General features: G+C 46.4%; 1 protein-coding gene across 2 annotated transcripts; it reads left to right on the top strand.

Annotated features, from left to right (window-relative positions):
- The first annotated feature begins 26,242 nt into the window (after positions 1 to 26,242).
- Positions 26,243 to 78,326, top strand: LCAT (lecithin-cholesterol acyltransferase). 2 transcript variants are annotated; one of them, XM_075848044.1, is made up of 6 exons: positions 26,243 to 26,330; positions 33,719 to 33,875; positions 42,756 to 42,871; positions 43,025 to 43,120; positions 75,197 to 75,421; positions 77,651 to 78,326. In XM_075848044.1, the coding sequence occupies exons 1-6, from the start codon at positions 26,276 to 26,278 to the stop codon at positions 78,172 to 78,174; spliced, it is 1,173 nt and encodes a 390-aa protein (XP_075704159.1). In that variant the 5' UTR covers positions 26,243 to 26,275; the 3' UTR covers positions 78,175 to 78,326. The 2 variants fall into 2 exon arrangements, with proteins under 2 accessions (XP_075704159.1, XP_075704158.1); XM_075848043.1 differs by lacking the exon at positions 26,243 to 26,330 and adding an exon at positions 26,920 to 27,170.
- The last annotated feature ends 41,674 nt before the right edge of the window (positions 78,327 to 120,000 follow it).

Genomic DNA, 120,000 nt, shown 5'->3' with positions numbered 1-120,000 from the left:
CAGTACTAACCCTAAACATACTAATCCTACTATCAGTCCTAACCCTAAACATACTAATCCTAAACATACTAATCCTACTATCAGTCCTAACCCTAAACATACTAATCCTAAACATACTAATCCTACTAACAGTACTAACCCTAAACATACTAATCCTACTAACAGTACTAACCCTAAACATACTAACCCTAAACATACTAATCCTACTAACAGTACTAACCCTAAACATACTAATCCTACTAACAGTACTAGTCCTAAACATACTAATCCTAAACATACTAATCCTACTAACAGTCCTAACCCTAAACATACTAATCCTACTAACAGTACTAGTCCTAAACATACTAATCCTAAACATACTAATCCTACTAACAGTACTAACCCTAAACATACTAATCCTAAACATACTAATCCTACTAACAGTCCTAACCCTAAACATACTAATCCTACTATCAGTCCTAACCCTAAACATACTAATCCTAAACATACTAATCCTACTATCAGTCCTAACCCTAAACATACTAATCCTAAACATACTAATCCTACTATCAGTTCTAACCCTAAACATACTAACCCTAAACATACTAATCCTACTATCAGTCCTAACCCTAAACATACTAATCCTAAACATACTAATCCTACTAACAGTACTAACCCTAAACATACTAATCCTACTAACAGTACTAACCCTAAACATACTAATCCTAAACATACTAATCCTACTAACAGTACTAACCCTAAACATACTAATCCTACTAACAGTACTAACCCTAAACATACTAATCCTACTAACAGTACTAACCCTAAACATACTAATCCTACTAACAGTACTAACCCTAAACATACTAATCCTAAACATACTAATCCTACTAACAGTACTAACCCTAAACATACTAATCCTACTAACAGTACTAACCCTAAACATACTAATCCTACTAACAGTACTAACCCTAAACATACTAATCCTACTAACAGTACTAACCCTAAACATACTAATCCTAAACATACTAATCCTACTATCAGTCCTAACCCTAAACATACTAATCCTTAACATACTAATCCTACTAACCCTAACCCTAACCCTAACCCTAATCCTACTAACAGTCCTAACCCTAAACATACTAATCCTACTATCAGTCCTAACCCTAAACATACTAATCCTAAACATACTAATCCTACTAACAGTACTAACCCTAAACATACTAATCCTACTATCAGTCCTAACCCTAAACATACTAATCCTAAACATACTAATCCTACTATCAGTCCTAACCCTAAACATACTAATCCTAAACATACTAATCCTACTAACAGTACTAACCCTAAACATACTAATCCTACTAACAGTACTAACCCTAAACATACTAACCCTAAACATACTAATCCTACTAACAGTACTAACCCTAAACATACTAATCCTAAACATACTAATCCTACTATCAGTCCTAACCCTAAACATACTAATCCTACTAACAGTACTAACCCTAAACATACTAATCCTACTAACAGTACTAACCCTAAACATACTAATCCTACTAACAGTACTAACCCTAAACATACTAATCCTACTAACAGTCCTAACCCTAAACATACTAATCCTACTATCAGTCCTAACCCTAAACATACTAATCCTACTAACAGTACTAACCCTAAACATACTAATCCTAAACATACTAATCCTACTAACAGTCCTAACCCTAAACATACTAATCCTACTATCAGTCCTAACCCTAAACATACTAATCCTAAACATACTAATCCTACTATCAGTCCTAACCCTAAACATACTAATCCTAAACATACTAATCCTACTATCAGTCCTAACCCTAAACATACTAACCCTAAACATACTAATCCTACTATCAGTCCTAACCCTAAACATACTAATCCTAAACATACTAATCCTACTAACAGTACTAACCCTAAACATACTAATCCTACTAACAGTACTAACCCTAAACATACTAATCCTAAACATACTAATCCTACTAACAGTACTAACCCTAAACATACTAATCCTACTAACAGTACTAACCCTAAACATACTAATCCTACTAACAGTACTAACCCTAAACATACTAATCCTACTAACAGTACTAACCCTAAACATACTAATCCTACTAACAGTACTAACCCTAAACATACTAATCCTACTAACAGTACTAACCCTAAACATACTAATCCTACTAACAGTACTAACCCTAAACATACTAATCCTACTATCAGTCCTAACCCTAAACATACTAATCCTAAACATACTAATCCTACTATGAGTCCTAACCCTAAACATACTAATCCTAAACATACTAATCCTACTAACAGTCCTAACCCTAACCCTAACCCTAACCCTAACCCTAACCCTAACCCTAACCCTAACCCTAACCCTAACCCTAACCCTAACTAATCCTACTAACAGTACTAACCCTAAACATACTAATCCTACTAACAGTACTAACCCTAAACATACTAATCCTAAACATACTAATCCTACTATCAGTCCTAACCCTAAACATACTAATCCTTAACATACTAATCCTACTAACAGTCCTAACCCTAAACATACTAATCCTACTAACAGTACTAACCCTAAACATACAAATCCTACTAACAGTACTAACCCTAAACATACTAATCCTACTAACAGTACTAACCCTAAACATACTAATCCTACTAACAGTACTAACCCTAAACATACTAATCCTACTAACAGTCATAACCCTAAACATACTAATCCTACTATCAGTCCTAACCCTAAACATACTAATCCTACTAACAGTACTAACCCTAAACATACTAATCCTACTAACAGTACTAACCCTAAACATACTAATCCTACTAACAGTACTAACCCTAAACATACTAATCCTACTAACAGTACTAACCCTAAACATACTAATCCTACTATCAGTCCTAACCCTAAACATACTAATCCTAAACATACTAATCCTACTATGAGTCCTAACCCTAAACATACTAATCCTAAACATACTAATCCTACTAACAGTCCTAACCCTAAACATACTAATCCTACTAACAGTACTAACCCTAAACATACTAATCCTAAACATACTAATCCTACTATCAGTCCTAACCCTAAACATACTAATCCTAAACATACTAATTCTACTAACATACTAACCCTAAACATACTAATCCTACTAACAGTACTAACCCTAAACATACTAATCCTAAACATACTAATCCTACTAACAGTACTAACCCTAAACATACTAATCCTACTAACAGTACTAACCCTAAACATACTAATCCTACTAACAGTACTAACCCTAAACATACTAATCCTACTAACAGTACTAACCCTAAACATACTAATCCTACTAACAGTACTAATCCTAAACATACTAATCCTAAACATACTAATCCTACTAACAGTACTAACCCTAACCATACTAATCCTACTAACAGTACTAACCCTAAACATACTAATCCTACTAACAGTACTAACCCTAAACATACTAATCCTACTAACAGTACTAACCCTAAACATACTAATCCTAAACATACTAATCCTACTATCAGTCCTAACCCTAAACATACTAATCCTTAACATACTAATCCTACTAACAGTCCTAACCCTAAACATACTAATCCTACTATCAGTCCTAACCCTAAACATACTAATCCTACTAACAGTACTAACCCTAAACATACTAATCCTACTAACAGTACTAACCCTAAACATACTAATCCTACTAACAGTACTAACCCTAAACATACTAATCCTACTATCAGTCCTAACCCTAAACATACTAATCCTAAACATACTAATCCTACTATGAGTCCTAACCCTAAACATACTAATCCTAAACATACTAATCCTACTAACAGTACTAACCCTAAACATACTAATCCTAAACATACTAATCCTACTATCAGTCCTAACCCTAAACATACTAATCCTAAACATACTAATCCTACTATCAGTCCTAACCCTAAACATACTAATCCTAAACATACTAATCCTACTAACAGTACTAACCCTAAACATACTAATCCTACTAACAGTACTAACCCTAAACATACTAATCCTACTAACAGTACTAACCCTAAACATACTAATCCTAAACATACTAATCCTACTATCAGTCCTAACCCTAAACATACTAATCCTAAACATACTAATCCTACTAACAGTACTAACCCTAACCATACTAATCCTACTAACAGTACTAACCCTAAACATACTAATCCTACTAACAGTACTAACCCTAAACATACTAATCCTACTAACAGTACTAACCCTAAACATACTAATCCTAAACATACTAATCCTACTATCAGTCCTAACCCTAAACATACTAATCCTTAACATACTAATCCTACTAACAGTCCTAACCCTAAACATACTAATCCTACTAACAGTACTAACCCTAAACATACTAATCCTACTAACAGTACTAACCCTAAACATACTAATCCTACTAACAGTACTAACCCTAAACATACTAACCCTAAACATACTAATCCTACTAACAGTACTAACCCTAAACATACTAATCCTACTAACAGTCCTAACCCTAAACATACTAATCCTACTAACAGTACTAACCCTAAACATACTAATCGTACTAACAGTCCTAACCCTAAACATACTAATCCTACTATCAGTCCTAACCCTAAACATACTAATCCTACTAACAGTACTAACCCTAAACATACTAATCCTACTAACAGTACTAACCCTAAACATACTAATCCTACTAACAGTACTAACCCTAAACATACTAATCCTACTAACAGTACTAACCCTAAACATACTAATCCTACTATCAGTCCTAACCCTAAACATACTAATCCTAAACATACTAATCCTACTATGAGTCCTAACCCTAAACATACTAATCCTAAACATACAAATCCTACTAACAGTCCTAACCCTAAACATACTAATCCTACTAACAGTACTAACCCTAAACATACTAATCCTACTAACAGTACTAACCCTAAACATACTAATCGTACTAACAGTCCTAACCCTAAACATACTAATCCTACTATCAGTCCTAACCCTAAACATACTATCCTACTAACAGTACTAACCCTAAACATACTAATCCTACTAACAGTACTAAACCCTAAACATACTAATCCTACTAACAGTACTAACCCTAAACATACTAATCCTACTAACAGTACTAACCCTAAACATACTAATCCTACTATCAGTCCTAACCCTAAACATACTAATCCTAAACATACTAATCCTACTATGAGTCCTAACCCTAAACATACTAATCCTAAACATACAAATCCTACTAACAGTCCTAACCCTAAACATACTAATCCTACTAAAAGTACTAACCCTAAACATACTAATCCTAAACATACTAATCCTACTATCAGTCCTAAACATACTAATCCTAAACATACTAATCCTACTATCAGTCCTAACCCTAAACATACTAATCCTAAACATACTAATCCTACTAACAGTACTAACCCTAAACATACTAATCCTACTAACAGTACTAACCCTAAACATACTAATCCTACTAACAGTACTAACCCTAAACATACTAATCCTAAACATACTAATCCTACTATCAGTCCTAACCCTAAACATACTAATCCTAAACATACTAATCCTACTAACAGTACTAACCCTAAACATACTAATCCTACTAACAGTACTAACCCTAAACATACTAATCCTAAACATACTAATCCTACTAACAGTACTAACCCTAAACATACTAACCCTAAACATACTAATCCTACTAACAGTACTAACCCTAAACATACTAATCCTACTAACAGTACTAACCCTAAACATACTAATCCTAAACATACTAATCCTACTAACAGTACTAACCCTAAACATACTAATCCTTAACATACTAATCCTACTATCAGTCCTAACCCTAAAAATACTAATCCTACTATCAGTCCTAACCCTAAACATACTAATCCTACTAACAGTACTAACCCTAAACATACTAACCCTAAACATACTAATCCTACTAACAGTCCTAACCCTAAACATACTAATCCTAAACATACTAATCCTACTAACAGTCCTAACCCTAAACATACTAATCCTTAACATACTAATCCTACTAACAGTACTAACCCTAAACATACTAATCCTACTAACAGTCCTAACCCTAAACATACTAATCCTACTAACAGTACTAACCCTAAACATACTAATCCTAAACATACTAATCCTACTAACAGTCCTAACCCTAAACATACTAATCCTACTAACAGTACTAACCCTAAACATACTAATCCTACTAACAGTACTAACCCTAAACATACTAATCCTAAACATACTAATCCTACTAACAGTCCTAACCCTAAACATACTAATCCTACTAACAGTACTAACCCTAAACATACTAATCCTAAACATACTAATCCTACTATCAGTCCTAACCCTAAACATACTAATCCTACTAACAGTCTTAACCCTAAACATACTAATCCTTAACATACTAATCCTACTAACAGTACTAACCCTAAACATACTAATCCTTAACATACTAATCCTACTAACAGTCCTAACCCTAAACATACTAATCCTACTAACAGTACTAACCCTAAACATACTAATCCTAAACATACTAATCCTACTATCAGTCCTAACCCTAACCCTAACCCTACTAACAGTACTAACCCTAAACATACTAATCCTTAACATACTAATCCTACTAACAGTCCTAACCCTAAACATACTAATCCTACTATCAGTCCTAACCCTAAACATACTAATCCTACTAACAGTCCTAACCCTAAACATACTAATCCTTAAAATACTAATACTACTAACAGTACTAACCCTAAACATACTAATCCTACTATCAGTCCTAACCCTAAACATACTAATCCTACTAACAGTACTAACCCTAAACATACTAATCCTACTAACAGTCCTAACCCTAAACATACTAATCCTACTATCAGTCCTAACCCTAAACATACTAATCCTACTAACAGTCCTAACCCTAAACATACTAATCCTTAACATACTAATACTACTAACAGTCCTAACCCTAAACATACTAATCCTTAACATACTAATCCTACTAACAGTCCTAATCCTAAACATACTAATCCTACTAACAGTACTAGTCCTAAACATACTAATCCTACTAACAGTACTAACCCTAAACATACTAACCCTAAACATACTAATCCTACTAACAGTCCTAACCCTAAACATACTAATCCTACTAACAGTCCTAACCCTAAACATACTAATCCTTAACATACTAATCCTACTAACAGTCCTAATCCTAAACATACTAATCCTACTAACAGTACTAGTCCTAAACATACTAATCCTACTAACAGTACTAGTCCTAAACATACTAATCCTACTAACAGTACAAGTCCTAAACATAAATATACTAAGCCTACTACAAATCCTAAAAATCCTAGTACTAATCCTAAATACTAAATATACTAATCCTTCTAAGAGTACTAATCCTAAAAATACTAATCCTAAATATACTAATCTTACTAAGGGCTTATTTAGACGAATGTGATATAGGTCCGTGCAATGCGCGTGATTTTCACGCTTCTCGCACAGACCTATGCTAATCTATGGGGCCGTGCAGACAGTCCGTGAGTTTCACGCAGCGTGAGTCCGTGTGTCCACTGCGTAAAACTCACGACATGTCCGTTATTTGTGCGTTGTTCGCGCACCACGCACCCATTGAAGTCAATGGGTGCGTGAAAATCACGTGCAGCACACGGAAGCACTCTTTTATTCTCAATAAATTGGTTAATGAGGGTTTTATGTCTTTGTATTTTTTTTTTTACTTTATCGCTGCCAATTTACTAATGGCTGCAGATTGACAGCGTCCATTACTAAGGTGGGGATTCGTGTTAGCCGGTGAAAAGGCTAACACTAACCCCCATTATTACCCCGGTACTCACCGCCACCAGGAAGAGCCGGGTACGATCCAGTACCCGACCATCTGTAGTGATGGTCGGGCACTGGGGTGTCCGCAGGCTGGTATTATTAGGCTGGGAAAGGCCAAAAACAGCGGCCCTTCCCACCCTGGTAATGCTAGCCTGCTGCTGCTGTGTTGTATCTGGCTGGTTATGAAAAATGGGGGGGACCCCACATCATTTTTTTTTTATAAATAATTGGACAGCACGATGTGGGGTTCCCCCATTTTTATAACCAGCCAGATACAACACAGCAGGCAGCATTACCAGGGTGGGGGGGTCACAGTTTTCATAGCCTTTCCCAGCATAGTAATACCAGCCTGCGGCCGCCCCAGTGCCCCTCTGTCACTACAGATGGTCGGGTACTAGATCATGCCCGGCTCTTCCTGGTGGCGCTGGGTACCAGGCTAAAAATGGGGATTAGTGTTAACCTCTTCATGTCTAACATTAAGTCCCCCCCTTAGTAATGGGCGTTGTCAATCAGCCAGCGACAATTACTAGGGCGGTAGTTATAAAGTTTAAACAAATACAAAGACATAGATAAAATATTTTATTGAAATAAAAATTCCACACAACCCTCTTTATCCATTTTATTGAAAATAAAAAAAACGCAGTTATCAAAGTAGTCGTCGAATCTGAAGCAGTCCAACATCCGAACCTGTAAAAAACCACAAAAATTATTATTATTCTTACCTTTCCTGGGTCCAGCGCTGGAGCCGCAATATCAGCGAGCTGGGCCCTGTATCTAATCCTATCATGTGTGATACTGTCTGCTGAGCTGCGTATCTAATCCAATCATGTGTGATACTGTCTGTTGAGCTGTGTATCTAATCCTATCATGTGTGATACTGTCTGCTGAGCTGTGTATCTAATCCTATCATGTGTGATACTGTCTGCTGGGCCCTATATCTAATCCAATCATGTGTGATACTGTCTGCTGAGCTGTGTATCTAATCCAATCATGTGTGATACTATCTGCTGAGCTGTGTATCTAATCCTATCATGTGTGATACTGTCTACTGAACTGTGTATCTAATGCTATCATGTGTGATACTGTTTCTGAGCTGTGTCTCTAATCCTATCATGTGTGGTACTGTCTGCTGAGCCGTGTATCTTATCCTATCATGTGTGATACGGTCTGCTGAGCTGTGTATCTAATCCTATCATGTGTGATACTGTCTGCTGAGCCGTGTATCTAATCCTATCATGTGTGATACTGTCTGCTGAGCTGTGTATCTAATCCTATCATGTGTGATACTGTCTGCTGTGCTGTGTATCTAATCCTATCATGTGTGATACTGTCTGATGAGCCGTGTATCTAATCCTATCATCTGTGATACTGTCTGCTGAGCTGTGTATCTAATCCTATCATGTATGATACTGTCTGCTGAGCTGTGTATCTAATCCTATCATGTGTGATAGTGTCTGCTGAGCTGTGTATCTAAGCCTATCATGTGTGATACTGTCTGCTGAGCTGTGTATCTAATCCTATCATGAGTGATACTGTCTGCTGAGCTGTGTATCTAATCCTATCATGTGTGATACTGTCTGCTGAGCTGTGTATCTAATCCTATCATGTGTGATACTGTCTGCTGAGCTGTGTATCTAATCCTAACATGTGTGATACTGTCTGCTGGGCCCTATATCTAATCCTATCATGTGTGATACTGTCTGCTGAGCTGTGTATCTAATCCTATCATGTGTGATACTGTCTGATGAGCCGTGTATCTAATCCTATCATCTGTGATACTGTCTGCTGAGCTGTGTATCTAATCCTATCATGTATGATACTGTCTGCTAAGCTGTGTATCTAATCCTATCATGTGTGATAGTGTCTGCTGAGCTGTGTATCTAAGCCTATCATGTGTGATACTGTCTGCTGAGCTGTGTATCTAATCTTATCATGAGTGATACTGTCTGCTGAGCTGTGTATCTAATCCTATCATGTGTGATACTGTCTGCTGAGCTGTGTATCTAATCCTATCATGTGTGATACTGTCTGCTGAGCTGTGTATCTAATCCTAACATGTGTGATACTGTCTGCTGGGCCCTATATCTAATCCTATCATGTGTGATACTGTCTGCTGAGCCGTGTATCTAATCCTATCATGTGTGATACTGTCTGCTGACCTGTGTATCTAATCCTATCATGTGTGATACGGTCTGCTGAGCTGTGTATCTAATCCTATCATGTGTGATACTGTCTGCTGAGCCGTGTATCTAATCCTATCATGTGTGATACTGTCTGCTGAGCTGTGTATCTAATCCTATCATGTGTGATACTGTCTGCTGTGCTGTGTATCTAATCCTATCATGTGTGATACTGTCTGATGAGCCGTGTATCTAATCCTATCATGTGTGATACTGTCTGCTGAGCTGTGTATCTAATCCTATCATGTATGATACTGTCTGCTGAGCTGTGTATCTAATCCTATCATGTGTGATAGTGTCTGCTGAGCTGTGTATCTAAGCCTATCATGTGTGATACTGTCTGCTGAGCTGTGTATCTAATCCTATCATGAGTGATACTGTCTGCTGAGCTGTGTATCTAATCCTATCATGTGTGATACTGTCTGCTGAGCTGTGTATCTAATCCTATCATGTGTGATACTGTCTGCTGAGCTGTGTATCTAATCCTAACATGTGTGATACTGTCTGCTGGGCCCTATATCTAATCCAATCATGTGTGATACTGTCTGCTGAGCTGTGTATCTAATCCAATCATGTGTGATACTGTCTGTTGAGCCGTGTATCTAATCCTATCATGTGTGATACTGTCTGCTGAGCCGTGTATCTTATCCTATCATGTGTGATACTGTCTGCTGAGTTGTGTATCTAATCCTATCATGTGTGATACTGTCTGATGAGCCGTGTATCTAATCCTATCATCTGTGATACTGTCTGCTGAGCTGTGTATCTAATCCTATCATGTATGATACTGTCTGCTGAGCTGTGTATCTAATCCTATCATGTGTGATAGTGTCTGCTGAGCTGTGTATCTAAGCCTATCATGTGTGATACTGTCTGCTGAGCTGTGTATCTAATCCTATCATGAGTGATACTGTCTGCTGAGCTGTGTATCTAATCCTATCATGTGTGATACTGTCTGCTGAGCTGTGTATCTAATCCTATCATGTGTGATACTGTCTGCTGAGCTGTGTATCTAATCCTAACATGTGTGATACTGTCTGCTGGGCCCTATATCTAATCCAATCATGTGTGATACTGTCTGCTGAGCTGTGTATCTAATCCTACCATGTGTGATACTGTCTGCTGAGCTGTGTATCTAATCCTATCATGTGATATACTGTCTGCTGAGCTGTGTATCTAATCCTATCATGTCTGATACTGTCTGCTGAGCTGTGTATCTAATCCTATCATGTGTGATACTGTCTGCTGAGCTGTGTCTCTAATCCTATCATGTGTGGTACTGTCTGCTGATCTGTGTATCTAATCCTATCATGTGTGATACTGTCTGCTGAGCTGTGTATCTAATCCTATCATGTCTGATACTGTCTGCTGAGCTGTGTCTCTAATCCTATCATGTGTGATACTGTCTGCTGAGCTGTGTATCTAAGCCTATCATGTGTGGTACTGTCTGCTGAGCTGTGTATCTAATACTACCATGTGTGATACTGTCTGCTGAGCTGCGTATCTAATCCTATCATGTGTGATACTGTCTGCTGACCCACTGTATCTAATCCTATCATGTGTGATACTGTCTGCTGAGCTGTGTATCTAAGCCTATCATGTGTGATACTGTCTGCTGAGCTGTGTATCTTATCCTATCATGTGTGATACGGTCTGCTGAGCTGTGTATCTAATCCTATCATGTGTGATACTGTCTGCTGAGCCGTGTATCTAATCCTATCATGTGTGATACTGTCTGCTGAGCTGTGTATCTAATCCTATCATGTGTGATACTGTCTACTGAGCTATGTATCTAATCCTATCATGTGTGATACTGTCTGCTGAGCTGTGTATCTAATCCTATCATGTGTGATACGGTCTGCTGAGCTGTGTATCTAATCCTATCATGTGTGATACTGTCTGCTGAGCTGTGTATCTAATCCTATCATGTGTGATACTGTCTGCTGAGCTGTGTATCTAATCCTATCATGTGTGATACTGTCTGCTGTGCTGTGTATCTAATCCTATCATGTGTGATACTGTCTGATGAGCCGTGTATCTAATCCTATCATGTGTGATACTGTCTACTGAGCTGTGTATCTAATCCTATCATGTGTGATACTGTCTGCTGAGCTGTGTATCTAATCCTATCATGTGTGATACTGTCTACTGAGCTGTGTATCTAATCCTATCATGTGTAATACTGTCTGCTGAGCTGTGTATCTAATCCTATCATGTGTGATACTGTCTGCTGAGCCGTGTATCTAATCCTATCATGTGTGATACTGTCTGCTGAGCTGTGTATCTAATCCTATCATGTGTGATACTCTCTGCTGAGCTGTGTATCTAATCCTATCATGTGTGATACTGTCTGCTGAGCAGTGTATCTAATCCTATCATGTGTGATACTGTCTGCTGTGCTGTGTATCTAATCCTATCATGTGTGATACTGTCTACTGAGCTGTGTATCTAATCCTATCATGTGTGATACTGTCTGCTGAGCTGTGTATCTAATCCTATCATGTGTGATACTGTCTGCTGAGCTGTGTATCTAATCCTATCATGTGTGATACTGTCTGCTGAGCTGTGTATCTAATCCTATCATGTGTGATACTGTCTGCTGAGCTGTGTATCTAATCCTATCATGTGTGATACTGTCTGCTGAGCTGTGTATCTAATCCTATCATGTGTGATACTGTCTGCTGAGCTCTGTATCTAATCCTATCATGTGTGATACGGTCTGCTGAGCTGTGTATCTAATCCTATCATGTGATATACTGTCTGCTGAGCTGTGTATCTAATCCTATCATGTCTGATACTGTCTGCTGAGCTGTGTATCTAATCCTATCATGTGTGATACTGTCTGCTGAGCTGTGTATCTAATCCTATCATGTGTGATACTGTCTGCTGAGCCACTGTATCTAATCCTATCATGTGTGATACTGTCTGCTGAGCTGTGTATCTAATCTTATCCATAGCTTTATGGTCGTAGTGCTATAGATATGCTGTCTCATATTCATACACTCACATTTTTTTTTGGGGAGGGGGCACATATGTATTGGGGCTGTTCCCCCTGACGTGTTAAGACCTTAGTGACTCCCCGACCGCCGGTGCTGCATTGTTGTCACTGAGGAGACCCAGCGATGCAGCTGAAAGCCGCGGACCGTCCACCATGAGGAGTTTGGGGGGGGGGCCAAGAAGAAGCTTTGCATCGGGGCCCATGAGCCTTTAGCTCCGCCCCTGCTTCTGTGAAGGATCGCCACTATGTATATTTGTGTGCTTGCAAAACTTATTATTACTCTTACATAAAGCTTCTCAGTATATCATATTCTGCTATAATGCTATGTAGTATGATAAGATGGCACAAGATGGCGCCGGAGCACGAGACAACACCCTGGAATGTGAAAAAGCAACATGAAGTATTAACCCACAAACTTCTACAAACTTACTGAACAAATAAGAAAAGGGCATGTTTGAACAAGAACCAATTAGCACCTTGGAGGTGTCACAAGATCTTATACTGAGAATTGACGCCATTTTTGCTATATACGTTTTGCATTGTTTTAAATAAAGTGGTTGTGCTCCTATCTCATCGAGAGAGGATATTCTACCTGAGCTCTGCTTCTGGTGTCATTCTTCCCGCGCTACTCGGTGAAAACCAGGCTGACTAACTGGGAACGAGGATCTAAAACTTCACACTTCTAACAGTATTAACCCTCAGTATAATAACCCACAATGCCCTGTCACTAACTATAAACACAGAACTAATTGTAACTACACTAATCCTAAAGAGACCGATCTACAGGCCACGTGTTATACAGCAGGGGGGGGGGGGCAGCTATAAGACAAGAGTCCGGGGGGTGGGCCAATCCTGAATGCTTTATTAATGTGTCCAGCTGCCTCCAGATAGACCAACATGTTCCCTATACTTGTACTAACTCTAACCACACTAATCCTACCTGCACTTACCAAACTAACCCACCTTATAATACTCACCTTAACAGCAGTGGCGTAGCTATAGGGGTCGCAGTGGTCGCAGTTGCGACCGGGCCCCTAAGACTGGGGGGCTCATGGGCCCCCGTTGCCATACAGAATACTTGTTAAATGAATCTTCTGTGCCGTGAAGCCGGTACTTCCTGGTTACGGTCACATGGTACACTTAGTGTACCATGTGACCGTGTCGTCACGTGACAACTCTTCCAGCCAGTGCAGTGGAAGAGCCGGTGCGGTGGACTCCAGGTGAGCTGCACAGTCTGTATTGTGTTGTATTGTGCTGTATTGTAATGTGTTGTGTTGTATTGTGTTGCCTTATAATGTATTGTGTTTTCTTGTAATGTATTGTGTTGTATTGTGCTGTTTGCGGTGGAGAGGGGAGGCCCGTTAAATGACAGCCCCCCCTCCTCTCTCCACCGCAAACTGCACAATACAACACAATACATTACACACTGTAGGTCGCTTCCCCCTGGGAATTCGTGTGAAGACCTTCGGGGGTCGCGAGTCTCTCACCGAGGTCCCGATTCCATTCAATGCTGGAGCAAGGAGCTGACAGATCCTCTATACTACACCACACAGGAGAGCTGACAGATCCTCTATACTACATCACACAGGAGAACTGACAGATCCTCTATACTACACCACACAGGAGAGCTGACAGACCCTCTATACTACACCACACAGGAGAACAGACAGATCCTCTATACTACACCACACAGCAGAGCTGACAGATCCTCTATACTACACCACACAAGAGAACTGACAGATCCTCTATACTACACCACACAGGGGAACTGACAGCTCCTCTATACTACACCACACAGGAGAGCTGACACCTCCTCTATACTACACCACACAGGAGAGCTGACAGATCCTCTATACTACACCACAAAGGAGAGCTGACAGATAATCTATACTACACCACACAGGAGAGCTGACAGCTCCTCTATACTACACCACACAGGACAGCTGACAGCTCCTCTATACTAAACCACACAGGAGAACTGACAGATCCTCCATACCACACCACACAGGAGAGCTGACAGATCCTCTATACTACATCACACAGGAGAACTGACAGATCCTCTATACTACGCCACACAGGAGAGCTGACAGATCCTCTATACTACATCACACAGGAGAACTGACAGATCCTCTATACTACACCACACAGCAGAGCTGACAGATCCTCTATACTACACCACACAGGAGAGCTGACAGATAATCTATACTACACCACACAGGAGAGCTGACAGCTCCTCTATACTACACCACACAGGACAGCTGACAGCTCCTCTATACTACACCACACAGGAGAACTGACAGATCTTCTATACTACACCACACAGGAGAACTGACAGATCCTCTATACTACACCACACAGGAGAGCTGACAGATCCTCTATACTGCACCACACAGGAGAGCTGACAGATCCTCTATACTAAACAACACAGGAGAGCTGACAACTCCTCTATGCTACACCACACCGGAGAGCTGACAGACCCTCTATACTACACCGCACAGGAGAACGGACAGCTCCTCTATACTACACCACACAGGAGAACTGACAGATCCTCTATACTACACCACACAGGAGACATCACAGCTCCTCTATACTACACCACACAGGATAACCGACAGCTCCTCTATACTACACCACACAGGAGAACTGACAGCTCCTCTATACTACACCACACAGGAGAACAGACAGATCCTCTATACTACACCACACAGGAGAACTGACAGATCCTCTATACTACGCCACACAGGAGAGCTGACAGATCCTCTATACTACATCACACAGGAGAACTGACAGATCCTCTATACTACACCACACAGCAGAGCTGACAGATCCTCTATACTACACCACACAGGAGAGCTGACAGATAATCTATACTACACCACACAGGAGAGCTGACAGCTCCTCTATACTACACCACACAGAAGAACTGACAGATCTTCTATACTACACCAATCAGGAGAACTGACAGATCCTCTATACTACACCACACAGGAGAGCTGACAGATCCTCTATACTGCACCACACAGGAGAGCTGACAGATCCTCTATTCTGACCTGGCTGTGTCCATTTGCAAGTATGGCCTTTTTCTGTGTTTTCATATATGTCCCCTTGTTTTTATCGGTTCTGTTTGTACATCAGGAACGTTCTGTTCCATTTAAGGAGTTAGGGACTCGCAAGTCTGGGGATCCTTGTCGTGGATTGCGAGCTTGCGTCCTTTTGGCCAAAATGATTACTAATACCCCATGTATTTTTCATTACTACATATATTCGCTTCTCTTGGACACAGCTGGGTCTTTGATGCTGGGAGAGCATGGTGTGTTGTTGTTTGGCATAGCAAGCAGGGTAGCCCGCTCTATGAACTATCAAGGCGTCACAAATAGGCTTCTACCTGGCTATACACGTTGTGCCTCATGACGTACACACTATCCCTCCATGTTTCACACACCTGCACCCCATTATCCATTTTATTTTTATTGAGGCACTTTACTCATTACTGCCCCCTATATTTCACTCATAGTATTACACTTGCACACACACACTATTCATTTATTATTTCTTACTACACATCCCATGCACCACACACACACCACTCCCCTCAAGACCAGTGGGAGTGGCTATTATTATTTAAAGCACCTGCTCACTCCTTCATCAGCATTTTCTGACCTGGCTGTGTCCATTTGCAAGTATGGCCTTTTTCTGTGTTTTCATATATGTCCCCTTGTTTTTATCGGTTCTGTTTGTACATCAGGAACGTTCTGTTCCATTTAAGGAGTTAGGGACTCGCAAGTCTGGGGATCCTTGTCGTGGATTGCGAGCTTGCGTCCTTTTGGCCAAAATGATTACTAATACCCCATGTATTTTTCATTACTACATATATTCGCTTCTCTTGGACACAGCTGGGTCTTTGATGCTGGGAGAGCATGGTGTGTTGTTGTTTGGCATAGCAAGCAGGGTAGCCCGCTCTATGAACTATCAAGGCGTCACAAATAGGCTTCTACCTGGCTATACACGTTGTGCCTCATGACGTACACACTATCCCTCCATGTTTCACACACCTGCACCCCATTATCCATTTTATTTTTATTGAGGCACTTTACTCATTACTGCCCCCTATATTTCACTCATAGTATTACACTTGCACATACACTATTCATTTATTATTTCTTACTACACATCCCATGCACCACACACACACCACTCCCCTCAAGACCAGTGGGAGTGGCTATTATTATTTAAAGCACCTGCTCACTCCTTCATCAGCATTTTCTGACCTGGCTGTGTCCATTTGCAAGTATGGCCTTTTTCTGTGTTTTCATATATGTCCCCTTGTTTTTATCGGTTCTGTTTGTACATCAGGAACGTTCTGTTCCATTTAAGGAGTTAGGGACTCGCAAGTCTGGGGATCCTTGTCGTGGATTGCGAGCTTGCGTCCTTTTGGCCAAAATGATTACTAATACCCCATGTATTTTTCATTACTACATATATTCGCTTCTCTTGGACACAGCTGGGTCTTTGATGCTGGGAGAGCATGGTGTGTTGTTGTTTGGCATAGCAAGCAGGGTAGCCCGCTCTATGAACTATCAAGGCGTCACAAATAGGCTTCTACCTGGCTATACACGTTGTGCCTCATGACGTACACACTATCCCTCCATGTTTCACACACCTGCACCCCATTATCCATTTTATTTTTATTGAGGCACTTTACTCATTACTGCCCCCTATATTTCACTCATAGTATTACACTTGCACACACACACTATTCATTTATTATTTCTTACTACACATCCCATGCACCACACACACACCACTCCCCTCAAGACCAGTGGGAGTGGCTATTATTATTTAAAGCACCTGCTCACTCCTTCATCAGCATTTTCTGACCTGGCTGTGTCCATTTGCAAGTATGGCCTTTTTCTGTATCCTCTATACTAAACAACACAGGTGAGCTGACAACTCCTCTATGCTACACCACACCGGAGAGCTGACAGACCCTCTATACTACACCGCACAGGAGAACTGACAGCTCCTCTATACTACACCACACCGGAGAGCTGACAGACCCTCTATACTACACCGCACAGGAGAACTGACAGCTCCTCTATACTACACCACACAGGAGAACTGACAGATCCTCTATACTACACCACACAGGAGACCTCACAGCTCCTCTATACTACACCACACAGGATAACCGACAGCTCCTCTATACTACACCACACAGGAGAACTGACAGCTCCTCTATACTACACCACACAGGATAACCGACAGCTCCTCTATACTACACCACACAGGATAACCGACAGCTCCTCTATACTACACCACACAGGAGAACTGACAGATCCTCTATACTACACCACACAGGAGAGCTGACAGCTCCTCTATACTACACCACACAGGAGAGCTGACAGATCCTCTATACTACACTACACAGGAGAGCTGACAGATCCTCTATACTACACCACACAGGAGAGCTGACAGCTCCTCTATACTACACCACACAGGAGAGCTGACAGATCCTCTATACTACATCACACAGGAGAGCTGACAGATCCTCTATACTACACCACACCGGAGAACTGACAGCTCCTCTATACTACACCACAAAGTAGAACTGACAGCTCCTCTATACTACATCACACAGGAGAGCTGACAGATCCTCCATACCACACCACACAGCAAAGCTGACAGATCCTCTATACTACACTACACAGGAGAGCTGACAGATCCTCTATACTACACCACACAGGAGAGCTGACAGCTCCTCTATACTACACCACACAGGAGAGCTGACAGCTCCTCTATACTACACCACACAGGAGAACTGACAGCTCCTCTATACTACACCACACAGGAGAACTGACAGATCCTCTATACTATACCACACAGGAGAACTGACAGCTCCTCTATACTACACCACACCACACAGGAGAGCTGCCAGATCCTCTATACTACACCACATAGGAGAGCTGACCACTCCTCTATACTACACCACAAAGGAGAGCTGACAGACCCTCTATAGTACACCACACAGGAGAACTGACAGATCCTCTACACTACACCACACCACACAGGAGAGCTGACAGATCCTCTATACTGCACCACACAGGAGAGCTGACAACTCCTCTATACAACACCACACAGGAGAGCTGACAAATACTCTATACTACTCCGCACAGGAGAACTGACAGCTCCTCTATACTACACCACACAGGAGAACTGACAGATCCTCTACACTACACCACACAGGAGAGCTGACAGATCCTCTATACTGCACCACACAGGAGAGCTGACAACTCCTCTATGCTACACCACACAGGAGAGCTGACAGATCCTCTATACTACACCGCACAGGAGAACTGACAGCTCCTATATACTACACCACACAGGAGAGCTGACAGATCCTCTATATTACACCACACAGGAGAGCTGACAGATCCTCTATACTAAACCTCACAGGAGAACTGACAGATCCTCTATACTATACCACACAGGAGAACTGACAGCTCCTCTATACTACACCACACAGGAGAGCTGCCAGATCCTCTATACTACACCACACAGGAGAGCTGACCACTCCTCTATACTACACCACACAGGAGAGCTGACCGACCCTCTATACTACACCACACAGGAGAACTGACAGATCCTCTACACTACACCATACAGGGGAGCTGACAGATCCTCTATACTGCACCACACAGGAGAGCTGACAGATCCTCTATGCTAAACCACACAGGAGAGCTGACAACTCCTCTATACAACACCACACAGGAGAGCTGACAGATACTCTATACTACACCGCACAGGAGAACTGACAGCTCCTCTATACTAAACCACACAGGAGAACTGACAGATCCTCTACACTACACCACACAGGAGAGCTGTCTGATCCTCTATACTGCACCACACAGGAGAGCTGACAGATCCTCTATACTAAACCACACAGGAGAGCTGACAACTCCTCTATGCTACACCACACAGGAGAGCTGACAGATCCTCTATACTGCACCGCACAGGTGAACTGACAGCTCCTCTATACCACACCACACAGGAGAACTGACAGATCCTCTATACTACACCACACAGGAGAGCTGACAGCTCCTCTATACTACACCACACAGGATAACCGACAGCTCCTCTATACTACACCACACAGGAGAACTGACAGCTCCTCTATGCTACACCACACAGGAGAACTGACAGCTCCTCTATACTATATCACACAGGAGAGCTGACAGATCCTCTATACTACACCACACAGGATAACCGACAGCTCCTCTATACTACACCACACAGGAGAACTGACAGCTCCTCTATACTACACCACACAGGAGAACTGACAGCTCCTCTATACTACACCACACAGGAGAGCTGACAGATCCTCTATACTACATCACACAGGAGAGCTGATAGATCCTCTATACTACACCACACCGGAGAACTGACAGCTCCTCTATACTACATAACACAGGAGAACTGACAGATCCTCTATACTACACCACATAGGAGAACTGACAGATCCTCTATACTACACCACACAGGAGAACTGAAGGATCCTCTATACTACACCACAAAGGAGAACTGACACCTCCTCTATACTACACCACACAGGAGAGCTGACAGCTCCTCTGTACTACACCACACAGGAGAACTGACAGATCCTCTATATAACACACCACACAGGAGAACCGACAGCTCCTCTATACTACACCACACAGGGGAGCAGACAGATCCTCTATACTACACCACTCAGGAGAGCTGACAGCTCCTCTATACTACACCACACAGGAGAGCTGACAGACCCTCTATACTACAACACACAGGAGAACAGACAGATCCTCTATACTACACCACACAGCAGAGCTGACAGATCCTCTATACTACACCACACAGGAGAACTGACAGATCCTCTATACTTCGCCACACAGGAGAGCTGACAGATCCTCTATACTACATCACACAGGAGAACTGACAGATCCTCTTTACTACACCACACAGGAGAGCTGACAGATCCTCTATACTACACCACAAAGGAGAGCTGACAGATAATCTATACTACACCACACAGGAGAGCTGACAGCTCCTCTATACTACACCACACAGGACAGCTGACAGCTCCTCTATACTACACCACACAGGAGAACTGACAGATCCTCTATACTACACCACACAGGAGAACTGACGGATCCTCTATACTACACCACACAGGAGAGCTGACAGCTCCTCTATACTACACCACACAGGAGAGCTGACAGATCCTCTATACTACACCACACAGGAGAGCTAACAGATCCGCTATACTACACCACACAGGAGAGCTGACAGATCCTCTACACTACACCACACAGGAGAGCTGACAGATCCTCTATACTACACCACACAGAAGAACTATCAGATCCTCTATACTACACCACACAGGAGAGCTGACAGATCCTCTATACTACACCACACAGGAGAGCTGACAGATCCTCTATACTACACCACACAGGAGAGCTGACAGATCCTCTACACTACACCACACAGGAGAGCTGACAGATCCTCTATACTACACCACACAGAAGAACTATCAGATCCTCTATACTACACCACACAGGAGAGCTGTCTGATCCTCTATACTGCACCACACAGGAGAGCTGACAGATCCTCTATACTACACCACACAGCAGAGCTGACAGATCCTCTATACTACACCACACAGCAGAGCTGACAGATCCTCTATACTACACCACACAGGAGAGCTGACAGATCCTCTATACTACACCACACAGGAGAGCTGACAGATCCTCTATACTACACCACACCACACCATAGATTTGACAGATCCTCTATACTACACTACACTACACAGGAGAGCTGACAGATCCTCTATACTATGCAACACAGGAGAACTGACAGCTCCTCTACACTACACCACACAGGAGAGCTGACAGATCCTCTATACTACACCACACAGGAGAACTGACAGATCCTCTATACTACACCACACAGGAGAGCTGACAAATCTTCTATACTACACCACACAGGAGAGCTGACAGATACTCTATACTACACCACACAGGAGAGCTGAGAGATCCTCTATACTACACCACACAGGAGAATAGACAGATCCTCTATACTACACCACTCAGGAGAGCTGACAGATCCTCTATACTAAACCACACAGGAGAGCCGACATCTCCTCTATACTACACCACACAGGAGAGCTGACAGACCCTCTATACTACACCACACAGGAGAACAGACAGATCCTCTATACTACACCACACAGCAGAGCTGACAGATCCTCTATACTACACCACACAGTAGAACTGACAGATCCTCTATACTACGCCACACAGGAGAGCTGACAGATCCTCTATACTACATCACACAGGAGAACTGACAGATCCTCTATACTACACCACACAGGAGAGCTGACAGATCCTCTATACTACACCACACAGGAGAGCTGACAGATAATCTATACTACACCACACAGGAGAGCTGACAGCTCCTCTATGCTACACCACACAGGACAGCTGACAGCTCCTCTATACTACACCACACAGGAGAACTGACAGATCCTCTATACTACACCACACAGGAGAACTGACAGATCCTCTATACTACACAACACAGGAGAGCTGACAGCTCCTCTATACTACACCACACAGGAGAGCTGACAGATCCTCTATACTACACCACACAGGAGAGCTAACAGATCCGCTATACTACACCACACAGGAGAGCTGACAGATCCTCTATACTACACCACACAGGAGAGCTGACAGATCCTCTATACTACACCACACAGAAGAACTATCAGATCCTCTATACTACACCACACAGGAGAGCTGACAGATCCTCTATACTACACCACACAGGAGAGCTGACAGATCCTCTATACTACACCACACAGGAGAGCTGACAGATCCTCTATACTACACCACACAGCAGAGCTGACAGATCCTCTATACTACACCACACAGGAGAGCTGACAGATCCTCTATACTACACCACACAGGAGAGCTGACAGATCCTCTATACTACACCACACCACACCATAGAGCTGACAGATCCTCTATACTACACTACACTACACAGGAGAGCTGACAGATCCTCTATACTATGCCAAACAGGAGAACTGACAGCTCCTCTACACTACACCACACAGGAGAGCTGACAGATCCTCTATACTACACCACACAGGAGTACTGACAGATCCTCTATACTACACCACACAGGAGAGCTGACAAATCTTCTATACTACACCACACAGGAGAGCTGACAGATACTCTATACTACACCACACATGAGAGCTGAGAGATCCTCTATACTACACCACACAGGAGAGCTGACCGCTCCTCTCTACTACACCACACAGGAGAGCTGACAGCACCTCTATACTACACCACACAGGAGAGCTGACAGCTCCTCTATACTACACCACACAGGAGAACTGACAGATCCTCTATACTACACCACACAGGAGAACTAACAGCTCCTCTATACTACACCACACAGGAGAGCTGACAGATCCTCTATACTACACCACACAGCAGAGCTGACAGATCCTCTATACTACACCACACAGGAGTGCTGACAGATCCTCTATACTACACCACACCACACCAGAGAGCTGACAGATCCTCTATACTACACCACACCACACCAGAGAGCTGACAGATCCTCTATACTACACTACACAGGAGAGCTGACAGATCCTCTATACTATGCAACACAGGAGAACTGACAGCTCCTCTACACTACACCACACAGGAGAGCTGACAGATCCTCTATACTACACCACACAGGAGAGCTGACAGATCCTCTATACTACACCACACCACACCAGAGAGCTGACAGCTCCTCTATACTACACCACACAGGAGAGCTGACAGATCATCTATACTACACCACACAGGAGAGCTGACAGCTCCTCTATACTACACCACACAGGACAGCTGACAGCTCCTCTATACTACATCACACAGGAGAACTGACAGATCCTCTATACTACACCACACAGGAGAACTGACAGCTCCTCTATAATACACCACACAGGACAGCTGACAGCTCCTCTATACTACATCACACAGGAGAACTGACAGATCCTCTATACTACACCACACAGGAGAGCTGACAGATCCTCTATACTACACCACACAGGAGAGCTAACAGATCCGCTATACTACACCACACAGGAGAGCTGACAGATCCTCTATACTACACCACACAGGAGAGCTGACAGATCCTCTATACTACACCACACAGAAGAACTATCAGATCCTCTATACTACACCACACAGGAGAGCTGACAGATCCTCTATACTACACCACACAGGAGAGCTGACAGATCCTCTATACTACACCACACAGGAGAGCTGACAGATCCTCTATACTACACCACACAGGAGAGCTGACAGATCCTCTATACTACACCACACAGGAGAGCTGACAGATCCTCTATACTACACCACACAGCAGAGCTGACAGATCCTCTATACTACACCACACAGAAGAACTATCAGATCCTCTATACTACACCACACAGGAGAGCTGACAGATCCTCTATACTACACCACACAGGAGAGCTGACAGATCCTCTATACTACACCACACAGGAGAGCTGACAGATCCTCTATACTACACCACACAGCAGAGCTGACAGATCCTCTATACTACACCACACAGGAGAGCTGACAGATCCTCTATACTACACCACACAGGAGAGCTGACAGATCCTCTATACTACACCACATCACACCAGAGAGCTGACAGATCCTCTATACTACACTACACAGGAGAGCTGACAGATCCTCTATACTATGCAACACAGGAGAACTGACAGCTCCTCTAAACTACACCACACAGGAGAGCTGACAGATCCTCTATACTATACCACACAGGAGTACTGACAGATCCTGTATACTACACCACACAGGAGAGCTGACAAATCTTCTATACTACACCACACAGGAGAGCTGACAGATACTCTATACTACACCACACAGGAGAGCTGACAGCTCCTCTATACTACACCACACAGGAGAGCTGACAGATCCTCTATACTACACCACACAAGAGAGCTGACAGATCCTCTATACTACACCACACAGGAGATCTGACAGCTCCTCTATACTACACCACACAGGAGAACTGACAGATCCTCTATACTACACCACACAGGAGAACTAACAGCTCCTCTATACTACACCACACAGGAGAGCTGACAGATCCTGGATAATATATGTGAGCGCAGTCTGGGTATTTCCATTGTAATAGAAATGTATACCGCACAGACCAGTAATGTGGAAATGTGTTATGACTCTTTTCAACAGCTGAATAAAAGGTATACCCACTGTAAACGGTCAGTAGGAAGACTGGTAGAGGCTATACTACACCACACAGGAGAGCTGACAGCTCTTCTATACTACACCACACAGGATAACTGACAGATCCTCTATACTACACCACACAGGAGAGCCGACAGATCCGCTATACTACACCACACAGGAGAACTGACAGCTCCTCTATACTACACCACACAGGAGAGCTGACAGCTTCTCTATACTACACCACACAGGAGAGCTGACAGATCCTCTATACTACACCACACAGGAGAACTCACAGATCCTCTATACTACACCACACAGGAGAACTGACAGATCCTCTATACTATACCACACAGGAGAGCTGACAGCTCCTCTATACTACACCACACAGGAGAACTGACAGCTCCTCTATACTACACCACACAGGAGAGCTGACAGATCCTCTATACTACATCACACAGGAGAACTGACAGCTCCTCTATACTACACCACACAGGAGAGCTGACAGATCCTCTACACTACACCACACAGGAGAGCTGACAGATCCTCTATACAGATCCTCTATTCCTAAACAGTCAGTAGGAAGACTGGTGGAGGGGGGGGGGGGGTCTGTGCTCTGAGATTTCTTATCTCCGTGGTGTAAATCTCTGGGAAGTTCGTTGCTCAACAAGGTTAGTTGGTGAGCAGGAGTTTTTTAGGCTGGATTTCAGGGTCCGGGATTTAGGAATGGCTGTAGAGATTCTGGGTGGGATGGACATTCCCATACCTCCACTCCAGGTTTTGGTTTCTAGAGTTTCTGTGTCTCAGCTGGCCCTGATTAAAAGGGAAGATGACAGTGTGAAGAGGAAGAGAGAGTGTCGAGGAAGGAGGTTGTTATTCCTCCAGGGAGACTGCTATGACCGAAGCACCTAACAAAGGGCCCTGCACACTCAGGTGGTGGCTGCTACAGGGTGAGAACTTTAAAGATTGTTTTTCCACAAGTTATATTGTTTTGTTTGTTGCTTTACCCGGTGGACGCAAACTCTGTACAAAAAGGATCTGTTTGTTTGGTGCAAATAAAAAGTAGCCGCTGTTTGTGTTTACCCCGTTTCCGTGATTGCCCAATACAGTAACCCAAGGGGGATGCCAGCTCACACCACGTATACTGGCCAAACATATTAAAAAAGCAGTGCCCAAAAGCAATCTAAGAGCGTGTGTCCCAAAAAGCTGTTTACCATGAAACTTGCGTGAGTGACCATGTTACTGTGAGCAACAATGATAGAGCGCAGTTCACACACGCTCAAGGCTGTAATTGCTGTTACCGGACGCTGTGCTTATTACTATCTGAACGGGTGTGAATTTCTTAGCAGTTCCTTGTTTCTTCTCTTTGGTCCATACCGCTGTCTGCAGTGAGTTTGGTTTTACGCTGGAGTTGGGGGACACTTTCTGGCACTCTCTGTGTGGGCTATGAGGACACTTGTTGCTGAGAGGATCTGGTTGCAGGACAGATTAGAGAATACAGCTAATTATTAACCTTGAAACCATAAAGTAGCAGTCCCTCTCATTGGTCTTCTTCTCTGTGGAGTGTGGAGTCCTGTGCAGGTCTTTTCTTCTAGGTTGAGTCCCACATTTGAGAATGACCAGAGTCGGGGCAGATATTGCGCCATGGCTGCCCATGTGGAAGATCTTTCTCCTGCTGTGCACAATCCATCTGCATCTCGCTGACGCTGTCTGGCTCTTCGATGTCTTATTTCCCCCCAGCATTACACCGAAAGCAGCGCTGAGCAATGACAGTTCCCCGGTGGTATTGGGTAAGAATTATCTCCCATGCTGAAATGGTCACTCTAGGGTTTGGTGGTTTACTGAGCCTTTAGCCGGACATGCACATTCGACATTTGTAAGTGGTTTTCTGTTCAATAATCAAACGTAAACTAGGAAATCTCCGGTCAGAGGAAACTCAGTGCACCGCTTGCCTTTAAACCCACCCAGTCTTAAGCCCCCCCACCCCAGAGAATTGATGGTAGAGGTTTCTGACAGCCGCTTGTCTTCCCCCGTTTGAGTAACATGCATTTTTATGTGGGATTTGAGGGTCATATCTGCCAGATGAATGATTGTCCTGCTGGCACGTATCTCATCTAGTGTAACGTCCGTGTGTACATGCGTGGAGTGTCTTCACATAAATTGGGGTTAACATGTTCCTCTAGCTGGAAGACGCCTTGGAAAAATCATTATGTCTTATTAGCTGCAGGGAGAGCTCTCGGAGCAGTGTAACCATCCCCAACGTACTGGATTGCCGCTCTTTTAAAGAGACAGTTCCTATTTTTTAAAACCCTAGTCCCTCTATGCCCCTCAAATGTCCTTCTTTGGGTTTGATAGTTTATATAATGTATTGCTTCTTATATTCAGGCTCCTCTCTGCACACTAGAATAGGCCCTGGGCATTATTTCCTGAAACATGGTGAATTTAAGCTTGTGTATTTAGGTGATTTTGGGGTTAATTGTTGAAGACTAAGAAGCTGAAATGTGCCTGTCATGGGGTTCGTTAGGTTAATACACGATCAACAAAGTCTGTGAAGACCGGGCAACTCCAACAGGGCTTATTGTATCCAATGCTGACAGAACAAGTGGTTTATTGTGAGCCCTCAGCAGAGAGGAATGCACCATCGCAAGAATCCACACATAATGCACCATCGCAATAATCCACACATAATGCACCATCACAATAATCCACACATAATGCACCATCGCAATAATCCACACATAATGCACCATCGCAATAATCCACACATAATGCACCATCACAATATACCACCCATAATGCACCATCACAATATACCACCCATAATACACCATCACAATATACCACACATAATACACCATCACAATATACCACCCATAATGCACCATCACAATATACCACACATAATACACCATCACAATATACCACCCATAATACACCATCACAATATACCACACATAATACACCATCACAATATACCACACATAACGCACCATCACATTATACCACACATAATGCACCATCACAATATACCACCCATAATACACCATCACAATATACCACCCATAATGCACCATCACAATATACCACACATAATACACCATCACAATATACCACACATAATACACCATCACAATATACCACCCATAATGCACCATCACAATATACCACACATAATACACCATCACAATATACCACACATAATACACCATCACAATATACCACCCATAATGCACCATCACAATATACCACACATAATGCACCATCGCAATAATCCACACATAATGCACCATCACAATATACCACCCATAATGCACCATCACAATATACCACACATAATACACCATCACAATATACCACACATAATACACCATCACAATATACCACCCATAATGCACCATCACAATATACCACACATAATGCACCATCGCAATATACCACACATAATACACCATCACAATATACCACCCATAATGCACCATCACAATATACCACCCATAATGCACCATCACACTATACCACACATAATGCACCATCACAATATACCACACATAATACACCATCACAATATACCACCCATAATGCACCATCACAATATACCACCCATAATGCACCATCACAATATACCACACATAATACACCATCACAATATACCACACATAATACACCATCACACTATACCACACATAATGCACCATCACACTATACCACACATAATACACCATCACACTATACCACACATAATGCACCATCACACTATACCACACATAATACACCATCACACTATACCACACATAATACACCATCACAATATACCACACATAATACACCATCACATTATACCACACATAATACACCATCACAATATACCACCCATAACGCACCATCACAATATACCACCCATAATACACCATCAGTGCCCATTCCACCATCTATAATGCCTGTGACGACCTGTACGTTGTTGCTGGATTCCATACAATGCGATCACCTAATATATCAGCCTGGTACATTTGTAGATCGGCGGCCGGACGCCCTATAATGACCTTGTTTTCCCAGCTGATCGCACTTTCTGCCTCGCTCCACCATCTGTCCTCGCACACACGTCCAGGGTAACATGCGGACCAGGGCTTCCCATCCCGGGGCGCCCACAGTTACCATTTTTTTCTGAATAAATAATCATCTAAATGATTCATTTCTGTTCACATTTTATCTTTTTTGTGTTTTATTTTATTCTTCCTCATTATTGTTTGTGGTTCAAAAACGTGAAATTAGACTTCTTCATGCTCAAATGTAAAATGACTTTTTTAGGGTCGTGCGAACATTAATCAAACATTTTCTGGAGGTGTGTGGCACAGAACAGGTCAGGAACCACTGATCGGGATCGTCAGGACGTTGAGGAAAGCTTAAGGAGGCGACGTCTGTGTCATAGGGTTAGACGTCTGTGTAATGGGGTTAGACGTCTGTGTAATGGGGTTAGACGTCTGTGTAATGGGGTTAGACGTCTTTGTAATTGGGTTAGACTTCCGTTCATATTGCATTCTGGAAACCTGAAGCCTTGCATGACTGGATGACCTTTCACCAGGAGCCTCATCCTCTCCTAAACTTGCTCTGTCATTGACTTGTCCCCATTCAGCTGTGATTGCTAAACCTCCCATGTCCTCGATCCTGCAGATAACCTCTGGTCCATGCCCTGCAATCATTAACATTGTGTGCCGTATCTGTAGCAAAGACATTTCCCAAAGTCAATATCGTAGGAAAGAAATAACGTCATATTACACATCCAAACCCACAGAGTCGAGCAGCACGACCCAGGAGTGTAATATCTGTACAGTAAGGTCGTGTTCACACGCAGGGCCGGCCCGAGGATAGATGGCGCCCTGTGCAAAATTATCTTTCGGCGCTCCACCCCATCATTAAAAAAAAATGCCCCATAAAAAAATGATGATGCATACAGTATAATATATTACAACCACTTCAAGGACACAGTATTATGCCCCCTGTAGTGGCCCTACACAGTATAATGTCCGCTTAGTGTCCCCCACACAGTATAGAGCCTCCTGTAGATTTTGCCATATAGCCCCCCCTGTGCCATAATCCCCCACCTCCTTTTTCTAGATCGTGTTATATAAATAAGTCAATTGTCCGTAGCATTTCCAGATGTTAACTATACGTTCGGTGCCTCGGGCAAACGTTATGGTGTCCATAGACCTGAAGGACATCTTTTACATGTTCCCACGGCTCCTTCTCAACAGATTCCTGGGCACAGCTGCTGTTATTCAAGGGTCAGTAAAGCATCACTAATACGAAGCTCTTCCCTTTGGGGTTTCATTTGCGTCTTTCGGATTCACTAAGATTATGTCTGCAGTTGTTGCTTCTAGAAGAGGGAGCGTTTGTTCTGTAGTCCCATAACTGGAGGATTGGCTCCTCAGGGCAGTAAACGAGGCGTTTCTTCAGGTACATCTTCATCAGACTCTCTCTCCTCTGAAGATTGGCTAGTTAATTAGGAGATCTCCAGGATAACCCCTTCCACAGTGATTCTTTTCTTGGGTACGTGGTAACTCCCTCAGACATGTCTGGAGAGGATTCACTCAGCAGATCTTCTCTCAGGTCTGTTTGCAGAATGCTGGGCCTTGGGATTGTTTCTATAGGGGCTATACCTTAGGCAAGAAGTCACTTAGACCCCTTTAGTTAGACTTCTTAAACAAATGGGACTGAACTGAGGAAGGACTAAACAAGCTGTGTTCTCCACTGACGCAAAGTGGTCCCTGAGATGGTGAAAGAATCCACCAAACGAAAAAAAATTCCCCCTATCCAGTGGCACATCATTGCCACAGATGCCTACCAGCTAGGCTGAGAAGCTCATCCGGATACCTTCATGGTTCTGGGCTCCTGGTCTCATGTAGATAGCAGCATGCCCTCCAATTACTGAGAAATGAGCGCCGTTCATCTTGCTCTACATCATTTCCTTCCTTTAATTTCGGGTGCTGCTATATAGGTCAGGACAGACAACACTATGGCCGCGGCATACATAAACCACCGGGGAGACACCAGATCCATTTCCTTAATTAGAGAAGCCTCTCATATACTTTAGTTAGCCGAAGAACATCCTCACCTACAGTATTGGTTTTCTAAACAAGCCAAGATAATGGTCTCTAAATCCGGAAATCTTTCAGAGCATCTCTGACTTTTTGGGAATGCCGTACGTAGATCTTATGGCAAGTAAGTTGATCGCCAAGTGTCTGACATTTTGCTCACTATACAGAAAAGACAGCTCCCTGGCTGTGGACGCCATGTTGATTGAATGAAAATTGAGTCTGGCGTATGTATTTCCTCCAATCACAATGATTCAGAGGGTGCTGTCCAAGGTTCATAAAGATTAAGCCTTCGTTATAGCAATAATTTCTTATTGGCCCAGAAGGGTCAAGTTATCTGAGCTCACGTAAATGACTTGAGGCCAAACCCTGGTCTTCCCCAAGAGAGAAAATGTAATGTGTTGAGGTAGCCAACTCTGTCCCAACCTCCTACAATGCGAGCTGGCAGCCTGGAATATGATAGGACTCTTTTGATTTGCAAAGGGTTGTTTGAGGCCCCGGGTAACACTCTTAACCAATCTAGAGAATCTGCAATGAATAAGATTCACGTCCGAGTGAGGAGGGTCTCCCCAGACTGGAGCGTTTCTCATGAGCCCCAATCTGTCCCTCCTTCGTCAAGTGTCATACTAGAATTTTTACAGGTTGGATTTGATAAAGGGTTAAGCCCTTCCACTATCAGTCCATTTAGCTGATCAGCTTCTTTTGGTGTCTGGTTTTCCTTTAGTTAAGAGATTCCTTAGGGTTGGTTACAAATGAATACTCGGAAAACTGGAAGCTCCTTGTGATCTGGTCCTTCAGAGTCTATGTAGACCTCCCGATGAGCCATTAGATAGATGCTCCCTGGATCTTGGAAGATCTACTTCCTCCACTAAAAGAGTATGTGAGCTTCATGCCTTTGTTCCTACCAAACCATCTCTCTTTTTCGGACAAAGTGACTCTTAGGCCCTGTTCACACAGATTTTTCTGTCAGCAGAAAAATCTGCCTCAAAAATTCCGTCAGGAATTTTGACAGATTTTGACCTGCCTGGACTCTCTTAGACGCATTTTTTGCTGCTTTTTTCTGGCTGCGGTCATTGAGTGCCACAGGCAAAAAACGCAGCGAAAACCGCTTTCTCTGCCTTCCATTGAAGTAAAAAAAAAGCCTCTGTCTCCCATTGAAATCAATGGGAGGCGTTTTCAGCCATTTGTTGGCGCGGTTTCCGCATCAAAAAAAGTGACAAAACAACGCTGTGTGAACAGGGCCTTAGGGTATGTTCCCACAAGCGGGATACGTTACAACAGAAAATCTGCAGTGGAAACTCAAAAGAATGCAGGTAAATCAGTCACAGAAATCCGCCGCGCTTTTCCTGCACCTGTAGCGTGGAGCATTAATTATAGAAAACTTTATGAGCACCGGTGGATTATCTGCGGTTAATATTGTGGAATCGCTGTACAAACTGTAACACAACTGAACTTGTGATTTTTAGTGCAGAATTTATGCTGCCCATTGAAGTCAACGAACCAAACGCGCAGCATCTCCGCACAGAATACGAAGCATAAATTGACGCTGCAGATTAAACAAGAACAAATTCCCCATGATTTTTCTGCATGTTTTTCCGCAGCGACTGCGCTGCTACTGTGATTTCCGCACAGACGTCCGTTGTATAAATGTCACGGTGTTTCCGCTGTGTGGGAACCTTATGTTCCTTCCTTCATTTACATTTTCCTTCTTTCATGAACATTAAGCAGATGATTTTTCCAACAATCCCTCGGCCGGTTAGTCGTGCTGCCTGCGCTACTACATGAAACGATCTTCTGCTGTCAGGAAGAAGGAAAATCTTCTAACTTCCCTCCTGGACCCGGATAGGGTGAAAGGCTTCAAAAACGTCAATTTTCCGTTGTATATTTTTGAGCCGCTGGTAATGCTCCTATAAGTTCAGGCTTTTCCTTGCCCTCGGGCATCGGATAATGTGACTGGATCTGACGCTGGTATTGCTGAACGCTCGTCTGTCTCCATCAAACAAATGTGTGGTGCAGCGTCTTGCTCTACAGCAAACACCTTCATCAGGCATGGGCTGTGAGAAAACTACTCAGAAGGGGCTGCGGTCGATCCTGAGCTCTGCAGGGAGTCTCTCCATAAGAGGCTTCTTTCCATCTGTTGTGCTGCTGACGGGTCAAAGGGAAAATAGATTTACATTCTAAATCCAAACTTCTGTGCTCCATGATGCTCTTCTAATCCTCCCCTGTCCCTCTTTTCATCACCTCTTCAGTACCCGGATGCTTCGGAAATCAACTGGAAGCCAAATTGAACAAGGATGAGGTTGTGAACTGGATGTGCTACCAGAAGACAGACGATTACTTCACCCTCTGGCTCAACCTCAACATGTTTCTGCCCATGGGAATAGACTGCTGGATTGATAATATCAGGTAACGGAAACCTTACTGCTCACCCACTTCCCGAGAACACGTAATAATCTGCAGCTACTGCTCACCCACTTCCCGAGAACACGTAATAATCTGCAGCTACTGCTCACCCACTTCCCGAGAACACGTAATAATCTGCAGCTACTGCTCACCCCCTTCCAGAGAACACGTAATAATCTGCAGCTACTGCTCACCCACTTCCCGAGAACACGTAATAATCTGCAGCTACTGCTCACCCCCTTCCCGAGAACACGTAATAATCTGCAGCTACTGCTCACCCCCTTCCTGAGAACATGTAATAATCTGCAGCTACTGCTCACCCCCTTCCTGAGAACATGTAGTAATCTGCAGCTACTGCTCACCCCCTTCCCGAGAACACGTAATAATCTGCAGCTACTGCTCACCCCCTTCCTGAGAACATGTAGTAATCTGCAGCTACTGCTCACCCCCTTCCTGAGAACATGTAATAATCTGCAGCAACTGCTCACCCCCTTCCTGAGAACATGTAATAATCTGCAGCTACTGCTCACCCCCTTCCTGAGAACATGTAGTAATCTGCAGCAACTGCTCACCCCCTTCCCGAGAACATGTAATAATCTGCAGCTACTGCTCACCCCCTTCCTGAGAACATGTAATAATCTGCAGCTACTGCTCACCCCCTTCCCGAGAACACGTAATAATCTGCAGCTACTGCTCACCCCCTTCCTGAGAACATGTAATAATCTGCAGCTACTGCTCACCCCCTTCCTGAGAACACGTAATAATCTGCAGCTACTGCTCACTCCCTTCCTGAGAACATGTAATAATCTGCAGCTACTGCTCACCCCCTTCCTGAGAACATGTAATAATCTGCAGCTACTGCTCACCTCCTTCCTGAGAACATGTAGTAATCTGCCGCTACTGCTCACCCCCTTCCTGAAAACATGTAGTAATCTGCCGCTACTGCTCACCCCCTTCCTGAGAACATGTAGTAATCTGCAGCTACTGCTCACCCCCTTCCTGAAAACATGTAGTAATCTGCCGCTACTGCTCACCCCCTTCCTGAGAACATGTAGTAATCTGCAGCTACTGCTCACCCCCTTCCTGAAAACATGTAGTAATCTGCCGCTACTGCTCACCCCCTTCCTGAAAACATGTAGTAATCTGCCGCTACTGCTCACCCCCTTCCTGAGAACATGTAGTAATCTGCAGCTACTGCTCACCCCCTTCCTGAAAACATGTAGTAATCTGCCGCTACTGCTCACCCCCTTCCTGAGAACATGTAGTAATCTGCAGCTACTGCTCACCCCCTTCCTGAAAACATGTAGTAATCTGCAGCTACTGCTCACCCCCTTCCTGAGAACATGTAATAATCTGCCGCTACTGCTCACCCCCTTCCTGAGAACATGTAGTAATCTGCAGCTACTGCTCACCCCCTTCCTGAAAACATGTAGTAATCTGCCGCTACTGCTCACCCCCTTCCTGAGAACATGTAGTAATCTGCAGCTACTGCTCACCCCCTTCCTGAGAACATGTAGTAATCTGCAGCTACTGCTCACCCCCTTCCTGAGAACATGTAGTAATCTGCAGCTACTGCTCACCCCCTTCCTGAGAACATGTAGTAATCTGCAGCTACTGCTCACCCCCTTCCTGAAAACATGTAGTAATCTGCAGCTACTGCTGGGATGAAGACCTCCTGACAGTAATTTTGTAAATTAATCCTTCTCAGTAATGTTATGAATTCACTTTTCTTCTAAACTCCGATTTACTTTGGATTTGGAGGGAGTAATAGCAGATAATCCATACCTCCTAAATCTCAAGTATCACAAACCGATGCGGTGCGTGTAGCGTCGCGGCAAACTTATTTGTTTTAAGACACGCCTCTGATTCCGCCCAATTTCCACCCATACACAACAGGTTCAGCCCACACAGTATAATGCCCCCATAGAACCCCACACACAGTATAATGCCCTCTAGCTACCCCCACACAGTATAATGCTCCCTTAGCTGCCCCACACACAGTATAATGCCCTCTAGCTACCCCCACACAGTATAATGCTCCCTTAGCTGCCCTCATACAGTATAATGCCCCCACAGCTGCCCCATACAGTATAATGCCCCCACAGCTGCCCCATACAGTATAATGCCCCCACAGCTGCCCCATACAGTATAATGCCCTCTAGCTGCCCCATACAGTATAATGCCCTCTAGCTGCCCCATACAGTATAATGTCCCCATAGCTGCCCCCACACAGTATAATGTCCCCATAGCTGCCCCCACACAGTATAATGCCCCCATAGCTTCCCCCACACAGTATAATGCCCCCTTAGCTGCCCTCATACAGTATAATGCCCCCACAGCTGCCCCATACAGTATAATGCCCCCATAGCTGCCCCCACACAGTATAATGTCCCCATAGCTGCCCCCACACAGTATAATGCCCCCTTAGCTGCCCTCATACAGTATAATGCCCCCACAGCTGCCCCATACAGTATAATGCCCCCACAGCTGCCCCATACAGTATAATGCCCTCTAGCTGCCCCCTACAGTATAATTCCCCCATAGCTGCCACCTTACAGTATAATGCCCCCACAGCTGCCCCATACAGTATAATGCCCCCACAGCTGCCCCATACAATATAATGCCCTCTAGCTGCCCCATACAGTATAATTCCCCCATAGCTGCCACCTTACAGTATAATGCCCCCATAGCTGCCCCATACAGTATAATGCCCCATAGAACCCCACACACACAGTATAATGCCCCCATAGAACCCCACACACAGTATAATGCCCCCATAGAACCCCACACACAGTATAATGCCCTCTAGCTACCCCCATACAGTATAATGCCCCCATAGCTACCCACATACAGTATAATGCCCCCACAGCTGCCCCATACAGTATAATGCCCCATAGAACCCCCCACACAGTATAATGCCCCCATAGCTGCCTCCACACAGTATAATGCTCCCATAGCTGCCTCCACACAGTATAATGTCCCCACAGCTGCCCCCACACAGTATAATGTCCCCACAGCTGCCCCCACACAGTATAATGTCCCCATAGCTGCCTCCACACAGTATAATGTCCCCATAGCTGCCTCCACACAGTATAATGTCCCCATAGCTGCCTCCACACAGTATAATGTCCCCATAGCTGCCCCCACACAGTATAATTTCCCCATAGCTGCCTCCACACAGTGTAATGTCCCATAGCTGCCCCCACACAGTATAATGCCCCCATAGCTGCCTCCACACAGTATAATGCCCCATAGCTGCCTCCACACAGTATAATGTTCCCATAGCTGCCTCCACACAGTGTAATGTCCCATAGCTGCCCCCACACAGTATAATGCCCCCATAGCTGCCTCCATACAGTATAATGCCCCCATAGCTGCCCCCACACAGTATAATGCCCCATAGCTGCCTCCACACAGTATAATGTCCCCATAGCTGCCCCCACACAGTATAATGCCCCCATAGCTGCCTCCCCACAGTATAATGCCCCCATAGCTGCCTCCACACAGTATAATGTCCCCATAGCTGCCCCCACACAGTATAATGCCCCATAGCTGCCCCCACACAGTATAATGTCCCCATAGCTGCCCCCACACAGTATAATGTCCCCATAGCTGCCCCCACACAGTATAATGTCCCCATAGCTGCCTCCACACAGTATAATGCCCCCATAGCTGCCTCCACACAGAATAATGTCCCCATAGCTGCCTCCACACAGTATAATGCCCCCATAGCTGCCCCCACACAGTATAATGTCCCCATAGCTGCCCCCACACAGTATAATGTCCCCATAGCTGCCCCCACACAGTATAATGTCCCCATAGCTGCCCCCACACAGTATAATGCCCCCTTAGCTGCCCTCATACAGTATAATGCCCCCACAGCTGCCCCATACAGTATAATGCCCCCATAGCTGCCTCCACACAGTATAATGTCCCCATAGCTGCCTCCACACAGTATAATGCCCCCATAGCTGCCCCCACACAGTATAATGTCCCCATAGCTGCCCCCACACAGTATAATGCCCCCTTAGCTGCCCTCATACAGTATAATGCCCCCACAGCTGCCCCATACAGTATAATGTCCCCATAGCTGCCTCCACACAGTATAATGTCCCCATAGCTGCCTCCACACAGTATAATGCCCCATAGCTGCCTCCACACAGTATAATGCCCCCATAGCTGCCTCCCCACACAGTATAATGTCCCCATAGCTGCCTCCCCACACAGTATAATGCCCCCATAGCTGCCTCCCCACACAGTATAATGCCCATAGCTGCCCCCACACAGTATAATGTCCCCATAGCTGCCCCCACACAGTATAATGTCCCCATAGCTGCCTCCACACAGTATAATGCCCCATAGCTGCCTCCACACAGTATAATGTCCCCATAGCTGCCCCCACACAGTATAATGTCCCCATATCTGCCTCCACACAGTATAATGCCCCATAGCTGCCTCCACACAGTATAATGCCCCATAGCTGCCTCCACACAGTATAATGCCCCCATAGCTGCCTCCACACAGTATAATGCCCCCATAGCTGCCTCCACACAGTATAATGCCCCCATAGCTGCCTCCACACAGTATAATGCCCCCATAGCTGCCTCCACACAGTATAATGTCCCCATAGCTGCCCCCACACAGTATAATGTCCCCATAGCTGCCCCCACACAGTATAATGTCCCCATAGCTGCCCCCACACAGTATAATGTCCCCATAGCTGCCTCCACACAGTATAATGCCCCATAGCTGCCCCCACACAGTATAATGTCCCCATAGCTGCCTCCACACAGTATAATGTCCCCATAGCTGCCTCCACACAGTATAATGTCCCCATAGCTGCCCTCCACACAGTATAATGCCCCCATAGCTGCCTCCCCACACAGTATAATGTCCCCATAGCTGTCTCCACACAGTATAATGTCCCCATAGCTGCCCTCCACACAGTATAATGCCCCCATAGCTGCCTCCCCACACAGTATAATGTCCCCATAGCTGCCTCCCCACACAGTATAATGCCCCCATAGCTGCCTCCCCACACAGTATAATGCCCCATAGCTGCCCCCACACAGTATAATGTCCCCATAGCTGCCACCACACAGTATAATGTCCCCATAGCTGCCTCCACACAGTATAATGCCCCCATAGCTGCCTCCCCACACAGTATAATGTCCCCATAGCTGCCTCCACACAGTATAATGCCGACATAGCTGCCTCCACACAGTATAATGCCCCCATAGCTGCCTCCACACAGTATAATATCCCCATAGCTGCCTCCACACAGTATAATGCCCCCATAGCTGCCTCCCCACACAGTATAATGCCCCCATAGCTGCCTCCCCAAACAGTATAATGCCCCCATAGCTGCCTCCACACAGTATAATGTCCCCATAGCTGCCCCCACACAGTATAATGTCCCCATAGCTGCCCCTCCACACAGTATAATGTTCCCATAGCTGCCTCCACACAGTATAATGCCCCCATAGCTGCCTCCCCACACAGTATAATGCCCCCATAGCTGCCCCCACACAGTATAATGCCCCCATAGCTGCCCTCCACACAGTATAATGTCCCCATAGCTGCCTCCCCACACAGTATAATGCCCCCATAGCTGCCCCCACACAGTATAATGTCCCCATAGCTGCCTCCACACAGTATAATGCCCCCATAGCTGCCTCCCCACACAGTATAATGTCCCCATAGCTGCCCCCACACAGTATAATGTCCCCATAGCTACCTCCACAATATAATGCCCCCATAGCTGCCTCCACACAGTATAATGTCCCCATAGCTGCCTCCCCACACAGTATAATGCCCCCATAGCTGCCCCCACACAGTATAATGTCCCCATAGCTGCCTCCACACAGTATAATGCCCCCATAGCTGCCCCCACACAGTATAATGCCCCCATAGCTGCCACCACACAGTATAATGTCCCCATAGCTGCCTCCACACAGTATAATGTCCCCATAGCTGCCTCCACACAGTATAATGTCCCCATGGCTGCCCCCACACAGTATAATGTCCCCATAGCTGCCTCCACACAGTATAATGTCCCCATAGCTGCCTCCACACAGTATAATGTCCCCATAGCTGCCTCCACACAGTATAATGTCCCCATAGCTGCCCCCACACAGTATAATGTCCCCATAGCTGCCACCACACAGTATAATGTCCCCCATAGCTGCCTCCACACAGTATAATGCCCCATAGCTGCCTCCACACAGTATAATGTCCCCATAGCTGCCTCCACACAGTATTATGCCCCCATAGCTGCCTCCACACAGTATAATGTCCCCATAGCTGCCTCCACACAGTATAATACCCCATAGCTGCCTCCACACAGTATAATGTCCCCATAGCTGCCCCCACACAGTATAATGTCCCCATAGCTGCCCCCACACAGTATAATGTCCCCATAGCTGCCTCCACACAGTATAATGTCCCCATGGCTGCCTCCACACAGTATAATGCCCCCATAGCTGCCTCCACATAGTATAATGCCCCCATAGCTGCCTCCACACAGTATAATGCCCCCATAGCTGCCTCCCCACACAGTATAATGTCCCCATAGCTGCCTCCACACAGTATAATGTCCTCATAGCTGCCCCCACACAGTATAGTGTCCCCATAGCTGCCTCCACACAGTATAATGCCCCCATAGCTGCCTCCACACAGTATAATGCCCCCATAGCTGCCTCCACACAGTATAATGTCCCCATAGCTGCCTCCACACAGTATAATGCCCCCATAGCTGCCCCCACACAGTATAATGCCCCCATAGCTGCCCCCACACAGTATAATGTCCCCATAGCTGCCTCCACACAGTATAATGTCCCCATAGCTGCCTCCACACAGTATAATGTCCCCATAGCTGCCCCCACATAGTATAATGCCCCCATAGCTGCCTCCACACAGTATAATGCCCCCATAGCTGCCTCCCCACACAGTATAATGTCCCCATAGCTGCCTCCACACAGTATAATGTCCTCATAGCTGCCTCCACACAGTATAATGCCCCCATAGCTGCCTCCCCACACAGTATAATGTCCCCATAGCTGCCTCCACACAGTATAATGCCCCCATAGCTGCCTCCACATAGTATAATGTCCCCATAGCTGCCCCTCCACACAGTATAATGTCCCCATAGCTGCCCCACACAGTATAATGCCCTAAAATTTAGTTTCCTTACAAAAGGTTTCCAGCAACTTCTCCTACAAAAATATAGAAACACAAGAGTATAAACATATATAAAAGTATAAAACACAAGTCTACACCTTTCATTTCCTAAACAAGCTCAAAATTCGGGCCATTTGCTTTATATGTATCCAGTTTGTAAATGAATTCAGTTTCCATTCTGGACAATTTCTGAATTATACCCCCCCCCCCCCCCCACTCCTCCAATTCCCCTTTACTGCAGCAATGACCATATACACGAGCCCCGGGCCCCCGTTGACCCATTATGATGAGATGGAGTGTGATGAATCACCATGTGCCCTATACCCATGTCTAATATTCTTGGTGTTCGTCCATCCTCGTTTTCTCTACTTATTTCCCACACGGGCAGAAGATTCACCCCATTCCTGGCGTCACATCTGGTTATTAGATCCATAATCCCCGTTTTCTCTTCTGTTATATTGGAGGGGAAGTCTACTTGTTTTTGTATTGTTGTTTTACATGCTTTTACACTTCCTACATGGAAAAAATTATTTTAACCCTTTTGTTTTTTCTTTTGTTTTAAAACAACTTATTACTAATTTGTCCTGAGCTTTTCCTGCCCTCTTATATATAACCCTAGGCTTAATGGGTAGAACCGGACCCAACACCAGGTCGTTCTTAATTACATGCCAAGGTCTTTCCAAAATCTTTTTTATTTCCCCATGGTCCCTGCTATACCCAATCACAAACTGAACATGTCTTGTGGGAGGACGAGGGCTAATTACATGTACAAGGTGGTTCTAGGTGACGTCACATCTTCTCACTCACATAATAGGACAGGCAACTTCCAAATGATATTTTCCCCATTCTATGAACACCAAACATGAACACATAATGTTAATCACGTCAACCAATATGTAATTCTGTGGATTCCTCAGGGCATGACCTCCCCCCTAGATGAGCGGAGACCCTCAGGACATGACCTCACCCCCCTAACACCTCTAGATGAGCGGAGACCCTCAGGGCATGACCTCCCCCCTAGTAACACCTCTAGATGAGTGGAGACCCTCAGGACATCACCTCACCCCCCTAACACCTCTAGATGAGCGGAGACCCTCAGGGCATGACCTCCCCACTAGTAACACCTCTAGATGAGCGGAGACCCCCAGGTCATCACCTCCCCCCTAGTAACACCTCTAGATGAGCGGAGACCCTCAGGACATCACCTCACCCCTCCTAACTCCTCTAGATGAGCGTGACCCTCAGGGCATGACCTCCCCACTAGTAACGCCTCTAGATGAGCGGAGACCCTCAGGACATCACCTCACCCCCCTAACACCTCTAGATGAGCGGAGACCCTCAGGGCATGACCTCCCCCCTAGTAACACCTCTAGATGAGTGGAGACCCTCAGGACATCACCTCACCCCCCTAACACCTCTAGATGAGCGGAGACCCTCAGGACATGACCTCCCCACTAGTAACACCTCTAGATGAGCGGAGACCCCCAGGTCATCACCTCCCCCCTAGTAACACCTCTAGATGAGCGGAGACCCTCAGGACATCACCTCACCCCCCCTAACTCCTCTAGATGAGCGTGACCCTCAGGGCATGACCTCCCCACTAGTAACGCCTCTAGATGAGCGGAGACCCTCAGGACATCACCTCACCCCCCTAACACCTCTAGATGAGCGTGACCCTGAACCTCTATCTTGTATCTATAACAGAGTCGTGTACAACAAGACATCCAGAATCGCTTCCAACGCCCCGGGAGTCGACGTCCAGGTTCCTGGATTTGGAAAGACGTTTTCTGTAGAATATCTGGATAGCCGCAAGTTAGCCGGTACGAGGCGACACTCCCGTGTCCAGTGCGAAATCCAGAAATGTTCCAGGAAGGTTTGCACTGGCGGGGTAGATGTAGCTGAGCCGTATAACATAGAACAGTGCATAGCAGTCATTCATCTGTCTAGATCTCATGACTCTCCTCCACTCACAGGCTACTTTCATACTCTGGTCCAAAACCTGGTGAACAACGGCTACGTGAGGGACGAGACCGTGCGCGCCGCTCCCTACGACTGGAGAATCGCACCCAGTAAGTAGAAACATTCTAACAAAAAGTCCAGATAAATCTATGAAACGAAGAAAATCCAACTGTTCCAGCCGAGGACCATACAAATGTCTGACTGAATTCTGAGGGTACGTTCACACGGAAACGGCCGAAAAATTGGGAGCAAAAACGCCACCAAAACGACTGCCCATTCATGTCAATGGGAATAACGGCACTCTGTTCCGACGGGCCGTTTTTTTTAAAAAAAGGGCACGTAAATAAACAGCCGCGAAAAAGAAGTGCAGGTCACATCTCGGGACGTTTTTGGAGCCATTTTTCATTGACTCTATTGAAAACAGCTTCAAAAAACGGATGTAAGAAAACGTCTGAAAATCAGGAGCTGTTTTCCCTTGAACCAGCTCCGTATTTTCAGACGTTTTTGAGTTTGTGTGTGAACATGGCCTAAAGGTTAAGTAAAATCTCACACAAGAGAAGCCCCAATGCTAGAAGTTACACCGTACAAGGGGGCGAGAGGGTCCAAGGCAGAGAACAAACCGACCGGGTCATAAATCGCTAGTATCTGGGACAAAATAAAACTTTCCAATATATCTTAAGTGTCACCTTCCAGCAGCCTGTACCCCTCTCCTGCCTGCAGCCTCTCTGTAATATATGTTATTAGAGGACAGTGTCACCTCCTCACCTTCCAGCAGCCTGTACCCCCTCTCCTGCCTGCAGCCTCTGTAATATATGATATTAGAGGACAGTGTCCCCTCCTCACCTTCCAGCAGCCTGTACCCCCTCTCCTGCCTGCAGCCTCTGTAATATATGTTATTAGAGGACAGTGTCACCTCCTCACCTTCCAGCAGCCTGTACCCCCTCTCCTGCCTGCAGCCTCTGTAATATATGTTATTAGAGGACAGTCTCACCTCCTCACCTTCCAGCAGCCTGTACCCCCTCTCCTGCCTGCAGCCTCTGTAATGTGTGTTATTAGAGGACAGTGTCACCTCCTCACCTTCCAGCAGCCTGTACCCCTCTCCTGCCTGCAGCCTCTGTAATATATGTTATTAGAGGACAGTGTCACCTCCTCACCTTCCAGCAGCCTGTACCCCCTCTCCTGCCTGCAGCCTCTGTAATATATGTTATTAGAGGACAGTGTCATCTCCTATCCTTCCAGCAGCCTGTACCCCCTCTCCTGCCTGCAGCCTCTGTAATATATGTTATTAGAGGACAGTGTCACCTCCTCACCTTCCAGCAGCCTGTACCCCCTCTCCTGCCTGCAGCCTCTGTAATATATGTTATTAGAGGACAGTGTCACCTCCTCACCTTCCAGCAGCCTGTACCCCCTCTCCTGCCTGCAGCCTCTGTAATATATGTTATTAGAGGACAGTGTCATCTCCTCACCTTCCAGCAGCCTGTACCCCCTCTCCTGCCTGCAGCCTCTCTGTAATATATGTTATTAGAGGACAGTGTCACCTCCTCACCTTCCAGCAGCCTGTACCCCTCTCCTGCCTGCAGCCTCTCTGTAATATATGTTATTAGAGGACAGTGTCACCCCCTCACCTTCCAGCAGCCTGTACCCCCTCTCCTGCCTGCAGCCTCTGTAATATATGTTATTAGAGGACAGTGTCACCTCCTCACCTTCCAGCAGCCTGTACCCCCTCTCCTGCCTGCAGCCTCTGTAATATATGTTATTAGAGGACAGTGTCCCCTCCTCACCTTCCAGCAGCCTGTACCCCCTCTCCTGCCTGCAGCCTCTGTAATATATGTTATTAGAGGACAGTGTCACCTCCTCACCTTCCAGCAGCCTGTACCCCTCTCCTGCCTGCAGCCTCTGTAATATATGTTATTAGAGGACAGTGTCACCTCCTCATCTTCAAGCAGCCTGTACCCCCTCTCCTGCCTGCAGCCTCTGTAATATATGTTATTAGAGGACAGTGTCACCTCCTCACCTTCCAGCAGCCTGTACCCCCCCCTCCTGCCTGCAGCCTCTCTGTAATATATGTTATTAGAGGACAGTGTCACCCCCTCACCTTCCAGCAGCCTGTACCCCCTCTCCTGCCTGCAGCCTCTGTAATATATGTTATTAGAGGACAGTGTCACCTCCTCACCTTCCAGCAGCCTGTACCCCCTCTCCTGCCTGCAGCCTCTCTGTAATATATGTTATTAGAGGACAGTGTCACCTCCTCACCTTCCAGCAGCCTGTACCCCCTCTCCTGCCTGCAGCCTCTGTAATGTGTGTTATTAGAGGACAGTGTCACCTCCTCACCTTCCAGCAGCCTGTACCCCCTCTCCTGCCTGCAGCCTCTGTAATATATGTTATTAGAGGACAGTGTCACCTCCTCACCTTCCAGCAGCCTGTACCCCCTCTCCTGCCTGCAGCCTCTGTAATATATGTTATTAGAGGACAGTGTCACCTCCTCACCTTCCAGCAGCCTGTACCCCTCTCCTGCCTGCAGCCTCTGTAATATATGTTATTAGAGGACAGTGTCACCTCCTCACCTTCCAGCAGCCTGTACCCCTCTCCTGCCTGCAGCCTCTCTGTAATATATGTTATTAGAGGACAGTGTCACCTCCTCACCTTCCAGCAGCCGGTACCCCTCTCCTGCCTGCAGCCTCTGTAATATATGTTATTAGAGGACAGTGTCACCTCCTCACCTTCCAGCAGCCTGTACCCCCTCTCCTGCCTGCAGCCTCTGTAATATATGTTATTAGAGGACAGTGTCACCTCCTCACCTTCCAGCAGCCTGTACCCCTCTCCTGCCTGCAGCCTCTCTGTAATATATGTTATTAGAGGACAGTGTCACCCCCTCACCTTCCAGCAGCCTGTACCCCTCTCCTGCCTGCAGCCTCTGTAATATATGTTATTAGAGGACAGTGTCACCTCCTCACCTTCCAGCAGTCTGTACCCCCTCTCCTGCCTGCAGCCTCTGTAATATATGTTATTAGAGGACAGTGTCACCTCCTCACCTTCCAGCAGCCTGTACCCCCTCTCCTGCCTGCAGCCTCTGTAATATATGTTATTAGAGGACAGTGTCACCTCCTCACCTTCCAGCAGCCTGTACCCCCTCTCCTGCCTGCAGCCTCTGTAATACATGTTATTAGAGGACAGTGTCACCTCCTCACCTTCCAGCAGCCTGTACCCCTCTCCTGCCTGCAGCCTCTCTGTAATATATGTTATTAGAGGACAGTGTCACCTCCTCACCTTCCAGCAGCCTGTACCCCTCTCCTGCCTGCAGCCTCTGTAATATATGTTATTAGAGGACAGTGTCACCTCCTCACCCTCCAGCAGCCTGTACCCCCTCTCCTGCCTGCAGCCTCTCTGTAATATATGTTATTAGAGGACAGTGTCACCTCCTCACCTTCCAGCAGCCTGTACCCCCTCTCCTGCCTGCAGCCTCTGTAATATATGTTATTAGAGGACAGTGTCACCCCCTCACCTTCCAGCAGCCTGTACTCCCTCTCCTGCCTGCAGCCTCTGTAATATATGTTATTAGAGGACAGTGTCACCTCCTCACCTTCCAGCAGCCTGTACCCCCTCTCCTGCCTGCAGCCTCTGTAATATATGTTATTAGAGGACAGTGTCACCTCCTCACCTTCCAGCAGCCTGTACCCCCTCTCCTGCCTGCAGCCTCTGTAATATATGTTATTAGAGGACAGTGTCACCTCCTCACCTTCCAGCAGCCTGTACCCCCTCTCCTGCCTGCAGCCTCTGTAATATATGTTATTAGAGGACAGTGTCACCCCCTCACCTTCCAGCAGCCTGTACCCCCTCTCCTGCCTGCAGCCTCTCTGTAATATATGTTATTAGAGGGCAGTGTCACCCCCTCACCCTCCAGCAGCCTGTACCCCCCTCCTGCCTGCAGCCTCTGTAATATATGTTATTAGAGGACAGTGTCACCCCCTCACCTTCCAGCAGCCTGTACCCCCTCTCCTGCCTGCAGCCTCTGTAATATATGTTATTAGAGGACAGTGTCACCTCCTCACCTTCCAGCAGCCTGTACCCCCTCTCCTGCCTGCAGCCTCTGTAATATATGTTATTAGAGGACAGTGTCACCCCCTCACCTTCCAGCAGCCGGTACCCCCTCTCCTGCCTGCAGCCTCTGTAATATATGTTATTAGAGGACAGTGTCCCCTCCTCACCTTCCAGCAGCCTGTACCCCTCTCCTGCCTGCAGCCTCTCTGTAATATATGTTATTAGAGGACAGTGTCACCTCCTCACCTTCCAGCAGTCTGTACCCCTCTCCTGCCTGCAGCCTCTGTAATATATGTTATTAGAGGACAGTGTCACCTCCTCACCTTCCAGCAGTCTGTACCTCTCTCCTGCCTGCAGCCTCTGTAATATATGTTATTAGAGGACAGTGTCACCTCCTCACCTTCCAGCAGCCTGTACCCCTCTCCTGCCTGCAGCCTCTCTGTAATATATGTTATTAGAGGACAGTGTCACCTCCTCACCTTCCAGCAGCCTGTACCCCCTCTCCTGCCTGCAGCCTCTCTGTAATATATGTTATTAGAGGACAGTGTCACCTCCTCACCTTCCAGCAGTCTGTACCCCTCTCCTACCTGCAGCCTCTGTAATATATGTTATTAGAGGACAGTGTCACCTCCTCACCTTCCAGCAGCCTGTACCCCCTCTCCTGCCTGCAGCCTCTGTAATATATGTTATTAGAGGACAGTGTCACCTCCTCACCTCCCAGCAGCCTGTACCCCTCTCCTGCCTGCAGCCTCTGTAATATATGTTATTAGAGGACAGTGTCACCTCCTCACCTTCCAGCAGCCTGTACCCCTCTCCTGCCTGCAGCCTCTGTAATATATGTTATTAGAGGACAGTGTCACCTCCTCACCTTCCAGCAGCCTGTACCCCCTCTCCTGCCTGCAGCCTCTGTAATATATGTTATTAGAGGACAGTGTCACCCCCTCACCTTCCAGCAGCCTGTACCCCCTCTCCTGCCTGCAGCCTCTGTAATATATGTTATTAGAGGACAGTGTCACCTCCTCACCTTCCAGCAGTCTGTACCCCTCTCCTGCCTGCAGCCTCTGTAATATATGTTATTAGAGGACAGTGTCACCTCCTCACCTTCCAGCAGCCTGTACCCCCTCTCCTGCCTGCAGCCTCTGTAATATATGTTATTAGAGGACAGTGTCTCCTCCTCACCTTCCAGCAGCCTGTACCCCCTCTCCTGCCTGCAGCCCCTCTGTAATATATGTTATTAGAGGACAGTGTCACCTCCTCACCTTCCAGCAGCCTGTACCCCTCTCCTGCCTGCAGCCTCTGTAATATATGTTATTAGAGGACAGTGTCACCTCCTCACCTTCCAGCAGCCTGTACCCCTCTCCTGCCTGCAGCCTCTGTAATATGTTATTAGAGGACAGTGTCACCTCCTCACCTTCCAGCAGCCTGTACCCCCTCTCCTGCCTGCAGCCTCTCTGTAATATATGTTATTAGAGGACAGTGTCACCCCCTCACCTTCCAGCAGCCTGTACCCCCTCTCCTGCCTGCAGCCTCTGTAATATATGTTATTAGAGGACAGTGTCACCTCCTCACCTTCCAGCAGCCTGTACCCCTCTCCTGTCTGCAGCCTCTGTAATATATGTTATTAGAGGACAGTGTCACCTCCTCACCTTCCAGCAGCCTGTACCCCCTCTCCTGCCTGCAGCCTCTCTGTAATATATGTTATTAGAGGACAGTGTCACCCCCTCACCTTCCAGCAGCCTGTACCCCCTCTCCTGCCTGCAGCCTCTGTAATATATGTTATTAGAGGACAGTGTCACCTCCTCACCTTCCAGCAGCCTGTACCCCTCTCCTGCCTGCAGCCCCTGTAATATATGTTATTAGAGGACAGTGTCACCTCCTCTCCTTCCAGCAGCCTGTACCCCTCTCCTGCCTGCAGCCTCTGTAATATATGTTATTAGAGGACAGTGTCACCTCCTCACCTTCCAGCAGCCTGTACCCCTCTCCTGCCTGCAGCCCCTGTAATATATGTTATTAGAGGACAGTGTCACCTCCTCTCCTTCCAGCAGCCTGTACCCCTCTCCTGCCTGCAGCCTCTCTGTAATATATGTTATTAGAGGGCAGTGTCACCCCCTCACCCTCCAGCAGCCTGTACCCCCCTCCTGCCTGCAGCCTCTGTAATATATGTTATTAGAGGACAGTGTCACCCCCTCACCTTCCAGCAGCCTGTACCCCCTCTCCTGCCTGCAGCCTCTGTAATATATGTTATTAGAGGACAGTGTCACCCCCTCACCTTCCAGCAGCCGGTACCCCCTCTCCTGCCTGCAGCCTCTGTAATATATGTTATTAGAGGACAGTGTCCCCTCCTCACCTTCCAGCAGCCTGTACCCCTCTCCTGCCTGCAGCCTCTCTGTAATATATGTTATTAGAGGACAGTGTCACCTCCTCACCTTCCAGCAGTCTGTACCCCTCTCCTGCCTGCAGCCTCTGTAATATATGTTATTAGAGGACAGTGTCACCTCCTCACCTTCCAGCAGTCTGTACCTCTCTCCTGCCTGCAGCCTCTGTAATATATGTTATTAGAGGACAGTGTCACCTCCTCACCTTCCAGCAGCCTGTACCCCCTCTCCTGCCTGCAGCCTCTGTAATATATGTTATTAGAGGACAGTGTCACCTCCTCACCTTCCAGCAGCCTGTACCCCTCTCCTGCCTGCAGCCTCTCTGTAATATATGTTATTAGAGGACAGTGTCACCTCCTCACCTTCCAGCAGCCTGTACCCCCTCTCCTGCCTGCAGCCTCTCTGTAATATATGTTATTAGAGGACAGTGTCACCTCCTCACCTTCCAGCAGTCTGTACCCCTCTCCTACCTGCAGCCTCTGTAATATATGTTATTAGAGGACAGTGTCACCTCCTCACCTTCCAGCAGCCTGTACCCCCTCTCCTGCCTGCAGCCTCTGTAATATATGTTATTAGAGGACAGTGTCACCTCCTCACCTCCCAGCAGCCTGTACCCCTCTCCTGCCTGCAGCCTCTGTAATATATGTTATTAGAGGACAGTGTCACCTCCTCACCTTCCAGCAGCCTGTACCCCCTCTCCTGCCTGCAGCCTCTGTAATATATGTTATTAGAGGACAGTGTCACCCCCTCACCTTCCAGCAGCCTGTACCCCCTCTCCTGCCTGCAGCCTCTGTAATATATGTTATTAGAGGACAGTGTCACCCCCTCACCTTCCAGCAGCCTGTACCCCTCTCCTGCCTGCAGCCTCTCTGTAATATATGTTATTAGAGGACAGTGTCACCTCCTCACCTTCCAGCAGTCTGTACCCCTCTCCTACCTGCAGCCTCTGTAATATATGTTATTAGAGGACAGTGTCACCTCCTCACCTTCCAGCAGCCTGTACCCCCTCTCCTGCCTGCAGCCTCTGTAATATATGTTATTAGAGGACAGTGTCACCTCCTCACCTCCCAGCAGCCTGTACCCCCTCTCCTGCCTGCAGCCTCTGTAATATATGTTATTAGAGGACAGTGTCCCCTCCTCACCTTCCAGCAGCCTGTACCCCTCTCCTGCCTGCAGCCTCTGTAATATATGTTATTAGAGGACAGTGTCACCTCCTCACCTTCCAGCAGCCTGTACCCCCTCTCCTGCCTGCAGCCTCTGTAATATATGTTATTAGAGGACAGTGTCACCTCCTCACCTTCCAGCAGTCTGTACCCCTCTCCTGCCTGCAGCCTCTGTAATATATGTTATTAGAGGACAGTGTCACACCCTCACCTTCCAGCAGCCTGTACCCCCTCTCCTGCCTGCAGCCTCTGTAATATATGTTATTAGAGGACAGTGTCACCTCCTCACCTTCCAGCAGCCTGTACCCCTCTCCTGCCTGCAGCCTCTCTGTAATATATGTTATTAGAGGACAGTGTCACCTCCTCACCTTCCAGCAGCCTGTACCCCCTCTCCTGCCTGCAGCCTCTCTGTAATATATGTTATTAGAGGACAGTGTCACCCCCTCACCTTCCAGCAGCCTGTACCCCCTCTCCTGCCTGCAGCCTCTGTAATATATGTTATTAGAGGACAGTATCACCTCCTCACCTTCCAGCAGCCTGTACCCCTCTCCTGCCTGCAGCCTCTGTAATATATGTTATTAGAGGACAGTGTCACCTCCTCACCTTCCAGCAGCCTGTACCCCCTCTCCTGCCTGCAGCCTCTGTAATATATGTTATTAGAGGACAGTGTCACCTCCTCACCTTCCAGCAGCCTGTACCCCCTCTCCTGCCTGCAGCCTCTGTAATATATGTTATTAGAGGACAGTGTCACCCCCTCACCTTCCAGCAGCCTGTACCCCCTCTCCTGCCTGCAGCCTCTGTAATATATGTTATTAGAGGACAGTGTCACCTCCTCACCTTCCAGCAGTCTGTACCCCTCTCCTGCCTGCAGCCTCTGTAATATATGTTATTAGAGGACAGTGTCACCCCCTCACCTTCCAGCAGCCTGTACCCCTCTCCTGCCTGCAGCCTCTCTGTAATATATGTTATTAGAGGACAGTGTCACCTCCTCACCTTCCAGCAGCCTGTACCCCTCTCCTGCCTGCAGCCTCTGTAATATATGTTATTAGAGGACAGTGTCACCTCCTCACCTTCCAGCAGCCTGTACCCCCTCTCCTGCCTGCAGCCTCTGTAATATATGTTATTAGAGGACAGTGTCACCCCCTCACCTTCCAGCAGCCTGTACCCCCTCTCCTGCCTGCAGCCTCTGTAATATATGTTATTAGAGGACAGTGTCACCTCCTCACCTTCCAGCAGTCTGTACCCCTCTCCTGCCTGCAGCCTCTGTAATATATGTTATTAGAGGACAGTGTCACCTCCTCACCTTCCAGCAGCCTGTACCCCCTCTCCTGCCTGCAGCCTCTGTAATATATGTTATTAGAGGACAGTGTCTCCTCCTCACCTTCCAGCAGCCTGTACCCCCTCTCCTGCCTGCAGCCCCTCTGTAATATATGTTATTAGAGGACAGTGTCACCTCCTCACCTTCCAGCAGCCTGTACCCCTCTCCTGCCTGCAGCCTCTGTAATATATGTTATTAGAGGACAGTGTCACCTCCTCACCTTCCAGCAGCCTGTACCCCTCTCCTGCCTGCAGCCTCTGTAATATGTTATTAGAGGACAGTGTCACCTCCTCACCTTCCAGCAGCCTGTACCCCCTCTCCTGCCTGCAGCCTCTGTAATATATGTTATTAGAGGACAGTGTCACCTCCTCACCTTCCAGCAGCCTGTACCCCTCTCCTGCCTGCAGCCTCTGTAATATATGTTATTAGAGGACAGTGTCACCTCCTCACCTTCCAGCAGCCTGTACCCCCTCTCCTGCCTGCAGCCTCTGTAATATATGTTATTAGAGGACAGTGTCACCTCCTCACCTTCCAGCAGCCTGTACCCCCTCTCCTGCCTGCAGCCTCTGTAATATATGTTATTAGAGGACAGTGTCACCCCCTCACCTTCCAGCAGCCTGTACCCCCTCTCCTGCCTGCAGCCTCTGTAATATATGTTATTAGAGGACAGTGTCACCTCCTCACCTTCCAGCAGCCTGTACCCCTCTCCTGTCTGCAGCCTCTGTAATATATGTTATTAGAGGACAGTGTCACCTCCTCACCTTCCAGCAGCCTGTACCCCCTCTCCTGCCTGCAGCCTCTGTAATATATGTTATTAGAGGACAGTGTCCCCTCCTCACCTTCCAGCAGCCTGTACCCCCTCTCCTGCCTGCAGCCTCTGTAATATATGTTATTAGAGGACAGTGTCACCTCCTCACCTTCCAGCAGCCTGTACCCCCTCTCCTGCCTGCAGCCTCTGTAATATATGTTATTAGAAGACAGTGTCACCTCCTCACCTTCCAGCAGTCTGTACCCCTCTCCTGCCTGCAGCCTCTCTGTAATATATGTTATTAGAGGACAGTGTCACCTCCTCACCTTCCAGCAGCCTGTACCCCCTCTCCTGCCTGCAGCCTCTGTAATATATGTTATTAGAGGACAGTGTCACCTCCTCACCTTCCAGCAGCCTGTACCCCCTCTCCTGCCTGCAGCCTCTGTAATATATGTTATTAGAGGACAGTGTCACCCCCTCACCTTTCAGCAGCCTGTACCCCCTCTCCTGCCTGCAGCCTCTGTAATATATGTTATTAGAGGACAGTGTCACCCCCTCACCTTCCAGCAGCCTGTACCCCTCTCCTGCCTGCAGCCTCTGTAATATATGTTATTAGAGGACAGTGTCACCTCCTCACCTTCCAGCAGCCTGTACCCCCTCTCCTGCCTGCAGCCTCTGTAATATATGTTATTAGAGGACAGTGTCACCTCCTCACCTTCCAGCAGCCTGTACCCCTCTCCTGCCTGCAGCCTCTCTGTAATATATGTTATTAGAGGACAGTGTCACCTCCTCACCTTCCAGCAGCCTGTACCCCTCTCCTGCCTGCAGCCTCTCTGTAATATGTTATTAGAGGACAGTGTCACCTCCTCACCTTCCAGCAGCCTGTACCCCCTCTCCTGTCTGCAGCCTCTGTAATATATGTTATTAGAGGACAGTGTCACCCCCTCACCTTCCAGCAGCCTGTACCCCTCTCCTGCCTGCAGCCTCTCTGTAATATATGTTATTAGAGGACAGTGTCACCTCCTCACCTTCCAGCAGCCTGTACCCCCTCTCCTGCCTGCAGCCTCTGTAATATATGTTATTAGAGGACAGTGTCACCTCCTCACCTTCCAGCAGCCTGTACCCCTCTCCTGCCTGCAGCCTCTGTAATATATGTTATTAGAGGACAGTGTCACCTCCTCACCTTCCAGCAGCCTGTACCCCCTCTCCTGCCTGCAGCATCTGTAATATATGTTATTAGAGGACAGTGTCACCTCCTCACCTTCCAGCAGTCTGTACCCCCTCTCCTGCCTGCAGCCTCTGTAATATATGTTATTAGAGGACAGTGTCACCTCCTCACCTTCCAGCAGTCTGTACCCCCTCTCCTGCCTGCAGCCTCTGTAATATATGTTATTAGAGGATAGTGTCACCCCCTCACCTTCCAGCAGCCTGTACCCCCTCTCCTGCCTGCAGCCTCTCTGTAATATATGTTATTAGAGGACAGTGTCACCTCCTCACCTTCCAGCAGCCTGTACCCCCTCTCCTGCCTGCAGCCTCTGTAATATATGTTATTAGAGGACAGTGTCACCCCCTCACCTTCCAGCAGCCTGTACTCCCTCTCCTGCCTGCAGCCTCTGTAATATATGTTATTAGAGGACAGTGTCCCCTCCTCACCTTCCAGCAGCCTGTACCCCTCTCCTGCCTGCAGCCTCTGTAATATATGTTATTAGAAGACAGTGTCACCCCCTCACCTTCCACCAGCCTGTACCCCCTCTCCTGCCTGCAGCCTCTGTAATATATGTTATTAGAGGACAGTGTCACCTCCTCACCTTCCAGCAGCCTGTACCCCTCTCCTGCCTGCAGCCTCTGTAATATATGATATTAGAGGACAGTGTCACCTCCTCACCTTCCAGCAGTCTGTACCCCCTCTCCTGCCTGCAGCCTCTCTGTAATATATGTTATTAGAGGACAGTGTCACCCCCTCACCTTCCAGCAGCCTGTACCCCCTCTCCTGCCTGCAGCCTCTCTGTAATATATGTTATTAGAGGACAGTGTCACCTCCTCACCTTCCAGCAGCCTGTACTCCCTCTCCTGCCTGCAGCCTCTGTAATATATGTTATTAGAGGACAGTGTCACCTCCTCACCTTCCAGCAGTCTGTACCCCCTCTCCTGCCTGCAGCCTCTGTAATATATGTTATTAGAGGACAGTGTCACCCCCTCACCTTCCAGCAGCCTGTACCCCCTCTCCTGCCTGCAGCCTCTGTAATATATGTTATTAGAGGACAGTGTCACCCCCTCACCTTCCAGCAGCCTGTACCCCCTCTCCTGCCTGCAGCCTCTGTAATATATGTTATTAGAGGACAGTGTCCCCTCCTCACCTTCCAGCAGCCTGTACCCCCTCTCCTGCCTGCAGCCTCTGTAATATATGTTATTAGAGGACAGTGTCCCCTCCTCACCTTCCAGCAGCCTGTACCCCCTCTCCTGCCTGCAGCCTCTGTAATATATGTTATTAGAGGACAGTGTCACCTCCTCACCTTCCAGCAGCCTGTACCCCCTCTCCTGCCTGCAGCCTCTGTAATATATGTTATTAGAGGACAGTGTCACCTCCTCACCTTCCAGCAGCCTGTACCCCCTCTCCTGCCTGCAGCCTCTGTAATATATGTTATTAGAGGACAGTGTCACCTCCTCACCTTCCAGCAGCCTGTACCCCCTCTCCTGCCTGCAGCCTCTGTAATATATGTTATTAGAGGACAGTGTCACCCCCTCACCTTCCAGCAGCCTGTACCCCCTCTCCTGCCTGCAGCCTCTGTAATATATGTTATTAGAGGACAGTGTCCCCTCCTCACCTTCCAGCAGCCTGTACCCCCTCTCCTGCCTGCAGCCTCTGTAATATATGTTATTAGAGGACAGTGTCACCCCCTCACCTTCCAGCAGCCTGTACCCCCTCTCCTGCCTGCAGCCTCTGTAATATATGTTATTAGAGGACAGTGTCACCTCCTCACCTTCCAGCAGCCTGTACCCCCTCTCCTGCCTGCAGCCTCTGTAATATATGTTATTAGAGGACAGTGTCACCCCCTCACCTTCCAGCAGCCTGTACCCCCTCTCCTGCCTGCAGCCTCTGTAATATATGTTATTAGAGGACAGTGTCACCTCCTCCCCTTCCAGCAGCCTGTACCCCCTCTCCTGCCTGCAGCCTCTCTGTAATATATGTTATTAGAGGACAGTGTCACCCCCTCACCTTCCAGCAGCCTGTACCCCCTCTCCTGCCTGCAGCCTCTCTGTAATATATGTTATTAGAGGACAGTGTCACCCCCTCACCTTCCAGCAGCCTGTACCCCCTCTCCTGCCTGCAGCCTCTGTAATATATGTTATTAGAGGACAGTGTCACCCCCTCACCTTCCAGCAGCCTGTACCCCCTCTCCTGCCTGCAGCCTCTCTGTAATATATGTTATTAGAGGACAGTGTCACCTCCTCACCTTCCAGCAGCCTGTACCCCCTCTCCTGCCTGCAGCCTCTGTAATATGTTATTAGAGGACAGTGTCACCTCCTCACCTTCCAGCAGCCTGTACCCCCTCTCCTGCCTGCAGCCTCTCTGTAATATATGTTATTAGAGGACAGTGTCCCCTCCTCACCTTCCAGCAGCCTGTACCCCCTCTCCTGCCTGCAGCCTCTGTAATATATGTTATTAGAGGACAGTGTCCCCTCCTCACCTTCCAGCAGCCTGTACCCCCTCTCCTGCCTGCAGCCTCTGTAATATAGGTTATTAGAGGACAGTGTCACCTCCTCACCTTCCAGCAGCCTGTACCCCTCTCCTGCCTGCAGCCTCTGTAATATGTTATTAGAGGACAGTGTCACCTCCTCACCTTCCAGCAGCCTGTACCCTCTCCTGCCTGCAGCCTCTGTAATATATGTTATTAGAGGACAGTGTCCCCTCCTCACCTTCCAGCAGCCTGTACCCCCTCTCCTGCCTGCAGCCTCTCTGTAATATATGTTATTAGAGGACAGTGTCACCTCCTCACCTTCCAGCAGCCTGTACCCCTCTCCTGCCTGCAGCCTCTGTAATATATGTTATTAGAGGACAGTGTCACCCCCTCACCTTCCAGCAGCCTGTACCCCCTCTCCTGCCTGCAGCCTCTGTAATATATGTTATTAGAGGACAGTGTCACCTCCTCACCTTCCAGCAGCCTGTACCCCTCTCCTGCCTGCAGCCTCTGTAATATATGTTATTAGAGGACAGTGTCACCCCCTCACCTTCCAGCAGCCTGTACCCCCTCTCCTGCCTGCAGCCTCTGTAATATATGTTATTAGAGGACAGTGTCCCCTCCTCACCTTCCAGCAGCCTGTACCCCTCTCCTGCCTGCAGCCTCTGTAATATATGTTATTAGAGGACAGTGTCACCTCCTCACCTTCCAGCAGCCTGTACCCCTCTCCTGCCTGCAGCCTCTGTAATATGTTATTAGAGGACAGTGTCACCCCCTCACCTTCCAGCAGCCTGTACCCCCTCTCCTGCCTGCAGCCTCTGTAATATATGTTATTAGAGGACAGTGTCCCCTCCTCACCTTCCAGCAGCCTGTACCCCCTCTCCTGCCTGCAGCCTCTGTAATATATGTTATTAGAGGACAGTGTCACCTCCTCACCTTCCAGCAGTCTGTACCCCCTCTCCTGCCTGCAGCCTCTGTAATATATGTTATTAGAGGACAGTGTCCCCTCCTCACCTTCCAGCAGCCTGTACCCCTCTCCTGCCTGCAGCCTCTCTGTAATATATGTTATTAGAGGACAGTGTCACCTCCTCACCTTCCAGCAGCCTGTACCCCCTCTCCTGCCTGCAGCCTCTGTAATATATGTTATTAGAGGACAGTGTCACCTCCTCACCTTCCAGCAGCCTGTACCCCCTCTCCTGCCTGCAGCCTCTGTAATATATGTTATTAGAGGACAGTGTCACCTCCTCACCTTCCAGCAGCCTGTACCCCCTCTCCTGCCTGCAGCCTCTGTAATATATGTTATTAGAGGACAGTGTCACCTCCTCACCTTCCAGCAGCCTGTACCCCCTCTCCTGCCTGCAGCCTCTCTGTAATATATGTTATTAGAGGACAGTGTCACCTCCTCACCTTCCAGCAGTCTGTACCCCTCTCCTGCCTGCAGCCTCTGTAATATATGTTATTAGAGGACAGTGTCACCTCCTCACCTTCCAGCAGCCTGTACCCCCTCTCCTGCCTGCAGCCTCTGTAATATATGTTATTAGAGGACAGTGTCACCTCCTCACCTTCCAGCAGCCTGTACCCCCTCTCCTGCCTGCAGCCTCTCTGTAATATATGTTATTAGAGGACAGTGTCACCTCCTCACCTTCCAGCAGTCTGTACCCCTCTCCTGCCTGCAGCCTCTGTAATATATGTTATTAGAGGACAGTGTCCCCTCCTCACCTTCCAGCAGCCTGTACCCCTCTCCTGCCTGCAGCCTCTGTAATATATGTTATTAGAGGACAGTGTCACCTCCTCACCTTCCAGCAGCCTGTACCCCCTCTACTGCCTGCAGCCTCTGTAATATATGTTATTAGAGGACAGTGTCACCCCCTCACCTTCCAGCAGCCTGTACCCCCTCTCCTGCCTGCAGCCTCTGTAATATATGTTATTAGAGGACAGTGTCACCTCCTCACCTTCCAGCAGCCTGTACCCCCTCTCCTGCCTGCAGCCTCTCTGTAATATATGTTATTAGAGGACAGTGTCACCCCCTCACCTTCCAGCAGCCTGTACCCCCTCTCCTGCCTGCAGCCTCTGTAATATATGTTATTAGAGGACAGTGTCACCTCCTCACCTTCCAGCAGCCTGTACACCCTCTCCTGCCTGCAGCCTCTCTGTAATATATGTTATTAGAGGACAGTGTCACCCCCTCACCTTCCAGCAGCCTGTACCCCCTCTCCTGCCTGCAGCCTCTCTGTTACATAGTTACATAGTTACATAGTTAGTACGGCTGAAAAAAGACACATGTCCATCAAGTTCAACCAAGGGAAGGGAAAAGGGAAGGAAAAATTTCTACACATAGGAGCTAATATTTTTTTGTTCTAGGAAATTATCTAACCCTTTTTTAAAGCCATCTACTGTCCCTGCTGTGACCAGCTCCTGCGGTAGACTATTCCATAGATTCACCGTTCTTACTGTAAAGAAGCCTTGTCGCCTCTGCAGCTTGAACCTTTTTTTCTCCAGACGGAGGGAGTGCCCCCTTGTTTTTTGAGCGGGTTTTACAAGGAACAGGATATCACCATATTTTTTGTATGTGCCATTAATATATTTATATAAGTTAATCATGTCCCCCCTTAGTCGTCTTTTTTCAAGGCTAAATAGGTTTAATTCTTTCAATCTTTCCTCATAACTTAAATTCTCCATGCCCCTTATTAGCTTCGTTGCTCTTCTTTGTATTTTTTCCAACTCCAGGGCATCCTTTCTATGAACTGGAGCCCAGAACTGAACTGCATATTCTAGATGAGGCCTCACTAATGCTTTGTAAAGTGGCATTATTACATCCCTGTCCCGCGAGTCCATGCCTCTTTTAATACACGACAATATCCTGCTGGCCTTTGAAGCAGCTGATTGACACTGCATGCTGTTATTGAGTTTATGATTTACAAGTACACCCAGATCCTTCTCAACAAGTGAATCCGCCAGTGTAGCGCCCCCTAGGACATATGATGCATGCAGGTTGTTGGTACCCAGATGCATAACTTTACATTTATCTACATTAAACTTCATCTGCCAAGTGGACGCCCAAACACTTAGTTTGTTTAAATCTGCCTGTAATTCATGAACATCTTCCATAGTCTGAACTATATTACATAGCTTGGTGTCATCTGCAAAAATAGAAATAGTGCTATTAATCCCATCCTCTATATCATTAATAAATAAGTTGAATAATAGTGGTCCCAGCACTGAACCCTGGGGTACACCACTTATAACCGGGGACCATTCAGAGTAGGAGTCATTGACCACAACTCTCTGGATACGGTCCTTGAGCCAATTCTCAATCCAATTACAAACTATATTTTCTAAACCTATAGTCCTTAATTTACCCATTAGGCGTCTATGGGGGACAGTGTCAAATGCCTTTGCAAAGTCCAAAAACACTAAATCCACAGCGGCCCCTCTGTCTAGACTTCTGCTCACCTCTTCATAAAAACAGATTAGGTTAGTTTGACAACTTCTGTCCTTAGTAAAACCGTGCTGGCTGTCACTTATAATGCTATTTATTGTCACATAATCCTGTATATAGTCCCTCAATAGCCCCTCAAACATTTTCCCCACGATGGATGTTAAGCTTACTGGTCTATAATTACCCGGGGAAGACCTAGAGCCCTTTTTGAAAATAGGCACCACATTTGCCCTGCGCCAGTCCCTTGGCACTATGCCAGTCACTAGAGATTCTCTGAATATTATGAAAAGGGGGACAGAAATAACTGAACTAAGCTCTTTAAGAATTCTAGGGTGTAACCCATCTGGTCCTGGGGCCTTGTGCACATTTATTTTATTTAATTTAGCTTGGACCATCTCTACATTCATCCAATTCAGTATATCAACTGATATATTAACAGCACTGGCACCGGCTACATCAGCTCCTCAGCACTGGCACCGGCTACATCAGCTCCTCAGCACTGGCACCGGCTACATCAGCTGCTCCTTCTTCTGTTGTATATACAGAGCTAAAGAACCCATTTAGTAACTCTGCCTTCTCTTGATCCCCTGTGATCAACTCCCCATTACCATTATCTAGGGGTCCTACATGTTCAGACCTTGGCTTTTTTGCATTTATATGCTTGAAGAATTTTTTAGGATTTGTTTTACTATCCTTGGCCACCTGCCTTTCATTTTGTATTTTTGCTAATTTTATTACATTTTTACAGATTTTATTAAGCTCTTTATATTTTACAAAGGCTACAGCTGTACCCTCAGATTTGTATTTTTTAAATGCCCTTTTTTTGTCATGTATTGCCCCTTTCACAGAAGGTGTAAGCCATATGGGGTTTAATTTGAGTCGTTTATACTTGTTACCTGTAGGAATAAATTTTGCACTATAATAACTCAAAGTAGATTTGAAAATCTCCCATTTATCATTTGTTCCATTATTTGACATTAGTTCTTCCCAGTCTATATCCTGAATTGCCGCCCTCATCCTGGGGAAATTGGCTTTCTTAAAATTAAATGTTTTTGTCCTCCCAGCCTGCGTTTGTTTTTTACAGTATAGGTAAAATGTAACTATATTGTGATCACTGTTACCGAGGTTTTCACGAACATTGACATTCCCAACAAGATCTGCATTATTAGAAATGACCAGATCCAACAGAGCTTCACCTCTAGTCGGGTCTTCCACAAACTGGCCCATAAAATTTTCCTGCAACAGGTTGAGGAAATGTCTCCCCTTTGCAGTTGAAGCCGAACCATGACACCAATTAATATCCCGGAAATTAAAATCTCCCATTATCACTACAGTACCCGCCTGTGCAGCCCGCTCCATCTGTTTATATATCTGACCTTCCATCTCCTCAGTTATATTGGGGGGTCTATAGATTACACCAAAAGTAATTTTTTCAGTGTTTACCTCCCTTTCTAGTTCCACCCACAAGGTTTCAACCTCCTCACAGTCTTCACCCACTATTGTCTCTTTCACACTCGCCTTCATATCACTTCTCACATACAGACATACACCACCACCTTTCCTATTTGTCCTGTCTTTACGAAAAAGTGTAAAACCCTGTAGATTTACAGCCCAGTCATGTGAAGAGTCCAGCCATGTTTCAGCAACACCAACTATATCTATATTTTCTTCCAGTATCAAGGCCTCCAGCTCCCCCATTTTGCTTGCTAGACTTCTGGCATTTGTGAACACACACTTTAACTTGCCTGTCAGTTTTTCACTTTTATTATCAGAAATGTGATTTGACATTAATCGGTCCTTTTTATTTACACTGATGTTTTGTAACGAAAGGATCTCCTTATCTTGTTGTCTAGTCCTCTCCCCACATTCTGTATCTCCCCCCACCAATATAGTCTGACCCCTCTCTAACCTGGCTACCCCTTTTTTTTCTACATTGGCCTCCCTCCTCAGCCCTAGTTTAAATACTCCGCCACCCCAGCTAGAATTCTCTCCCCCAGCACAGCGGACCCCCTTCCATTTAGGTGCAAATCATCTGCAGAATACAGTTTGTACCCCAATGAAAAGTCAGCCCAGTGCTCTAGGAACCCAAATCCTTCTCCTCTACACCAAGACTTCAGCCATGCATTTAACTCCCTGAGCTCCCGCTGTCTTTCCTGTGATGCGCATGGCACAGGCAGTATTCCTGAGAATACAACCTTGGAGGTCCTTCCCTTCAGCTTGTAGCCTAGTTCTTTAAAATTATTCTTAAGGCTCCTCCACCTACCATTTATTCTGTCGTTGGTACCGACATGGACCACGACAGCTGGATCATCACCAGCCCCTCCCAGCAATTTGTCCACCCGTTCCACCACATGCCGAACCCTGGCACCAGGGAGACAGCAAACCATTCGGTTGAGGTGGTCTTGGCGACAAATAATTCTATCCGTCTTCCTGATTATAGAATCCCCTACGACTATCAATTGTCTTGGCTTACCTGCATTACCATCCCGCCGACTACTAGCTGGGCTGTTCTCCCGGCTGTTAGGGAGATCAGTATCCACTAGGGCTGCCATTTCTGAGACTGACACCCTCGCATCATCACCCAACTTGGCAATTTTGCCTGGAATGTCAGAAACCGGATCGGCCTTCCTTGTCTTTGACCCCTTTCTACTGCCCCTAACTACATTAACCCAGCTACTTACCTGATCCTGCTCACCCATGTCTTCACCCTCCAGTTGTAACCCACTAACTGCATGCTCTGTGAGCAGCAAGCTCCGTTCAAAATTGTCTATCCTCCTCAGTGTTGCATTCTGCTCCTCCAGATCTCTAATACGAGCTTCCAGGTGAACAATATGCTCACATCTGCCACAGAGATATTCACCCTGGAACTCCGGCTCCAGTCGTGCATACATATGGCAAACTGTGCACCGAAGAAAACCTCCAATCTTGCTGTCCATTATCCCAGTTACAAAAAAAACAGCGAACAGGTGTTAATCAAAAAGATAAAGAAGTAGAAGAGCACTTACTTGGGTTTTAACTCCTCTTTTGAACTCCGGTTTTTGGAACTCCACTTAATATACAAACCACTTGCAATTCAAGTCACAGAGCAGGCTCTACAGAGTAGTGAGGCCTGATTTATAGCACCTGGTTGCACCTGGTTGCAGCTAACCCCTCCCCCTTACTCAGCTACTCAGGAAACTGCAAGGGAAAAATAGTTACAAATTATGTCACTTTTGCAAACTTTGTAGCAAGCAAGCAATCAATACATATATCACATACAATGGCCCCCCACTTTGTCACACACAACACAGTAAATCAATCCGGTTTTTGGAACTCCACTTAATATACAAACCACTTGCAATTCAAGTCACAGAGCAGGCTCTACAGAGTAGTGAGGCCTGATTTATAGCACCTGGTTGCACCTGGTTGCAGCTAACCCCTCCCCCTTACTCAGCTACTCAGGAAACTGCAAGGGAAAAATAGTTACAAATTATGTCACTTTTGCAAACTTTGTAGCAAGCAAGCAATCAATACATATATCACATACAATGGCCCCCCACTTTGTCACACACAACACAGTAAATCAATCCGGTTTTTGGAACTCCACTTAATATACAAACCACTTGCAATTCAAGTCACAGAGCAGGCTCTACAGAGTAGTGAGGCCTGATTTATAGCACCTGGTTGCACCTGGTTGCAGCTAACCCCTCCCCCTTACTCAGCTACTCAGGAAACTGCAAGGGAAAAATAGTTACAAATTATGTCACTTTTGCAAACTTTGTAGCAAGCAAGCAATCAATACATATATCACATACAATGGCCCCCCACTTTGTCACACACAACACAGTAAATCAATCCGGTTTTTGGAACTCCACTTAATATACAAACCACTTGCAATTCAAGTCACAGAGCAGGCTCTACAGAGTAGTGAGGCCTGATTTATAGCACCTGGTTGCACCTGGTTGCAGCTAACCCCTCCCCCTTACTCAGCTACTCAGGAAACTGCAAGGGAAAAATAGTTACAAATTATGTCACTTTTGCAAACTTTGTAGCAAGCAAGCAATCAATACATATATCACATACAATGGCCCCCCACTTTGTCACACACAACACAGTAAATCAATCCGGTTTTTGGAACTCCACTTAATATACAAACCACTTGCAATTCAAGTCACATAATATATGTTATTAGAGGACAGTGTTACCTCCTCACCTTCCAGCAGCCTGTACCCCCTCTCCTGCCTGCAGCCTCTGTAATATATGTTATTAGAGGACAGTGTCACCTCCTCACCTTCCAGCAGCCTGTACCCCCTCTCCTGCCTGCAGCCTCTGTAATATATGTTATTAGAGGACAGTGTCACCTCCTCACCTTCCAGCAGCCTGTACCCCTCTCCTGCCTGCAGCCTCTGTAATATGTTATTAGAGGACAGTGTCACCTCCTCACCTTCCAGCAGCCTGTACCCCCTCTCCTGTCTGCAGCCTCTGTAATATATGTTATTAGAGGACAGTGTCACCTCCTCACCTTCCAGCAGCCTGTACCCCCTCTCCTGCCTGCAGCCTCTGTAATATATGTTATTAGAGGACAGTGTCCCCTCCTCACCTTCCAGCAGCCTGTACCCCCTCTCCTGCCTGCAGCCTCTGTAATATATGTTATTAGAGGACAGTGTCACCTCCTCACCTTCCAGCAGTCTGTACCCCCTCTCCTGCCTGCAGCCTCTGTAATATATGTTATTAGAGGACAGTGTCACCCCCTCACCTTCCAGCAGCCTGTACCCCTCTCCTGCCTGCAGCCTCTGTAATATATGTTATTAGAGGACAGTGTCACCTCCTCACCTTCCAGCAGCCTGTACCCCTCTCCTGCCTGCAGCCTCTCTGTAATATATGTTATTAGAGGACAGTGTCACCCCCTCACCTTCCAGCAGCCTGTACCCCCTCTCCTGCCTGCAGCCTCTCTGTAATATATGTTATTAGAGGACCGTGTCACCTCCTCACCTTCCAGCAGCCTGTACCCCCTCTCCTGCCTGCAGCCTCTGTAATATATGTTATTAGAGGACAGTGTCACCCCCTCACCTTCCAGCAGCCTGTACCCCCTCTCCTGCCTGCAGCCTCTGTAATATATGTTATTAGAGGACAGTGTCACCTCCTCACCTTCCAGCAGCCTGTACCCCCTCTCCTGCCTGCAGCCTCTGTAATATATGTTATTAGAGGACAGTGTCACCTCCTCACCTTCCAGCAGTCTGTACCCCCTCTCCTGCCTGCAGCCTCTGTAATATATGTTATTAGAGGACAGTGTCACCTCCTCACCTTCCAGCAGCCTGTACCCCCTCTCCTGCCTGCAGCCTCTCTGTAATATATGTTATTAGAGGACAGTGTCACCCCCTCACCTTCCAGCAGCCTGTACCCCCTCTCCTGCCTGCAGCCTCTGTAATATATGTTATTAGAGGACAGTGTCACCTCCTCACCTTCCAGCAGTCTGTACCCCTCTCCTGCCTGCAGCCTCTGTAATATATGTTATTAGAGGACAGTGTCACCTCCTCACCTTCCAGCAGCCTGTACCCCCTCTCCTGCCTGCAGCCTCTGTAATATATGTTATTAGAGGACAGTGTCACCTCCTCACCTCCCAGCAGCCTGTACCCCCTCTCCTGCCTGCAGCCTCTGTAATATATGTTATTAGAGGACAGTGTCTCCTCCTCACCTTCCACCAGCCTGTACCCCTCTCCTGCCTGCAGCCTCTGTAATATATGTTATTAGAGGACAGTGTCACCTCCTCACCTTCCAGCAGCCTGTACACCCTCTCCTGCCTGCAGCCTCTCTGTAATATATGTTATTAGAGGACAGTGTCACCCCCTCACCTTCCAGCAGCCTGTACCCCCTCTCCTGCCTGCAGCCTCTCTGTAATATATGTTATTAGAGGACAGTGTTACCTCCTCACCTTCCAGCAGCCTGTACCCCCTCTCCTGCCTGCAGCCTCTGTAATATATGTTATTAGAGGACAGTGTCACCTCCTCACCTTCCAGCAGCCTGTACCCCCTCTCCTGCCTGCAGCCTCTGTAATATATGTTATTAGAGGACAGTGTCACCTCCTCACCTTCCAGCAGCCTGTACCCCTCTCCTGCCTGCAGCCTCTGTAATATGTTATTAGAGGACAGTGTCACCTCCTCACCTTCCAGCAGCCTGTACCCCCTCTCCTGCCTGCAGCCTCTGTAATATATGTTATTAGAGGACAGTGTCACCTCCTCACCTTCCAGCAGCCTGTACCCCCTCTCCTGCCTGCAGCCTCTCTGTAATATATGTTATTAGAGGACAGTGTCACCTCCTCACCTTCCAGCAGCCTGTACCCCCTCTCCTGCCTGCAGCCTCTGTAATATATGTTATTAGAGGACAGTGTCACCTCCTCACCTTCCAGCAGCCTGTACCCCCTCTCCTGCCTGCAGCCTCTGTAATATATGTTATTAGAGGACAGTGTCCCCTCCTCACCTTCCAGCAGCCTGTACCCCTCTCCTGCCTGCAGCCTCTGTAATATATGTTATTAGAGGACAGTGTCACCCCCTCACCTTCCAGCAGCCTGTACCCCTCTCCTGCCTGCAGCCTCTGTAATATATGTTATTAGAGGACAGTGTCACCCCCTCACCTTCCAGCAGCCTGTACCCCTCTCCTGCCTGCAGCCTCTGTAATATATGTTATTAGAGGACAGTGTCCCCTCCTCACCTTCCAGCAGCCTGTACCCCTCTCCTGCCTGCAGCCTCTGTAATATATGTTATTAGAGGACAGTGTCACCTCCTCACCTTCCAGCAGTCTGTACCCCTCTCCTGCCTGCAGCCTCTGTAATATATGTTATTAGAGGACAGTGTCACCTCCTCTCCTTCCAGCAGCCTGTACCCCTCTCCTGCCTGCAGCCTCTCTGTAATATATGTTATTAGAGGACAGTGTCACCTCCTCACCTTCCAGCAGCCTGTACCCCCTCTCCTGCCTGCAGCCTCTGTAATATATGTTATTAGAGGACAGTGTCCCCTCCTCACCTTCCAGCAGCCTGTACCCCTCTCCTGCCTGCAGCCTCTGTAATATATGTTATTAGAGGACAGTGTCACCCCCTCACCTTCCAGCAGCCTGTACCCCTCTCCTGCCTGCAGCCTCTGTAATATTTGTTATTAGAGGACAGTGTCACCCCCTCACCTTCCAGCAGCCTGTACCCCTCTCCTGCCTGCAGCCTCTCTGTAATATATGTTATTAGAGGACAGTGTCACCTCCTCACCTTCCAGCAGCCTGTACCCCCTCTCCTGCCTGCAGCCTCTCTGTAATATATGTTATTAGAGGACAGTGTCACCTCCTCACCTTCCAGCAGCCTGTACCCCCTCTCCTGCCTGCAGCCTCTCTGTAATATATGTTATTAGAGGACAGTGTCACCTCCTCACCTTCCAGCAGCCTGTACCCCCTCTCCTGCCTGCAGCCTCTGTAATATATGTTATTAGAGGACAGTGTCACCTCCTCACCTTCCAGCAGCCTGTACCCCCTCTCCTGCCTGCAGCCTCTGTAATATATGTTATTAGAGGACAGTGTCACCTCCTCACCTTCCAGCAGCCTGTACCCCCTCTCCTGCCTGCAGCCTCTCTGTAATATATGTTATTAGAGGACAGTGTCACCTCCTCACCTTCCAGCAGCCTGTACCCCCTCTCCTGCCTGCAGCCTCTGTAATATATGTTATTAGAGGACAGTGTCACCTCCTCACCTTCCAGCAGCCTGTACCCCCTCTCCTGCCTGCAGCCTCTGTAATATATGTTATTAGAGGACAGTGTCACCTCCTCACCTTCCAGCAGCCTGTACCCCCTCTCCTGCCTGCAGCCTCTGTAATATATGTTATTAGAGGACAGTGTCACCTCCTCACCTTCCAGCAGCCTGTACCCCCTCTCCTGCCTGCAGCCTCTGTAATATATGTTATTAGAGGACAGTGTCGCCTCCTCACCTTCCAGCAGCCTGTACCCCCTCTCCTGCCTGCAGCCTCTCTGTAATATATGTTATTAGAGGACAGTGTCACCCCCTCACCTTCCAGCAGCCTGTACCCCCTCTCCTGCCTGCAGCCTCTCTGTAATATATGTTATTAGAGGACAGTGTCACCTCCTCACCTTCCAGCAGCCTGTACCCCCTCTCCTGCCTGCAGCCTCTGTAATATATGTTATTAGAGGACAGTGTCACCTCCTCACCTTCCAGCAGCCTGTACCCCCTCTCCTGCCTGCAGCCTCTGTAATATATGTTATTAGAGGACAGTGTCACCTCCTCACCTTCCAGCAGCCTGTACCCCCTCTCCTGCCTGCAGCCTCTGTAATATATGTTATTAGAGGACAGTGTCGCCTCCTCACCTTCCAGCAGCCTGTACCCCCTCTCCTGCCTGCAGCCTCTCTGTAATATATGTTATTAGAGGACAGTGTCACCCCCTCACCTTCCAGCAGCCTGTACCCCCTCTCCTGCCTGCAGCCTCTCTGTAATATATGTTATTAGAGGACAGTGTCACCTCCTCACCTTCCAGCAGCCTGTACCCCCTCTCCTGCCTGCAGCCTCTGTAATATATGTTATTAGAGGACAGTGTCACCTCCTCACCTTCCAGCAGCCTGTACCCCTCTCCTGCCTGCAGCCTCTCTGTAATATATGTTATTAGAGGACAGTGTCACCCCCTCACCTTCCAGCAGCCTGTACCCCCTCTCCTGCCTGCAGCCTCTGTAATATATGTTATTAGAGGACAGTGTCACCTCCTCACCTTCCAGCAGCCTGTACCCCTCTCCTGCCTGCAGCCTCTGTAATATATGTTATTAGAGGACAGTGTCACCTCCTCACCTTCCAGCAGCCTGTACCCCTCTCCTGCCTGCAGCCTCTGTAATATATGTTATTAGAGGACAGTGTCACCTCCTCACCTTCCAGCAGCCTGTACCCCCTCTCCTGCCTGCAGCCTCTCTGTAATATATGTTATTAGAGGACAGTGTCACCCCCTCACCTTCCAGCAGCCTGTACCCCCTCTCCTGCCTGCAGCCTCTGTAATATATGTTATTAGAGGACAGTGTCCCCTCCTCACCTTCCAGCAGCCTGTACCCCTCTCCTGCCTGCAGCCTCTGTAATATATGTTATTAGAGGACAGTGTCACCCCCTCACCTTCCAGCAGCCTGTACCCCTCTCCTGCCTGCAGCCTCTGTAATATATGTTATTAGAGGACAGTGTCACCTCCTCACCTTCCAGCAGCCTGTACCCCCTCTCCTGCCTGCAGCCTCTGTAATATATGTTATTAGAGGACAGTGTCACCTCCTCACCTTCCAGCAGCCTGTACCCCTCTCCTGCCTGCAGCCTCTGTAATATATGTTATTAGAGGACAGTGTCACCTCCTCACCTTCCAGCAGCCTGTACCCCTCTCCTGCCTGCAGCCTCTGTAATATATGTTATTAGAGGACAGTGTCACCTCCTCACCTTCCAGCAGCCTGTACCCCCTCTCCTGCCTGCAGCCTCTGTAATATTTGTTATTAGAGGACAGTGTCACCCCCTCACCTTCCAGCAGCCTGTACCCCTCTCCTGCCTGCAGCCTCTCTGTAATATATGTTATTAGAGGACAGTGTCACCTCCTCACCTTCCAGCAGCCTGTACCCCCTCTCCTGCCTGCAGCCTCTCTGTAATATATGTTATTAGAGGACAGTGTCACCTCCTCACCTTCCAGCAGCCTGTACCCCCTCTCCTGCCTGCAGCCTCTCTGTAATATATGTTATTAGAGGACAGTGTCACCTCCTCACCTTCCAGCAGCCTGTACCCCCTCTCCTGCCTGCAGCCTCTGTAATATATGTTATTAGAGGACAGTGTCACCTCCTCACCTTCCAGCAGCCTGTACCCCTCTCCTGCCTGCAGCCTCTCTGTAATATATGTTATTAGAGGACAGTGTCACCTCCTCACCTTCCAGCAGCCTGTACCCCTCTCCTGCCTGCAGCCTCTGTAATATATGTTATTAGAGGACAGTGTCACCTCCTCACCTTCCAGCAGCCTGTACCCCCTCTCCTGCCTGCAGCCTCTGTAATATATGTTATTAGAGGACAGTGTCACCTCCTCACCTTCCAGCAGCCTGTACCCCTCTCCTGCCTGCAGCCTCTCTGTAATATATGTTATTAGAGGACAGTGTCACCTCCTCACCTTCCAGCAGCCTGTACCCCCTCTCCTGCCTGCAGCCTCTGTAATATATGTTTATTAGAGGACAGTGTCACCCCCCCACCTTCCAGCAGCCTGTACCCCCTCTCCTGCCTGCAGCCTCTGTAATATATGTTATTAGAGGACAGTGTCACCCCCTCACCTTCCAGCAGCCTGTACCCCTCTCCTGCCTGCAGCCTCTGTAATATATGTTATTAGAGGACAGTGTCACCTCCTCACCTTCCAGCAGCCTGTACCCCCTCTCCTGCCTGCAGCCTCTGTAATATATGTTATTAGAGGACAGTGTCACCTCCTCACCTTCCAGCAGCCTGTACCCCCTCTCCTGCCTGCAGCCTCTGTAATATATGTTATTAGAGGACAGTGTCGCCTCCTCACCTTCCAGCAGCCTGTACCCCCTCTCCTGCCTGCAGCCTCTGTAATATATGTTATTAGAGGACAGTGTCGCCTCCTCACCTTCCAGCAGCCTGTACCCCCTCTCCTGCCTGCAGCCTCTGTAATATATGTTATTAGAGGACAGTGTCACCTCCTCACCTTCCAGCAGCCTGTACCCCTCTCCTGCCTGCAGCCTCTGTAATATATGTTATTAGAGGACAGTGTCACCTCCTCACCTTCCAGCAGCCTGTACCCCCTCTCCTGCCTGCAGCCTCTGTAATATATGTTATTAGAGGACAGTGTCACCTCCTCACCTTCCAGCAGCCTGTACCCCTCTCCTGCCTGCAGCCTCTGTAATATATGTTATTAGAGGACAGTGTCACCCCCTCACCTTCCAGCAGCCTGTACCCCTCTCCTGCCTGCAGCCTCTGTAATATATGTTATTAGAGGACAGTGTCATCTCCTCACCTTCCAGCAGCCTGTACCCCCTCTCCTGCCTGCAGCCTCTGTAATATATGTTATTAGAGGACAGTGTCTCCTCCTCTCCTTCCAGCAGCCTGTACCCCCTCTCCTGCCTGCAGCCTCTGTAATATATGTTATTAGAGGACAGTGTCACCCCCTCACCTTCCAGCAGCCTGTACCCCTCTCCTGCCTGCAGCCTCTGTAATATATGTTATTAGAGGACAGTGTCACCTCCTCACCTTCCAGCAGCCTGTACCCCTCTCCTGCCTGCAGCCTCTGTAATATGTTATTAGAGGACAGTGTCACCGCTTCACCTTCCAGCAGTCTGTACCCCCTCTCCTGCCTGCAGCCTCTGTAATATATGTTATTAGAGGACAGTGTCACCTCCTCACCTTCCAGCAGCCTGTACCCCTCTCCTGCCTGCAGCCTCTGTAATATATGTTATTAGAGGACAGTGTCACCTCCTCACCTTCCAGCAGCCTGTACCCCCTCTCCTGCCTGCAGCCTCTGTAATATATGTTATTAGAGGACAGTGTCACCTCCTCACCTTCCAGCAGCCTGTACCCCCTCTCCTGCCTGCAGCCTCTCTGTAATATATGTTATTAGAGGACAGTGTCACCTCCTCACCTTCCAGCAGCCTGTACCCCTCTCCTGCCTGCAGCCTCTGTAATATATGTTATTAGAGGACAGTGTCACCCCCTCACCTTCCAGCAGCCTGTACCCCCTCTCCTGCCTGCAGCCTCTGTAATATATGTTATTAGAGGACAGTGTCACCTCCTCACCTTCCAGCAGCCTGTACTCCCTCTCCTGCCTGCAGCCTCTGTAATATATGTTATTAGAGGACAGTGTCACCCCCTCACCTTCCAGCAGCCTGTACCCCCTCTCCTGCCTGCAGCCTCTGTAATATATGTTATTAGAGGACAGTGTCTCCTCCTCACCTTCCAGCAGCCTGTACCCCCTCTCCTGCCTGCAGCCTCTGTAATATATGTTATTAGAGGACAGTGTCACCCCCTCACCTTCCAGCAGCCTGTACCCCCTCTCCTGCCTGCAGCCTCTGTAATATATGTTATTAGAGGACAGTGTCACCTCCTCACCTCCCAGCAGCCTGTACCCCTCTCCTGCCTGCAGCCTCTCTGTAATATATGTTATTAGAGGACAGTGTCACCTCCTCACCTTCCAGCAGCCTGTACCCCCTCTCCTGCCTGCAGCCCCTGTAATATATGTTATTAGAGGACAGTGTCACCTCCTCACCTTCCAGCAGCCTGTACCCCCTCTCCTGCCTGCAGCCTCTGTAATATATGTTATTAGAGGACAGTGTCACCTCCTCACCTTCCAGCAGCCTGTACCCCCTCTCCTGCCTGCAGCCTCTGTAATATATGTTATTAGAGGACAGTGTCACCCCCTCACCTTCCAGCAGCCTGTACCCCTCTCCTGCCTGCAGCCTCTGTAATATATGTTATTAGAGGACAGTGTCACCTCCTCACCTTCCAGCAGCCTGTACCCCCTCTCCTGCCTGCAGCCTCTGTAATATATGTTATTAGAGGACAGTGTCACCTCCTCACCTTCCAGCAGCCTGTACCCCTCTCCTGCCTGCAGCCTCTGTAATATATGTTATTAGAGGACAGTGTCACCTCCTCACCTTCCAGCAGCCTGTACCCCTCTCCTGCCTGCAGCCTCTGTAATATATGTTATTAGAGGACAGTGTCCCCTCCTCCCCTTCCAGCAGCCTGTACCCCCTCTCCTGCCTGCAGCCTCTGTAATATATGTTATTAGAGGACAGTGTCACCTCCTCATCTTCAAGCAGCCTGTACCCCCTCTCCTGCCTGCAGCCTCTGTAATATATGTTATTAGAGGACAGTGTCACCTCCTCACCTTCCAGCAGCCTGTACCCCCCCCTCCTGCCTGCAGCCTCTCTGTAATATATGTTATTAGAGGACAGTGTCACCTCCTCATCTTCCAGCAGCCTGTACCCCTCTCCTGTCTGCAGCCTCTGTAATATATGTTATTAGAGGACAGTGTCACCTCCTCACCTTCCAGCAGCCTGTACCCCTCTCCTGCCTGCAGCCTCTGTAATATATGTTATTAGAGGACAGTGTCACCTCCTCACCTTCCAGCAGCCTGTACCCCCTCTCCTGCCTGCAGCCTCTGTAATATATGTTATTAGAGGACAGTGTCTCCTCCTCACCTTCCAGCAGCCTGTACCCCTCTCCTGCCTGCAGCCTCTCTGTAATATATGTTATTAGAGGACAGTGTCACCTCCTCACCTTCCAGCAGCCTGTACCCCCTCTCCTGTCTGCAGCCTCTGTAATATATGTTATTAGAGGACAGTGTCACCTCCTCACCTTCCAGCAGCCTGTACCCCCTCTCCTGCCTGCAGCCTCTCTGTAATATATGTTATTAGAGGACAGTGTCACCTCCTCACCTTCCAGCAGCCTGTACCCCCTCTCCTGCCTGCAGCCTCTGTAATATATGTTATTAGAGGACAGTGTCACCTCCTCACCTTCCAGCAGCCTGTACCCCCCCCCCCTCCTGCCTGCAGCCTCTGTAATATATGTTATTAGAGGACAGTGTCACCTCCTCACCTTCCAGCAGCCTGTACCCCTCTCCTGCCTGCAGTCTCTCTGTAATATATGTTATTAGAGGACAGTGTCACCTCCTCACCTTCCAGCAGCCTGTACCCCCTCTCCTGCCTGCAGCCTCTGTAATATATGTTATTAGAGGACAGTGTCACCTCCTCACCTTCCAGCAGCCTGTACCCCCTCTCCTGCCTGCAGCCTCTGTAATATATGTTATTAGAGGACAGTGTCACCTCCTCACCTTCCAGCAGCCTGTACCCCTCTCCTGCCTGCAGCGTCTCTGTAATATATGTTATTAGAGGACCGTGTCACCTCCTCACCTTCCAGCAGCCTGTACCCCTCTCCTGCCTGCAGCCTCTGTAATATATGTTATTAGAGGACAGTGTCACCTCCTCACCTTCCAGCAGCCTGTACCCCTCTCCTGCCTGCAGCCCCTGTAATATATGTTATTAGAGGACAGTGTCACCTCCTCACCTTCCAGCAGCCTGTACCCCTCTCCTGCCTGCAGCCTCTGTAATATATGTTATTAGAGGACAGTGTCCCCTCCTCACCTTCCAGCAGCCTGTACCCCTCTCCTGCCTGCAGCCTCTCTGTAATATATGTTATTAGAGGACAGTGTCTCCTCCTCACCTTCCAGCAGCCTGTACCCCCTCTCCTGCCTGCAGCCTCTGTAATATATGTTATTAGAGGACAGTGTCACCTCCTCACCTTCCAGCAGCCTGTACTCCCTCTCCTGCCTGCAGCCTCTGTAATATATGTTATTAGAGGACAGTGTCACCCCCTCACCTTCCAGCAGCCTGTACCCCCTCTCCTGCCTGCAGCCTCTGTAATATATGTTATTAGAGGACAGTGTCACCTCCTCACCTTCCAGCAGCCTGTACCCCCTCTCCTGCCTGCAGCCTCTCTGTAATATATGTTATTAGAGGACAGTGTCACCTCCTCACCTTCCAGCAGCCTGTACCCCCCTCTCCTGCCTGCAGCCTCTCTGTAATATATGTTATTAGAGGACAGTGTCACCCCCTTACCTTCCAGCAGCCTGTACCCCTCTCCTGCCTGCAGCCTCTGTAATATATGTTATTAGAGGACAGTGTCACCTCCTCACCTTCCACCAGCCTGTACCCCCTCTCCTGCCTGCAGCCTCTGTAATATATGTTATTAGAGGACAGTGTCACCCCCTCACCTTCCAGCAGCCTGTACCCCTCTCCTGTCTGCGGCCTATGTGTGATCAGACATGAGATCCACACATCTTATATACAGTAACAGCTATTCATCTATTACTACTGACAACCAGCCTGTATATCATGTGTGAGAGGTCGTCACAGTCCCGCCCCCTGTTACTGAGAGGTCATCACAGCCCCGCCCCCTATTACTTAGAGGTTGTCACAGCCCCGCTCCTGTTACTGAGAGGTCATCACAGCCCCACCCCCTGTTACTGATAGGTCGTCACAGCCCCACCCCCTGTTACTGAGAGGTTGTCACAGCCCCACCCCCTGTTACTGAGAGGTTGTCACAGCCCCACCCCCTGTTACTGAGAGGTTGTCACAGCCCCACCCCCTGTTACTGAGAGTTTGTCACAGCCCCGCCCACTGTTACTGAGAGGTTGTCTCAGCCCCGCCCCCTGTTACTGAGAGGTTGTCACAGCCCCACCCCCTGTTACTGACCTCACTGAATAGTAATTTAGCCTAATATATACAATTCTGAGCATTACAAATACATGCAGAAAGTACTTACACCCCACGCACTTTTCCGCTTGTTCAGGATGAAGGGTTAGGGGGGTATTGGGGTACTAGGGCAGGAGAATGTGAGATGAATTTGTCCTCTCGGTGTTGATATGAATGTCTCCTGATGGTCGTGTCTCTTGCACAGATGGCCAGAAAGAATACTTTGAAAAGCTGAAGCTCCTGATTGAGGAGATGCACTCGCAGTACGAGAAGCCGCTCTTCCTCATCGGCCACAGTATGGGCAATCTCTATCTCCTGTACTTCCTCAACCATCAGCCACCACAGTGGAAGAAGAAATATATCAAGGGCTTTATATCTCTGGGAGCGCCATGGGGGGGAGCGGTGAAGCCGCTGCTGGTGTTAATGTCAGGTCAGTGGACGATGTTCAGACTGTAAAAATAGTGACTAAATAAAGTGCAGCAGACCGTCCCATACACAGGAAGGACTGATCAGTTGGGTTGTCGATCAGGTGATTAGTACAGGGCTATGTGGGATTATCTTCTCAGCCCTGTGCTTTACCCTGCAGCAGCTTTCCTCATCTCCTACTGGAATGTCAGTTTCTAGTAACTACAAGTAAATCTGCAATTATGTGTAGATAGCGCCATACAGCCCCCCAGCCTGTAGATAGCGCCATACAGCCCCCCAGCCTGTAGATAGCGCCATACAGCCACCCGCCTGTCGATAGCGCAATACAGACCCCCCGCCTATAGCTAGTGCCATACAGCCCCCCACCTATAGCTAGTGCCATACAGCCCCCCACCTATAGCTAGTGCCATACAGCCCCCCACCTATAGCTAGTGCCATACAGCCCCCCACCTATAGCTAGTGCCATACAGCCCCCCACCTATAGCTAGTGCCATACAGACCCCCACCTATAGCTAGTGCCATACAGACCCCCACCTATAGCTAGTGCCATACAGACCCCCACCTATAGCTAGTGCCATACAGACCCCCACCTATAGCTAGTGCCATACAGCCCCCCACCTATAGCTAGTGCCATACAGCCCCCCACCTATAGATGGCGCCATACAACCCCCCACCTGTAGATAGTGCCATACAGCCCCCACCCGTAGATAGCGCCATACAGCCCCCACCTATAGATGGCGCCATACAGCCCCCACCTATAGATGGCGCCATACAGCCCCCACCTATAGATGGCGCCATACAGCCCCCACCTATAGATGGCGCCATACAGCCCCCACCTATAGATGGCGCCATACAGCCCCCACCTATAGATGGCGCCATACAGCCCCCACCTATAGATGGCGCCATACAGCCCCCACCTATAGATGGCGCCATACAGCCCCCACCTATAGATGGCGCCATACAGCCCCCACCTATAGATGGCGCCATACAGCCCCCACCTATAGATGGCGCCATACAGCCCCCACCTATAGATGGCGCCATACAGCCCCCACCTATAGATGGCGCCATACAGCCCCCACCTATAGATGGCACCATACAGCCCCACCTATAGATGGCGCCATACAGCCCCACCTATAGATGGCGCCATACAGCCCCACCTATAGATGGCGCCATACAGCCCCACCTATAGATGGCGCCATACAGCCCCACCTATAGATGGCGCCATACAGCCCACCTATAGATGGCGCCATACAGCCCCCACCTATAGATGGCGCCACACAGGCCCCACCTATAGATAGCGCCATACAGTCCCCCACCTATAGATTGCGGCATACAGTCCCCCACCTATAGATAGCGCCATACAGTTCCCCCACCTATAGATAGCGCCATACAGTTCCCCCACCTATAGATAGCGCTCCCAAATAAATAAAAAAAATAAAGAAATACATTACTCACCTAGATCCTGTACCCGCAGTGAACGGACCTTGTGTAGATCGGCGTGATCCAGCGACTTCATCACGCCAGCCTGCCCAGGGATTCTGTCCCCGCGCCTGATAGGCTGCAGGCCGAATGGCTCATAGCCAATGGCAGCGAAGGGAGATACCGCCCTGCTCTGTCATAATGTACAATAGTCTCTGCATCCTACCATAGCGGCAGCACCGGACTACAGAACCCCTACATGCCGCAGGCCCCGTAGCCACCACGGTAGTTATGCCACTGATCAGTGGTGCAGAATAGTCAGCCCATGACCAGAAGAATCTACCGATCACCTGGAAAGATCAAATAACTGAAAACTCTGCAGGAGGCTGCAGGGGATTGTGGGAAAAGAGACGATTATTGAAATAACAAAAAAAGGTGGGAAAATAATAGAATATCATGGGTCCCAGAGCTCATCAGTGGTCCCCAGGACTGCACATGGACCGCACCGCGCTACGTTCAGAGATTTCTTTTTGGTCACTGTTGATAGTCTGACCGCTGCAGCACGGAGCGCTATTCCTGCTGTAAAAAGGATAGAAACCTTGACGGAACAGCGCAGAACGCTTTATTAGCCGATGGGGCATATCGGGCGCCCAATCTCCCCCATCACACGCACAGTTGAGACATCGGGGACTGGTTGATGGGGTCCTCACACTACAGAGCTGCTGTATATGTCCCTGTGACATGGGGGGACACCAGGGACTGGGCCATCAGTGAGATTTATACCCTCATTAACTGTTTACTCCCTGGTTTACAGGAGATAACCACGGGATACCAATGGTCTCCAACATTAAAATTCGAGAAGAACAGCGAATGACCACAACCAATCCATGGATGATTCCGACAAACCTGGGATGGCCAGAATCGCACGTTTTTATTTCCACGCCGGCCTATAACTACACCTACAGGGACTACAAGAAATTCTTCCAGGATATCGGCTTTGAAGATGGTTGGTATATGTGGGAAGATACAAAGGGTCTTCTGGAAGGGCTGCCTCCCCCAGGTGTGGACACGTATTGCATCTATGGCACCGGCCTCCCCACAGCCGAGACCTATGTGTACGGGGACGGCTTCCCCAATGAGCCGCCTATAGACATCATCTATTCTGATGGGGACGACACGGTACATAAGAGAAGCATGGAACTGTGCAGACGATGGGAGGGCCAGCAGGAGGAGAAGGTGCAGGTGATGGAGCTGCAGGGAATGCATCATCTCAGCATGGTCTTCAGTAACCGGACATTGCAGGCGATCAATGACATCCTGCTGGAGAGAGATCTCTAGGCCAAGGTGATCCTGCTGGAGAGAGATCTCTAGGCCAAGGTGATCGCTGAGGACTTGACAAGATGTGATATTTATCCATGCGCCGGCGTGGCCATTGTTCTAGGGGCGCGCAGCCTCATACTGTCAAACAATAAAGAAATACATATATTGTACGGCCACTCATTTCCTCCTGCTCACATAGATACATATATACACCCAGCCGTAACATTACCACCCCCTGTCACGTGTAGTCGCCCTCGTGCCACCCGTACAGCTCCGACTCGGAGAGGCATGGACCCCGCAAGACGCCTGATGCTTCCTGTGCTATCTGGCACAAGACATTAGCAGCAGATCCTTTACACATGATTGGATTAGATACAGTAGCTCAGCAGACAGTATCACACATGATAAGATTAGATACACAGCTCAGCAGACAGTATCACACATGATAGCATTAGATTCAGTATCTCAGCAGACAGTATCACACATGATAGGATTAGATATACAGCTCAGCAGACAGTATCACACATGATAGGATTAGATACACAGCTCTGCAGACAGTATCACACATGATAGGATTAGACACAGTGGCTCAGCAGACAGTATCACACACGATAGGATTAGATACACGGCTCAGCAGGCAGTATCACACATGATGGGATTAGATATGAGGCCCAGCAGACCGTATCACACATGATAGGATTAGATACAGCAGCTCAGTAGACGTATCGCACATTATAGGCTTAGATACATGGCCCAGCAGTAAGTATCCTTGTATTTACCCTCAGGGGCAAAATTGGCAATTCTGGGGCCCCAAGCAAAGTTTTGTCTGGGGGCTCTAATCAAAGACACCTGTAAAGAGCCCCCCACACAGTGCCCCCTGTAGAAAGTACACTCTGTACCTACATCATCTACAGGGAGGCAGTACTATCTGTACCTACATCATTTACATAGAGAAAGTACTATCTGTACCTACATCATTTACAGGGAGGCAGTATTATCTGTACCTACATCATTTTCAGGGAGGAAGTACTATCTGTACCTACATCATTTACAGGTAGGCAGTACTATCTGTACCTACATCATTTACATAGAGACAGTACTATCTGTACCTACATCATTTACAGGGGGGGGCAGTACTATCTGTACCTACATCATTTACAGGGAGGCAGTACTATTGTCAGGTCCGTATTTCACACCGAATAACCACCTCTGTAAATTGAAAATTGAAGGCATGCCTGGAGAGAAGTACACCACACAAATGTTTGGTACAGCTTCCCTCTCTGTCAGGAGGAAGACTGAAGACACTTTTTATTCAGAACAAAGAAACACAGAAAGAGACACATGCCTCATCCCCAGAGATGTGGGAGTGCCCACGCCCCCACCAGTTTCTCAGACTCACTTTTCTTGCATTCCAGGGGGCGGTGTCTTCCATAGGTGTGTCCGACATGAACAAAGAACTTGTTATATATATCAGTATATTACACAAAGAACTGAAATGTATATACATATGTGTGAGGATAATATTTTTCAAACAATATACATGGTAATGATCCCTGACAGTCCCCCCTAAAAATATTATAACTCTATCCCTGAGTCTTGCCTAGCAACCTACCACTGACCACTCGAACCAGGCGGGTAGGGGTTTTGGATTTCTTCACCAGCTTGAGACGAGCTACTCCTGATGAGTAACCCCCCTTTGTACCTGGACTTCCAAGGTGTCGGAGTGGTCCTAACTTTCCCTATTCTCCTCTGGATACAGGATGGTTGTTTTGATATAATCTACAAACCGCTGCTGGTTGTAATATATATATATATAATTAATCCGGTCTACATTTTATTAATGGTAACAACTGTCGCACTGTCACTTACTGTCCTAACGGGACTTTTACCCCTGAAGATATAACAGGTCATGGGCTGCACAGTGACCTTCACCTCACACCTTCACATAAAACTCCTCAGATTGTAATTTGCAGTGCGTGGCATATTTACACACATTATAATTATAAACCTCAGACATTATAAACAATAGGGCCTCAACTAATAATCATAATGCTATCACCCTCAGGTTTCGGGTCCCATCAGTTCATTGCCAGTCCTGTACACCATCGTCTTCTTCTTCTCCTGTCTTCTGCTCTTCACTGACTGTCACCCTCAGGGTAACCCATACAATTGTGGAGTCAGACTACGTTGGTGTCCAGTGGGGGAGTTATTATTACCCCCTCCTAGCCACTTACTTATCAAAACACTTGATCCTGCTGACGTATTCACTCAGGTCTTTGGTCTTTACTTTGATCTTTGCTGATGTCATCAGGACTTGGTTTGGTCCTTCTCATCTGTCCGACACCGTCTCCTTTAGTTTACGTCATCAGGCTGTACATAGCACCTCATGTTGTGAGCCTGGGGTGAGATCCCACGTAGGCGGATTAGTGGAGTTGTATTGTGACTATCAAACCCTCCTCATCTGTACTCTTCCTCTGGCAAGTTACTTGTCTGGGCGGCTGCTTAGAATTGTGACACTGCCGTCAGTTCATGATAAACGCGTTGTCGTGGCTCAGGCTGCGCCTGCCGCATCTCAGTGATAGAGTTCATCGTGTTAAAAGTCTTTAAGTTCATATTTATTGGCACTTGCTGGGGACCCCCAACTCTTGTCAATTGTTAAAATAAATACTAATCTGGTGATAACATCATCCGCATACATTATAAACGTTGTTCTAAGTACATACAATAATGTCAGGCCCTTAAATGACATCAAACACCTTTATATAAGGAAAAACTTCTCTGTTACAATGGACAGGGCACCTAGAATATGTGTGATTACTGGGTACATTTCATTTGCACTTGGTGATACTCTTTCAGCAGGATTTGTACCTTGATCTCAGCTGATTGCCTAGAACATCTCCACCTCACAGAAACATACACAGATTCCACATGTTTATCTGACAAGTGTCTTAAACCAATTTTTTCTTACTCTAATCTGGTTCGTTCTACCTGGGAAGGCCTCTCAAGGTCGGTTCTCTTCGGGGGAGGCGGGTATGATAAGGTTGGCACCGGTCTGCCAGGACTGTTCTGTAGGCAAATCAAACAGCTCTAACAGAATTTAGCAGCATCAGCTGTAAAGCCTGGGACATACCAATTAGATCTTACCAAGTCGATCCTTGCAGTCTTGGGGCATATGTGAGGTCATACACATCAATGCAAGGGCCATCAAGAGTGCTTTGGGTGGTACCGGTTCATCTTCCCTTATCCGTCCACATTCTGTTAGAATCTGGTTCTCACGCCTTCCGCTCCCAGTTGGACTCTTCCTGTGAAGAACAAGCTTTTCATAGCCTAATCAGTAATTGATCTTAATCAGATAATTAACTTGAAGGAGAACATTAACAATGACAGATTTATTTTAAACGTTCACACTAGTCAGTAACTAAAACTTACAAACTGATTCTTCTTCTTTATATACATATCTATACATACACATATACACTGCACAGAATTCTGTGCTCTAAAATTTCCCTTTCACAACAAAAATAAACAAATAAAAATGTTTTCGAATGGGAATATTCCACTTCTGTACCTTTTATCTGACGCATGACTCTAATAGTCCAATGCTAAGGCTGGTCTAGAACTTTACATAAAACTTAACTTCAGAATTTAATATTCCCACAACACTTCTTAAATACAGTTATTAAACAAACTAACTTTGGGACAACGTCTAGAGAACTGCTAACATCTTATCATTGTACAAACATCAGGTCAATACTTGGGATAACACTGTTCCCCTGTCACTTACACACAACGTCTGCAGTGGGGAAGATACCGGCCGGGCTTCAGGCCCCCCTGAAAACAGATCTACACACACGAGCACATTGTCATACACTTCTACCTTGGGTAATTGTATGTTCTGCAGTCGCTGGGACTGTTAATCTGGCCGGGCTGCACTTTTCACAGGTACCTTTGCAGTTTTACCTATGTCACGCCGTGCGCACATCACGCCAGCTGCTACAAACCTAGTGGTGGCATTATTGTATCCAGGGACAAGCCAATTTACTGACACCTGACTGCATATACCCTTGTTGTCAGGTCTGTCTTCTCTCGCTCTCTCAATTGGCTTACCCAATGATCCAATAAAGTTCCTACTACCAATGGGCCCATAATTGTGGGCGATGCCAAAAGCGTACCTAGAGTCAGTGTAAATGTTGGCCGTCTTACCTTCTGCCAGGTTACAAGCCTCAGCGAGCACCTCCAGCTCCGCTCCTTGAGATGAACAAGAAGGTGAGAGTGGTTTCTGGATGATTTACCTGGTGCCTCGTATCCTGTCTTGTACATACTGTATAATAAAATATCTCTTTATTACAAATTTACATTAGAAACCCATGTCACATATATATATATAACATCTCAAAGGGGTGGCGTCTTCATCCTCTAAAATAAAACCAAATGTTATACACTTCTCCAGACTCATCTGATAATCCAGAATACTTTGAGAATCTCACTTTTATCAGGTTCTGCAAATACTTGATTAATACAAAAACAAATAAAAATAAAACATTCCTAAAAACGTTACATCAAATTAACAATGTCCAGACAATTTTTTTATTTTTTCCCTTCTCCCCCATCTAAATCTGTAAAGACTCATCTGTGAGTGACATCACCTCTGCCTCCTGTGTAACTTTGCTGGAGGAGGATGGTCTCTTACACAATACCTCATATTGGGTGGAGACTACAGCACAGCATACCCAGTGCCATATTTACTGTTCTGGAAAGATCTGGAACCATCTACACAGAAAAACCTCAAAATTTAGGTTACTCTCATACACATTTAATCTGGATTACTCATTGGGGTCTCTTACACATTTTTAGATCTCCTGAAACCAAATTAATTAACTCAAAACAAACCAAAATTGTACCTGATCAGTTCCTTCACCATTCCCCCCTTTGTGGACTCTGCGAAAGTAATGTAGCAAAGTTCAAAACTACATCTCAACATAATAATAATAATAATAATCGTTATTTATATAGCGCCAACATATTACGCAGCACTTTACAATTTAGAGGGGACATGAAACAAACAATATCAGACATTACATAGTGACAAAGTTCATTTACAATTCAAATCTGGGGAGTGAGGACCCTGCTCGCAAGAGCTTACATTCTATGGGGAAATAAGGGAGACACAAAGTGTAACAGTGTTTGTTCTGTACAATGGTCCGGCCATTTTTATACACATGCGGTGGTAACATAAAGCTGCATGAGCAGGTCACCAGCCAGTATCCGTGTATGACGGACATGAAGAGAAGGAGTGTGAGGGAATCTTATTCTGATGACTAATCTAAATGGAGGGCCATGGAAAGGAGTCAGATTAGGGAATGTTATAGGCCTGTCTAAATAGATGTGTTTTCAGGGCACGTTTAAAACTGTGGATATTGGGAATTAATCGGATTGTCTGGGGTAGCGCATTCCAGAGGACGGGTGCAGCGCGAGAGAAATCCTGGAGACGGGAGTGGGAGGTTCGGATTATGGAGGATTTTAATCTAAGGTCGTTGGCAGAACGTAGAGCCCGAGTAGGGTGGTGGACAGAGATGAGTGAGGAGATGTAAGGAGGTGCAGCACTGTGGAGAGCTTTGTGGGTGAGAGTAATAAGTTTGAATTTTATTCGGAAGGGGATGGGCAACCAGTGCAGTGACTGGCACAGATTAGAGGCGTTGGTGTAGCGGTTGGTCATAAAGATGAGCCTGGCTGCTGCATTGAGGATAAATTGGAGAGGGGAGAGTTTAGTGAGGGGAAGACCGACTAGTAATGAGTTACAGTAGTCAAGACGAGAGTGAATCAGAGCAATAATGAGAGTTTTGGCGGTTTCCTCTGTAAGAAAAGAGCGGATTCTGGAGATGTTTTTGAGGTGAAAATGACAGGAGCGTGAAAGTGATTGTATGTGAGGAGTAAAGGAAAGATCTGAGTCAAAAATAACCCTGAGACAGCGGGCGTGCTGCTTAGGAGTTATGATAGAGACAGCGGGCGTGCTGCTTAGGAGTTATGATAGAGACAGCGGGCGTGCTGCTTAGGAGTTCTGATAGAGACAGCGGGCGTGCTGCTTAGGAGTTATGATAGAGACAGCTGGGGCGTGCTGCTTAGGAGTTATGATAGTGCCACACACTGAGATGGAGATATCAGGTTTAGGGAGGTTAGTAGATGGTGGGAACACAAGGAGCTCAGTTTTAGAAAGATTCAGTTTCAGATAGAGAGAGGACATGATGTTAGAGACAGCCGACAGACAATCACTGGTGTTCTGTATTAGAGCAGGGGTGATGTCACGGGAAGAGGTATATAATTGGGTGTCATCAGCGTAGAGATGGTACTGGAAGCCAAATCTGCTGATGGTTTGTCCAATAGGAGCTGTGTAGAGAGAAAAGAGCAGCGGACCTAGGACTGATCCCTGAGGAACCCCGATATCAAGGGGAAGAGGAGAAGAAGTGGAACCAGCAAATGACACACTGAATGAGCGGTCAGAGAGATAGGAGGAAAACCAAGAGAGAGCCGCGTCCTTGAGGCCAATAGATTGGAGCATGTTAAGTAGGAGTTTGTGGTCTACAGTGTTAAAGGCTGCAGAGAGATCCAGAAGAATCAGGAGAGAGGATTTACCGTCCGATTTAGCCACCAAGAGATCATAACACTAGTTTAACCTCCTGTAATGTACAACAGCCTGAAACAAAAATGACTTTTTCCTGACAAATACATTTTATCTTTACAATGACATAATTTATGTGTGAAATCAAAAACAAAACAATTGTAGTTAGTTATTCAATAAAAACAGAAAATATTATATCTGATAACATTAATTACTGCAAAACAATAAACTGTATATAAAAATAGGGAACGGTGGGGGGCACATACATTTTCAAAACCCCGTGTCTCACAGTATCTGTAGTTTAATACATCTGAATTATCAAAACACATGAAATCTGATCACATCATAGCACATAAATATCGTAACTTTTATAAACAACAGCGCATGCGCAAAGAGAAGAAATGTATTTAGGTTTGTAGACATTACTGATATATATATATATATATATATATATATATATATATATATATATATATATATATATATAGCAGTGCATATTGTAATCCCTTTGTCCCATCAGCCCTGCAGACTGCACCCAGTCAGCCCCCCTCCTCCACCCAAACACAGCACACTACAGGGGAGAGGGAGGGGGGTCACACACTCACAGCTTCTAACAGCGTCTAGTCTCACAATCTTAACACTTTCAATGCCGGCAAAACAACATACGTATCTGCAATCATTCATCACACCATTGTATAGGAATTATCTACGTTCAAAACATCAACCACATAATCTGTAACAGTACAATCTGTCGGCCACCATCTCTATATTATGATGACGTGTTGTTTCATCAGTGAACTAGACTGGAACTTCTGTAAATAGAAAAAACACTACAAATGACAAAATTAACAAGGCGATTATTTCATACTGATTTGGTTGGGCCGGGCGTGGCCACATCAGGGGTGGGTGGTGGGGGGCAGCCTCTCCCATTGGAAACACAGTGCGCAGCTGTGAGGGAGGGGGGTTTCCCACCAACAATGAGGACACACTCAACATGAGGTACGGAAGCCATTACCGGGCGTCGGCTGGTCCTGTTTTCTAATACATACAATACCTTTCTTATTCCTAACTTCCTCTTCTGCAAATCCCTCTAAAGCACTTTCCATCAATTTCTTCATTTTACTCACATACTGCTTCCCTTCTCTTCGCTTCATTAAATCATATGCCTAACAGTCTATATTATACACGTCATTTATATAACAATTTTCAGTCAACAACTCCCAGGCCTCGCCGGAAATATTAAAATTCCTCAGTCTACAGCCTCCGGTCCGCCGAAATATAATTTTTATTTAGGCTCTCCGGCTTCGCTGGAAATATAAAAATTTCACAGTCTAGCTCTCCGGTCATGTTATATAATTTTATTTAGACACTCCGGCTTCACTGGAAATATTAAAATCCCAGTCGATAACTCTCCGGTCTCTTTTATAATTTTATTTAGACTCTCCGGCTTCGCTGGAAATATTAAAATCCCAGTCGATAACTCTCCGGTCTCTTATATAATCTTTTATTTAGACTCTAATTACCCAGAGGATGGTTAGTCGGGCGCGACTAAGGTCTCACAGTTTTTTTTACCCTCACAGCGGAAAATATCACCTCTGTCGCCTGAGATAATCCAGGAAATCAACAAAAGGGTTCTACAGATCACCACAAGACTGTCCACTAACACAGATAAGACGAAGATTTATAAAATCAATTCGCTTACCGTGTTATTGCGGAGGTGATCAAATTCCTTCAGTGGGCAACTTTGAGTCCTCTGTTTCACCCTGTGATTGTCGGTTGTCTGGATTTTGATATTTCCTCGAGTGAGGCCCCACGTTCGGGCGCCAAATGTCAGGTCCGTATTTCACACCGAATAACCACCTCTGTAAATTGAAAATTGAAGGCATGCCTGGAGAGAAGTACACCACACAAATGTTTGGTAAAGCTTCCCTCTCTGTCAGGAGGAAGACTGAAGACACTTTTTATTCAGAACAAAGAAACACAGAAAGAGACACATGCCTCATCCCCAGAGATGTGGGAGTGCCCACGCCCCCACCAGTTTCTCAGACTCACTCTTCTTGCATTCCAGGGGGCGGTGTCTTCCATAGGTGTGTCCGACATGAACAAAGAACTTGTTATATATATCAGTATATTACACAAAGAACTGAAATGTATATACATATGTGTGAGGATAATATTTTTCAAACAATATACATGGTAATGATCCCTGACACTATCTGTACCTACATCATTTACAGGGGGGCAGTACTATCTGTACCTAAATCATATACAGGGAGGCAGTACTATCTGTACCTACATCATTTACAGGGAGGGAGCACTATCTGTACCTACATCATTTACATAGAGAAAGCACTATCTGTACCTACATCATTAACAGCGAGGCAGTACTATCTGTACCTACATCATTTACAGGGGGCAGTACTATCTGTACCTACATCATTTACATAGAGAAAGTACTATCTGTACCTACATCATTTACAGGGAGGCAGTACTATCTGTACCTACATCATTTTCAGGGAAGCAGTACTATTTGTACCTACATCATTTTCAGGGAGGCAGTACTATCTGTACCTACATCATTTACATAGAGAAAGTACTATCTGTACCTACATCATTTACAGGGAGGCAGTACAATCTGTACCTACATCATATACAGGGGGCAGTACTATCGGTACCTACATCAATTACAGGGAGGCAGTACTATCTGTACCTACATCATTTACAGGGAGATAGTACTATCTGTACCTACATCATTTACAGGGAGGCAGTATTATCTGTATCTACATCATATACAGGGAGGCAGTACTATCTGTACCTATATCATTTACATAGAGACAGTACTATCTCTACCTACATCATTTACAGGGGGGCAGTACTATCTGTACCTACATCATTTACATAGAGAAAGTACTATCTGTACCTACATCATTTACAGGGAGGCAGTACTATCTGTACCTACATCATATACAGGGAGGCAGTACTATCTGTACCTACATCATTTACAGGGAGGGAGTACTATCTGTACCTACATCATTTACATAGAGAAAGCACTATCTGTACCTACATCATTAACAGCGAGGCAGTACTATCTGTACCTACATCATTTACAGGGGGCAGTACTATCTGTACCTACATCATTTACATAGAGAAAGTACTATCTGTACCTACATCATTTACAGGGAGGCAGTACTGTCTGTACCTACATCATTTTCAGGGAGGCAGTACTATTTGTACCTACATCATTTTCATGGAGGCAGTACTATCTGTACCTACATCATTTACATAGAGAAAGTACTATCTGTACCTACATCATTTACAGGGAGGCAGTACTATCTGTACCTACATCATATACAGGGAGGCAGTAATATCGATACCTACATCATTTACAGGGAGGCAGTACTATCTGTACCTACATCATTTACAGGGAGGCAGTACTATCTGTACCTATATCATTTACATAGAGACAGTACTATCTCTACCTACATCATTTACAGGGGGGCAGTACTATCTGTACCTACATCATTTACATAGAGAAAGTACTATCTGTACCTACATCATTTACAGGGAGGCAGTACTATCTGTACCTACATCATTTTCAGGGAGGCAGTACTATTTGTACCGACATCATTTTCAGGGAGGCAGTACTATCTGTACCTACATCATTTACATAGAGACAGTACTATCTGTACCTACATCAATAATATAGAGACAGTACTATCTGTACCTACATAATTTACATAGGGACAGGGAGGCAGTACTATCTGTACCTACATAATTTACATGCAGAAAGTACTATCTGTACCTACATCATTTACAGGGAAGCAGTACTATATGTACCTACATCATTTACAGGGGCAGTACTATCTGTACCTACATCATTTACATAGAGAAAGTACTATCTGTACCTACATCATTTACATAGAGAAAGTACTATCTGTACCTACATCATTTACAGGGAGGCAGTACTATCTGTACCTACATCATTTTCAGGGAGGCAGTAATATCTGTACCTACATCATTTACAGGGAGGCTGTACTATCTGTACCTACATAATTTACAGGGAGGCAGTACTATATGTACCTACATCATATACAGGGAGGCAGTATTATCTGTACATACATCAGTCACAGAGAGGAGGTACTATCTGTACCTACATCATCTACAGGGAGGCAGTACTATCTGTACCTACATCATTCACAGGAAGGCAGTACTATCTGTACCTACATCATTTACAAGGGAGGCAGTACTATCTGTACCTACATCATTTACATAGAGACAGTACTATCTGTACCTACATCAATAATATAGAGACAGTACTATCTGTACCTACATAATTTACATAGGGACAGGGAGGCAGTACTATCTGTACCTACATAATTTACATGCAGAAAGTACTATCTGTACCTACATCATTTACAGGGAAGCAGTACTATATGTACCTACATCATTTACAGGGGCAGTACTATCTGTACCTACATCATTTACATAGAGAAAGTACTATCTGTACCTACATCATTTACATAGAGAAAGTACTATCTGTACCTACATCATTTACAGGGAGGCAGTACTATCTGTACCTACATCATTTTCAGGGAGGCAGTAATATCTGTACCTACATCATTTACAGGGAGGCTGTACTATCTGTACCTACATAATTTACAGGGAGGCAGTACTATATGTACCTACATCATATACAGGGAGGCAGTATTATCTGTACATACATCAGTCACAGAGAGGAGGTACTATCTGTACCTACATCATCTACAGGGAGGCAGTACTATCTGTACCTACATCATTCACAGGAAGGCAGTACTATCTGTACCTACATCATTTACAAGGGGGGCAGTACTATCTGTACCTACATCATTTTCAGGGATGCAGTACTATTTGTACCTACATCATTTTCAGGGAGGCAGTACTATCTGTACCTACATCATTTACAGGGAGGCTGTACTATCTGTACCTACATAATTTACATAGAGACAGTACTATCTGTACCTACATCATTTACAGGGAGGTAGTACTATCTGTACCAATATCATTTACAGGGAGGCAGTACTATCTGTACATACACAATTTACAGGGAGGGAGTACTATCTGTACCTACATCATTAACATAGAGACAGTACTATCTGTCCCTAAATCAATAACATAGAGACAGTACTATCTGTACCTACATCATTTACAGGGAGACAGTACTATCTGTACCTACATCATTTACATAGGGACAGAGAGGCAGTACTATCTGTACCTACATCATTTACATAGAGAAAGTACTATCTGTACCTACATAATTTACAGGGAGGCAGTATTATCTGTACCTACATCATTTTCAGGGAGGCAGTACTATCTGTACCTACATCATATACAGGGAGGCAGTACTATCGGTACCTACATCATTTACAGGGAGGCAGTACTATCTGTACCTACATCATTTACAGGGAGACAGTACTATCTGTACCTACATCATTTACAGGGAGGCAGTATTATCTGTATCTACATCATATACAGGGAGGCAGTACTATCTGTACCTATATCATTTACATAGAGACAGTACTATCTCTACCTACATCATTTACAGGGGGCAGTACTATCTGTACCTACATCATTTACATAGAGAAAGTACTATCTGTACCTACATCATTAACAGGGCGGCAGTACTATCTGTACCTACATCATTTACAGGGGGCAGTACTATCTGTACCTACATCATTTACATAGAGAAAGTACTATCTGTACCTACATCATTTACAGGGAGGCAGTACTGTCTGTACCTACATCATTTTCAGGGAGGCAGTACTATTTGTACCTACATCATTTTCATGGAGGCAGTACTATCTGTACCTACATCATTTACATAGAGAAAGTACTATCTGTACCTACATCATTTACAGGGAGGCAGTACTATCTGTACCTACATCATATACAGGGAGGCAGTAATATCGATACCTACATCATTTACAGGGAGGCAGTACTATCTGTACCTACATCATTTACAGGGAGGCAGTACTATCTGTACCTATATCATTTACATAGAGACAGTACTATCTCTACCTACATCATTTACAGGGGGGCAGTACTATCTGTACCTACATCATTTACATAGAGAAAGTACTATCTGTACCTACATCATTTACAGGGAGGCAGTACTATCTGTACCTACATCATTTTCAGGGAGGCAGTACTATTTGTACCGACATCATTTTCAGGGAGGCAGTACTATCTGTACCTACATCATTTACATAGAGACAGTACTATCTGTACCTACATCAATAATATAGAGACAGTACTATCTGTACCTACATAATTTACATAGGGACAGGGAGGCAGTACTATCTGTACCTACATAATTTACATGCAGAAAGTACTATCTGTACCTACATCATTTACAGGGAAGCAGTACTATATGTACCTACATCATTTACAGGGGCAGTACTATCTGTACCTACATCATTTACATAGAGAAAGTACTATCTGTACCTACATCATTTACATAGAGAAAGTACTATCTGTACCTACATCATTTACAGGGAGGCAGTACTATCTGTACCTACATCATTTTCAGGGAGGCAGTAATATCTGTACCTACATCATTTACAGGGAGGCTGTACTATCTGTACCTACATAATTTACAGGGAGGCAGTACTATATGTACCTACATCATATACAGGGAGGCAGTATTATCTGTACATACATCAGTCACAGAGAGGAGGTACTATCTGTACCTACATCATCTACAGGGAGGCAGTACTATCTGTACCTACATCATTCACAGGAAGGCAGTACTATCTGTACCTACATCATTTACAAGGGAGGCAGTACTATCTGTACCTACATCATTTACATAGAGACAGTACTATCTGTACCTACATCAATAATATAGAGACAGTACTATCTGTACCTACATAATTTACATAGGGACAGGGAGGCAGTACTATCTGTACCTACATAATTTACATGCAGAAAGTACTATCTGTACCTACATCATTTACAGGGAAGCAGTACTATATGTACCTACATCATTTACAGGGGCAGTACTATCTGTACCTACATCATTTACATAGAGAAAGTACTATCTGTACCTACATCATTTACATAGAGAAAGTACTATCTGTACCTACATCATTTACAGGGAGGCAGTACTATCTGTACCTACATCATTTTCAGGGAGGCAGTAATATCTGTACCTACATCATTTACAGGGAGGCTGTACTATCTGTACCTACATAATTTACAGGGAGGCAGTACTATATGTACCTACATCATATACAGGGAGGCAGTATTATCTGTACATACATCAGTCACAGAGAGGAGGTACTATCTGTACCTACATCATCTACAGGGAGGCAGTACTATCTGTACCTACATCATTCACAGGAAGGCAGTACTATCTGTACCTACATCATTTACAAGGGGGGCAGTACTATCTGTACCTACATCATTTTCAGGGATGCAGTACTATTTGTACCTACATCATTTTCAGGGAGGCAGTACTATCTGTACCTACATCATTTACAGGGAGGCTGTACTATCTGTACCTACATAATTTACATAGAGACAGTACTATCTGTACCTACATCATTTACAGGGAGGTAGTACTATCTGTACCAATATCATTTACAGGGAGGCAGTACTATCTGTACATACACAATTTACAGGGAGGGAGTACTATCTGTACCTACATCATTAACATAGAGACAGTACTATCTGTCCCTAAATCAATAACATAGAGACAGTACTATCTGTACCTACATCATTTACAGGGAGACAGTACTATCTGTACCTACATCATTTACATAGGGACAGAGAGGCAGTACTATCTGTACCTACATCATTTACATAGAGAAAGTACTATCTGTACCTACATAATTTACAGGGAGGCAGTATTATCTGTACCTACATCATTTTCAGGGAGGCAGTACTATCTGTACCTACATCATATACAGGGAGGCAGTACTATCGGTACCTACATCATTTACAGGGAGGCAGTACTATCTGTACCTACATCATTTACAGGGAGACAGTACTATCTGTACCTACATCATTTACAGGGAGGCAGTATTATCTGTATCTACATCATATACAGGGAGGCAGTACTATCTGTACCTATATCATTTACATAGAGACAGTACTATCTCTACCTACATCATTTACAGGGGGCAGTACTATCTGTACCTACATCATTTACATAGAGAAAGTACTATCTGTACCTACATCATTAACAGGGCGGCAGTACTATCTGTACCTACATCATTTACAGGGGGCAGTACTATCTGTACCTACATCATTTACATAGAGAAAGTACTATCTGTACCTACATCATTTTCAGGGAGGCAGTACTATTTGTACCGACATCATTTTCAGGGAGGCAGTACTATCTGTACCTACATCATTTACAGGGAGGCTGTACTATCTGTACCTACATCATTTACATAGAGACAGTACTATTTGTACCTACATCAATAACATAGAGACAGTACTATCTGTACCTACATAATTTACATAGGGACAGGGAGGCAGTACCATCTGTACCTACATAATTTACATACAGAAAGTACTATCTGTACCTACATCATTTACAGGGAGGCAGTACTATCTGTACCTACATCATTTTCAGGGAGGCAGTACTATCTGTACCTACATCATTTACAGGGAGGCAGTACTATCTGTACCTACATCATTTACAGGGGGGCAGTACTATCTGTACCTAAATCATATACAGGGAGGCAGTACTATCTGTACCTACATCATTTACAGGGAGGGAGCACTATCTGTACCTACATCATTTACATAGAGAAAGCACTATCTGTACCTACATCATTAACAGCGAGGCAGTACTATCTGTACCTACATCATTTACAGGGGGCAGTACTATCTGTACCTACATCATTTACATAGAGAAAGTACTATCTGTACCTACATCATTTACAGGGAGGCAGTACTATCTGTACCTACATCATTTTCAGGGAGGCAGTACTATTTGTACCTACATCATTTTCAGGGAGGCAGTACTATCTGTACCTACATCATTTACATAGAGTAAGTACTATCTGTACCTACATCATTTACAGGGAGGCAGTACAATCTGTACCTACATCATATACAGGGGGCAGTACTATCGGTACCTACATCAATTACAGGGAGGCAGTACTATCTGTACCTACATCATTTACAGGGAGATAGTACTATCTGTACCTACATCATTTACAGGGAGGCAGTATTATCTGTATCTACATCATATACAGGGAGGCAGTACTATCTGTACCTATATCATTTACATAGAGACAGTACTATCTCTACCTACATCATTTACAGGGGGGCAGTACTATCTGTACCTACATCATTTACATAGAGAAAGTACTATCTGTACCTACATCATTTACAGGGAGGCAGTACTATCTGTACCTACATCATATACAGGGAGGCAGTACTATCTGTACCTACATCATTTACAGGGAGGGAGTACTATCTGTACCTACATCATTTACATAGAGAAAGCACTATCTGTACCTACATCATTAACAGCGAGGCAGTACTATCTGTACCTACATCATTTACAGGGGGCAGTACTATCTGTACCTACATCATTTACATAGAGAAAGTACTATCTGTACCTACATCATTTACAGGGAGGCAGTACTGTCTGTACCTACATCATTTTCAGGGAGGCAGTACTATTTGTACCTACATCATTTTCATGGAGGCAGTACTATCTGTACCTACATCATTTACATAGAGAAAGTACTATCTGTACCTACATCATTTACAGGGAGGCAGTACTATCTGTACCTACATCATATACAGGGAGGCAGTAATATCGATACCTACATCATTTACAGGGAGGCAGTACTATCTGTACCTACATCATTTACAGGGAGACAGTACTATCTGTACCTACATCATTTACAGGGAGGCAGTATTATCTGTATCTACATCATATACAGGGAGGCAGTACTATCTGTACCTATATCATTTACATAGAGACAGTACTATCTCTACCTACATCATTTACAGGGGGGCAGTACTATCTGTACCTACATCATTTACATAGAGAAAGTACTATCTGTACCTACATCATTTACAGGGAGGCAGTACTATCTGTACCTACATCATTTTCAGGGAGGCAGTACTATTTGTACCGACATCATTTTCAGGGAGGCAGTACTATCTGTACCTACATCATTTACATAGAGACAGTACTATCTGTACCTACATCAATAATATAGAGACAGTACTATCTGTACCTACATAATTTACATAGGGACAGGGAGGCAGTACTATCTGTACCTACATAATTTACATGCAGAAAGTACTATCTGTACCTACATCATTTACAGGGAAGCAGTACTATATATACCTACATCATTTACAGGGGCAGTACTATCTGTACCTACATCATTTACATAGAGAAAGTACTATCTGTACCTACATCATTTACATAGAGAAAGTACTATCTGTACCTACATCATTTACAGGGAGGCAGTACTATCTGTACCTACATCATTTTCAGGGAGGCAGTAATATCTGTACCTACATCATTTACAGGGAGGCTGTACTATCTGTACCTACATAATTTACAGGGAGGCAGTACTATATGTACCTACATCATATACAGGGAGGCAGTATTATCTGTACATACATCAGTCACAGAGAGGAGGTACTATCTGTACCTACATCATCTACAGGGAGGCAGTACTATCTGTACCTACATCATTCACAGGAAGGCAGTACTATCTGTACCTACATCATTTACAAGGGGGGCAGTACTATCTGTACCTACATCATTTTCAGGGATGCAGTACTATTTGTACCTACATCATTTTCAGGGAGGCAGTACTATCTGTACCTACATCATTTACAGGGAGGCTGTACTATCTGTACCTACATAATTTACATAGAGACAGTACTATCTGTACCTACATCATTTACAGGGAGGTAGTACTATCTGTACCAATATCATTTACAGGGAGGCAGTACTATCTGTACATACACAATTTACAGGGAGGGAGTACTATCTGTACCTACATCATTAACATAGAGACAGTACTATCTGTCCCTAAATCAATAACATAGAGACAGTACTATCTGTACCTACATCATTTACAGGGAGACAGTACTATCTGTACCTACATCATTTACATAGGGACAGAGAGACAGTACTATCTGTACCTACATCATTTACATAGAGAAAGTACTATCTGTACCTACATAATTTACAGGGAGGCAGTATTATCTGTACCTACATCATTTTCAGGGAGGCAGTACTATCTGTACCTACATCATATACAGGGAGGCAGTACTATCGGTACCTACATCATTTACAGGGAGGCAGTACTATCTGTACCTACATCATTTACAGGGAGACAGTACTATCTGTACCTACATCATTTACAGGGAGGCAGTATTATCTGTATCTACATCATATACAGGGAGGCAGTACTATCTGTACCTATATCATTTACATAGAGACAGTACTATCTCTACCTACATCATTTACAGGGGGCAGTACTATCTGTACCTACATCATTTACATAGAGAAAGTACTATCTGTACCTACATCATTAACAGGGCGGCAGTACTATCTGTACCTACATCATTTACAGGGGGCAGTACTATCTGTACCTACATCATTTACATAGAGAAAGTACTATCTGTACCTACATCATTTTCAGGGAGGCAGTACTATTTGTACCGACATCATTTTCAGGGAGGCAGTACTATCTGTACCTACATCATTTACAGGGAGGCTGTACTATCTGTACCTACATCATTTACATAGAGACAGTACTATTTGTACCTACATCAATAACATAGAGACAGTACTATCTGTACCTACATAATTTACATAGGGACAGGGAGGCAGTACCATCTGTACCTACATAATTTACATACAGAAAGTACTATCTGTACCTACATCATTTACAGGGAGGCAGTACTATCTGTACCTACATCATTTTCAGGGAGGCAGTACTATCTGTACCTACATCATTTACAGGGAGGCAGTACTATCTGTACCTACATCATTTACAGGGAGGCAGTACTATCTGTACCTACATCATTTACAGGGAGGCAGTACTATCTGTACCTACATCATTTACAGGGAAGCAGTACTATCTGTACCTACATCATTTACAGGGGGGCAGTACTATCTGTACCTACATCATTTACAGGGAGGCAGTACTATCTGTACCTACATCATTTATATAGAGAAAGTACTATCTGTACCTACATCATTAACAGCGAGGCAGTACTATCTGTACCTACATCATTTACAGGGAGGCAGTACTATCTGTACCTACATCATTTTCAGGGAGGCAGTACTATTTGTACCTACATCATTTTCAGGGAGGCAGTACTATCTGTACCTACATCATTTACAGGGAGGCTGTACTATCTGTACCTACATAATTTACATAGAGACAGTACTATCTGTACCTACATCATTTACAGGGAGGTAGTACTATCTGTACCAATATCATTTACAGCGAGGCAGTACTATCTGTACATACACAATTTACAGGGAGGGAGTACTATCTGTACCCACATCATTAACATAGAGACAGTACTATCTGTACCTACATCATTTACATAGGGACAGAGAGGCAGTACTATCTGTACCTACATCATTTACAGGGAGACAGTACTATCTGTACCTACATCATTTACATAGGGACAGAGAGGCAGTACTATCTGTACCTACGTCATTTACATAGAGAAAGTACTATCTGTAAATACATCATTTACAGGGAGGCAGTATCATCTGTACCTACATCATTTTCAGGGAGGCAGTACTATCTGTACCTACATCATTTACATAGAGACAGTACTATCTGTACCTACATAATTTACAGGGAGGCAGTACTATCTGTACCTACATCATTTACATAGAGACAGTACTATCTGTACCTACATCATTTACAGGGAGGCAGTACTATCTGTACCTACATCATTTACAGGGAAGCAGTACTATCTGTACCTACATCATTTACAGGGGGGCAGTACTATCTGTACCTACATCATTTACAGGGAGGCAGTACTATCTGTACCTACATCATTAACAGCGAGGCAGTACTATCTGTACCTACATAATTTACAGGGGGCAGTACTATCTGTACCTACATCATTTACATAGAGAAAGTACTATCTGTACCTACATCATTTAAGGGAGGCAGTACTATTTGTACCTACATTATTTTCAGGGAGGCAGTACTATCTGTACCTACATCATTTACAGGGAGGCTGTACTATCTGTACCTACATAATTTACATAGAGACAGTACTATCTGTACCTACCTCATTTACAGGGAGGTAGTACTATCTGTACCAATATCATTTACAGCGAGGCAGTACTATCTGTACATACACAATTTACAGGGAGGGAGTACTATCTGTACCTACATCATTAACATAGAGACAGTACTATCTGTACCTACATCATTTACATAGAGACAGAGAGGCAGTACTATCTGTACCTACATCATTTACAGGGAGACAGTACTATCTGTACCTACATCATTTACATAGGGACAGAGAGGCAGTACTATCTGTACCTACGTCATTTACATAGAGAAAGTACTATCTGTACCTACATCATTTACAGGGAGGCAGTATCATCTGTACCTACATCATTTTCAGGGAGGCAGTACTATCTGTACCTACATCATTTACATAGAGACAGTACTATCTGTACCTACATAATTTACAGGGAGGCAGTACTATCTGTACCTACATCATTTACATAGAGACAGTACTATCTGTACCTACATCATTTACAGGGAGGCAGTACTATCTGTACCTACATCATTTACAGGGGGCAGTACTATCTGTACCTACATCATTTACATAGAGAAAGTACTATCTGTACCTACATCATTTACAGGGAGGCAGTACTATCTGTACCTACATCATTTTCAGGGAGGCAGTACTATTTGTACCTACATCATTTTCAGGGAGGCAGTACTATCTGTACCTACATCATTTACAGGGAGGCTGTACTATCTGTACCTACATCATTTACATAGAGACAGTACTATCTGTACCAATATCATTTACAGGGAGGCAGTACTATCTGTACATACACAATTTACAGGGAGGGAGTACTATCTGTACCTACATCAATAACATAGAGACAGTACTATCTGTACCTACATAATTTACATAGGGACAGGGAGGCAGTACTATCTGTACCTACATCATTTACATACAGAAAGTACTATCTGTACCTACATCATTTACAGGGAGGCAGTACTATATGTACCTACATCATTTACAGGGGGCAGTACTATCTGTACCTACATCATTTACAGGGAGAAAGTACTATCTGTACCTACATCATTTACATAGAGATAGTACTATCTGTACCTACATCATTTACAGGGAGGCTGTACTATCTGTACCTACATCATTTACATAGAGACAGAACTATCTGTACCTACATAATTTACAGGGAGGTAGTACTGTCAGGGATTATTACCATGTATATTGTTTGCAAAAATATTATCCTTACATATATATGTATTTATATCAGTATATTACACAACGAACTGGAATGTAACAAAATGGACCATGTATCAGGAACACGCCTATGGAAGACACCGCCCCTGGCATGCAAGAGGAGTGTACAGAAGAACTCACAGCTGAGGAGCCAATGGGGCTTAAGCACGTCCCACATCTCTAGGGAGGGAACTTGTGTTTCTTTCTTTTGTTCAATAAAAAGTTTAGTTCTTACTTCCTACTTGACTGAGGGAGGATGTATACAAACTTGTCTGTCTGGTATATTTTCTCCACGCATGCCCTCAGATTCCAATTTACAGAGGTGGCTATTCGGTGTGAAATAACAGGGAAAAGGAAGTTTGCCCTAACAGTACTATCTGTACCAATATAATTTACAGGGAGGCAGTACTATCTGTACCTACATCATTTACAGGGAGGCAGTACTATCTGTACCTACACAATTTACAGGGAGACAGTACTATCTGTACCTACATAATTTACAGGGAGGCAGTACTATCTGTACCTACACAATTTACACGGAGGCAGTACTATCTGTACCTACATCATTAACATAGAGAAAGTACTATCTGTACCTACATAATTTACATAGAGACAGGGAGGCAGTACTATCTGTACCTACATCATTTACATAGAGAAAGTACTATCTGTACCTACATCATTTTCAGGGAGGCAGTACTATCTGTACCTACATCATTTACAGGGAGGCAGTACTATCTGTACCAATATCATTTACAGGGAAGCAGTACTATCTGTACCTACATCATTTACATAGAGACAGTACTATCTGTACCTACATCATTTACATAGAGACAGGGAGGCAGTACTATCTGTACCTACATCATTTACATAGAGACAGGGAGGCAGTACTATCTGTACCTACATCATTTACAAGGAAGCAGTACTTTCTGTGCCTACATCATTTACAGGGAGGCAGTACTATCTGTACCTACATAATTTACATGGAGTCAGTACTATCTGTACCTACATCATTTACAGGGAAGCAGGACTATCTGTGCCTACATACAGTGGCAGATTAAGTAGACCAGATTAAGTTCCCCAAACTTGGGCCCCCCTTCCCCACCGCCGCTCAACCGTGTCTATAGTGAACATCATTTTTTTGTGCGAGCATTGACAAATGGATGTTATGATTCCCCTTGTCAAAGGGCTGTGGCCCTACATACTGACCGTCTCTAACCATCGCTGACTGTATCACACTGTTCATTGACACTTCCTCTTGACAATGGGAATAGTAACACGCATTTGTCTATTAGTTCTGGGTACACAAAGATATGTAGAATACAAGGATTTCCTACAACAGACATGTCAGGAGAAGGGACAGATCCTCTATAGATCCAGTGACTCACAGGTGATGTCTTTCTCTTTTCTTCTCCATCTGACGCAGACCGTTATGGCGACTTCTCCTAATGAGACCTCTTTGCTCATCGATTCTGCAGCCATTTCCAGCCTCTATAGAAACACACAAATTTAGACACCAAGGCCCAGGACCATATATTAAAGGGGTTGTCCAGGCACAGACCGGTTTTTATACTGATGGCCTATCGATGTGCCCGGACAACCCCTTTTACTCAGACTAATAAACTTGGACCCCAGACCAGATCATAGAATACATACAGACCCCAGACCTTCTAAACTATTGCAGTCCAGAGACCCCTAAACAAATACAGACCCCAGAACAAGCACCATAAATAAATACAGACCTCACACCAGACCCCTAAATACAGACCCAAGACCCGACCCTCTACACTAATAATGACCCCACACCTGACTCGCTTAATACAGACCTCAGACCAGACCCCCTAAACTAATAAAGACCCTTAAATAAAGACCCCTAAACTAATACAGACCCTAGACCAGACCCCCTAAATACAGACCCCATAACCTAATACAGACCCCAGACCCCTAAATACAGACTCCCTAAATAGAGACCCCAGAGCTCAAACTAATACAGACCCCCTATATACAGACCTGAACCCCTACACCAGGGGTCGGGAACCTATGGCTCGCGAGCCAGATATGGCTCTTTTGATGGCCGTATCTGGCTCGCAGACAGGGCTCCTACCCAGTGGCGGATTATCATTAGGGCGTTTCGGGCGGTCGCCCGGGGCCCAAGACTGCCAGGGGGCCCAAGGAGCCTATGACCGCCCGAACCCCCTCATGCCCAGTGGCGTCGCTAGCACCGGAGGGAGCCCCGGTGCCAGGACCGCACCTGTCAGGCGAGGGGAGCTTTGCTTCTACTTAGCAGCCGTGGTCTGTGCTGCTTTAGAAGCTCCCCCTCCAGCCCCCCTTCCCTGCTCTAAACATCTCTGCTGCTAGCTGTCGGGACATGGGGGAGGGGAGACTGTCGGCGGGCTCTGTGCTGTGAGCAGGAGAAGAGCTGCAGTGAAGACATAAAAGGTAAGTGCATGTGTGTTTAATATCCATATTCATGTGTGTTTAATGTCCATATTCATGTATGTTTAATGTCCATATTCATGTATGTTTAATGTCCATATTCATGTATGTTTAATGTCCATATTCATGTGTTTACAAGGTGTACTTTGTGTATAATGTGCATACTCGTGTATAATGTGCCTACTTAGTGTATAATGTGCATACTCGTGTGTACTTTGTGTACTATGCATACTTTGTGTATAATGTGCCTACTTTGTGTACTTTGTGCATAATGTGTGTACTTTGTGTACTGTGCGTACTTTGTGCATAATGTGCGTACTTTGTACTGTGCGTACTTTGTGCATAATGTGCGTACTTTGTGCGTACTTTGTGCATAATGTGCGTACTTTGTGCGTACTTTGTGCATAATGTGCGTACTTTGTGCATAATGTGCGTACTTTGTGCATAATGTGGTACTTTGTGTACTGTGCATACTTTGTGCATAATGTGCCTACTTTGTGCATAATGTGCGTACTTTGTGCATAATGTGCGTACTTTGTGCATAATGTGCCTACTTTGTGCATAATGTGCGTACTTTGTGCATAATGTGGTACTTTGTGTACTGTGCATACTTTGTGCATAATGTGCATACTTTGTGCATAATGTGCGTACTTTGTGCATAATGTGCGTACTTTGTGCATAATGTGCCTACTTTGTGCATAATGTGCGTACTTTGTGTACTTTGTGCATAATGTGGGTACTTTGTGCATAATGTGCGTACTTTGTGTACTTTGTGCATAATGTGTGTACTTTGTGCATAATGTGCGTACTTTGTGCATAATGTGGTACTTTGTGTACTGTGCATACTTTGTGCATAATGTGCGTACTTTGTGCATAATGTGCGTACTTTGTGCATAATGTGCCTACTTTGTGCATAATGTGCGTACTTTGTGTACTTTGTGCATAATGTGCGTACTTTGTGCATAATTTGTGTACTTTGTGCATAATGTGCGTACTTTGTGCATAATGTCCTTACTTTGTGCATAATGTGCGTACTTTGTGCATAATATGGTACTTTGTGTACTGTGCGTACTTTGTGCATAATGTGCCTACTTTGTGTACTTTGTGCATAATGTGGTACTTTGTGTACTTTGTGCATAATGTGCGTACTTTGTGCATAATGTGCCTACTTTGTGTACTTTGTGCATAATGTGCGTACTTTGTGCATAATGTGCATAATGTGCGTACTTTGTGCATAATGTGCGTACTTTGTGCATAATTTGCGTACTTTGTGCATAATGTGGTACTTTGTGTACTGTGCGTACTTTGTGCATAATGTGCCTACTTTGTGTACTTTGTGCATAATGTGGTACTTTGTGTACTGTGCGTACTTTGTGCATAATGTGCCTACTTTGTGTACTGTGTGTACTTTGTGCATAATGTGCGTACTTTGTGCATAATGTGCGTACTTTGTGCATAATGTGCGTACTGTGTGTACTTTGTGCATAATGTGCCTACTTTGTGTACTAGTGTTTAGGTAGTGTTAGCAATAGTTACGGCGCGGCAGGGTGGTGGTGGAGAAGGGGGGCCCAAGTTTGGGTAACAGCCCAGGGCCCATGGTCTTCTTAATCCGCCACTGCTCCTACCTGTCTATGGGAAGGATGCATGCACCGCGCTCCATCAGCCCGTGCACCGCGCTCCATCAGGCCGCGGTGCACGCTGATATTGGTAGTTCTTGGATGGCCTGATAAGCATTGGCGGCAGTGGTGAGCGGCAGGGAGCATGGACTACATTTCCCATAACTCCCTGCATAGCCGCGCCGTCTGCAAGCACGCACCTGCGTCCCCTAGTGAAGCGGCATCTGCCTCCTCCCTTGTGTCTCCCTTGGACGTTAACGGTAGGAAGTATTCTATTCATCGTTGGTTAGCAACAGCATTAAAACGTTATTATGTTATAAAAAAAAGAGTTCGGAGATTTGTTGTTCTTTAAAATTAAATACAAGTCAATGTGTGCACTTTATGTACAGTGAGACTATTTAATAAAGTTCAATTATTTATTACGCTGGGTGTGCCTGCTTGTATGTACCACTTTAAGTAGTAAATGCTTTAGTTCCCTATGGGTCTGAGCCTCTCTTTTTTGTTCATTTTCTGTAAGACCAACACTTTTAAAAGGGCCACTGACAGATACAATTGCTCCAGCGGTCACTTAGTACACAAAGGAGTGTTCCTCTCTGCTGCACTAAGCCACCGCTGGACCTAAACAATAATTCGCTGTAAAATAATAAAATAGATAATTGACATAACTGACAATGCGTTGTGTGACATGTCCAACATTCCAGCTTCTTTCTTCTGCGAATGCCTCAAAGCTGGCATTCTCTCAACATCAGGTGGGAAGAATGCCAGCTTCCAGTCATGCGCAGGAAAAAGAAGAAGCCAGACTGCTGGACTGATGTCATGCATCGCAAGCTCACAATGTAAGTTATTTATTTAATTTTTTTACTGCTAATTACCATTGTTTCAGTCCAGTTGTGGCTTTATACAGCAGGGAGGAGCATTCCTTGCTGTACTAAGTGAACATTGGAGCGATTGATCTGTCAATGGCCCTTTAAACATATTGTACGGCTCTCGCGGAATTAATATTTCAAAATATGTGGCGTTTACGGCTCTCTTAGCCAAAAAGGTTCCTGACCCCTGCCCTACACTAATAATGACCCCAGACCTGACTCCCTTAAGTAATACAGACCCCAGACCAGACCCCTAAATACAGACCCCAAATAAAGACCCCTAAACTAATACAGACCCTAGACCAGACCGCCTACATACAGAACCCTTAAACTAATACAGACCCCTAAATACAGACCCCCTTAATACAGACCACAGACCTCAAACTAATACAGACCCCCTAAATACAGAGCCCTTAAACTAACACAGACCCCTAAATATACAGACCCTAAACCCCTTAAACTGATACAGACCCCAGACCCCTTAAACTAATAGACACGAAACTTCCTAAATACAGACCAGACCCCCTAAATACAGTCCCCAAACCAGATCCCCTAAATACAGTCCCCACACCAGTCCCCCTAAATACAGACCCCTTAAACAAATCCATCCCCTTATACTTACATTGCAGCTCACCTCAGTCTTCTCTGTGGAGTCTTGCTGCTGTTCAAGGACCTGAGGTCATGTGACCAGCAGGTCTCTAATCAGTAGTAAGAACTTCAGAGATAAGGTCATGTGACCAGCAGGTCTCTAATCAGTAGTAAGAACTGCAGAGATGAGGTCATGTGACTTTATGTCTAAAGGTCCTTTTGCAGGACATATACTGTGAAGGAATAATTTAAAAATTCCATGTTTTGTATTTTGTGTCAGTATTCACTGCACAGTGTGATATTCATTTTTGTCTTTTAGTTTGCCTTGTAATAATCTGCAGATGCTCTGCAGATTACTTAGGTATTTATTTTTGGCAGTAAAACAGTTTATGCAAGAAACATTTAGTGATCACGTGTTTAGTACAAAGGAATTCACACTCTTCTGTATTCATCAAGGTCAGAGGGAGGGATTCTCCCTTCGCAGACTACCCCCTATGAGTTATGCTCTTTGTTCTAGGTGTCTTATAAATATACGCTGTATATCATAATAATTTGGAGTCGTTCTTTTTGAGAATTTGGCCTCAGAGTGATCTGACTCACCGAGCTCGTATATATACCTTCTAATTTGGAATCTACAGAAATCAAGGCGTAGTGGTACCTTTACGACCACAATACAATGCTGTTTCGTTGCATTTTTTTGCTGCGATTCGCGGCAAAATCGTGGCAAAATCGTGGCAAAAACTACATTGTACTTTGATGACCCGCCATTGCCTACGTAATTTACAGGGATAGACAGAGGCAGTACTATCTGTACCAATATCATTTACAGGGAGGCAGTACTATCTGTACCAATATAATTTACAGGGAGGAAGTACGATCTGTGCCTACATCATTTACAGGGAGGCGGTACTAACTGTACCTATAGCATGTGCAGGGAGTAAGTAATATCTGTGCCTACATAATTTACAGGGAGGCAGTACTATCTGTACCAATATTATTTACAGGTAGGCAGTACTGTCTGTGCCTACATAATTTACAGGGATAGACAGGTGGCAATACTATCTGTGCCTACATAATTTACAGGGAGAGACAGGGAGGCAGTACTATCTGTACATATATAATTTACAGGGAGGCTGCACAATCTGTACCTATATCATTTACAGGGAGGCAGTAATATCTGTGCCTACATAATTTACAGGGAGAAACAGGGAGGCAGTACTATTGTCAGGGATCATTACTATGTATATTGTTTGAAAAATATTACCCTCACCCATATGTATATACATTTCAGTACTTTGTGTAATATACTGATATATAATAAGTTCTTTGTTCATGTCGGACACACCTATGGAAGACACCGCCCCCTAGAATGCAAGAAGAGTGTGCATAAGAATTTGCAGCTGAGAAGGGGGCTTGGGCACTCCCACATCTCTAGGGAGGAGGCATGTGTCTTTTTCTGTATTTCTTTGTTCTGAATAAAGTTTCAGTCTTTCTCCTGGCTGACTGAGGGAAAGATGTCTACCGACATTACTCTGTGTGGTGTACTTCTTTCCAGGCATGCCTTCAGCTTTCAATTTACAGAGGTGGTTATTCGGTGTGAAATACGGACCTGACATTTTTGGCGCCCGAACAGGGACCTCACTCGAGGAAATATCAAAATCCGGATAACCGAGATTGCCCATTGATAAGGAATTTGACCATCTCCATACTAAGCACGGTAAGTCAGTTGATTTTATAAATCTTCGACTTATCTGTGTTTGTGGACAGTCTTGTGGCGATCTGTAGAACACTTTTGTTGATTTCCTGGATTATCTCAGGCGACAGAGGCGATATTTTCCGCTGTGAGGTCGCAAACCTGTGAGACCATAGTCGCGCCCGACTAAACATCCTCTGGGTAATTAGGGACTAGATAAAGATTATATAACAGACCGGAGAGCTGCAGACTGAGGAATTTTAATATTTCCAGCGAGGCCAGAGAGTCTAGATAAAGCTTGTTATATCCTAGCGAGATGTAATAAATACATTGCAGACTAGGAATTGTAATATTTCGGCGAGACTTAGCGTTGCAGACTGTGAAATTATAACATTTCCGGCCAGACCAAGAGTTGCAGATCAAAATTTTTTATATATAAACTACTTGTATAATATAGACTGTTAGAATGGATGGTTTACGGTCCATATTCAAATCTCCAGGATCGTCCGTAAAATGAAGAAATTGATGGAAGTGTGTGGGATCCATAGAGGAGGTAGGCTTCAAGCCGCAGATTGGGCAAAAGGTATTCTGGAGAACAAAGGGAAGTTGGAAGGTAGTAAGTTGATGGAAAGTGCTTTAGAGGGATTTGTAGAAGAGGAAGTTAGGAATAAGAAAGGTATTGTATGTATTAGAAAACACAGGACCAGCCGACGCCCGGTAATGGCGTCCGTACCTCATGTTGAGTGTGTCCTCATTGTGGGCAGGAAACCCCCCTGCCCCTGATGTGGCCACGCCCGGCCCAACCAAATCAGTATGAAATAATCGCCTTGTTAATTTTGTCATTTGTAACTCATGCTGCAGTGTCTTTTTTTTTATTTTAGGTTTCATTCTAGTGTGCGGGACACGTCATCATTATATAGGGATGGTGGCCGACAGATTGGACTGTTACAGATTATGTGTTTGATTATTTGAATTTAGATAATTCCTATACAATGGTGTGATGAATGATTGCAGATACGTATGTTGTTTTGCCGGCATTGAAAGTGTTAAGATTGTGAGACTAGAAGCTGTGAGTGTGTGACCCCCCCCCCCCTCCCCCCTGTAGTATGCTGTGTTTGGGAGGAGGAGGGGGGGGGGCTGACTGGGTGCAGTCTGAAGACGAAGGATTTTAATATGCACTGCTTTTAGATATATATATCAGTAATGTCTACAAACCTAAATAAAGTTCTTCTCTTTGCGCATGCGCTGTTGTTTATAAAAGTTACGATATTTATGTGTTATGATGTGATCAGATTTCATGTGTTTTGATGTTAATTCAGATGTATTAAACTATAGATACTGTGAGACACAGGGTTTTGAAAATGTATGTGCCCCCCACCGTTCCCTATTTTTATATACAGTTTATTGTTTTGCAGTAATTAATGTTATCAGATATAATATTTTCTGTTTTATTGAATAACTAACTACAATTGTTTTGTTTTTGATTTCACACATGAGTTATGTCATTGTAAAGATAAAATTTATTTTCGTCAGGAAAAAGTCATTTTTGTTTCAGGCTGTTGTACATTACAGGGGGTTAAACTAGTGCCCGACTGTGGCGGAACGGGTGACGGTTACAGGCATTGTACCCAAATAAAGGTTAAGCCTGCCGCAAACCGTCGCACTCCCGCCATCCGGGTGCCATAGCTTAGATGGCACCCGGTGCTAGATGGGGATATGTCCCCTCAAACTGCATTACGTTATGTTTGATAACCAGTTGATTTATATTATATTGTATTCAGTGCTGCTTCACTGTCCTCCCCTCTAGGGTTAATCTGATACTGTAGGAGAGTGAGTCACAGGAAATGTAAATAAGAAAAAGGAGGGGGCAAGAGCAGAATGCACATGGCCTGATGCCTGAGGGAGGGGTGAGTGAGGGAGATAGTGGTGCTGTGTGAGACCTCAGTTAGTTGCTGTCCAGGAGAGGTTGAGATAGCAGTGTGAGCTGCAGGCAGGGGCTATCGACCTCAGAGATGGTACCTGACCTAGGGACAGTAATAGAGGACAAGTGCTGGAGTCCCATCTAACTAAGGAGGATCTGGAGACACCCCAAAGGATGAAAGGTACAGTGGAGAGACCCCATAGTGAGGTAGCCTGTCCCATCCAGCCCAGAGGGGAGAAGCAGCGATGCATTGGTTCTGTGTGTGTCTGTCCCTGTTAATAAACGCGCCTCTGTGGCTTGTCCCCTGTTAATCTGTGTCGCCTGAATCTATCGCCCACAATCTCTTGGCGTAAACCGACCCCCACTGACCCGGTTTCGCCACATTTGGTGGCAGCGGTGGGATAGATTCAGCCCGTTCTAGGGGAAGCGGCAAGGGATAGGTACCCTGGTACCATCCGGCGATTCGCGGCCAGACCTCAAGGGCGGACTGCCACACGTGCTGCAGTACAGGGGGACCACAGGCACCTAAATCCCCAGTCATGGAGCCTGACTCTATGGATCCTCCCGGCAGGACTGAGGCTGTCCCCTATGGCAGCTACCTCCGAATTACACTCCAAGAGCTGTGCCGGTTCCGGCGCATTGCCTTCTCGTCCCGCGACATCAAGGATCGGCTGATTGAGAAGCTCCAAGCCTGGGACCTGGCGAACCCGGCCGAGATGGGAGAGATGGCCGAGGGTGACGTTGACTACTGCCCCGAAGAACCGGCCAGTCACCAGGGAACCGGCCGTAGCGCCATCTCGGACGCCCAGGCCCTGCGGATGGGGGATCTGCTGACCGCTCTGGGGCCTCAAAGCTCTGAGGCCGAGCGCCTGATCATCGTTGGGGCCGTGGCCCGTGCACTGGCACCCCCAGAACCAACAACCCCAATCCCTGCCGGGCCCCGAAGACCCCAACTACGATACAACGACCTCCCCAAGTTAGATCCTTCGTCCACGGATATCGATGCGCACCTAACCATGCTGGAGACACAGCTACAGGTGCATGACATCCCCACCACCGAATGGGCTCGCTACGTGGGGCCCAGCCTGCAAGGGAGGGCCCTTGAAGTCTACCGGAGCCTAGGTCCAGAGGACGGACGGGACTACGGTTGCCTCCGGGACGCCCTGCTGAAGAGGTATGCCATCACCCCAGAGACTTATAGAGAGCGGTTCCGTAATTTGACGCTCGCCGGCCAGGGTACCCATGTGGAACTGGCAGCCCAGCTCCGCTTAAGCTGCTCCAGGTGGGCCGAGGGGAGGCCCTGGGGGACCTCGTCATTTTGGAGCAACTCCTCTCCAGGATGGAGGTCCCCGTTCGTGCCTGGGTCGCGGGCCACCACCCCAGCACCCCTGAAGATGCCGCCACCCTGGCCGACGAGTTCTTGGCCCACCGACCCCAGTGGAGAAGCCTTCCACGCCAGGACCAACGCCAAGAGCTCCGAGCCCCTACCAAAATAGCGGAACCACCCCGGCCAACTTCGATGAGAACCCAGCCGCAGCCTACGGCCGCCCCGATCCCTCCAAGGGTCCGCGGCCCTACGGACTCCCGTTATGGGTGCCACCAGCCGGGGCACATCCGATGGGACTGCCCCCTGGCCCAATCAACGGAGCTTTTTCCCAGACCAACCCCAACCCGGGTCGCCTTTTGCCCGGAGGCGTGCGACCCCGATGAGTGTGACCACCTCCTAGATGCACCAGAGGTGGAGGAGGTGGTCTATCACGTAGACCTTGCGAGCCTCGAGACTAACCAGGTCCCTGCCAACATGCAAGGCCACCGACCGCCCGTGGTGCTGGGACGCCGCACTGTCCAGGGACTCCGTGACTCGGGGGCATCCCTCACCCTGGTGAGAGCGGACCTGGTTCCCCAGTCTAAGGTTCTTCCCCAGCGATTAGCCCGGATTGCCCTGGCGGACGGACAGCAGCGGTCCATTCCCCGTGCCAGAGTCTACCTGGACTGGGGCCCCGGAAAAGTGGAGGTCGAAGTCGGGCTCATGCCGGATCTCCCCGCCTATGTCTTATTGGGGAACGACCTTGGGAACGGTCTCACAAGTCAGTTCGCTGGGGCCGTGACCCGCAGCCAAGCCCGGGAGAACCTTTACCGGCCTCCACCACCGACCAGTGTAACCACCGAGGCTCCTCTCCCGGAAGACCCGCTCCCTGAACCGCTGGTGGTAAGTACCCAAGCCCCTGACGTCTCACAACTGACCGACCCGACGAACCCCCCGACAGACCTGGGGGAGGTGGATAGGGTCGCTTTTAGGGAGGCCCAGCATACGGATCCTGCCCGTAGCCTGGCCGATCGACCACCCAGTGTAGGGGCCCAGGCAGGGTTCCAGTGGGACAACGGGCTGTTGTACCGGGTCGAAGCCCCGACCAAGCCCGAGTCGCCCTGGACCGCCTCCAAAAAGCTGCTTGTTCCCCAAGCCTACCGTGCACGACTGTTAGCCCTGGCCCACGATATACCCATGGCGGGTCACACTGGGACCAGGTCCACCAGGGCCCGGCTCTCGAAGGCTTTCTTTTGGCCAGGGCTGACTGAGGACGTGCGGCGGTACCGAGCTTCGTGCCCTGTCTGCCAACGGGTGGCGGGGGCCCCGCGCAAGGTGCCGCTCAAGCAGCTGCCCCTCATTCGAGAGCCCTTCCAGCGGGTGGCCATAGATCTGGTTGGCCCCATTAATCCACCCAGCCGAGGGGGAAAGCGTTACATCCTAACCCTGGTAGACTTCGCTACCAGATACCTGGACGCAGTGGCTCTGTCCTCCATAGATGCCGAGCACGTCGCCCAGGGACTCATGGACATCTTCAGCCGGGTGGGGTTCCCGCGTGAGGTACTCACAGACCAGGGATCTCAATTCCAGGGAGAACTCATGCAGGACTTCTGGAATCGGCACGGGGTGAGTTCTCTAAAAACCACCGCCTACCACCCCCAAACGAACTGACTGTGTAAAAGGTTCAACGGTATCCTCAAGCAGTTGCTACTCCGATACGTCCACTCGGAGGGGAGAGACTGGGACCGCTCCTTGCAGCAGCTTCTGTTTGCCTATCGAGAGGTGCCGCAGGAGTCTACCGGGCACTCCCCATTCGAGTTGCTGTTCGCGAGGCGGGTCTGGGGACCCTTGGACTTAGTCTGGGAAGGTTGGGAAGGGAAGTTTGCAAGCCCGGAGATCCCGGTAGTAGACTATGTGAGCCAAATGCGGGAGCGCCTAGCACGGCTGATGGATTTGGCCCATCAGCGATTGGAAGTAGCTCGAAGCCGTCAACGGGACGAGTACAACCGCAGCGCCCGACCCCGAGAGCTGGGGGTGGGGGAGAAGGTACTGGTCCTCGCGCCAGTACGAGGCAACAAGTTGCAGTCCAATTGGGCTGGACCGTACACTGTAGTGGGGCGACAGGGGACGACGAACTACCTAGTAGCCCATGACAAGGCAGAAAAGCGGGTACGGAACTACCACATAAACCGGCTCAAGGCCTATGTGGTAAGGGAGGTAGGAGCGGTCGCGATATGCTGCCCGCCCATGGACAACCCTGACATGGACCGCATCCCTGACCTACTGGCAGAGGCCCGACGCCAGACAGGGCTGGCAGATGTGCAGCTTGAAGTCCAGCTATCGTGCTTGCAGAGTAGGGAGATGGGGGAGGTGTTAGCAGCCCAGGAGGCCCTGTTCACCGCGTCCCCCGGACGTACCTCCCTAGTCGCTCACGAGGTCGACACTGGAGGAGCCCGACCCCTGAGGCAACCCGCGTTCCGAGTGGCTCCCTCAGTGCTGACCGCGATAAGAAAAGAAGTAGAAGAAATGCTGGAGATGGTGGTCATTGTACCATCTCACAGTCCTTGGGCCGCCGGCGTTGTGTTGGTCCCCAAGAAGGACAAAACCACGAGGTTCTGTGTAGACTACCGGCGGCTGAACGAGGTAACCGTTACGGATGCCTATCCAATGCCCCGGATTGATGAGCTGCTCGATAGGCTGGGAGGGGCACGCTTCGTGTCCACTCTGGATCTCAGCAAGGGCTACTGGCAGATTCCTCTAACCAAGGAAGCCCAAGAGCGCTCGGCGTTCATCACCCCGTTCGGCCTGTTTGAATTTACGTGCATGCCGTTCGGGATGAAAAACGCCCCCGCGACCTTCCAGAGGGTGGTCGACCGGATCCTCGTGGGGTGTAAGGAGTTTGCCCAGGCCTACCTGGACGATATCGCTATCTTTAGCGAGACTTGGGAGGAACACTTGGGGCACGTGGCGCAGATCCTGGAGCGCATCCGGTACGCCGGCCTCACCATCCGCCCCGACAAGTGCCAGATGGGGATGGCAGAAGTCGCCTACCTGGGGCACCGAGTGGGCAGCGGACAGATCCGCCCCGAGCCGGCCAAGGTGGAGGCCATTCTCCAATGGCCCCGGCCGGCCAATCAGAAGCAGGTTAGGGCCTTTCTGGGAGTCACAGGGTACTACCGAAAATTCATCCCGCAGTATAGTACCCTGGCCAAGCCCTTGACCGACTTGACGTCCAAAAGGTTCAGTCGACTGATGCCCTGGTCCCCTGACTGTGAGGCGGCCTTCGGGAGCCTTAAGACTGCCCTCTCCACCTCCCCTGTCCTGGCTGCCCCTGACTTCCACCAGCGGTTCATAGTCCAAACCGATGCCTCAGACGTCGGGGTGGGAGCGGTACTGAGCCAAGTGGACCAGGCGGGCCACGAACACCCGGTCGCGTACCTCTCCCGGAAGCTGCTGGACCGAGAGAGGGCATACGCAACCATTGAGAAGGAGTGCCTGGCTGTCGTGTGGGCTCTAAAGAAGCTCCAGCCCTACGTTTATGGGAGGGAGTTCACAATAGTCACAGACCACAGTCCTCTCAGTTGGTTGAACCGAACCGCCGGGGACAATGGGTGTTTACTACGGTGGAGCCTGGCCTTACAATCCTATAACTTTACCATCTCTCATAAAAAGGGCCGGGACCACGGGAATGCTGATGGACTCTCTCGGCAGCAAGACACTGATGGGCGGAGACTGACAGCACCGGGCCCAGATCTCATCACTGACCCGACAGAGGGTCAGCAGGACTGATTCTGGATCTAAGCTGGGGGAGGTCTGTGGCGGAACAGGTGACGGTTACAGGCATTGTACCCAAATAAAGGTTAAGCCTGCCGCAAACCGTCGCACTCCCGCCATCCGGGTGCCATAACTTAGATGGCGCCCGGTGCTAGATGGGGAATTGTCCCCTCAAACTGCATTACGTTATGTTTGATAACCAGTTGACTTATATTATATTGTATTCAGTGCTGCTTCACTGTCCTCCCCTCTAGGGTTAATCTGATACTGTAGGAGAGTGAGTCACAGGAAATGTAAATAAGAAAAAGGAGGGGGCAAGAGCAGAATGCACATGACCTGATGCCTGAGGGAGGGGTGAGTGAGGGAGATAGTGGTGCTGTGTGAGACCTCAGTTAGTTGGTGTCCAGGAGAGGATGAGATAGCAGTGTGAGCTGCAGGCAGGGGCTATCTACCTCAGAGATGGTACCTGACCTAGGGACAGTAATAGAGGACAAGTGCTGGAGTCCCATCTAACTAAGGAGGATCTGGAGACACCCCAAAGGATGAAAGGTACAGTGGAGAGACCCCATAGTGAGGTAGCCTGTCCCATCCAGCCCAGAGGGGAGAAGCAGCGATGCATTGGTTCTGTGTGTGTCTGTCCCTGTTAATAAACGCGGTAATACAAGTGCTATCAAGAGTGCCTTGGGCGCTACCGGTTTACCTTCCTTTATCCGTCCACATTCTGTTAGAATCTGGTTCTTTCCCTTTCACAACAACAACAAAAAGAAACAAATAAAAGCGGAATATTCCCATTCAAAAACATTTTTATTTGTTTATTTTTGTTGTTGTTGTGAAAGGGAAATTTTAGAGCAGAGAATTCTGTGCAGTGTATGTATGTATATATATATATATATATATATATATATATATATATATATATATATATATATATATATACATATAAAGAAGAAGAATCAGTTTGTAGGTATCAGTTTTAGTTACCGCCCAGTGTGAACGTTTAACATAAATCTGTCATTGTTAATGTTTTTCTTCAAGTTAATTATCTGATTAAGATCAATTACTGATTAGGCTATGAAAAGCTTGTTCTCCACAGGAAGTGTCCAACTGGGAGCGGAAGGCATGAGAACCAGATTCTAACAGAATGTGGACGGATAAAAGAAGGTAAACCGGTAGCGCCCAAGGCACTCTTGATAGCACTTGTATTGATGGTGTATGACCTCACATATGCCCCAAGACCGCAAGGATCGACGTGGTAAGATCTACTTGGTATGTCCCAGGCTTTACAGCTGTTGCTGGTAAATTCTGTTAGAGCTGTTTGATTTGCCTACAGAACAGTCCTGGCAGACCGGTGCCAACCTTATCATACCCACCTCACACGAAGAGAACCGACCTTGAGAGGCCTTCCCAGGTAGAACGAACCAGATTAGAGTAAGAAAAAATTGGTTTGAGACACTTGTCAGATAAACATGTGGAATCTGTGTATATTTCTGTGAGGTGGAGATGTTCTAGGCAATCAGCTGAGATCAATGTACAAATCCTGCTGAAAGAGTATCACCAAGTGCAAATGAAATGTACCCAGTAATCACACATATTCTAGGTGCCCTGTCCATTGTAACAGAGAAGTTTTTCCTTATATATATATATAAAGGTGTTTGATGTCATTTGAGGGCCTGACATTATGGTATGTACTTAGAACAACGTTTATAGTGTATGTGGATGATGTTATCACCAGATTAGTATTTATTTTAACAATTGACAAGAGTTGGGGGTCCCCAGCAAGTGCCAATAAATATGAACGAAAAGACTTTTAACACGATGAACTCCATCACTGAGATGCGGCAGGCACAGCCTGAGCCACTACAACGCGTTTATCATGAACTGACGGCAGCCGCCCAGACAAGTAACTTGCCAGAGGAAGAGTACAGATGAGGAGGGTTTGTGATAGTCACAATACAACTCCACTAATCCGCCTACGTGGGATCTCACCCCAGGCTCACAGTATGAGGTGCTATGTACAGCCCGGTGACGTAAACTAAAGGAGACGGTGTCGGACAGATGAGAAGAACCAAACCAAGTCCTGATGACATCAGGAAAGATCAAAGTAAAGACCAAAGAACTGAGTGAATCCGTTAGCAGTGTCAAGTGTTTTGATAAGTGGCTAGGAGGGGGTAATAATAACTCCCCAACTGGACACCAACGTAGTCTGACTCCACAATTGTGTGGGTTACCCTGAGGGTGACAGTCAGTGAAGAGCAGAAGACAGGAGAAGAAGGGGACGATGGTGTACAGGACTGGCAATGAACTGATGGGACCCGAAACCTGAGGGTGATAGCATGAGATTGGTGATAGCATTATGTTATTAGCTGAGGCCCTATTGTTTATAATGTCTGAGGTTTATAATTATAATGTGTGTAAATATGCCACGGCACTGCAAATTACAATCTGAGGAGTTTTATGTGAAGGTGTGAGGTGAAGGTCACTGTGCTGCTGTAATGATTGGGTTAGGGAAACAGACGAGTGAGCACTAATCTACCCGCCACTCAGTCCCTGCCTACTTGCAACGACCCGCCCTAGGCGACGGGGTACAACTGGGCGACGGTCCCTACGCTCAATAAGTGCACGACAGACAAACAAACAAGGGTACACAGAAGCTAAGGGAAATGGGGCAGTTGCCCACGGCAACACCGTGAGCAACAAGAGTAGTGAATGAGCCGAGTCAAACCAGGAGTGTACGAGGTACCAAACACAGAGCAGGAGAGTAGTGAACAAGCCGAGTCAAACCAGGAGTGTACAAGGTACCAAAAGCAGAGCAGGAGAGTAGTCAGTAAGCCAGGGTCAATATGAAGCAGGGACAAATTGTTCAAGAAGCTGCAGCAGGGCCAGGAAACCAAACGAGAAGAATCACAAGCAAGGAGGAACAGGAAAGGCAGGTATAAATAGACAGAGGGTGGGAGCTAGCTCCGTCTGGCCAGGCTGCGATAGGCTCTCCCACTCCTAAGCCTGCCATCCTGAGTGGTGGAAGAAGGAGTCAGTCTCACAGACATAGAAGCAGGTGCAGACTGATTACCTATGGGCGTTGATACAGAAGCTGTTCCTGGCAGATCCTTTACAGTACCCCCCCTTTTATGAGGGGCCACCGGACCCTTTCTAAGTGGACCTGGTTTATTGGGGAAACGAAGGTGGAACCTCCTGACCAATATCCCAGCGTGAACATCCCGGGCGGGTACCCACGTCCTCTCCTCAGGCCCGTATCCTCTCCAATGGACCAGGTACTGGAGGGAGCCTTGGACCATCCTGCTGTCCACAATCTTGGCCACCTCGAATTCTACCCCCTCAGGGGTGAGAACAGGGACCGGAGGTTTCCTCGAGGGAGCCAAGGACGGGGAGCAGCGTTTAAGGAGGGAGGCATGAAACACGTTGTGTACTCGAAAAGATGGGGGCAACTCCAGTCGGAAGGAGACAGGATTGAGGACTTCAATGACCTTGTACGGCCCTATAAACCGGGGAGCAAACTTCTTGGACGGGACTTTCAGGCGCAAATTTTTTGACGATAGCCACACCAGATCCCCGACCATAAACAAGGGGTTAGCAGAACGTCTTCTATCTGCCTGAGTTCTTTGTATGCTCTGGGACGCCTCTAGGTTCTTCTGAACCTGGGCCCAGACTGTGCACAGTTCCCGATGAACGACCTCTACCTCGGGATTGTTGGAACTACCAGGTGAAACGGAGGAGAACCGTGGATTAAACCCAAAATTACAGAAAAGGGGAAGACCCCTGATGAGTTACTGACCCGGTTATTAAGGGAAAATTCGGCGAGGGAATGAATGAGACCCAATCATATTGACAGTCAGAGATAAAACACCTTAAATATTGTTCTAGAGACTGATTAGTCCTCTCAGTTTGGCCATTAGTTTCAGGATGGAAGGCAGAGGAGAAGGACAGATCAATCTCCAACTTTTTACAGAAGGCTCTCCAAAACAATGAAACAAATTGTACCCCTCTGTCAGAAACAATATTGACAGGGACCCCATGGAGACGCAGGATGTGTTTGACAAACAAGGTAGCTAACGTCTTAGCATTGGGTAGTTCCTTGAGGGACACAAAGTGGCACATCTTACTGAAGCGGTCTACTACAACCCACACCACCGACTTGCCTTGAGATGGAGGCAGATCGGTGATAAAATCCATGGAGATATGGGTCCAAGGTCTCTGGGGAATGGGCAAAGAACGTAGTAAGCCCACTGGTCGGGACCTGGGAGTCTTGGACCTAGCACAAACTTCACAAGCCGCGAAGTAGGCCTTAACGTCTTTAGGCAACCCAGGCCACCAATAGTTTCTGGCAATGAGGTGCTTGGTACCCAGGATGCCTGGATGACCAGATAGTGCGGAGTCATGATTTTCCCTAAGTACCCTTAGCCGGAATTGCAGGGGAACAAACAGCTTGTTCTCAGGAAGGTTCCCGGGAGCTGAACCTTGATCAGCCGCAATTTCAGAGACTATATCAGAATTAGTAGAGGAAATGATTATACTTTGAGGCAAAATACAAGCAGGATCTTCCTCCGAAGGAGGACTGGCCATGAAGCTACGCGACAGAGCATCAGTGTAAAGGATCTGCCAGGCACAGCTTCGGGGTTAACTCCCTTAATTAATCAGTCAGCACCTGACTCTACATCCCTGAGACTGACTCCAGCTTCCACCACTCAGGCTGGCAGGCTTAGGAGTGGGAGAGCCTATCGCAGCCTGGCCAGACTCAGCTAGCTCCCGCCCTCTGTCTATTTATACCTGCATTTCCTGTTCCTCCTTGCTTGTTATTCTTTTTCGTGTGGTTTCCTGGCCCAGCTACAGCTCCTTCTATTTTGTTCCTGCTCCATACAGACCCTGGCTTACTGACTACTCTTCTGCTCTTCGTTTGGTACCTCGCACACTCCTGGCTTGACTCGGCTCGTTCACCACTCTGGTTGCTCACGGTGTTGCCGTGGGCAACTGCCCCTTTCCCTTGCTTGTATTCCCTTGTATGTTTGTCGTGTTTGTCGTGCACTTACTGAGTGCAGGGACCGCCGCCCAGTTGTACCCCGTCGCCTAGGGCGGGTCGTTGCAAGTAGGCAGGGACAGAGTGGCGGGTAGATTAGGGCTCACTTGTCCGTTTCCCTACCCCCCGGTCATTACATAATAACAAGCCCATACCTAGTCTACCCTGGTCCCTGACACCACTATGGACCCCCGTGAGACCCTGGCTCAGCAAATGCAGGGTCTCTCCCTACAGGTCCAGGCCCTGGCTCAGAGGGTCAACCAGCCTGATGCTACCTTGGTAGTTCCCCTCACCGCACCTCTTGAACCCCACCTCAAGTTGCCCGACCGGTTCTCAGGGGACCGGAGGGCTTTTCTCTCCTTTCGGGAGAGTTGTAGGCTTTACTTTCGTTTAAAGCCTCATTCCTCAGGTTCTGAGAGCCAGCGGGTGGGTATAATTATGTCCCGGCTCCAGGAAGGGCCCCAAGAGTGGGCCTTCTCCTTGGCTCCTGACGCCCCTGAACTTTCCTCCGTTGATTGTTTCTTTTCTGCTCTCGGACTTATTTATGACGAGACTGACAGGACTGCCTTTGCCGAGAGTCAGCTGGTGACCTTACGTCAGGGTAAGAGACCTGTTGAGGAGTATTGCTCTGACTTTAGGAAGTGGTGCGTAGCTTCTCGGTGGAATGACCCTGCCTTAAGGTGCCAGTTTAGGTTGGGTCTGTCGAATGCCCTGAAAGACCTGCTAGTTAGCTATCCCTCTTCTGACTCCCTAGACCAGGCTATGGCTTTAGCGGTACGACTTGACCGACGTCTCAGGGAACGACAACATGAACGTTTATGTGTTTTCTCCTCCGACTCCCCCATGATGCCTCCCGAAGTTCCGTTGCTTCGTTCCTCCCCGAAAGACTCAGAGATACCTATGCAACTCGGGGCCTCCGTGTCCCCCCAACAACGTAGAGAATTCCGCAGGAAGAATGGTCTCTGCTTCTACTGTGGGGATGACAAGCATCAAGTGAACAACTGTCCTAAGCGTAAGAATGCAGCCAGAGAACTTCCACGCCTAAGTGATCATCGGGGAGGTCACTTGGGCGCACAGGTATTTCCAGTAAATAGGAAACGTACTAAGATCTTGCTTCCCTTTCAGGTCTCTTTTGGTGGTAGGTCTGCTACCGGCAGTGCCTTCGTGGATTCAGGGTCCTCTACTAATATTATGTCTGTGGAATTTGCTATGTCTCTTGCTATGCCTCTGATTGATTTGCCTAAACTTGTCCCGGTAGTGGGTATCGACTCCACTCCTCTTGCTAATGGTTATTTTACACAGCATACCCCTGTTTTTGAACTCCTTGTTGGCTCCATGCATTTGGAGCAGTGCTCTGTACTGGTGATGCAGGGATTATCGTACGATTTGGTTCTAGGCCTTCCCTGGTTGCAGTTGCCTAATCCCACGTTTGACTGGAATACTGGGGAGCTAACCAAATGGGGTAATGAATGTTGTACGTCATGTTTTTCTGTTAATTCTATTTCTCCC

Source organism: Rhinoderma darwinii, unplaced genomic scaffold (assembly GCF_050947455.1).
Source record: "Rhinoderma darwinii isolate aRhiDar2 unplaced genomic scaffold, aRhiDar2.hap1 Scaffold_1584, whole genome shotgun sequence".
Classification (NCBI taxonomy): domain Eukaryota; kingdom Metazoa; phylum Chordata; class Amphibia; order Anura; family Rhinodermatidae; genus Rhinoderma; species Rhinoderma darwinii.
Note: the sequence above shows the minus strand (reverse complement) of the source record. Positions and strands in the feature narration are given on the sequence as shown.

Coding starts and splice junctions, on each gene's coding strand:
- LCAT (XM_075848043.1), top strand. CDS start 26,996: ATGACCAGAGTCGGGGCAGATATTGCGCCATGGCTGCCCATGTGGAAG. Junction 33,876..42,755: donor TGCTGGATTGATAATATCAG/GTAACGGAAACC, acceptor TATCTATAACAG/AGTCGTGTACAACAAGACAT. Junction 43,121..75,196: donor CGACTGGAGAATCGCACCCA/GTAAGTAGAAAC, acceptor TCTCTTGCACAG/ATGGCCAGAAAGAATACTTT.